The 144,179-nt window shown below is 39.7% G+C and overlaps 1 non-coding gene across 1 annotated transcript; it reads right to left on the reverse strand.

Moving 5' to 3' along the window:
• Positions 1 to 89,827: 89,827 nt before the first annotated feature.
• LOC111907601 (small nucleolar RNA R71) lies at positions 89,828 to 89,934 on the reverse strand. Its single transcript, XR_002855609.1, has one exon. It is a non-coding gene; the product is annotated as a small nucleolar RNA R71 (small nucleolar RNA).
• Positions 89,935 to 144,179: the final 54,245 nt, after the last annotated feature.

A 144,179-nucleotide genomic window follows, 5' to 3' on the forward strand; every position in this document is an offset into this window, starting at 1 on the left:
ATTGGTATTAGAGCATTGTTTATAGTGAATTAAGTATATCAACCCATAAAAGATATACAAACTATAAATACAATAGGGATTAAAATACTCTGATAAAGTGTCTATAGTTTTAAATAATAAAGTATTTAAGTAAGTATACGTGTCTGCATTCATACTAAAATCAGTGTCACTAAGACAGAACAAAAGTATTACGATTGTTGGGCAGCACAAGTAGACTTAGAGACATATAGTCAAAACTGGGATGATATAGCCTGATCAACTATATTTTCCAAGGGTTGACTAGCATGTGCCTAAGTGTGGTTGTGAGTTGCAAGAAGTATAAAAGCTTACCCACAATACCACAATGGGAACAATAGAACGTAAACCTAAACTACTATAGGAGTATTTTGTGTATTCTATAAACTACTTATGTGTTAGATTCTTATACCCCAAATTACCGTATAGATAACATAGCTGGACCCCATTCCCACGATGACCCGTACCACCCGAATAAAGGCAATGTTGGATGGTTCAGAGAAGAACCAGAGAATGATCATCCAATCCCTTTTGAATGATCACCATACTGAAGACCTTTCGGATGATGACAACTCTAAACTCGAGGATGAGAACCTACCCCCGGTAGCTCCGAATTCAAACCCTAACCCTCGACCAGCTCTTCATGGATAGACGCCCCCTTGGGTAGTATGCCTAGAAACATGGAGCGCAGAACAAGATCAACCTATGTCGTCAAAAGGAGACCAAAGCTACTACAACTTAAGCGAAGGGAGCTCAACAGACAAAGTTCTAACAATCCTGATCCGCAGAGTTGGTCGAAACGAAATTCAAGGTAGGACGACTCTCCATTGTATCAAAGAGGATAAATACCAACGCAAGAATGCACACCATCTACACCAATCATCTTGAAAACACTCGTGAGAGATCTAAGAGAGACCATGAGATCCTGCTGCAAGCACTAGCTAAAACACGAGCTGAAGTCATAGAGAAACGAGTACGCCAGAGAGTGTACGAAGGACACCTTCTTAATAATGGAACGTTAATTGGCTGAACTGAGAGTTCACCAGAAGGATGACCGCCGCCAGAAAGAAAGGCTTTATTTCCCTTCCTTGTTTAAAGGAATCGTTATCCTGTGTATGTCCTATGTAGCATTATCTATGTTACTATCTTGTACTGCAAGTACTGATTAGTTAGGCCTTTTTGCGGCCAAAACCTTTCTACTCATGATATGAGGTAAGACCTTCTTGAAGATAAAATTTTCCTAAACTTATTCCATCTTAAACATCGATGATACTGACAATCAGCTAACTTCCGTGTTGCTCTTTGTTCAAAAACCCCCATTATACCTTCGTTGGAGTCTATCTGAAGCATGCTTTAGTCAAGTCATTGGACGATAGTAATTTAACTCCGGAGACATTTCAAATTCTCTTTTAGTGGTTGGATCATGTTATTCACCAACCAACGATACCTCAGCTTGAACAACAAACATACTTCTACACTGTACTAGGACTGCATCATAGGGATGTAGGTCAAACTTTCGAGAACATACTCTTACTCTTTACTTAAAGCGATCGAAATACATCTAGGTTCAACCATAATATCTCACGAACTCCTTTTTCCTTTGTGTTACAGAATCATGTCGCCAATGAAAAGTAATCAACTCATCAGCCCCACACCAACTCTTCAGATTGATACACCTACCTTTCAAGCTGCAGTCTCAGCTGCCGTAACAGCTGTTCTGAATCACCTTAACGCTAACAACGCAAATGTTAGCGGGATGGTTTTCAATAAATCCAACCCAAGTAACAACCAAGTACACCCACGAGTAACAAACTACCACGACGCTCCGAACCACAAACCAAAGAGCAACAAACAAAAATTTTGGGATAGAGTTAAAGGCAAATCACCTCGAGGGACAAACAAGAAACCATCACCAGTGGTAGCCTTCGCAGCCACGACATCTGTAACTCCTACCACCAACACCACAAGTATCCCAATTATCCCTAACCCGGCCAGACAGTATGCTGGAAACCTACCGAAATGCAATAAGTGCAACTTCCATCACTTAGGTAGTTGTCGTCTGTTACACTGCAAGACCTACAACAAGAATGGACACACTACCCGCTTCTGCAGGACTCGGGTCAAACACATTACTTCAACCACCAATGTCAAAACTTCTCGGATATGCCATCTATGTGGTTTAATGGGACACTTCAAGAGGGATTGCCCAACAGAGAAGAACGACAGTAGAACAAGAGGAGTTTGACCTCAGAATGGAAAAAGGCAATGAAGGACCCGACTATAATAGGGGCTCACTTCCAATCGTCAGCATTAAGTATGTCGTTAAACTCGCTTAAAACTAGTGCAACTCGAGTCTTACCTTTTGAGAGATCCCGTCAGCATAAGGGACCCTCGTGTGGCGTATACTTGCCTTTTTGTAGTATACCTTGTTCGCAACAATAGTCTAGTAGTAAAACCAAAGTACAGTAACTCTATTAAAAGTTGCACTGTTGTGTTTTGTCTGTAACACCCTTATGATCAAATATAATACTTTATTCCCAAGCGAGTCCGATATCATCATACAATTTGACTCAATTTGATCCTCGCAATATCAGTTTCGTGCGTACTTCTCCTTCTCCGAAAACGTCTTTCTAGCGAAACCGTCATTCCAGGACACCAAAGTACCCATGTATAGAGTACCTCATAGTTCTTTTTCTTCCCAAAGAAATCCCCAAAGTACCTCTTGTACAAGTACGTCAAGTTCAAATCCAAAGGTCCATACGGTTGATCTGTCGCTGATTAATATATACATAGGGGTGATATATAATCAAGGTTCTACAGGTTTGGAATTGACAATTCCACTTTAACTTCTTTTTCCTCGATGGGATGAGAGCTTAAAAGAAGAATGATTTAGTCGACTACCTTCTTAACCTTAATTATATATGACTCGTATACCCGAGACTGTGATAGATGAACCAGGTATGAGTTCTACTATGAACTTCAGGACGAAGACTGCCCAAGACTGCGAATGATCATGCTTCCGTGAGAATAAACTTAGAAATACCTGTCCTTTTCCCAAATTCATGAGTAGTCATACTATCTTTTAGACCTTCACGACAGCTAATCCACCCCCAGGTTTTGACATCATAATCATTAGGAGTTGATTCATTCTACATCGAGCCAACACCAAGTGCTTTGATAAAGCAGTTCGTCCTAACCTCCCTAAACAACGAAGCCCTAGTTATTTACAGCCACGAACCGAGTACGAACCCTCTCATCTTTTCGTGTATGCAAGCTCAGAAATGCTTACGAAAGAAATATCATGTATTCCTTGCACACATCGCCGAGACGTGCCGAAAAGTGAAGGACATTCAGAACATTCAAGAAGTACGCGGCTTTTCCCGACACCTTTCCGGAAGGACAACTGAGACTACCAACACGGCATCAAGTCAAATTCAGAATCGACTTAGTTCCAGTAGCCAAATCACCTTATTGTCTAGCTCCAACCATGGTGCGAGGACTTCCTAGCGAGCTTAACAAACTCCTCATAAGGGGATTCTTTAGGACAAGTTTCTCACTTGGAAGAGCACCGGATTTGTCAATAAACAAGAAAGAGCATTCCAAACGCTAAAGTAAGTCTGATGCATCGCACCAATATTATCCCTCCCAAAAAAAGGGGGGATAGAATATTGCATGGTGTAATGCGATACATCTAACGAAGGGCTTGGTTGTGTTCTTATGCAAGAGGAAAGATCACTACCTATACCTCAAGATAGCTTAAGACACAAGAATTTGAGTGTCCAACACATAACCTTGATTCAGGAGCAGCGTTGATTGCTCTGAAGATCTGGAGACACTACTTGTAGGGTACAAGGTGTAATACTCTCACAGAACACGGAAACACACAACACACATTCGACAAGGAAAGGATATCATACTAGTGAAGTCAAATGAAAGAAGTAAAGTCGTATCCCATTAGTGAAAGTTTCACTGGAATGCCAGGCGAAGACGAATGTTTGCTTAAGAACACGAGTAACAAATAAAACTCCTGTTCGTAGCATGATTGTTAATACTACTTAAAACTCGTATTTCGGTACGAAATTCCCTCTAACAGGGGGATGATGTGACAACCCGATATTTTGAGACAATAAAATGTAACACCTGTCAAATATAGGCCAAAATATAACATTCCTAAAAATCTTAATTGGGTTAAATAAAGTAGTAGAAATCGTATCAATGTTTTCGTGCATATAAAGAACACTAAAATCCGAGTTATAACGAAGAAGTTATGACCAATCTAAGATTCACGGCAAAAACCGACAACGTTGATAGACGTAAAATGCAAAGTTTTGATACAATAATTTTTAGCCTTAGGTATCTAAACGAAAGTCATAGATTACGTTAAACCATGATCATGCATAAAAAGAACGCCCAAATCTGACTTCGTATGAGGAAGTTATGATTTTTCGAAGTTTCTAACCTAGCAGTAGACAGCTAAAAGCTCGAAATAGAGATCGAGCAGTCTTTAGCCGACACAACCTAAACAAAAGTTGGAGAGCCCGACAATAGGAGTATAACAATAAAAAGTCTGACGAAAACGGACGTCGGATGAAGAAATTATGGATTTTTAACGAGGATATCGTGCCCGCTGTTTTCACAAAAATCCCTCATTTCTCTCACATTTTCGCCTCGTTTTTCGTGCCGACAACATCCCGACTTCCCGGTTTCATGTTCAAGCCCCGACAAAAGTCCATAGCCCCGAGATTCCCGAGAATCTCGTCACTTTCCGGTCGAGGTGCCGCACGGGAAAATCTCGTTTTCTTCAAATCACGCACTTTCTTCGGTGAGTTCATACCCCTATAATCTACATTTTTAAATGTGTTATCAATACTTTTTATATACACTTTTAAGGGGGGGGGATACAAGTAAATCATATGTGATTCATAACCATTATATGGAATCCTTCGTACGGAAAACATAACACGATATCATATTATCTGTTGAAATTAAATATGTTGTTATACGTATACGAATCAAACAGTTTATTTATTACCTTGAGTACAGGTGTTCATTTATGTCACCACAAAAAGTTACACATTTCATAACAAGTGAGCATTACACTAGGGTTACTATACAAACGAAACGAACTTTTGGAAAAACTATAATAGTTTACGACAAACATTTTTAGATATTAAAAACTCTTTATCAAACTGTCTTACGTACTTTATGTTTCCTTTCAAGCACCGTTAGAATCATATTTCAAACAAAGGTCTTCTTATACTTAAAATTGTTTTTATCAAACAAACTACTTTCCAACCGTTTTATAAACTGACATCAAATCATCACTTCTTATTATTTATTAAACTACTCAAAGGTTATACAAAACTTCTTTTATATTTTATTTGTCAAATGCACGCCTAAACACGTATGGTTATATATATATATATATATATATATATATATATATATATATATATATATATATATATATATATCATGTATACAGATATAGACATAAAAGTTTTGTATTCAGTTGGTTCAGTACCTTTGGGTAGCAAAGGCATAGTTCGATTATACACACACACTACTAGTAACTATAATAGGTATAGTTAAGATATACTATTTACCATTCCAAGTACCAAGAATCATACAAGATTCAGTCTATTCATGAGTCCATACAAATACATTACATACTGTGCGAAGAGACACAATTATATACAATTAAAAAGGCATACAATCTTAAGACATACAATTACAAAAGCATACAACTTCAAGACATACCATTTCAAGGAATACAATTACATGAGATAGTATACTAGATATTCATAAGATTTTATATACTACAAGTACCATATCGAGAAGGTATTTTCATATAATAACAAATGGACATTTTCATACGTAAATCTGTTTTATACTAGGTTGTGAGACGCTTTACGTACTTTCGAGTATGCATTATTAAGTCCTGTATTATATTCCATAATCCCTTGTAGGGGGAGTGTGATACTTGTGTATAGATCTATACGGGATTGTGAATCCCGCACCTAAACTGTTAGCTACAGTTAGACCGGCAGGTCTGGGGTGACAAACGTCATAACATTCCAACGCCTGAAGAACGTTGTTACAGGCTGTCAGTGTCAATAACATGATTATAAAACTCACATGGAGTATTAAAAACACGTTGATTTACAGATTTATTATATACCTTAGCAATTATAATTGTACACAAATCTAATGTTTTAGACATGAAAAACATCATGGTAGCATATATTTGGGACATTTAAACTACCACCCACTTATAAACAAATATTGGATTTCTGAAGCAAACATTCAAAACAGTCGAGTCTTGGTAGAAGGCTACAATTTATACTAGTAGAAAATATGGGATTTTCTAGGGTTTTCAAACGTTTACAATTATTTACAAGCATGTTCGTTGGTACAAACTTTCCTTTAGAAACATTTACAGGTCTTTCTTTACAGCTTTACAAATCAAAGTCACATAAATACTTATGAATTCACCAGCATTATTGCTGATACTCGCTTTCAAAATAACTTGTATTCCCAGGATACGGATAGACAGGTACGAATACCAGGTTCTGTGAAGATGGAGCGATGAAGACTCGTCTTTTATTTTTGAATATTCATTTTTGTAGAATTTTACTATGAAAGAACTCAAATGTAATTAAAATTATACTATTAATGCAATGGATGATGTTGTTGCTTGTTTACTACTTTACATTTGTTGTGATACATACATGACGTCCTCCACCCCAGAACGTTTCCGCCGTTCTCGGTTTTGGGGTGTGACAGATTGGTATTAGAGCATTGTTTATAGTGAATTAAGTATATCAACCCATAAAAGATATACAAACTATAAATACAATAGGGATTAAAATACTCTGATAAAGAGTCTATAGTTTTAAATAATAAAATATTTAAGTAAGTATACATGTCTGCATTCATACTAAAATCAGTGTCACTAAGACAGAACAAAAGTATTACGATTGTTGGGCAGCACAAGTAGACTTAGAGACATATACTCAAAACTGGGATGCTATAGCCTGATCAACTATATTTTCCAAGGGTTGACTAGCATGTGCCTAAGTGTGGTTGTGAGTTGCAACAAGTCTAAAAACTTACCCACAATACCACAATGGGAACAATAGAACATAAACCTAAACTACTATAGGAGTATTTTGTGTATTCTATAAACTACTTATGTGTTAGATTCTTATACCCCAAATTACCGTATAGATAACATAGCTGGACTCCATTCCCATGACGACCCGTACCACCCGAATAAAGGCAATGTTGGATGGTTCAGAGAAGAACCATAGAATGATCATCCAATCCCTTTTGAATGATCACCATACTGAAGACCTTTCAGATGATGACAACTCTAAACTCGAGGATGAGAACCTACCCCCGGTAGCTCCGAATTCAAACCCTAACCCTCGACCAGCTCTTCATGGATCGACGCCCCCTTGGGTAGTATGCCTAGAAACATGGAGCGCAGAACAAGATCAACCTATGTCGTCAAAAGGAGACCAAAGCTACTACAACTTAAGCGAAGGGAGCTCAACAGACAAAGTTCTAACAATCCTGATCCGCAGAGTTGGTCGAAACGAAATTCAAGGCAGGATGACTCTCCATTGTATCAAAGAGGTTAAATACCAACGCAAGAACGCACACCATCTACACCAAACATCTTGAAAACACTTGTGAGAGATCTAAGAGAGACCATGAGACCCTGCTGCAAGCACTAGCTAAAACACAAGCTGAAGTCATAGAGAAACTGAAGAGGTCTTTAGATCAATCGAAATATCAAACAATGACTATAAATAAGAACAAGAGAAATTCACAAAGAAAAACTTTCACTAAGAAAGATAATCTCACAAAGAGATTATCGTGTGCACAAAGCGACAATTAGGGTTTGTGAAAGTGTTGCAATTCACAAACCTATACAAAATAATATATACTGCTATTCTAGATGATCCCTACAATTCAGGGATATGCCAGCTAATAAATCAAGATAACTAAGGAAACAGGATAAATACAAGATTTGTTACAACGTACTGAATACACTAAACTATTATAAACTGAACTGCTGATTCGTTGGTGCTGACGCTGACACTGAGTCTGTTTTAAACATTATCATATTTCAAGGCTTGACCTTTCAATCTCCCCCAATATGATGATGTTCAAAACAAACTAAATTAAGACACCTCTGGAAAGGAATTCTTCATACTCAGCTTCAGCTTCAATTTTAACTGGCCAGTAAGGACTGTCCAACAACTCCTGTCTTCTATTCAGCAGCTGCATTGCGATAAGAATGTGAAATTCTCCTGATAGATCTTGATGACTCATGCACATTTGCCTTAAGCCAACAAGGTGAGTGGTTGGAGCTTTTGGAATCTCAGTAGTGCACTGAAAACACATTCTCCTATTTTTATCAAGGTAGAACATTCCGTGTTCAGGAGCTGAGATGAATTGATGCTGAACCGGATCAACACCGAGAGGAAGAGAATTCTTAATCACATCAGCACCGAAGTCTAAAACCAGTACTTCTTCACCATCAACATGAAACTTGGTCCTTTGAGATCTAGGAACTGACGACCTTTGTCCTTGATGCTGAGGTCGTTCTTTGGGAACAAGATCCAAACGCTGAACCTTCTTGATCAGTAGATGAAGAGCACAAGTCAGTTCGGAAGAGTGAGTTGAGGTTTGCTTGGATGCTAGATCAAGCAGTTCCATCCATTCCGAAAACCCATATCTGATCAGCTCGTCTCTTTTGACAACCTCAGTATATGAATGCTGAGGACCTTGACGAGTAATCAGCAACGAAAGGATTTTCTCGTTTCGAGGTTTGGAAGCTTTGACCTTGATGATCTTGTCACCACACATTCGCCGATTGAAAACATCTTCAAATCTCTTTCGATCAATCCGGTCAAGAACACTGTCAGCCTTAGGCTTACTAGAGCCAGTAGGAGGTTGAGAAGACTGAGCTTTGGACTGAAATTCCAGGAACTTCTGCATCTGAGCTTCAAACGATCCCTTGGCCTGAAGTTTGTGTTGAATAAGGGATTCATCAGCTTGAGCAATGTTCTTTAGAAGCTGAGCTCGATTGGCTTCATCAAGAATTTGCTTGACTTGATCAGGGGACATGTTCCATTCAGTGGCAAGGTTTGAAATACTGACAATGGACTTAGGTTTCTTCACAGACGAAGAATTATCAGTTTGAGAATGATCCAAGTCAGTATCTACTGCCTTCCACTTTTGAGACAACGGATGAGATTCTTCACTGGCAATGTCCGAATCCTCTCCTTGGACCGGAATGATGGGATCAGCAATATCATTAGCTAGTATCGGATGAGATTCTTCAAGGTCATCTGAGCTTTCTTGCTGAACTGGAATGAGAGGATCAATGAAGTTCATGTCAAGAATTTGACATTCGTCATCAGGTTCATCATGCTCTTCATCATGCTCACTGTCTTCAAACAACTTTGCTGGACTATTATGCCCTGCAGAATCAGATTCACGAACGGGAACCGGATTGGGAGATTCATGATGAATGATAGTGTTGTCAACAGCAGGTTCAGTGTCTTTCTCATTTGGTTCACCATCAGCATGAGGTTCACCATCAGCATGATCATCAGCATCAGCATCTTCATCAGTATCTCCCCCTTTTTGAGCATCATCAAGGTTGGGACCAGCGGGAGGAGTAAGTAGGAGAACCTCCTTGATTTGTTGAACGTCAGCCTCAATGCGAAGCAGACGCTTTGAACCATTGAGGTACCTGCGACAATTGGAGAGCTAGGAGGCATCCTTGGAGAGAAATGGTGAGCTGTTGGTGATGGATGCTCCCCCTGAGACTGATGTTCCTCCTGTGAGGGATGCTCCCCCTGAGATGGATGCTCCCCCTGAGGCATCGAATCTTGTGGTGCTGAGGAGGCTTTACCAGAGTCCGAGATGATGTGATGAGACAGTTGAGGGGAGAAATGATCGCCATCAAGATGCTCCACCTCTTGATCAGCATGATCCATATGATGACCATCAGCACCTCCTTCATCAGTGTCAGCGGTGAGAGAAGGCACAGTGTATGGGTTGGCAATCCATTCTCTCATCCGATCGGAGATTCCAATGTCGGTATCTAAAGGATCATCCTGATACATATGAACTGACATTCGAGGACATTGGATTGGATTCCCAGAGTGAGAAAAGTAGTCAGCAGCGAAGAACTTGTCGAATACCAGGGCAATCCAGCGTGGAAAGGGAACATGATCAGCACGTACATTTGCACGTAGAAGCTGAACAAGCTGATCAAAGAAAAGTGCCCCATAATCTAGCCTTTTGTTGAGAAGAAGGGAGCAGACAACTTGTTGCTCATAATTGCTCAGTTGGTCACCACTACGAGACTTGTGACCCACACACTTGCATAGAGCTCCAGTGAAAAACTTCCAGCCTGGGGTCATGCACTGACGCAAAATAAGAGCTGATCGAGTACCAGCCTTTGAGTGATCATAGCCCAGTTGATCAAACATGCATTTACATCTTTCAATAGATGGAGGTTCAGAGAAGGGTTCGAAGATTGGTAACCTTAAAGCAGCACTGAGAAGTTCTGCGGTGATAAAGACAGAGTGTCTTCCATGGCCAATGGTTCCGGTGATGGCGTTGTTTTCTTCATTAACGGTTGTAGTGTAGTAGAACTCACATACTTGTTCTAGGAAGAACTCGGATGGTACATCGCTAATTGCATATCGAAGGCGACAAGAAGCCAAGAAATTTACGAAATCATCGAGTCCAAGACCTCGATGAACCTCTGGAATGTCGGGGTTGAAGACTACATTGGTGGCCTTGATGTGAATGGGAAGAGGAGGAAAGTTTGGGGCAGGAATGACCCTTCGAGAAGTTGAGGAGTATGTGAACAGAGATGACGCCATTGGAAAGTATTTGAGAATTCTAGGGTTTTTGAGAGAAGTTCAAGGTTTTTGGGAAGGAAAAATTAAACCAAGGGAGAAAGAGGTTTAAATATGGAATAAATGGGGTTTTTAAAAGGTAATGATTATCTTCTGATCTGCTTGATTATCGTCATTAAGGATAACGGCGCATCGTAACAACCTGTCAGAGTAGAATATAGTCGTTGGATAAAAGAGCCATTGACTGAATGTGAAGCGTCAATCAGTGTTTGCGGAAGCGCTGAGCTCAGTGACACAAAAGTTACATGCTGAAGATATTTCTCCGTCAATTCAAGGTACAGCTTGTTTATTCAGGGCTAGCAAGGAGAGTGGTGCGTGTGATAGATACTAGTTACATTATCTAACCATCGGCACAGAGTTTTTGTGACTTCATCAGTGAGTGGTGTATCTTACTGAATCATTAGACACTGAATAAGAGGAGGGTAAAGAAAGGATTGTTGCGTGTGATAAACCTTGGTGTTTTGGTCTAACCATCGGCAAAGATTTTTAGAATCTCATCAGCGTGTGTTTTTGCCCACTGAATCACAGAATCAGTGTAAGATTGGTAAGAAGGGGTAGTTGCGTGTGATATATCTTGGTGTTTTGATCTAACCATCGGCAAAGATTTTAGATTCTCATCAGTGTGTGTTTTGGCACACTGAATCACAGAGTCAGTGTAAGATTGGTAAGAAGGGGTAGTTGCGTGTGATAGATCTTGGTGTTTTGATCTAACCATCGGCAAAGAGTTTCAAGTCGTTATCAGTGTATGGTTTAATACAGTGAATCATTCAACTTTTATTTAGAAGATTTGAGGAAGAGATAGAGATAAGAAATCAAACCAAAGTGCTCAGTAGCAAATATCATCAGTATGTCATCATCAACACAATGTACATCAGCTTATAAGACAAAATCAAACATTAGTACAATTAAACATCAAAATTAATTACAAGGAAATCATTCCCAGCTCTCCAATAATGTAAGCAGTTGATTGAGAATCCAGTGCCTTTGTGAAGATATCAGGAAGTTGTTCCGAAATCTTGACATGTTCAAGAACAACTTTTCCTTTTTCAACATTATCTCTGATGAAGTGATGTCTGATCTCGATATGCTTTGTCTTTGAGTGCTAAACAGGATTTTGTGTGATCTGAATGGCACTGGTGTTGTCACAATAGATGGGAGTCTTTGAGAACTTGAACCCATAGTCGAGAAGCTGATTTTGAATCCATAAGAGCTGAGCACAACATCTCCCAGCGGCAACATACTCAGCTTCTGCAGTTGAGATGGCAACTGATGTTTGCTTCTTGCAAGACCAGCTGATGAGACGGTTGCCAATGAAGTGACATCCACTAGATGTACTCTTTTTGTCTAAATTGCATCCTGCATAATCTGAGTCAGTGTATCCATAAAGTTCAAATGCTGAGTCGCGAGGATACCACAGTGCAAGGTTTTGAGTTCCCTTTAAGTATCGAAAAATACGTTTGACAGCCATGAGATGAGATTCTTTGGGATTAGCTTGGAATCGAGCACAGAGAATGGTTCCAAACATGATATCAGGACGACTTGCTGTGAGATATAAGAGGGATCCAATCATTCCTCGATACAGAGAGTGATTGACATTTGTTCCAGTTGGATCAGCGTGTAGCATATCAGTCTTAGATACTGGGGTAGAGGCTGGTTTGCAGTCACTGAGAGAATACTTAACAAGCAGGTCAGAAATATATTTACTTTGACAAATGGAAATACCTGTCTTTTGTTGTTGAACCTCAAGACCTAAGAAAAAGGTCATCTTTCCCATCATGCTCATTTCGAACCTTTGAGACATGATCTCTGCAAATTCCTTGCTCAGTGTCTCATTTGGAGAGCCAAAAATAATGTCATCGACATAAATTTGAACAAGAACCATATCTGAGCCTTTGTTTTTGATGAAGAGAGTGTTGTCGATTGCTCCTCGTCTGTATCTGTTTTCAAGTAGATACGATGTCAGCGTCTCATACCAAGCCCTGGGAGCTTGCTTCAGTCCATAAACAGCTTTATCTAACCGGTACACGTAATCAGGATGATCTTTGTCCACAAAGCCTGGGGGCTGATTTAGGAACACTTCTTCTTCTAACACACCATTAAGGAATGTTGTTTTCACATCCATCTGATAGACAATGAAGTTCATGTAGGATGCGTATGCGAGAAACAGCCTGATAGCTTCAATGCGAGCAACTGGGGCAAAAGTTTCCCCGTAGTCGATAGATTCAATCTGAGTGAACCCTTGAGCTACAAGCCTTGCCTTGTTGCGAGAGATGATTCCATCTTTATCAACCTTGTTACGATAGACCCAGTGAGTTCCAGTGATAGACTTCCCAGATGGTCTTAGGACAAGAGTCCAAACATTGTGCCTTTTAAACTGATTCAGTTCTTCTTGCATGGCTTTGATCCAATCAGCATCTTGAAGAGCTGTGTGTACTTTATCAGGTAAGATCATTGAAACAAAGTTAACATACATGCAAAAGTTATTAAGTATACTAGATCTGGTTCGGACACCATCATGAACATTCCCTATAATTCGATTAACAAGATGATCTCGATGTTCAATGACTGATGTTGATTTCGGAGAGATAGACACTGACACATTATCAGTTTCAGGAGAGTCTTCAGCTTCAAGGGTTTCATCAGCATCTAATGAGTTATCTGCTGATGTGGCTGTAGTATCTTGACTCAAGGGACATGGAACTGGAATGATAGGATCAGAAGAATCGGACTTCTCCTCAGCACAAGGTGATTCATCGAATGGACAAGAGAGAAGCTCTTGAAAGATAGAAGGAGAATGAGTGACTTTTTCATCAGTGTATGATTCCTCATCAAACTTCACATGAATGGATTCTTCAACACATTGCCTGTTCACATGAAAAACACGAAAAGCCTTTGAAATAGATGAGTACCCAACAAAAATACCTTTATCAGCCTTAGGTTCAAACTTGGATCTTGGGTCACGTTGATTTAGAATATAGCAAAGACATCCGAACACATGAAAAAAAGATACATCTGGTTTTCGATCTTTAAGCATTTCATATGGAGTCTTCTTGTGAATCCTGTGAATTAGAGATCGATTCCGAGTAAAACATGTTGTATTGACAGCTTCAGCCCAAAACGACATAGGAAGACCAGCATGGATCATCAAGGTCCTTCCTGCCTCAATCAGTGTTCTATTTCTTCGTTCAGCAACACCATTTTGCTGAGGAGTGCGAGGAGCTGAGAAGTTTTGTCCAATTCCTTTATGATCACAAAATTCTTCAAGAGTTGAGTTTCGGAACTCAGTGCCATGATCACTTCTTAGTTGCTTAACTTTAAGACCTGTCAGTGTCTCATTTTTACGAATCAGCGAGATGATTTCCTGTGCAGCCTGACTTTTCTTCTTCAAGAAAATTACCCATGTAAATCGAGTGAACTCATCAACAACCACTAGAGTATACTTATTTCCACCTAGAGAACGAACAGGAATAGGTCCAAACAGGTCCATGTGGAGTAGATGAAGAGGGACTGATATACTGGAACATGACTTGGGTTTGAAAGAGGACTTGGTTTGTTTTCCTTGTTCACACGCTGAACACATCTTGTCTTTCACAACGCTGAATTTTGGGAGCCCTCTAACTAGGTCTTGATTAGATATCTTAGATAGATTCTTGAAGTTCAGATGAGAAAACCTTTTGTGCCAAATCCAGCTAAGATTCGTCTGAGACTTTGTAAAGAAACAATGCATCAATGCCTTGTCACTTGAGAACATGTCAAGAACATATATATCATCTTTTCTACTTGCTGAGAGTACGATGTTCTTGTCAGTGTTTACAACTCTGCCTTCTTTCTTTGTAAAGTGAACTTCATAGTCAGCATCACACAATTGACTGATAGAAATAAGGTTGTGTTTGAGACCCTTAACATATGAAACGTTTTGGAAAATCACGTTATTGCATTTGATGTTTCCATATCCCTTAGTGAACCCCTTTCCATTGTCTCCATAAGTAACTGCAGGACCAGTTTTCTTAACATAATCTTCCAGGAGAGACTTTGATCCTGTCATATGCCTTGAGCAACCACTGTCTAAGTACCAAAGATGCTCTTGACCCTGCAGTGCTGAGAAACTAGTTAGAACACACTGACCCATTCGAAGATGGGTCATTCACAAAGTTATTTGATAATAAATTATAACATTCCTTAGGAAGAAAATTTAAAGAGTTTGACTTAAGAGTCCATTTTTCATTCCTAACTTTAATATTTTCAGCTCTTGAGGATGATTTATCAAAAGAACATTCACTGATCTTGTGAGAGGAGTCACCACATCTGTAACAAACTCTAGTTCCAAAGTTCTTCTTGGTGAGCAAATTTTTTGATTTAACACATTTTGATATGTAAGATTCACCAATAGAGCTTTGAGTCCTTTTGTTTATAACTGAGTCACGACTGAGTTCAGTGTCAGAATGAATTTGATCAGTGTTAGAGGATGAAATATCAGTATCTGATTTTGTCTCATTCACAGATGGATTGCAATCAGGGAGGTGCTTGAGTTGTTCATGAACAGCATGAAACAGTCCATTAGAGATAGGAAAAGAAATAATATTCTCAGTCAGAGGGGTTGGTCTAACAAGATGTGTAGGATAAGAGGTAGGATCAATTCCAGTAATTTCAACATTACATTCAGTGATACCATCAGAATTAATAGTACAATATTCATCAATTAAACTTTGATTAATAAAAGAGTTACTGACAAACTTATTTTTGAAATTATTTTTCATCTCTTTCATGGAATAGACCTCAGATTCCTTTTCTTGTGATTTAAAAACCTTTTCAGCTTCTGCAAAATTACCCCCAAGAATTTTTTCACAAGAATGAGGAATTTGAGCTGAGATAATATAATTGGCATTCTTATGAGATTTTGCCCAAGTGTGGAGCACCGTTTGTTCTTTAATCAAAAGATTTTTAACATCGTCAATTTCAGCAGACAAGGATGAATTTGACAAACTGGTAATTCTAAGATTTTCCTGAGTGGACTCAATAATGCTATTTTTTATGGATATATCAGTTTCAAGAAGATCAATTTGATTTTGCAAATTTCTTATGGTTTGATTCTTCTTAGAATTAATGACACCCAAATACTCAAACATTTTGATTTTTTCATTCATTGAATAGGAAACAAAGTTTTTAACCTGGTACATTGAAGAAGAGTCAATGTTGTGCTTCCTGGAATTTTCAGCATCAGACATATCAGTGTCAAAAGTACTTTTGTCTTTATCGGGAATATCCGGGTCCTCTATTTTGACCATGAGACACTTGACTTCATCATCTGATGACTCTTCATCAGTTTTCCATTTTTCTTCTTCAGCTACAAGCACTTTATGTTCCAAATTTTCAGCTTTCAGCTTCACAATCAGCTTGTTGTACCTCTGCTTCCAGTATTCATCTGTGCCTTGTTTCTTTTGTTTAAAATCCTTTGCAAAATGATCAGTGCTCCCACAGTTAAAGCACTGAGCCTTCTCTTTCTTATCAGCACCATGCCTTTTATCAGCTCCTGACCCTTTTGAGAACTTTCCACCAATCTTCTTTTGAAACTTTGAGAAGTTTCGACCTGATTTTTCAAAGGTCTTCACAATCAAGGCTGCACTAGCTACAACCTTTTCAATATCATCAGTGTCAGTTTTAGATGAATCAGTGTCTGAATCACTTTCAGTGTCTGAGTCTGCCACAAGCTTTTTGTTGGAGAACAAAGCTACAGAAGATTCACGCTGAGAATCCTTCATCAGTTCCTTTCTTTGAAGCTTGGATTCTTCATAGTATCGAAGATTTCCATAGAGACTTTGTAAGTCCATAGAGTTGATCTTCTCGCTGTTTTTCAGCACATCAACATGATTCTCCCAACCTGCACCTAGAGAATCCAAAAACTTTTGCACTAGAACAGTTCTATGCTTCAACTGATCTAGTCTCTGAAGATCGTTAACAAGAGTATTGAATCTGTTAAAGGTTTGAGTCAAGGTTTCACCTTTCTTAGCAAAAAAATGTTCATACCTTCAGTTAAGATCATTTATTTGAGTAGCCTTGACTTCTTCAGTTCCTTCAAAAGATACAGTCAGCGTATCCATCATCTCTTTTGCTGAGATGCAATTTTGAACCAGCCCAAAGATGTTGTATGGCAATGAGTAGCTAATAGCGGCACGAGCTCGAACATCCAAACCATGTTTTCTCTTGTCGTCTGCCGTCCAGTTTTCTTTTGGTGTTTTCTTCATAGTGCCATCAGGAACATTGTTTTTAAGAGGCTGATACATCGGAACATAAGGACCTTTTTCAACGATGTCCAGCATGTCTTCATCAACAGATTCCAAGGCATATAGGGCCTTTATTTTCCACATAGCAAAGTTAGTTTCATCGAAAGGAGGGATTTTAGCAGAAGGATGATTTGACGAGTTTGATGAAGAAGAAGATGAAGCCATTTGTTTGATAAAAGAAACCTGCTCTGATACCAATTGAAGAGGTCTTTAGATCAATCGAAATATCAAACAATGACTATAAATAAGAACAAGAGAAATTTACAAAGAAAAACTTTCACTAAGAAAGATAATCTCACAAAGAGATTATCGTGTGCACAAAGCGACAATTAGGGTTTGTGAAAGCGTTGCAATTCACAAACCTATACAGAATAATATATACTGCTATTCTAGATGATCCCTACAATTCAGGGATACGCCAGCTAATAAATCAAGATAACTAAGGAAACAGGATAAATACAAGATTTGTTACAACGTACTGAATACACTAAACTATTATAAACTGAACTGCTGATTCGCTAGTGCTGACGCTGACACTGAGTCTGTTTTAAACATTATCATATTTCAAGGCTTGACCTTTCAGAAACGAGTACGCCAGAGAGTGTACGAAGGACACCTTCTTAATAATGGAACGTTAATTGGCTGAACTGAGAGTTCACCAGAAGGATGACCGCCGCCAGAAAGAAAGGCTTTATTTCCCTTCCTTGTTTAAAGGAATCGTTATCCTGTGTATGTCCTATGTAGCATTATCTATGTAACTATCTTGTATTGCAAGTACTGATTAGTTAGGCCTTTATGCGGCCAAAACCTTTCTACTCATGATATGAGGTAAGACCTTCTTGAAGATAAAATTTTCCTAAACTTATTCCATCTTAAACATCGACGATATTGACAATCAGCTAACTTCCGTGTTGCTCTTTGTTCAAAAACCCCCATTATACCTTTGTTGGAGTCTATCTGAAGCATGCTTTAGTCAAGTCATTGGACGATAGTAATTTAACTCCGGAGACATTTCAAAGTCTCTTTTAGTGGTTGGATCATGTTATTCACCAACCAACGATACCTCGGATTGAACAACAAACATACTTCTACACTGTACTAGGACTGCATCATAGGGATGTAGGTCAAACTTTTGAGAACATACTCTTACTCTTTACTTAAAGCGATCGAAATACATCTAGGTTCAACCATAATATCTCACGAACTCCTTTTTCCTTCGTGTTACAGAATCATGTCGCCAATGAAAAGTAATCAACTCATCAGCCCCACACCAACTCTTCAGATTGATACAGCTACCTTTCAAGCTGCAGTCTCAGCTGCCGTAACAGCTGTTCTGAATCACCTTAACGCTAACAACGCAAATGTTAGCGGGATGGTTTTCAATAAATCCAACCCAAGTAACAACCAAGTACACCCACGAGTAACAAACTACCACGACGCTCCGAACCTCAAACCAAAGAGCAACAAACGAAAATTTTGGGATAGAGTTAAAGGCAAATCACCTCGAGGGACAAACAAGAAACCATCACCGGTGGCAGCCTTCGCAGCCACGACATCTGTAACTCCTACCACCAACACTACAAGTATCCCAATTATCCCTAACCCGGCCAGACAGTATGCTGGAAACCTACCGAAATGCAATAAGTGCAACTTCCATCACTTAGGTAGTTGTCGTCTGTTACACTGCAAGACCTACAACAAGAACGGACACACTACCCGCTTCTGCAGGACTCGGGTCAAACACATTACTTCAACCACCAATGTCAAAACTTCTCGGATATGCCATCTATGTGGTTTAATGGGACACTTCAAGAGGGATTGCCCAACAGAGAAGAACGACAGTAGAACAAGATGAGAATGGAAAAAGGCAATGAAGGACCCGACTATAATAGGGGCTCACTTCCAATCGTCAGCATTAAGTATGTCGCTAAACTCGCTTAAAACTAGTGCAACTCGAGTCTTACCTTTTGAGAGATCCCGTCAGTATAAGGGACCCTCGTGTGGCGTATACATGCCTTTTTGTAGTATACCTTGTTCGCAACAATAGTCTAGTAGTAAAACCAAAGTACAGTAACTCTATTAAAAGTTGCACTGTTGTGTTTTGTCTGTAACACCCTTATGATCAAATATAATACTTTATTCCCAAGTAAGTCCGATATCATCATACAATTCGACTCAATTCGATCCTCGCAATATCAGTTTCGTTCGTACTTCTCCTTCTCCGAAAACGTCTTTCTAGTGAAACCGTCATTCCAGAACACCAAAGTACCCATGTATAGAGTACCTCATAGTTCTTTTTCTTCCCAAAGAAATCCCCAAAGTACCACTTGTACAAGTACGTCAAGTTCAAATCCAAAGGTCCATACGGTTGATCTGTCGCTGATGAATATATACATAGGGGTGATATATAATCAAGGTTCTACAGGTTTGGAATTGACAATTCCACTTTAACTTCTTTTTCCTCGATGGGATGAGAGCTTAAAAGAAGAATCATTTAGTCGACTACCTTCTTAACCTTAATTATATAGGACTCGTATACCCGAGATTGTGATAGCTGAACCAGGTATGAGTTCTACTATGAACTTCAGGACGAAGACTGCCCAAGACTGCGAATGATCGTGCTTCCGTGAGAATAAACTTAGAAATACCTATCCTTTTCCCAAATTCATGAGTAGTCACACTATCTTTTAGACCTTCACGACAGCTAATCCACCCCCAGGTTTTGACATCATAATGAGTAGGAGTTGATTCAGTCTACATCGAGCCAACACCAAGTGCTTTGATAAAGCAGTTCATCCTAACCTCCCTAAACAACGAAGCCCTAGTTATTTACAGCCACGAACCGAGTACGAACCCTCTCATCTTTTCATGTATGCAAGCTCAGAAATGCTTACGAAAGAAATATCATGTATTCCTTGCACACATCCCCGAGATGTGCCGAAAAGTGAAGGACATTCAGAACATCCAAGAAGTACGCGGCTTTTCCCGACACCTTTCCGGAAGGACAACCGAGACTACCAACACGGCGTCAGGTCAAATTCAGAATCGACTTAGTTCCAGTAGCCAAATCACCTTATTGTCTAGCTCCAACCAAGGTGCGAGGACTTCCTAGCGAGCTTAACAAACTCCTCAGAAGGGGATTCTTTAGGACAAGTTTCTCACTTGGAAGAGCACCGGATTTGTCTGTAAACAAGAAAGAGCGTTCCAAACGCTAAAGTAAGTCTGATGCATCGCACCAATATTATCCCTCCCAAAAAAAAAGGGGGATAGAATATTGCATGGTGTAATGCGATACATCTAACCAAGGGCTTGGTTGTGTTCTTATGCAAGACGAAAGATCACTACCTATACCTCAAGATAGCTTAAGACACAAGAATTTGACTGTCCAACACATAACATTGATTCAGGAGCAACGTTGATTGATCTGAAGATCTAGAGACACTACTTGTAGGGTACAAGGTGTAATACTCTCACAGAACACGGAAACACAGAACACACATTCGACAAGTAAAGGATATCATACTAGTGAAGTCAAACGAACGAAGCAAAGTCGTATCCCATTAGTGAAAGTTTCACTGGAATGCCAGGCGAAGACGAATGTTTGCTTAAGAACACGAGTAGCAAATAAAACTCCTGTTCGTAGCATGAATGTTAATACTACTTAAAACTCGAATTTCGAGACGAAATTCCCTCTAACAGGGGGATGATGTGACAACCCGATATTTTGAGACAATAAAATGTAACACCTGTCAAATATAGGCCAAAATATAACATTCCTAAAAATCTTAATTGGGTTAAATAAAGTAGTAGAAATCGTATCAAGGTTTTCGTGCATATAAAGAACACTAAAATCCGAGTTATAACGAAGAAGTTATGACCAATCTAAGATTCGCGGCAAAAACCGGCAACGTTGATAGACATAAAATGCAAAGTTTCGATACAATAATTTTTAGCCTTAGGTATCTAAACGAAAGTCATAGATTACATTAAACGATGATCATGCATAAAAAGAACGCCCAAATCTGACTTCGTATGAGGAAGTTATGATTTTTCGAAGTTTCTAACCTAGCAGTAGACAGCTAAAAACTCGAAATAGAGATCGAGCGGTCTTTAGCCGACACAACCTAAACAAAAGTTGGAGAGCCCGACAATAGGAGTATAACAATAAAAAGTCTTACGAAAACGGACGTCGGATGAAGAAATTATGGATTTTTAACGAGGATATCGTGTCCCGACCTATTAATTAAAATATAATTAAAAATAAAGTCAAAATTAGCCGACGGAGTCTAAATAAAAGTTGTAGAGTATTTTCTCACCTTCGCGTGGATATAAACAACATCAAAAACGGAGCTAATATGCGAAAGTTACGCATTTTAGAAGTTCTTGGCACGCACTTCAAAGTCTTATCCGAAGGAGTACGCCCTGCGTAGCCTCGTACGCCCAGCGTACTCGGATACTAGGCTCCGGATAGTCCACGTCGACCAGACTCTTCGCCCGAGGATGCGGTAAGCAGTGACGCAAGCGAACGCCCTGCATACCTTCGGGGTACGCCCCACATACGAGGAACGCCCCGCGTAAGTCCGAAGTACGCCCAGTGTACCGAGGACCTCCAGCTCCTATAAATAGATTGCGAGGGTGCCCGCTATTTTCACAAAAATCCCTCATTTCTCTCACATTTTCGCCTCGTTTTTCGTGCCGACAACATCCCGACTTCCCGGTTTCATATTCAAGCCCCGACAAAAGTCTGAAGCCCCGAGATTCCCGGGAATCTCGTCACTTTCCGGTCGAGGTGCTGCACGGGAAAATCTCGTTTTCTTCAAATCACGCACTTTCTTCGGTGAGTTCATACCCCTATAATCTACATTTTTAAATGTGTTATCAATACTTTTTATATACACTTTTAGGGGGGGGGGGGGATACAAGTAAACACACGATTATTATCGTGTGTAACTCAAAGTTTCACTAAATACTCATTTTTATCAAGTAAATCATATGTGATTCATAACCATTATATGGAATCCTTCGTACGGAAAACATAACACGATATCATCTTATCTGTTGAAATTAAATATGTTGTTATACGTATACGAATCAAACAGTTTATTTATTACCTTGAGTACAGGTGTTCATTTATGTCACCACAAAAAGTTACACATTTCATAAAAAGTGAGCATTACACTAGGGTTACTATACAAACGAAATGAACTTTTGGAAAAACTATAATTGTTTACGACAAACATGTTTACATGTTAAAAACTCTTTATCAAACTATCTTACATACTTTATGTTTCCTTTCAAACACCGTTAGAATCGTATTTCAAACAAAGGTCTTCTTATACTTATGAATTCACCAGCATTATTGCTGATACTCGCTTTCAAAATAACTTGTATTCCCAGGATACGGATAGACATGTACGAATACCAGGTTCTATGAAGACGGAGCGATCAAGACTCGTCTTTTATTTTTGAATATTCATTTTTGTAGAATTTTACTATGAAAGAACTCAAATGTAATTAAAATTATACTATTAATGAAATGGATGATGTTGTTGCTTGTGTACTACTTTACATTTGTTGTGATACATATATGACGTCCTCCGCCCCAGAACGTTTCCGCCGTTCTCGGTTTTGGGGTGTGACAGTAAGCCAGACATATGTTGTAGGCTGAAGATAAAGCAAGATGTGAGTTGTCGGCCTGTAAGGCAAGCCAGACTAATATTGTGGGTTCGAGCGTAATCTAGCCTGGAAAGCTGTGGACTCATTACATGTTGTTATTATGTGTGCTATTTGTTATGTATCGGTATTTTGGGGGAACTCACTAAACTTCAGGCTTACAGTTTTGGATTTTGTTTTCAGGTACTTTGGATGATCGCCGGAAGGCGAAGGCTTGATCATGCACCTCCTCGCATTTTATGATTTTGATTTCTGGGATACTCTAATGTGAAACTATTTTGAAAACATTTTGTAATAAGTAATGGTTTTTGGATGCTTGAATAAGTTTTAAATTTTTACGATTTTTATGGATGTTACAAGTTGGTATTAGAGCCTTGGTTTGAGTGAATTCGAGGAAAACTCGTGTGAATCCAGTCTCCAAATAAGGAAAAGATTTTCAAAATGATTTTCAAATGGTTTTCAAAATACTAAAGGAGGATGCAAAGTGTACGATCAGCCGGAGGCAATAAGTAAACCCCAAAATACTATACGGTTATTTGATATTGTGATTTGTTAGAATAGCATGCTAGTGATAGGCTAGGGATCTTTAGGAATTGCATGATAATTGCCTAATTATATGATGCCTGATAGCCTAGGGTTTTCCTTATGTGAAATTGACATCATTATTGTTGTTGCTTAATGTATGCATCATAGTTGTACATAACTAAGAACTTATAGCCTGTGAATATTCGGTTTGACCTTATTTTCTGTTCTTGTTTGATGAAGGTCTTAGGGTAGGGTTAGATATTCGAATGTCTATAGGGTCCAGCGTTATGTATGGCTAGCATACACGAGTGCTGCAGGGTTGGTGGAAGTTTCATGGATGAGTTGTCTGGGGTCAGTCGGCCCATTGTGAGATGTTTAACCTTCCTCTAGGAGTGAGGATTGAGCGTTCGCCTATGCTTATGTATATTGTTAGGGTGTTGTAATGATCCTTGTGACAAATATGGGTAGGTGTGGAAGGTAGTATAGGCTCGTACTACTAAAAGCACAGGACCCATACGTGTAGCAGGGAAGTTACAACCCCTAGGGATTTGTTGGGAGTTGGTCCTTTATTATTATATGGAGTATCTGATGTCTTACTGGCACATTTTCAGAATGGTGACTATGAGGCAATTTGAGACCGGATCCGGATTAGGATCAGGAGCTGGCAGTCAGGGTGGTTCAATAGTGTCATAGGACCGTGTCGGGGAGATCATCAGTGAGGAGGTGGTTGCTATCGTCCGAGGTCTGATTCCGGAGATGTTTGGGTCTATCAAGACCGCACTAATGGAGTTCTTTGATGATCGCTACACACCCGTTGTTTAGATAGCCGCTACTGTAGTCTCTGCAACCGTGGTGGCTGCAGGTACGGGGATATGTTGGGCTTTTTAGTATCAGGACTTCGATAACACAAAGCCCTTGACTTTCGATGGGATTCAGGACCTGATCATAGCCATAAGATGGCTATCTGACGTGGAGGGATGATTTTTCACATGATCATGTCCTACTGACCAAAAGGTTAGGTGTGCTCTGAACCTGCTAAGGTCCGAAGCAAAGGACTGGTGGCGATCGATGACGGGGTCGTATTCTGATGAGCAGAGAGCTGTGGTTACTTGGGATCGGTTCAAGGAGATGTTCCGCACTCGCTACATTCTGCGTGTCGAGCGAGAGCGGCTGGCACAAGAGTTTTTGGAGTTGAGACAGGGTACAAAGTCGGTGACAGAGATCACCCGTATGTTCACTGAGGGGGCAATGTTTTGCCTGAAGTTTGCTTCCAAGCAGACTCAAATGATTCGTTATCTAAGCATGCTCAAGACTAGCATTAGAAATTTCGTTGCTACCCAGTGTTTTGATACATTACTGGAGTTACAGGAGGCCGCTAGGCGACGTGTGCTTGAGATTGAGTTACAATTGAGAGAGTAGAGGTAGGCACTAGCGCATTCGCATTCGGTGCCGAAGCGGTCCAAGACCTTTGATTCTAGGTCTGGAGGTTAGCGCGAACGCACTTGTGGGAAGTGCGGGAAGGCTCATTCTGGGGTTTGTCGATCTAGTAGCGAGCGCCATAAATGTGGTAAGGAGGGGCATTATGCGAGGGATTGTTGCTAGACTATCCCAGTTCTGAGTGTGAGGATATGTTACCTCTATGATCAGGTTGGCCACATGAAGGCCAACTATCTGTTGCTCGTCGCTAAGCCAACGCAGGCTCGTGTGCTAGCTATACTAAGGATTATTGACGGAAGTCAGGGTAGAGCAGAGTCCCCAAGGGCTCGAGGACGTGCTTTTCAGCTTACAGCCGAGGAGGCCAATACCACACTGGATGTGGTGCCTGACATGTTTCTATCTCTTATCTTGTAGATTATATTTGTTTTATGTTTATATGTTTGTACCTATAATTAGGTACATTTTTAGTGAACTCCTTGTCTGCTTTGGTATTATTTGACTCGGGGGCGAGTCGGTCATTTGTTTCTCGATCATTCAGTAGAGAGTTTAGTTTGCCTTTAGGGGAGCTAGAGTGTCCGTTGCGAGTTTCCATCGCCAACGAACACGAGATTTCTGCTTCTTCAGTCTACCGGGGTTACATTTTGGATATTTCCGGGGTATCCTTTCCGATTGACTTGATTCTGATTCCCATAGGGAAAGTTTTTGTGGTATTGGGTATAGACTGGCTGAGTCACTTCGGTGCTATGATTGACTGCGAGGGTTAGCGTGTGGTAATTCAAACCCCAAGTAGGGGAGAGCTGATTATCTATGGTGAGGGCACCAAGTTGGGTTTAGGGTGTTGCTCAGCCGACAGGGCTCGACAGTACATTCAACATGGGTGTGCGGGTTATTTGGCATATGTGGTGGATACGCGGGTTGTGGACCAGGTCTCAATTTCAGAGGTTCCAGTCATCAAGGAGTTTGCTGATGTGTTCTGGAAGAGTTACTCGGAGTGCCTCCGGAGAGTCAGGTCGAGTTCAGGATCGACCTTGTGCCATGTGCGGCCCCTATCGCCAAGGCGCCGTACCGATTGGCACCACCTGAGATGTAGGAGTTGTCATCTCAGTTGCAGGAGCTGCTAGGCAAGCAGTTCATCTTTCCGAGCAGTGCTCCATGGGGAGCGCCGATTCTCTTCATCAAGAAGAATGATGGTTCATATCGGATGAGCATCGATTGCCAGGAGTTGAACAAATTGACGATGATGAACCGTTATCCAATTCTATGGATTGATGATCTCTTTAATCAACTACAAGGAGCATCTTGGTTCACCAAGATAGACTTGAGGTCCGAATACCATCGGGTCAGGGAGAGGGAGGAAGACGTGGAGAAGACCACGTTCCAAACTCGTTATGGACATTATGAGTTTGTGGTGATGCCGTTTGGGCTCACCAACGCGCTAGCTATATTTATGGACCTGATGAATTGGGTATGCAGACCGATGCTCAATCGCTCACTCATTGTGTTTGTAGACGTCATCTTGGTGTATTGCAGGACCTGAGAGCAGCATGAAGAGAATCTCCGTGAGCTACTGGGATTATTGAGGAGAGAACGGTTGTATGTCAAGTTCTCCAAATGTGAGTTTTGGTTGCGAGAGGTTTAGTTCCTTGGACATCTCGTTAACCATCAGGCGATTTTGGTTGATCCAGCCAAGATCGTGGCGGTTATGCAGTGGGAGGTTCTAATGTGACAACCCGAAATTTCTCTTTTGTACAAGCCATTCAATTCCATCAAAGTCAGACTCGTTTCTATTATCTTTAAGCCTTGTTTAGGGTCTATTTGAGCGTTCTAAGCTTAGTACAATCATGGTTGAGGCTTAAGGATGAGTTACCAAAGTCATAAAGTTGCATTTCGGGCCAAACACTCCTTCAGGAACATGAAGGTTGTACGACCGTAAACCCATCTGTATGGCCGTACACACCTCATAGGGTCGTAAACCCTTGTTGATGGCCCTAATTGTCCTTAAACTTTCCTTAAAGCTAAGCATGGGACCTAGAAGACTTCATTGGTGCTAGAAAGGACCTTAAAACACCTCATTCACACACTTCTTCATGAGTGTATGACCGTACACTCATGGGTTGTGAACCCCATGGTCGTACACACGTTAGTGTGGCCGTGAACCTTCCTTATTCAATCACATGTGATTTTAACACTTAGTTTCAAGTGTTTCTTACTTCCTAGGGTGGTTCCCTATCAAAAAAAGTTGTGATATACACTAATTTGATGCATATATGTGTTATTACATTCTAAATAGGATCCATTTGAGTTTAAGACTTCACTTGACATTCAACATCCCATATCGATCTTACCTTCGAACCACTCACTTCAGGTGAGTTCATACCCCTACGCTTTTATGATTTTTATACATTTTTAGGCGGGGAATACAAGCCAAACATCATTTATTTCGTGAAATTATACAAATCGTATTTCAAAACAATTAGAACTCATTCAATTGACACAACCACAAAGTTTTCGTACTTTTATCAAATATTCATATTTTTCATCCCTTTTGTATACTGATGAGCATAAGGGAAGTTTTCAACACAAATCATAGAGGATTTCAATGTTTAACATGAATACATTATCAAACATATAAGCTATAGTATGTATAGTTTATGGAACAATTAACTTATCAATGCATAAACAAAGATTCAATGTGATCAAACATATAAACCTTATAGAGTATGATTTATGAGACATATATTCAACTTGTTATATTCATGAATTCATTTATTTCTACATGTAATCGTTAGTATAGCATTTTATGCGTGACCATTCTTCGCGTACTTAATAAGTACGAACAAAAGTCCTGAGATTATAACCAGAGTCTCCTCGCGGGAGAACGTAAGTTTGTGTATAGATCTATATGGGATTCACAATCCCGCACCATAACTGCTAGCTACAGTTAGGCCGGCAGGCCTGGGTGACAAAGTTATTTCCATTTTGACGCCTGAAGAACGTTGTTCAGGCAATTCAATGGTCAAGTATGGTTATAACAACTCATAAATTTGATACTAAGAAAATACGATTAATGTATGAACAACAATAACTTTAATTAGTTTTATTATAAAGTAATAGAACTACTATACATATTACAATTTTCAGAGCTTTCCGAACCTACTATACATACTGGTGATTATCAGAGTTTTTCCTGTAAAAAGACGTTCTTATTCAATCAGACAATGCACAATACATTCAATGAGATTCAGTAACGAAATACATATGTTAGAAAATAATGGATTTTGTTGGAAGCATACAAATACATTTAATGATTCATTAATCGATTTTCCTCTTAAAAACATGCTTATGAACTCACCAGCTTTATGCTGATACGCTTTCAAAACTTCTTGTATTCTTAGTAAATCAGTAGACAGGTACCTCATGGATTTTTGAGAAGACGTAGTGTATACAGTCTCGTCTTTTTCTTTTGATCATACTTTTGATGTTTAGGAACAAGAATCAAAACAAATTTAAATACCTGTTCATATATGTATTCAATGTAATGGTTTTGTTTACTATAATTAATATGATGCAATGGTTGTGATACTACATATGACATTATCCACCCCCAAACGTTTCCACCATTCTGGTTTGGGGGTGTCACAGATTGGTATCAGAGCCCTTGTTTATAGTGAACTAAGTATACCGAACCTTACATGGTATACAACTATAAACACTAAGAGGGCCGAAGTGCTTTGGACTAAAAGTATACTTTTTAAAATATAAGTATTTTATAAGAAGTACACAAGTATACATACGTATCAGAAAACAATATCATGAGTAGAACAAAACAAAAGTATTTGGATGTTGGACACTGTGTTTAAATCTGGACAGTTATGTAATCAGGTCTAGGATCAATATAGCCTGATCAACTATATTTATTTGAGACATGACCAACATGTGTTTAAGAGTGATTGTGGTGTTGCAGCAGGACTAAAACTTACCAAGTATATATACATCAAGTATCAATAGAAAAAAACGTACAACTTAAAATACTATAGGAGTATTTTAGCTAGACCCGAATTCATTGTAGAGATTCATTCCAAGTGTTTCTAGTCATCCCTTCCTAGCAATAGTTTACTTGTATTAGTAACATTTCCTTGTTTATCGCTTAGTAGAAAACTTTATCTATCAGCCTGAGATATATCTTGTTTCATATCACTTGATTCAAATCTAGGGGACTTATCATCTCTTCTTCCTGATCATTTTTTTTAGAACAAGACGCCTCCGAAGAAAAGACCCAACAGAAAGAACAATAATCCCCCGACAGATCTAGCGCCACCACGTCCTAAGTTCGATCCTACCATGTTCCAGGCAGCAGTTACGGTCGTTGTGGCTACCGCAATGTCGCAGATAAATTCCGGCGACTCTTACGGGTCAGGAAGTGGTGCCCATCCACTTAATCTCAATGGAATCCAGGGACACCTGAAGGAGTCTTCCTACAAATACTTCATGAACGCAAAGCCCAAATCCTTCGACGACAATGGAGGTGTTATTCCCCTAAATCGCTGGATTAAGAAGATAGAATCAGTCTTTGAAATCTGAGCGTGCTCCGAAGCAAACAAGGTGAAGTTCGCCGCTGCACCTTCACCGACAGAGCATTGACCTGGTGGAATGATCGAGTCAAATCCCTAACCTTGCCAGTAGCAAATGGTATGGGATGGGAGAGCTTGAAGGAGCTTATTCTTGCTGAATACTGCCCAAGGGGAGAGAGGCAGAAGTTAGAGCACGAGCTTTGGAACCTGAAGATGAAGGGTTCTGAAATTGCTGCATACACAGCTAGATTCTACGATATGGCTCTTCTATGTCCGGGAATGGTCACCCCGGAAAGCAAGAAAATGGAAAGTTACATTTGGGGATTGACGCCCCCCAACTCAAGGAAATATGTGCGCTGCTAAGCCTACAACTTTTGACAGCCCCAAGTGTCTGGCGCAGACCCTGATAGATCACAGGGTTGACCTGGATAAAGTAATAGCCGCTCCAAAACCACCAAAGGAGAGTGGTAGGAAGAAGAAATTTTGGAACAAACATAAGGGCCAGTCTTCGCAGGAGCCCTCCAAGAAGCAACAAACGGTGGCAGTCCACGCTGCTACTACTCCAGCTGTAGTTCCCACTACTCCAACAACTCCCAGCCGCTATGTTAGAAACCTACCGTTGTGCAACAAATGCAACTTCCATCATTTGGGAGTTTGTAGAGAAATGTAATGCCACAAATGTGGCAGGAAGGGGCATACAACAAGATTCTGAAAGACACCAGTTGTACCGACCAACCAGGCTGCTGAAGCGGGCGTGGGTCAAGCCTGTTATGGCTGTGAGGAGGTCAGGCACTTCAAAAGAAATTACCCCAACGCAACAACAGGTGGTAACACAGGGAGGGTGTGATACCCTAGAACTTCTACCCTATTGACCTATTCAATACTATTAATGTTAAACTCATTTCAGCTATCTTTTAGCATCGTTTGAGTCTGTTTGGATACTCTAAAGCCTCGTACAACCAAAGTTTGACTTAGGGATGGGTTGGTTTAAGACCTAGGGTTTCAAAAAGTCCAAACACTCCCTCTATAGGAGTGTGTCACCACACACATGAGTATGTGGCCGCACACCCGAGTGTGTGGCCGCACACTCGAGTGTGTGGTCGCACACCCATTATCTATATATAGATGAGGCTCATTTTTACTTCATTTCCCCTTTCCTCAACCGTGCACACCTCTTTCTCTCTCTATACTTGAATCAACCACAAACACTTCTAAGGCTTTAGAAACGTAAGTATTCCATCCTTTTAGCTTGCTATACTTGAAAGACTTCATGCATTGAGCCTTGATTCACCTTAAATTTGACCACACACTCCGACCACACACTCTAACCACACACTCTGACCACACACTATGACCACACACTCCGACCACACACTCCGACAACACACTCTGACCACATACTCGTTTATGTGGCCTTACACTCCCTTAATACAATCATATGTGATTATAACACTTGTACCAAGTGTTTCCTAGTCCCATAGGGTGTCGCTTATCATGATTAGTTGTATTATACACTAATTATGTCCATACATCGTTATATGTTAAATAGGGTCTGTTTGTGCTCGAGGTTTCACTTGACACTCAACATCCCTAACGATCCTACATTCGAATCACTCGTCAAACGGTGAGTTCATACCCCTACATTTTCCGTGTTTTAATGTTTTCAAGGGGGAATACAAGCCAAACTCAAAGTATTTTATTAAGTTTTAAACTTATTAATACAGTTAATGATTTCCATGTTTAATAACATATTCGGATATTTTATCCCTTTTTGTAATATGTTGAGCATAAGGGAAACTCTTAATTTGGAAGTCTAACTTCATCGCTTTTAGAAAGGTTTTTACAGAGCATTTTCTATATCAACTCTATTAAACTATAATGGGTATAGTTTGCGATAACCCTCTAGGCAGTTTCTACCAAATCAGATTTCATGAATGAATTTGTATAAACTATGACAGATTTATTTTATGTTATATATATTTTCTCAGGAGTATAAGTACATTAATTCAAGGATAAATACTATTTTATACTGTTTTCCCGCTAGTGAACTAGATTATATAGAATTGTGAGGCTCTACTTTAATAATGTGCCCTTAGGTGTACATGGATAAACCCTTTTAGTATAACTAGAGTCTCCTGGAGGGAGAGCGTGAGAGTTGTGAATAGATCTATTCAGGATTGACAATCCCACACCGGAACTGCTAGCTACAGTTAGGCAGGCATGCTTGGGGTGAACAAATGGCATTTAGCTTAACGCCTGAAGAACAATATAAAGTCTCTCGGTTATATCAAGTATGGTTATACGACTCGCAAATAAGTATAAACAAACTTTGGTTCACAGACTCTACTCTTCATTGTTTTATTTTGAGTAATAAAACTATTTTCATAAATACACTGATAGTAATCAGGGATTTCTAAACTTGCATCTCTACCTCTAAGACGGATAACCTGTTTTTAGGGAAAATATAGGATTTTCCCGGGATAACTCGGCTTTTCATTAACGTATATGTTTTTACATGTAACCAATGGATATTCATATTCATTCCACGAATCCTTGGATTGTACATACCCTTTATGAATCGGGAAGTCATGGAAGGAATGGGTTCTCAAACACGCTTTTCATAAGAAAATATAGGATTTTCTTGAGGAACATTTTTCAAAAGGATTAAAGACACATTTTCCACCAAAACTAAATTCTTATGAACTCAGCAACTTCATGCTGATATTATTTTAAAACTACTTGTATTCTCAGGGGATTAGTAGACAGGTACTTTCTGGAGATTGGAGAAGTTGGAGCGTTAGAGTCACGTCCTTCTATTTTACTTTCGATATGAACAAAATTATGTACTAAGACAATGTAAACCTTGTTCATATATGTATTCAGTGTTTTGTTGTGTTTACTATGTTTGCTATGATGCAATTGTTGTGATACTACGTATGACGTCCTCCGCCCCAGAACATTTTCATCGTTCTGATTTTGGGGTGTGACAGATTGGTATCAGAGCTCTTGTTTATAGTGAACTAAGTATACTAAACCATACATGGTATACAACTATAAACATTAAGGGGCCTAAGTACTTTAAACTAAAAGTATACTTTCAAAAATATAAGTATTTTTATAAAAAGTATACAAGTATACCTAAGTACCCGAACAAGTGTCATAAGTAGAACAAAAAAAAGTATTTGGATGTTGGACATCGCGGTTAAACCTAGGCAGTTATGTAATCATGTCTAGGGTCAATATAGCCTGATCAACTATATTCATTCGAGACATGAACAACATGTGCTTGGCAGTGACTGTGGTGTCGCAACAAGTCTAAAACCTAGCTAGGTGCTAGAAATGTTCTAGAGTCAAACATAAGGGTTAAAATACTATAGGAGTATTTTAGGATGCTATAACGACCAAAATGAAAACATACCCAGGAATCCATCCCTCGAGAATCAACCATGAAACTATAATACATTGGAAGTATTATTAGATTCGATGCCTAATAACTATTCCTTTACCCCTTATCTCGCGTAGATAGCATGCTCGGATTCCATCTCTCTGGCGACCCATATTTTCCAAACCAAGGAAATGTTGGATGGATCGAGGCAGAGCCAGAAGAAAATCACAAAATTCCCTTGGGCGATGACTTCGCAGAACAATTCCTCGAAGAGGCCGACCCAGAACCTGAAATCGAGAACCTACCTCTGGTAGCCCCGATACCAAATCCTAAGCCCCAACTTCAGTTCGAAGGCCCAACGCCTATGTGGGTCGGAAGCTTGGATAGATGAAGTCACGAATAAGGCCAGCCCCGCCCTTACGAAAGGGATCGTCGCTTCTACTACGTGAACGAGGGAGGCTCCGCAGACAGAGCCCTTCCGATCATAGTCCGTTGAGTGGCTTGCAATGTGGAGCTAAGTGTGGCAACTCTTTAGCGAACTATGGAGCTTGAGGCTGACTCGGATGCCAACACAAACCACATTCGCAATCTCGAAGTTGGTCATAGGAGAACTATGAGGGACAATGAAACTCTGCAACAAGAGCTAGCTACCACTCGAGCTGAGGTCATGGAGCTCCGAGCACGCCAAATAGTATACAAGATCCGCCTGCTTGACATGGAGCACCAGCTACCTAACTTAAGGATCCATCCGAGTAATGCCCGCCGCCGATAGGAGAATAGTCTACTCATCCCTCCCTTTTTGTCTATGAAATAACTTTCATATTTATGATCTGAGTAGCTCTTTTCTGTAAACATCTCTGTCCTTCATGTTGCCAATAATTTTCCCTATTAGAATGACTTGGACCTATTTTCAGGACAAGGGTTCCGAAATATGTGTAATCTCAGTTTCAATTATGATGACAACAATTATATTTCAGTTAAAGATTATTTTTGTATCAAGGTCCTATCACTGTTTTGTCCTCAAAAACATGTATCATAGGATGTACATAGACGATCATTCCTTTCCCCATCAATTTCATATCAGTCTCCATAAAAAGCTACGATGTCATAACCGGCATGAGATGGTTGAGCCCCAAATCGTGCTGATGTCCTTTGCATTCGAAAGGGGCGACTCATTTCAATCTTTCCCCCTGACGAAGCCCTCACTAGTTATACTGATCAAATTTGTTCTAACCTTCGTATCATTTCCTACGCCAAAGCCCAAAAGTATCTTCGAAAGGGATGCCATGCATTCCTGGCTCATGTGGCTGATGAGACACAAAAAGTTAAAGACCTCGAGAGCATCCCCGAAGTCTGCAACTTTCCAGATGTCTTCCCCAAAGACATTCCTGGGACTTCTTCTGAGTGACAAGTTGAATCCTGTGTCGACTTGATCCCCGAAACTACTCTTATAACTAAGTCTCCTTAGCGTCTAGAGCCGACGAAAATATGAGAGTTATCCAGCCAGCACAATGAGCTGAACAACAAGGAGTTTGAAGGTTTATTGTATGTGAGCTTTATTGCAATCAAATTGTAACAACGTAAATTTTCAAAAAAAAATTTCATTTGTTGAAAACATAATTTCTTTCAAGGAAAAACCATAGAATCCAATGTAACATGGTCATAATACAAAACATATCAATCCCAAGATCAAACATATCCAAATCCGCCTGTGTGTGTACGAGTCATGCCGGCGCCTTCCCACGGTCCTCACTAGTACCTGAAACGCATTACACATAAACATTGTAAGCAAGAAGCTTAGTGAGTTCCCCCAATATACGACTTACACACATACGCCTTTCCAGGCCATACTCCAGACGACCTTCCGATCCATGTGTCTCAGGGGAATTCCGTCCCAACTTGGTAAACCTTCCGGTCCATAACTCCCTGACCTTTCGGTCCACATCATAATGCCTTCCGGCCCATATCATAATGCCTTTCGGCCCATATCAAGCATATCATACATATCACATACATAGCGCATACAAAACAGGCAACTCATAGCATACAATGCATATATCTCATAGCATACCAGACCTTCCGGTCACACATAGGTACCCTTCCAGGTACAGTATAGTGAGAAGACTCACCTCGTATGATGTCTAGTATCTCACATGCTCGACATCTCTGAATCTCGAAAGAACGACCTAGACTCGCCTAATCACAACAAATAATCATTCCAAATCATTAATGGCTCTCAAGGCTATACTACACCCCTTTCTACAATCCCACATGTCACACCCCAAAACCGAGAACGGCGGAAATGTTCTGGGGCGGAGGACGTCATGTAATGTATTGCAACAAATGTAAAGTAGTAAACAAGCAACAACATCATCCATTTCATTAATAGTATAATTGTGATTACAAGTGTGTTCTTTCATAGTATAGGACAACATGATAACTAATCGTAATAAAAGACGAGTCTTGACTGCTCCGTCTTCCCTAAACCTTGCGTCGACACCTATCTATTTGTAACCTGTGAATACAAGTTATTTTGAATGCGAGTATCAGCAATAAAGCTGGTGAATTCATAAGTACTTTAATGTTATTGCTTTGAAAAGTTGCTATGAAAAGCTGGTGAATGTTTGATGAAACATTTAGTATAAGTATGAAAACCTTAGAAAATCCCATATTTCCTACTATTATAAAAAGTAGTCTTCTACCAAGACCTGAATGTTTTGAAAGTAGTCTTCTACCAAGACCTGACCGTTTTGAATATTTGTTTCTAAAAGTCCAACATTTATCCATAAGTGTGTGGTAGTTTAAAAGTTCCAAAACTATAACACGATGATGTTGTTCATGCCTAAATAATAGATTTATGTATGTATAAAATCGCCAAGGCACTTGATGACTCTGTAAACCAATATATTTTTAATACTCCCTGTGAGTCTTTTGTTTAAGTAAAACTGGTTAAAAGGGTGTTTATCCCGAATTGTGAACATGCTAATAATATCCCATGGTGTAGTTATTACCCCCTGAGCATGATTGAGTTAAATGTATATTACTACGTACAAGAGTTGTTGTTTCCGCATGTTGTGAGTTCCTCATAACCATACTAGACGCAGTACCTATGTTGACATTTGTCACCCTGGGAACTATAGCTAACAGTCAGGGTGCGGAGTCGTCAGCCCCGTATAGATCTATACACATTTGTCACGCTCTCCCTCCAAGAGACTCTGGTTATAGGTGGTGATGCGGGCCCTAGTGTGGAGGATCGGGCCCTTGCGTTCCTAGAGGCCCACGATCGTGTGACTAAAGGGGCTTCACGAAAATGGCCATAACTTTGGCTACGAATCTCCGTTTTGGGCCTACGACCAGTCAAATCGAAGCTTGGAGCAAGGAGCACGTTATGAGCAGTTTTTGTTATTTTTCCTTAATTTTTGGGTTTTGTTTTTGGGTTTGTATTTGGCCCATGGACTTTTAGGGTTTCATTTTAATTTCTGCTTCTTATTTAACTGTTTTTGATGTAATTTGGATGGTCAATCATCAATTTTATGAACTTTCGATTTTCTCCCAAATTCTGTGTGTTAACCCAGATTTTGAAGCCAATCCCACGGTATTCGTAGAATCAACGTGGTTTTGAAGAGATTGTCCTGGCTATTCTTTTAGAATCAACAGGTTCATTCTTGGTTATCTTTGTGTTGTTTTTTTGCGCTGCATCAGTTGGTATCAGAGCCGAATTCCTGGTTCAAAATGCCTCCGAGGAGAAACAGGACGCCCGCTAATGTTCATGAGCAAGAACTAGAAGAACGTATTATGGCACGAATGGAGGAGAGGATGGATCAAATGGTTGACCAACTGACTGATAGGATGGTCGAACTGATGAATCGAGGAGGGCAAAGGTCTCGAACACATTCTCAAGTGGAAGATGGTGAATTTGGGAACCCGTTCGGCGGCAGTGACGGTTCATATTCTGAAGATGATCTAGAAAGGCGGCCAAGGCGTGATCATAGAGGTGACAATAGGCGTTGGGAGGCCGGAATGAGAATTGATATCCCAGAATTCGACGGGGTCAGTTTGAATCCAGAGGGGTTCATCGAATGGTTGGCTACTGTTGAGGATGTTTTTGAGTTCAAAGAAGTCCCTGAAAACAAAAGAGTGTCATTGATTGCTACCAGGCTACGTGGTAGGGCATCTGCATGGTGGCAACAACTGAAACTGACACGAGACAGGCTCGGAAAGTCAAAGGTCGTGACTTGGAGGAAGATGAAGAAGTGTTTACGATCCAACTTCCTACCCCATAATTTTCAAAGGTTGATGTACCAACGGTTGCAAAATCTGAAGCAGGGTGCCAAATCAGTTGACGATTACACAACTGAGTTCTACCAATTGATTGCCCGAAACGATATCCAGGAGACAGAGGAACAACTCGTTGCTCGATATATTGGGGGTCTACGAGTCCAAATCATGGACTCTGTAAATATGTTTGACTCGGTATCTATTTCTGAAGCGCACCAACGGGCATTGGCTTTTGAGAAACAAAGTCGTCGGGTGGGCGGTTCGTCTTCAACTTCCAATATTGGAGGAAGTCCTGGGACGTGTGGTATGGTACCCCGTGTTGTTCCTAATCAACAAAGACCAACATCTAACAGTGTTGGACCAAACCCTAGGACAACTGTTAGTAGCAGCTTGAAGTGTTTTAGTTGTGGGGAGACAGGTCACCGACAATCAGAGTGCAAGAAGGTCGGAAAACGTCATTTGTTTGCTGAGCAAGATGATTGGCAAAATGATGATGCCGGTGAAAATTACGAAGATCCCCCTGTGTATGACGAAGAGCATCAATGCGAGGAGGAAGTTGTAACTGGAGATGTGGGGGTAAATTTGGTGGTAAGGCGGTCTTGTTTTACACCAAAAGTTATTGGTGATGATTGGCTCAAACACAACATCTTTCAGTCGACATGTACTATTTTGGGAAAGGTTTGTACTTTTGTTATTGATTCAGGAAGTTGTGATAACCTTATATCTGAAGAAGCAGTTCAAAAGTTGGCTTTGAAAACAGAAAATCGCCCTAAGCCTTACAAGCTACAGTGGCTTAAGAAGGGTGGCGAGGTCACTGTATCTAAACGAGCCCTTGTTCATTTTTCTGTTGGTACCACGTATAAAGATGATGTGTGGTGTGATGTGGTTGCTATGGATGCATGTCATTTGTTGTTGGGCAGACCTTGGGAGTATGATCGTAACATAGATCATAACGGGCGGACTAACACTTACAGTTTCTTGTTTGGTGGTGTGAAGATAACATTGGTTCCCAGTAAGCCAAATGAGCCAGTTCCGAGAACTTCGGGTACTCTACTAACCCTTAATCAGTTTGAAGACGAGTTGGAGGCGGAAGGTGAAATTTTTGTATTGCTCGGGAAGGAAGTCGCTAAGGAGGTTGAAATTCCTGAGGCTATGGTCCCTCTGCTCAAGGAATTCGCTGATGTTTTCCCTAATGAATTACCTGATGGTTTGCCACCTTTACGTGATATCCAACATCATATTGATTTACAACCAGGAGCTCAGTTGCCTAATAGGCCACATTACAGAATGAGTCCCGGAGAGCATGAGGAATTGCGACGACAGGTGGAGGATTTGATTTCAAAAGGTCATGTTCGAGAGAGCATGAGCCCGTGTGCTGTTCCTGCTTTGTTGACTCCTAAAAAGGATGGTACTTGGCGTATGTGTGTTGATAGTCGCGCCATCAACAAGATCACGGTGAGGTATAGATTTCCAATTCCTCGACTTGATGACCTACTTGACCAGATTAGTGGTGCCTCTATCTTTACGAAACTGGACTTGAAGAGCGGGTACTATCAGATTCGACTTAGGCCTGGGGATGAGTGGAAGACTGCCTTCAAGACTCGTGAAGGATTGTATGAGTGGTTGGTGATGCCTTTCGGTTTATCAAACGCTCCTAGTACATTTATGCGTGTGATGAACCAGTTGTTCAGGCCCTTTATTGGTAAATTTGTAGTCGTTTATTTTGATGACATACTTATTTACAGTGCTACTTTTGGTGAGCATGTCAACCATGTGAGGCAGGTTTTGACTGTACTTCGACGGGATAGTTTGTACGCAGCTATGAAGAAATGTGTGTTTATGGTTCCTAAAGTCTTGTTCTTGGGGTACGTTGTTTCTGGGGAAGGAATACAGGTGGACGAGTCTAAAGTAGCAGCTGTCAGACAATGGCCAAGTCCAACTACCATCACTGAAGTTCGAAGCTTTCATGGCCTTGCTTCATTCTATAGGAGGTTTATTCCAAACTTTAGTTCTATTATGGCACCGGTGACTGATTGTATGAAAGGGAAGACCTTTACTTGGACCGAAGCAGCAGAATCAGCTTTCCAATTAGTAAAGGAGAAGCTTACTACATCACCGATTCTTGTATTGCCAGACTTTTCTCAAGTGTTTGAATTACACACGGATGCTTCCAAGGTTGGGATTGGAGCAGTTCTAAGTCAAGGAGGACGACCGGTTGCCTATTTTAGTGAGAAGTTGACGGGGCCAAAGCTGCGTTATAGCACTTATGATGTTGAGTTCTATGCAGTGGTCCAAGCTGTAAAGCATTGGCGCCATTATCTATTTCATAAGGAATTTGTTTTGTTCACAGATCATGATTCATTAAGACATATTCGCAGTCAAGATAAGGTGTCACACAAACATGGGAGGTGGATGTCGTTCTTGGAAAAATTCACTTTCGTGGTTAAACACAAGTCTGGGATGTCAAATCGGGTGGCTGATGCATTGAGTCCGAGGAGTAATTTGCTAGTTTCCATGAGGGTTGGTGTGCCGGGGATGGATGTCCTCATGGAGCAGCTAACGGTTGATCCTTATTTTTCTGTTGTTCTGCAGGGTATACAATCTGGACAGATGTCTGATTTTCTACTGCATGAAGGTTTTCTTTTCAAAGGCAATCAATTGTGCATCCCTGATTCAAGTCTCCGCCTTCAAATCATTAGGGAGCTGCATGGTGAAGGGCATGTCGGCCGAGATCGCACTTTACAGTTGGTACAATCATCTTATTTTTGGCCTACAATGCGCAAGGAGGTGGATAGATATGTTAAACGGTGTCGAATCTGTCAGGTGTCAAAGGGCACATCTACCAATGCAGGACTCTATATGCCTTTGCCTGTTCCATCACAACCTTGGGTAGACATCAGTATGGATTTTGTGTTGGGTTTACCACGTACTCAACGGGGAAATGATTCAATATTTGTGGTTGTTGATCGTTTTTCTAAGATGGTGCACTTTATTCCATGCAAAAAGACGACAGATGCAGTTAATGTAGCCCAGTTATTCTTTCGAGACGTCTACCGTTTGCATGGATTACCGTCTTCTATTGTATCAGATCGAGACACTAGGTTTTTGAGTCATTTTTGGCGTAGCCTATGGAAAATGGTGAACACTCAGCTCAATTTTAGTAGTGCATATCATCCTCAAACGGATGGCCAAACAGAGGTTGTCAATCGATCCCTTGGTAATATTTTGCGGTGTTTAGTGGGTGATCATGTGAAGACCTGGGATCAGAAGCTTTGTCAAGCTGAGTTTGCTCATAATCATGCTATCAACCGAAGTACTGGATATAGTCCATTCCAGGTGGTTTATTCTGTTCAGCCACGGGGACCACTTGATTTGATGTCACTGCCTGTTTCTAGGGTAGTTCCAAAGAAAGTGCAGGATTTTGTTGGAGGACTACATGATATTCATAGGGCTGTTCATGACAACTTGGTCCGAGCTAACTCCAAGTACAAGCAAGATGCAGATAAAAAACGCAGACAAGTTGATTTTGAAGTAGGTGATTTTGTTTGGGCTGTTTTGACTAAAGATCGTTTTTCGGTTGGTGAGTACAACAAGCTATCAGCTAAGAAGATTGGACCAGTGGAGATTGTGGAGAAGATTAATTCCAATGCTTACCGTCTACAGTTGCCAAGCCACATTCGTTGTTCCGATGTATTCAATGTAAAGCATTTGCTTCCTTATTATGGGGATTCTTCTAATGATGACCATGGTGCACATTCGAGGTCGAATTTTGTCTACCCGGGAGGGGATGATGCGGGCCCTAGTGTGGAGGATCGGGCCCTTGCGTTCCTAGAGGCCCACGATCGTGTGACTAAAGGGGCTTCACGAAAATGGCCATAACTTTGGCTACGAATCTCCGTTTTGGGCCTACGACCAGTCAAATCGAAGCTTGGAGCAAGGAGTTATGAGCAGTTTTTGTTATTTTTCCTTAATTTTTGGGTTTTGTTTTTGGGTTTGTATTTGGCCCATGGACTTTTAGGGTTTCATTTTAATTTCTGCTTCTTATTTAACTGTTTTTGATGTAATTTGGATGGTCAATCATCAATTTTATGAACTTTCGATTTTCTCCCAAATTCTGTGTGTTAACCCAGATTTTGAAGCCAATCCCACGGTATTCGTAGAATCAACGTGGTTTTGAAGAGATTGTCCTGGCTATTCTTTTAGAATCAACAGGTTCATTCTTGGTTATCTTTGTGTTGTTTTTTTGCGCTGCATCAGGTGGGGACTTTCATTTTGGTACTAACAAAGCCATTGTCTCACATGTTTTCTAACAACAAGTTCACGAGTAATATAACGAAATCCCTTTTTGTATGAAAAGATTATCCTTGTTATGAAAATACTTACTTGTAAATAAAACGTTGGTATAGACTACTGAATGAACTGACTTTTGTGTGATTCCTTGTAATAGGAATAATGTTTTATATCTCCTAAACTATTCCTATAATAGTTTACTAGAATGTAATTGATGAGTGTCCAAGTAGGTTTATACACCCTTGCTACCCAAGAGTGTCGGAACTGAATTAACTGATGGAACATTTATGACTATATATGTATACATGATATATAACTAATATTTAAACGACCTTCGGACAGGTACCCAATATCCCACCAGACCACATCCAAATCGAGGAAAAGGAAACAAGGTGGATAGCCTTCCTAAGTCTTTTAAACATTTCTTATATACTATACATATAGAGGCATGCAATTTATAATATAAAAGAATAAAAGAAGTTTTGTAAAACCTTTGAAAATTTTAATAAATAAGAATTTATGACTTGATGTCAATTTATAAATCGATTCGAAAACCGTTTGACAAGACAGCTTAAGTGTGAGAAAACCTTTATTTGATGCACAACTATAACAGATTCAAAAAGGAAACCTACAATTTGTAAGACAGATTCTAAAAGTGTTTTAACGTGTAAAAACGTTTGTGAAAACTATTTGAAGTACATATGAAAATGTTCGTTTGTTCTTGTATATGAATGTAACTCCTTGAAATAGTATTTCTAGTATGTAAAAGTTCATGATGTTCTCGTAAAACTATACCTATTATAGTTTTCTAAAACTGTGTCTCGTTTGTATAGTAATCCCTAGTGAAATGCTCACTTGTTATGAAAAGTATAATATTTGTAGAGCCTAAGATGGACACATATACATACAGTATAAGTAGAGTGTTTGATTTATACATACATAACAACATTTTTCATTTCAAAAGATATGATGTTATCGTGATACATTTTGCATATGAAAGTTTCCTTATAATAGTTATAAATCACATATGATTCCGTTCATAAAAAGTGTATAATGAAATTTTATATAACACACGATAGTTATCGTGTGTTTTACTTGTATTCCCCCCTTAAAAGCATATAAAAACATTTATAAAACATTTAAAAGTGTGGATTATAGGGGTATGAACTCACTTGATTGATTGAAGAAAGCGATACGAAAACCGAGCAAAACTTCTACTCGAGAAAGTGGATTTCTCGGGATTCTCGGGAATCTCGGGAGCATAAAACTTCCTTCCCAACTTGGATATGAGAACCGGGACTTCGGGATGGCTCCGAGGGTTTAAAACTAGAGCTTCGGCACGAGAAAGGGAGGAATTGAGCAAAAATGGCCGGCATCCTCGCACCCTTTATATAGGGTCTGAATCCCTCGCGTACGCTGGGCGTACGCAACGTCAGGCATGACCGCATCCTAGGACAAAGCATCGAAGAGACATGGACGGATTGAGGCCGAGCATCCGAGTACGCTGGGCGTAACCTGGATTGGTCCGATGACTCCTGCTTCGGATAATACCGGATTTTAAATTTAATTTGTATTTTAATTATTTAGTAAACTTCAAAAATTCATATCTTTCTCATACAAACTCCGTTTTCGGCGTTCTTTATATCCACGCGAAGGTGAGACTACGATCTACAACTTTTATTTAGACTCTGCCGGCAAATCTTGAATTTATTTTTAATACTATATTTTAATAGGTCGGGACAGGAAAAGTCTGTTAAAGTTCCATAACTTCTTCATCCGACGTCCGTTTCTGTCAGACTTTTTACCGTTGCGTTTCTATTGTTGAGACCTTCGATTCTCATTTAGTTTGTGTCGGCTAAAACTCTCTCGATCTCTATTTCGAGTTTTTAGCTGTCTACTGCTATATCCGTAACTTGGAAAAATCATAACTTCCTCATACGAAGTCAGATTTGGACGTTCTTTTCATGTACGTTTACGGTTTAATGATATCTAAAACTTTCATTTAGATACTGAAGTCTAAAAATTATTGTATTGAAACCTCGCGTTTTACGTCTATCAGTGTTACTTGTTTTGCCCAAAATCTTCGGTTGGTCATAACTTCTTCGCTATAACTCGGATTTTAGGGTTCTTTATATGTACGAAAACCTTGATACGATTCCTACTACTTTAGTTAACACAAATAAGATTTTAGGAAAGTTAAATTTGACCTAAATTTGACTTGTGTTCCATCATATTGTCTTGTAATATCGGGTTGTCACACCACAGAAGGGTAAAAGACCATTTTACCCCTACCTAACTTAAAAGTCCACATGTTGACCAAAACCCTAAAAGTCAACAAAAGTCAACAACAAGCAGTACGCGGGGCATACCAACTCCTATACGCGGGGTATACCCTTGCACTCCAGAATCGGGGAACGCGACCCCCTACACGGCGCATATTGGGATTACGCCCATCATAAATTCCAGTTTCTTACTTTCCTCATTTTAGTGTCTTAATCAGTTAAGACATAATCTCACATTCCAGATCTGGCCATTCTAATACCTCTTAATCTATAAAGTCGAAACCTTTAAGCCTTTGCATGGCTATAAAGGTTTCCACACCATCTAACACCTTTCCTTTCTCCTCCAAAAGTCTAGATCTCATGCATGGCTCAACATTCACGTCCAAGATTGCATTTTTATGAACATACAACTCATAAAGTCTCCATCTTGGGACCAAAAACCCTAGAATTTGGTCCAAGAAGCACACAACACAAATAACAAAGCAAGTTCTAAACTTTATACCTCAGGAAGAAGCTCTAACCTTTGTAGATCTCAGATCTACTCTTGTCCACCAACTTCTAGCTTCTACAATGTTCTCCTATTCTCTTTCACCACCTTGAAATGGCACTTTGAAGCTTAGAACACTCACACACAAGCTAAGGACGAAGGGAATACTCTCTGAGGGTTTCTTTCTGTAAGATGGTGGCTGAGAGACAAGACCATCTCATTCCTTTTATAGCCCTCAAGTCATATTAGGGTTTTGCATCTGGGCCGGTTACGCCCAGCGTAACCTTAGGTACGCCCAGCGTACCCGGATGAATCCGCGTACAAAATAAGTGCGCAAGTATGTGCATCGTACTCCTTAGTACACCTAGCGTACTCATAAGCTTAGCACTTTTCACAAAGGGACCTAATATGACAACTTAGAAAAGAAGAAGGGTTAAATGGTTGAACCTGAATTTCGGGATGTTACACAAATCTTTATCTTTTCTTGCAAGGACCACATCATGGGGATGTGGGTCGAATCAATGAGAGTCAGATCACAAAAACGGGAAATCTTAATGCATAGATAAACATTTAGGATACATCCAGGGGCAACCATTGTTGTTTACAAGCTTCTTTTCTTGACATATAGCAGAATCATGCCTCCGAAGAAATGTAACCAACCCACAGGTAAGACGCCAATCCTCCAGATGGACTAAAATACGTTCCAAGATACTGTCACAACAACGGTGATATCCGCCTTAACTGTTCTTAATGCTAACAACATGAATGTGGGTGGAAGTGTTAACTGTAATCCGAATCTTGGTGTTAACCAATCTCAACAACAAGTGCCTACTAGAAAGGACACACCTAACCTTCTAAAACGAAAGTTCAAAGGAAGTTGTTCAATCCAAAGACCTACTAAGAGGCAATGATTTGGGACAGTCAGTACCCTAGTCATCCCTGCTGTTCCCACACCAAGCATACCCTACTGTGGAAATCTCCCGCATTGCAGCAAATGCAACTACCATCATCATGGAGTGTGCCGAGTGCTGCATTGCACCAGATGCAACAGGAAGGGACACACCTCCTGCGGTTGTAGAACCCTAGTCAAGTTCATCACTCCGACTACTAATGTTGGGACAAGTCCAACCTGTTACCTCCTTGGAAGTATAGGACATTTCAAAAGAGACTGCCCAACAGAGAAGAACAATGAGAAAACAGGAGGAGTCTGACCTCAGAAAGTGACGAAGCTTCGAAGGACCCTGCCATATGTTGGTACGTTTTAAAAAAACCGCGATAATTGTTCAAAATTGCGATTACTTCCTCGTCCGGATTAAATCAAAAAATCCTTATAAGATTTAAAACCATAATGAGCAAATAATGATAATTTAGTGAAAACGCTAAGGTCAATTGTAATTATACATAACTTGTATACACCAAGCAATTATAGGAAGACCTAGTAAGAATCATTTCATAAAAAGTTCATGATTTTGAAGTATCAGAACCCTTGTACTCGTGGTACCCTACAATTTCGAATCAAACACAACAAACACCAGAGACATTCATCAAAGGGCATCAATATCCTTGCAAAACGATCCTTCCAAACTAACTTAATGTGCAATTCTACAATGTAACACCGTGATTTCCAAAAACAAAATTTTCATTTAAATAATCAATTTAATATTAAAAACACTTGTTTAAAAGCTTATTCACATTCGAATTACAAAACATAGTTTCATTTTCATTATAATAGAAGACCAGGATCCTCCAAAACACGACTCTTTCTTCGGTGTGTACAATCGAACCGTTGCCATCCCGCGATACTGTAAGAACCTGGAACCACATAACATAAACAACGTAAGCACGAAGCTTAGTGAGTTCCCCAATATACCTTACGCACATACGCCTTCCGGCCCGGACCTTTCGATCCACATAACATTGCCTTCCGGCCCGACCTTCCGGTCCATGTGTCTCTGGGGACTTCCGTCCCTGCTGGGTAAACCTTCCGGCCTTACCCACGCCGACCTTCCGGTCCATCACACATCATATCGCCTTCCGGCCCATAAACATATATAACACATAATACAAATACTCTAACACATAAAGCACATATATCATATATCATACCTGACCTTTCTGTCACATATTACTTTGCCTTCCGGCCCATATATAAGCATGCATATCACGCGTAGCAACTAACGTTCCATTCATAGCATATAAACATAACACACAACATATTTGACCTTCTGGTCACGCAATCAAGCCCTTCCGGGTACAGTATAATGAGAAGACTCACCTCGCGGTCACTGGGAGATAGCAACTCCCGAAATCCCTTACACTTGATCCTCCGAGCTCCAAGCTCCCTGTCTCATCATATAACCCTTATTTAATACTTCTATCTTCCACGTTAACTGACCCTAAGAAATCACACCAGTCAACTCTGGTCAACAGTCCAATGTCAGCTCGACTGGACTCGGCGAGTTCCCTGGCGACTCGGCGAGTCTGGTCGTCCTTTAATCCTCTGAGATTCCCCTTCTACTCGTCGAGTATCCTCTTGGACTCGACGAGTCACTCCTGGAAGAATCGCGGGGCCACCCCGACTCCACTCGCCGAGTCTGAAGAACAACTCGGCGAGTCCCAGTGAATCTTCAAGCTACTCGCCGAGTCTGATCATCCGACTCGGCGAGTCCACGCCATGCAGTCGATCCAACTGCTTCCTGAGATACGTATATTCCCGAAAAACACACTAATGGGACTTCTGGACCTCTAATCATCCTATTACCAGGGTATAAGCCTTTGTATAACAACATAATAATCCGTCAAATCTCCAAATGGGTCTCATAAACCCTAATCCCATAACACATCAACATAGCAGAGGATAATTCGAGTTCTTACCTGAGTAATGTATCCTCTGTGTCCCCAAACTTCAGAGCTCAATCCCCTTGATCTTCCTTTGGCCAAAATCCGTCCTCTTCTTGCACTACAATCTCCTCCAAGTCACTAATGGCCTTCAATCTTGCTCTAGATGCCACAATCGTTTAGGGTTCTCCACAATCGGCCAAAAGACGAATAATGACGACAATACAACCCTTATATACAACCCAATACGAAACGGTTAGGGTTTCTGCTGAACAGCGTCGACTCGCCGAGTCCATACCTGGACTCGTCGAGTCCAGTCGCGAACCCGCGACCAACTCTGCGTCCCTACTCGGCGAGTCTGGCTCCGACTCGCCGAGTCTCCCCTTTAAAACACCCCAAAATGCAATTTAACAATACTTGAGATTTTGGGCTGTTACATACAACGTCGTCCCGCTTAGTCTGACCGAGTCTATGTATACCAAACCCTTTTGTCTTAAATCGTTTTATCGCGAAACTCTCGTCGCTTGTAACGTCAAACTAGATGCGAACTTTGAAAATTCACCTCTCTTCGAAACCTGAAAGTATTCATGCGAAGACTATCATCCACAAAGAAATGGACAAAGTAAGAGAACAATCCGGACAATTGCAGATAGGTTGTGGGACACTCATCTACCCTTAGTGGAACTTTCTTGCAACAATGAAGACCATTCCAGCATCAAGGTTGTGCCGCACGAAGTCTCTATGGCCGTAAGTATAGATCCCCTGTGTGATGGACTGAGGTGGGCAACATGCAACTAGTCAAGAGTCAAGTCCACGACAATACTCTCACTAGTCCTGAAATCACCCTGAAAAAGCATGATATGTTTCAGAAAGCGTGGAAAGCTAAATCTAAGGTACATTGGACCATTCAAGATCCTTGCCAGGATTGGTCCCGTAACATACAAAGTCCAATTACCACGAGAACTCAACAGCGTCCAACCTGTCTTCCACGTGTCGAACCTAAAGAAGTGTTTGTCCGACGAAACTTTTGTGATTCCTCTCGACGGAATTGAGCTAGACGAAAGTCTACGGTTCGTGGAAGAACCTGTTGAAATCATGGACTGGGAAGTCAAACATACGAAGCAGAGTTGCATCCCGATAGTGAAGGTTCGCTGGAATGCCAAGCGGGGACCTGAATTTACTTGGGAGCGCGAGGACTCAATGAAACAGAAGTACCCTCACCTCTTTCCAAGTTCATGAGTTGTACTCTATATACCCTGAAACTTCTACCTTGTTGACCTATTCAATACTATCAATGTTAAACTCTTTTCAGCTATCTTTTAGCATTACTTAAGTCTGTTTGGATGATCTAAAGCCTCGTAAACCAAAATTTTGACTTAGGGATGGGTTGGTTTAAGATCTAGGGTTGCAAAAACCCAAAGAATCCCTCTAGATGAGTGTGCGGCCATACACATGAGTGTCGGGCCGCACACCTGAGTGTGTGCCCGCACACATGAGTGTGTGGCCGCACACCTATTATCTATATATAGATGAGGCTCATTTTCACTTCATTTCCCCTCTCCTCAACTATACACCTCTCTCTCTCTCTCTGTCTCTATTTGAATCAACTACAAAGACTTCTAAGGCTTCAAATACGTAAGTATTCCATCCTTTTAGCTTGCTATACTTGAAAGAGTTCATGATTTGAGCCTTGATTCACCTTAAAGTCGACCACACACTCCGACCACACACTCTCACCACACACTCCGAACATACACTCCGACCACACACTCCAGCCACACACTCCGACCACACACTCCGACCACACACTCCGACCACACACTCTGGCCACACACTCCGACCACACACTCCAACCACACACTCTAACCACACACTACAACACACTCCGACCACACACTCTTTTATGTGGCCTTACACTCCCTTAATACAATCATATGTGATTGTAGCACTTGTCCCAAGTGTTTCCTAGTCCCGTAGGGTGTCGTTTATCATGATTAGTTGTATTATACACTAGTTATGTCCATACATCGTTATATGTTAAATAGGGTCTGTTTGTGCTCGAGGTTGCACTTGACACTAAACATCCGTAACGATCCTACATTCGAATCACACGTCAAACGGTGAGTTCACACCCCTATATTTTTCGTGTTTTTAATGTTTTCAGGGGGGAATACAAGCCAAACTCAAAGTATTTTATTAAGTTTTAAACTTGTTAATACAGTTAATGATTTCCATGTTTAATAACATATTCAGATATTTTATCCCTTTTTGTAATATGTTGAGCATAAGGGAAACTCTTAAAATTGGAAATCTAACTTCATTGCTTTCAGAAAGGGTTTTACAAAGTATTTTCTATATCAACTCTAATAAACTATAATGGGTATAGGTTGGGATAACCCTCTAGGCAGTTTCTACCAAATCAGATTTCATGAATGAATATGTATAAACTATCACAAATTTAGTTTATGTTATATATATTTTCTCAGGAGTATAAAGTACATTTATTCATGGATAAATATTGTTTTATACTGTTTTCCCGCTAGTAAACTAGATTATACAGAATTGTGAGGCTCTACTTCAATACTGTACCCTTAGGTGTACACGGATAAATCATTTTAGTATAACCAGAGTCTCTTGGAGGGAGAGCATGGGATTTGTCAATAGATCTATTCAGGATTGACAATCCCACACCGGAATTGCTAGCTACAGTTAGGCAGGCATGCCTGGGGTGAACAAATGTCATTTAGCTTAACGCTTGAAGAACGTTATAAAGGTCTCTCGGTCATATCAAGTATGGTTATACGACTCGCAAATAAGTATAAACTAACTTTGGTTCACAGACTCTACTCTTCATTGTTTTATTTTGAGTAATAAAACTATTTTCATAAATACACTTATAGTAATCAGGGATTTCTAAACTGGCATCTCTACCTCTAGGACGGATAACCTGTTTTTAGGGAAAATATAGGATTTTCCCGGCATAACTCGGCTTTTCATTAAAGTGTTTGTTTTTACATGTAACCAACATATATTTATACTCATTCCACGACTCCTTGGGTTGTACATACCCTTTATGAATCGGGAAGTCATGGAAGGAATGGGTTCTCAAACACGCTTTTCATAAGAAAATATAGAATTTTCTTGAGGAACATTTTTCAAAAGGATCAAAGAAACATTTTCCACCAAAACTAAATGCTTATGAACTCACCAGCTTTATGCTGATATTCTTTCAAAACTTCTTGTATTCTCAGGGGATTAGTAGATAGGTTCTTTCAGGAGATTGGATAAGTCGGAGCGTTAGAGTCACGTACTTCTATTTTACTTTGGATATGAAGAAAACTATGTACTAAGACAATGTAAACCTTGTTCATATATGTATTCAGTGTTTGGTTGTACTTACTATGCTTGCTATGATGCAATTGTTGTGATACTATGCATGACGTCCTCCGCCCACAACGTTTCCGCCGTTCCGGTTAGGGATGCTATTCGGGTCAGAACCGAACCGAACCGACCCGAACCCGAATAAACCGAAAACCGAATAAGGGTAATCATATGAACCGAAAACCGAACCAAATAAGCAATACGGGTTCGGTTCGGTTTGGGTATTATTGGATTCGGTTCGGTTCCGGCCAGAATAACCCAAATAAGATGTACAAGATGATTAAGGAGTCGAATAACCCGAATAACCCAAATAACATTTACAATGTGATTATAAATATTGTATTTTTTATGACTTTTGTATCTTATGATAAACACAAATAACACGGATTAACTATTCTTGATATATAAAATGTAAAATCCAACCACCACATTCTTAAGTTATAGTTATTAAGCAACATATTAAACACTAAACATTAAACATCTAAAACACCAAAAAATCTATCTATATGTACATAAGATAAACATTAAACATTACATGAGTATTTTGGATAACGATCGATAGAACACAAGACCGAATAAGCAATCATGCAATTGGAAAAAAAATGTGACTTTTCATATTCGGTTCGGTCCTTTTGGACCGAATAAGCCCTTATTTGGGTAACCCGGACCGAATAACCCGAAAACCGAATAAGCCTTATATAGATACCCGAAAACCGAATCGAATTGCTTATTCGGGTCTAATTCAGTTCGGTTCGGTTCCGCTTTCGGTTCGGTTCGGGTTTTCGGGCCAAATTCTCATCCCTAGTTCCGGTTTTGGGGTGTGACAGAGGGTGCTGGCAATGGGCCAGGAGGAGGTAGTTGTTGATCCCACAGTTGTTACGGGTACGTTCATCCTCGACAACTCTTATGCATGTAATCTTTTCGATTCTGGGGCGGAGAAATTTTTTGTTAGTCATGCATTCAAGCATCTTCTCAAGCATAAACCCCAACCCTTAACCGAAAAATTCATCGTTGAGATGGCTAATGGTAAGAAAGAGAGCACTAACGACGTATTCTTCGGTTGTACCCTTACTCTAAACGATCATTCCTTCCCAATCGACCTTATGCCGACATGGATTGGTTGAGAGCTAATCATGCTGATATCCTTTGCTATGAAAATGCTATTCGTCTCAATTTGTCATCGGGCGAAGCCCTTATGATTTATGGCGATAAAATCAGTTCAAACCTCCATATCATTTCGTGCATCAAAGCCCAAAAATATCTAAGAATTCCTAGCCCATGTTGTTAATGAGAAATAGGAAGTTAAAGACCTCGAGAGCATCCCCGAACTCTGCAACTTTCCTGATGTCTTCCCCGAAGATCTTCCCGAAGTCCCTCCTGAGCTTCAAGTCGAGATCTGAATCGACTTAATCCCCGGAGCTACCCCCATAGCTAAGTATCCATACCGTCTAGCGCCAGCAGAAATACAAGAGTTATCTGGCCAGCTCAACGAGCTACTCAACAAAGGATTCATCATACCGAGTTCCTCACCCTGGGGAGCCCTAGTCTTATTTGTGAAAAAGAAGGATGGATCTTTTTGGATGTGCATTGAGTAACGCGAATTGAACAAGCTTACCGTACAAAAACGTTATCCTCCTCCCCGAATCGACGACCTCTTCGACCAACTTCAACGAGCCAGCTATGTCTCAAAAATAGATCTAAGATCAGGGTACCATCAGCAACGAGTTCATGAAAGTGACGTTCCCAAGACAACCTTTCAATACTTTATATGGTCACTATGAGTTTGTAGTAATGCCCTTTGGTCTAACCAACGCACCGGCAGTATTCATGGATCTGATGAATCGGGTGTGCCGCCCTTTCCTAGACAAGTTCGTGATAGTGTTCATTGATGATATACTTGTCTATTCCCGAAGCAAGGAAGATCATAGGAAGCACTTGAGGCTAGTGCTGGAGACCCTAAGGGTGGAGAAGTTATATGCGAAATTCTCTAAGTGCGAATTCTAGATTCGAAAAGTAACTTTCCTTGGTCACGTGGTAAGCGAGGAAGGCATACACGTGGACCCATCCAAAATCAAAGCAATTGAGAATTGGTCAGCACCGAAGACACCCACATAAATCCGTCAATTCTTGGGCCTCGCTGGCTACTATCGTAGGTTTATCCTGAATTTTTCCAGGATTGCTAAGCCTCTAACCACCGTAACTCAGAAAGGTGTACTCTTTAGTTGGAGTGAAAAGCAAGACACTGCGTACCAGACATTGAAGCAGGCCCTATGCAGCGCACCTATCCTATCTCTGCCCGAAGCAACGGAGGACTTCGTTGCCTACTGTGATGCAACAAATCAGTTCCTAGGTTGTGTGCTCATGCAGCGAGGAAAGGTTATTGCTTATGCCTCATGGCAGCTGAAAACACACGAAGTCAACTATAAAACTCACGACCTGGAGTTGGGAGCAGTGATCTTCGCATTAAAGATATGGAGACATTATCTCTATGGAACCAAGTGCACCATCTTCACTGACCATAAAAGCCTACAACACATTTTTGACCAGAAAGAGTTGAGCATGAGGAAACGGCGATGGGTAGAGCTAGTCAGTGATTGTGAGTGCGATATACGCTACCATCCTGAGAAGGCCAATGTGGTAGTAAATGCTCTCAGTCGGAAAGAGTATTCAGGTCATAGAGTGAAGGAACAAACAATGACCATCCATTCCCATTTATCCGCTCATATCAAAGAGGCTCAGTTGGAAGCCTTAAAACCAGAGAACAAGTCAGATGAAGCCTTGAGAGGAATGGAAAAGAACTTAGAGATCAAGGGAGACAGAGTCTATTATTACATGGACCGAATCTGGACCCCAAAGTTCGGTGGTTACAGGGAGGTTGTCATGAACAAAGCTTACAAGACTAGATTCCCCGTTCACCCAGATTCAGATAACATGTACCTGGATCTGAAGAAGTTATATTGGTAGCCAAACATGAAAGCAGAGATCGCTACCTTCTTGGGCAAGTGCCTGACTTGCGCCAAGGTGAAGGTTGAATATCAGAATCCTTGAGGTCTGCTCTAGCAGCCAGAAATACCTTAGCGGAAATGGGAGAGGATTACTATGGATTTATCACTAAATTATTGATATTTCCATATTTATACATATTTTTAGGCAATATTTATTTACATTTCTATTAATATTTTGGTCAATTGCATAGAATAATGGTACTTATAAGTTTAAATTGTTATTTTGCAGTCAAATAGAAGCATCTTCGAAGACAGGGACTGAAATTGACAGAATATGGAACTTTGGAGGATTGAAGAAAAGAAGAACGAAAAATCACCAAAAAGACGTACTCACGACGTGAATAATTCATGATTCACGACGTGAGTGAAGAATTCTAGAAGATATGCATGCGGGAGAAAGAGTCCTTGCCGAACACACTTATCCCATATTCACGACGTGAATCCTTATGGTTCACGACGTGAACTCGGGAAATCAGAAAACTGTAAATTCCCTTGCCCATTATGATTTGGAGCACTTTTGGCTGATTGGAGGGTTTCCAGAAGACGAATTTTAGCATAGGAGATGTTCTGGAAAAAGGTTTTCAACACCAAAGGAGTAGAGGTTCATAATTTAGTTTACTTATGTCACACCCCCAAACCTGAACGGCGAAAACGATCGGGGGCGGATGACTTCATGTGGTAACGTAACAAATGAATACATACTAAAGAAAGCAATACAATCATCATATATATAATTGAAAGTTTACATTTGTCAAAAGTTACATGTTCAAAACCAATTACAATATGATGTCAAAATATGAGATTAAACTGGCGCCACAACATCCCTTCATCAAAAGCATAATGATACCTGAAATTACTGATTCCCTGGGACATACAAGTAATTTTGAAAGAGTAGATCAGCATTTAAGCTGGTGAGTTTCATAAGTATTTAAATGACAATGTTTGTATGAAATGAAATGTTTTGTCCTTGTTTGTTTGTGTTTAGAAAATCCTATATTTTCTACTAGTATGAAAGTAGCCTTCTCTCAAGACCAATGTTTGTTTCTAAAATGTATGTAAGTGTAAAATAACCAATGTGTTTGAAAACCTTGTAAATCAATGCATTTTTAATACCCCATGTGAGTTTTATAACCATACTATTGACTCGGAATGCCTATACACAATGTTCTTCAGGCGTTGGAATGTTATGACGTTTGTCACCCCAAATGGTGGACTGTAGCTAACAGTCAGGGCGCGGGTTGTCAAGCCCGTATAGATCTATACACAAACACCATGCTCCCCCTCCAAGGGATTCTGGTATATAATACAGGACTTGAAATGTGTACTCGAACGTACGTGAAGTTAATGTCTCACAAAACCGTGGTATAAAAACAGATTTACGTGTTAAAATGCTCGTTTGTTCTTGTATATGAAAGTGACTTCTTGAAAATCATTTTTCTAGTATGTAAAAGTTAGCAATATCCTCGTAAAACTGTACCTATTATAGTTTTCTAAAAGTGTGACTTATTTGTTTAGAAAATGCCTAGAAAAGGTATCACTTTTTATAAATGTATAGACTTTGTAGAGCCTAAGATAGACAAGTATACATATAATCTAAGAAAATGTTTAGTTTATACATGCATTACAACAATTTATATTTTTAAAGATAGGATTCTATTGTAATATATTTTGTATACGAGAGTTCCCTATAAAGTTTATAAATCACATATGATTCTACTTAATAAAAGTGTATAAAAATCTTTATATATAACACCAGATAGTAATCGTGTGTTTTACTTGTAATCCCCCCCCCCCTTAGAAAGCATATAAAAGCATTTAGAATATTTAAAAAGGGTTAATTAAGGGGTATGAACTCACTTGAAAGTTTGAAGATAGCGAGATGGAAAACCGGGCAGAGTTTCCTCTTGGGAAATGGATTTTTCTCGGGATTCTCGGGAATCTCGGGAGTAAAATCAACCTTCGGGACTTGAGCAAAATGACCAGGGCTTCGGGTTAGAACGGGTACGGAAATCGAGGCAATATCGTGAGAGAAATGAGAGAAATGGGGTGAATTTCCCGGAACCCTCGCATCTTTATTTATAGTGGTCTGAGAAGCCTCGGTACGCGGGCGTACTCGTGCGTCACCCGTGACCGAGTCCTCGACTGCTTCGCTTCGGATGGGATGGGTCGGGTAGGCTCGTATAGGGGCGACATGGACGGACCGAGACCAAGGCCTTTGGGTACGCGGGGCGTATGGGGTTACGCGGCGCGTAACTCGGATGAGGACGCTGACTCCTCCTTCGGATATTACCGGATTTTTTATTTAAATTTGTATATAATTTATTTAATAAACTTCAAAAATTCATATCTTCTTCATACGAACTCCGTTTTCGATGGTCTTTATACCCACGCGTAGGTGAGACTACGCTCTACAACTTTCGTTTAGACTCCGTTGGCAAATTCCGAAATTATTTTTATTATTTATTTATAAAATGTCGTGATTAAGGAATTTCTTTAAAAATTCATAACTTCTTTATCTGACGTCGGTTTTTGCCAGACTTTTCACCGCTGAAATACCATTGTCGAGACCTTCGATTCTCGTTTAGGTCATTCCGGCCAAAAGTCGCTCGATCTCCGATTCGAGTTTTTAGTTGACTGATGCTAAGTCGAACTTGGAAAAATCATAACTTCAATATACGAAGTCAGATTTGGGCATTCTTTTTACGTACGATCATGGTTTAATGACATTTAAACATAGAAGGAATTTAAATAGAAACTTTTTGGACATTTTATTATCAAAGTTAATTTTATTAACTCAAAAGTGGTTACAATACTTGACTTTTTAGGTGTAACAGCCCGGATTTCCAGGTATCTTTTATGCTTTCAATTTTTTTTGTTTTGTGAGGGTACTCGGCGAGTTGGGGCTCAGACTCGCCAAGTAGGATCGCGATTTCGGCGCGGGTTCGCGGCTGGACTCGGCGAGTCCAAGGTATGGACTCGGCGAGTCCGCGCTGTTTAATGAAACCCTAATTTCTCGGGTTTGGGACCTATTTAAAGGGCCTTATGGCTGTCTTTTGTGCTCACTAGTCCCTGGAGTGAAACCCTAATCGAGTGTGAGCGTTTGGAGCAAAGTAGGAGGCCATTATTGATCTTGGAGGTGTCATCTTGCAAGGGAAAGGGAGGATCAGCTAAGGGGAAAGGAAGGGGATCCATTTTCTGAGAGTTTGGAGTCCAGAGCATCACTATTGTGGTAATATCTTCGAGCTACCCTCTTCTATGTTGATGTTTATTTGATTTAGGGTTTATTGAACCCTTTTGTGGCTAGATCTAGAGCCCGCTTGGCCCCTTAAGCGATTTAGACCATAGATCTGGACCCTTGGAGGTCCAGAGTGTCCCTTTGCCCAAGCTTTCTGTGAATCAATGGAGGTTTTGGATTGGAATCCTTATGCCTTGGGTCAAAATGCTATTTATGAGCCATGGGGTGTGTTGTGAACACCAAGATAAGGGCTTTACATGATGAATCAGTCTAGGAAGGCCAGATCTATGAATTGTTGGAGCAGATCTGACCTTAGAAGCGAGTTTGAGTGATTGCATGGCATGGACTCGCCGAGTCCGATGAGCAGACTCGACGAGTAGCTTGAAGATTGTCCTTAGATCGCCAGTGAGTGGTCCAGTCGAGTCATAGGTTGACTCAGTGAGTCAGGGCGAGTTAGAGAGGGTGGTAAGGTGGACCAAGTCGAGCTGGGACTCGCCCAGTTGTTCTTGGACTCGACGAGTTGAGTCGGGGTGGCCCCGCGATTCTTCCAGGTGGAACTCGTCGAGTCAGGGGGAGAACTCGACGTGTCAAAAGGGAATCCTAGAGAGATTGGTGAAAACGTCTAGACTCGCCGAGTCGCCCTAGTGCACTCGCCGAGTCTGGTCAAAGTTGACCGTTGACCGTTGACCAAGAGTTGACTAGTGTTGACTTATAAAGGGTAGTCAACCTTAGTGGAAAAATGTTAATAACAGACGTATGATGATATAGGGAGATTGTAGCTCGGAGGATCGAGCACGTGTGATTCCAGGATTTGCTAGCTATCGATATTCGCGAGGTGAGTCTTCTCACTATACTGTACCCGGAAGGGTTTTGACTGTGTGACCGGAAGGTCGGATATGTTATGAGACGTATGTGCTATATGTGAAAAGTTAATTGTTATATGTGCTAAGTATGATATGCTTGATATGGGCCGGAAGGCATTATGTTATGGGCCGGAAGGCGTTGTGATGTGGACCGTAAGGTTGATGTAGGTAGGACCGGAAGGTTTACCTAGTCGGGACGGAAGTCCCCTGAGACACATGGACCGGAAGGTCAGGGCCTGGAAAGGCGTATGTGCGTAAGTTGTATTTTGGGGAACTCACTAAGCATGTATGCTTACAGTTGTTGTGTATGTGTTTCAGGTATTAGCGAGGACCGTGAGAAGGCGCCGACATGATTTGTACACACTGAGGGATGATTTATGATCTTGGGATTTATATGATTGTATTATGATATGATACATTGGATACTTATGCCTTGTTTTGGTTGATAATACATTTTAGAAATGAAAATTTGGTTTTAAAATTTCCGGTGTTACAATTTGGTATCAGAGCCTTGGTTTGAGGGATTCGGGTACACCTTCGGGCGTAACTGAACTCAAATCGAGGATTTGAGGAAAACTTTTAAAAACAAAGGCATAAAATTTCTATAAAGGATTTTGTGGTAAACAAAAATGAAGCAGTGTGTACGATCAGCCAGCGCCCGAACGGTAAAGATCCCCAAAATACCCTTACAATGAAGTGTTAAGAGATATGATATGATATGAATTGTTATGCATGCTAGAAGACTGGGTATCCATGATAGGACTAGAGTGGCCTGATTTGTGATGCCTTAGTCTAGGGAAGTCTGTTGCTATGAGATGCTTTGTGAGCGAGCGGGTGGTTAGTGCATAACAAGAGTAGAGTACTCAAGATCCGGGGTTTTTGGGAGGAGGACTTGGGATGAATGCTGATGCGGTGTGGTCGGTAGTATTCGGCCCGTACTACCGAAGACACCGGGTCAGTGAGCGACCCAAGTAAGAATCCCTGGGTATTGGAGACTGAGTAGGGTTGCGTTATCGAGTGCGATTATGCTCAATAGAGTCTCTGATAGTTCTATGTTGTATTTCAGAGGCATCATGGTTGGATCACGCCACAGACCGAGTACGAGCAGTGTGAGTGACGAGGACATTCGTCAGATGATTCATGAGGAGGTGGCTGCAGCGATCCGGGCTGAGATTCCGAAGATGTTTGGGTCTATTAAGACCACTTTGATGGAGACCTTTGATGAGTGGTACACCGCGTTGACAGAGGCTGCAGCCGCTGCACCTACCGCAGCTGTGGCCGCTACCAGACCACAGGGAGGTGACTCGTTGCTGTTTCGGGAGTTCAGGAACACGAAGCCACCTGAGTTTGACGGGACACAGGATCTGATCGCTGCGATAAGATGGATTGCTGATATCGAGGGGTGCTTCTACACTTGTTCATGTCCGGAGCATTTGAGAGTACGGTTCGCCTTGAACCAGCTCTGTCTGGGAGCGAAGGATTGTGGAAGTTCGTGACGGCGAACTTCACTTTGGTAGAGATTTCAGTTGCGACGTGGGAGAGGTTTACCTCTATGTTCAGAGACGAGTACGTTCCCCCGGTGGAGAGGGAACGGTTGGTTCAGGAGTTCTTGACCCTCAAGAAGGGTAATGATTCAGTTACGGTGATCACGCGAAAGTTTCATGAGAGGTCGATGTTCTGCCCCGAGTAGGTGTCCACAGAGCAGGCTCGGATGAGCCGGTATTTGGGTGTGTTGAGGAGGGATATTCGGGAGTTCGTGTCGAACTCAACGTATCATACCTTTGCTGAGCTTCAGGCGAATGCCAGGAAGCGCGAGATCGAGTTGGAGACCCAGGCCAGGGAGGAGGCCGAGTCTCAACTGGTGGATCGGCGGCCGGCTCAGTCTCAGCCGGCAGCCAAGCGAACTAAGTCCGCCAATTCGAGGACGGGAGGTCCAAAGGGCCGCACTTGCGGAAAGTGCGGCAAGGGTCACGAGGGGACATGTCGATCAGGTGCTTGCTACAAGTGTGGCAAGGAGGGGCACATCGCTAGGGATTGCCCCAAGGGGTTTATGGTTTGCTTTCATTGCAACCAGACAGACCATCGGAAGGCCGAGTGCCCTCAGCTTCATCAGGGATCTGCACCTGCTGCCAGGGCTACTGAGATTCGACCAGTGAAGATCGAGGCCCCGAGGGCTCATGGGAGAGCTTTCCAGTTGACTGAGGAGGAGGTCAGCGCTGCGCTTGATGTTGTGGCAGGTATGCTTTATTTCATGTATTTATTTTGATGATGAGATATTATGCTTATGTTATGTTATGTGTAGGTACTTTCCTTGTGAACTCTGTACCTGCTTTAGTGTTATTTGACTCGGGTGCGAGTCGGTCTTTTGTATCTTTGGCCTTTAGTCAGCATATCAGTGTTAGCCGTGAGCCGTTGAGTCGGCCTCTGAGAGTTTCTATAGCTGACGAGAGAGTGATTTGTGCCATGGAGGTTCTCCGGGGATGTTTGTTAGAGATTTTCGGGGTTGAGTTTCCGATTGATCTGGTTCCTATTGCGATGGGTGATGTCTGTGTCATTGTGGGCATGGACTGGTTGAGCAGATTCGGTGCGGTTATCGACTGCGAGCGTCAGCTGATGACCATACGAGACCCTAGTGGGGGAGTTCTTTCGGTATACGGCGAGGGTACACGTTCAGGATCAGCGTTTTGTTCGGCCGCTAGGGCGAGGCAGTGTCTACAACAGGGCTGTAAGGGTTTTGTGGCGTATGTGATGGATACGCGGGTGATTTCCGAGAGGCCGAGTTCAGTTGAGGAGGTTCCAGTAGTGCGCGAGTTCCTGGATGTATTTCCCGAGGAGTTGCCGGGTGTGCCTCCTGTGAGGCAAGTGGAGTTCAGTATCGATTTGGTTCCGGGGGCTGCGCCTATCGCTAAGGTGCCTTATCGCCTTGCACCTCCAGAGATGCAAGAGTTATCCTTGCAGCTCCAGGAGTTTCTGGGGAAGGGATTTATTCGGCCAAGCAGCTCGCCGTGGGGAGCACTTATTTTGTTCGTCAAGAAGAAGGATGGTTCACACCGGATGTGCATTGACTACCGGGAGTTGAACAAGCTGACGGTCAAGAACCGTTACCCGCTACTGAGGATCGACGATTTATTCGACCAATTGCAGGGAGCATCTTGGTTCTCAAAGATTGATTTGAGGTCGGGATATCATCAGGTGAGAGTGCAGGATGAGAACGTCCAGAAGACAGCGTTCAGGACGCGATATGGGCATTATGAGTTTGTGGTGATGCCTTTTGGGCTCACCAATGCCCCGGCTGTGTTCATGGATCTCATGAACAGGGTATGCAGGTCGATGATGGATCGGTCGGTGATTGTATTTATCGATGATATTCTGGTGTATTCGAGATCTAGAGAGCAGCACGAGGAGCATTTGAGGGAGGTCCTTGGGGTTTTGAGATCGGAGAAGCTTTATGCAAAGTTCTCCAAGTGTGATTTATGGTTGCGGGACGTCCAGTTCCTAGGGCATCTTGTTAATCAGGAAGGGATATTGGTCGATCCGGCCAAGGTTGGGGCGATGATGAGTTGGGAGGTGCCAAAGTCACCCTCTGAGATCAGGAGTTTCCTTGGGTTGGCAGGGTATTATCGGAGATTTATCAAGGATTTATCCAAGATCGCAGTGCCACTCACCAGATTGACCTGGAAGGGTGTTGCATTCTCATGGGGTCCCGAGCAGAAGACCTCCTTTGAGACACTTCGCCAAAGGTTGTGTGAAGCCCCGGTATTAGCTCTCCCGGAAGGGATGGAGGATTTTGTAGTATATTGTGATGCATCGATTTTGGGGCTGGGTGTGGTGCTGATGCAGAGGGGGCATGTGATAGCATATGCATCGAGGCAGCAAAAGCCTCATGAGACGAGATATCCCACGCATGATCTAGAGTTGGGGGCAGTAGTGTTCGCCCTTAAGATTTGGCGTCACTACTTGTATGGGGTTCGGTGTACGATATACACGGACCATAAGAGTTTGAGGTACTTGATGGATCAGCCCAACCTAAATATGCGACAAAGGAGGTGGTTGGATGTGGTCAAGGATTATGATTGTGAGATCCTGTACCACCCAGGCAAGGCTAATGTGGTAGCTGATGCGTTGAGCCGCAGGGCGGCGAGCACTCCACTACGAGATGTATGTTCGAGATTGACCGTGATAGCTCCGGTACTGGATGCCATTCGTGGGGCACAGGCCGAGGCTGTGCGACCGGAGATGTAGAAGAGGGAACGGGTTGTTGGTTTGGTTTCAGAGTTCGTTACGGATGGTCGAGGACTTATGACTTTTCAGGGTCGGATTTGGGTACCGTTTGTGGGCGGTACGCGTACTACTTTGATGGAAGAGGCTCATCGGTCTAAATTTTCGATCCATCTGGTGGCTGCGAAGATGTATTTGGATTTGAGGAAAGAGTATTGGTGGCCTGTATGAAGAGGGACGTCACATAGTTTGTTGAGAGGTGCTTGACCTGCCGCAGGGTTAAGGCCGAGCACCAGAGACCGCATGGCAAGTTGCAGCCATTGGAGGTTCCCGAGTGGAAGTGGGAATAGATCACCATGGATTTCATCACCAAATTGTCGAGGACTGCCAGAGGAGTTGATGCAATTTGGGTGATTATGGACAGGTTGACGAAGAGCGCTCACTTCCTTGCCATCAGTGAGAGTTCTTCAGCGGAAAAGTTGGCAGAGATATATGTGAGGGAAGTGGTATCTCGGCATGGGGTGCCGATCTCTATTGTTTCGGACCGTGATGTGCGTTTCACTTCCAGATTATGGAAGAAATTTCATGAGGAGTTGGGTACTAGACTGCATTTTAGTACCGCATATCATCCCCAGACAGACGGTCAGAGTGAGCGGACAATTCAGACGCTTGAGGACATGCTCCGAGCATGTGTGTTGGATTTCGGGGGTAGCTGGGATGCATATTTACCCTTGGCAGAGTTTTCCTACAACAACAGCCATCATTCGAGCATTGGTATGCCACCCTTTGAGCTGTTGTATGGGAGGAGGTGTCGGACCCCCATTTGTTGAGGAGAGGTGGGGCAGAGAGTGATGGGTAGTACAAAGATCGTGCTTCAGACGACAGAGTAGATTCAGCAGGTCAGACAGAGGTTATTGACCACCCAGATCTGACAGAAGAGTTATGCGAACAGACGTCGATCCGAGCTTGAGTTTCAGGTCGGCGATCTCGTTCTCCTGAAGGTCTCTCCATGGAAAGGAGTGATTCGATTCAGGAAGAGGGGAAAATTGGGGCCCCGATATATTGGTCCATTCCGTGTGGTTGCGAGGGTAGGCCGGGTAGCCTATCGTTTGGATTTACCAGCAGAGTTGGGGCAGATTCACGACACTTTTCATGTGTCACAACTGAGAAAGTATATAGCCGATGAGTCGGCAGTGGTTCCATTAGAGGATATTCAGGTGGATGTGAGCCTGAATTATGCGGAGAGGCCAGTGGCCATCAGAGATCGGAAGATCAAGGTTCTGAGGAACAAGGAGGTACCCTTGGTGTTGGTTCAGTGGCAACATCGGAAAGGATCAGAGATGACCTGGGAGCCGGAGCGTGAGATGCGTGAGCAGCATCCGGAGCTATTTATAGAGCGAGACTTCGAGGGCGAAGTCTAGTTCTAGTGGGGGAGAGTTGTAACAGCCCGGATTTCCAGGTATCTTTTATGCTTTCAATTTTTGTTGTTTTGTGAGGGTACTCGGCGAGTTGGGGCTCAGACTCGTCGAGTAGGATCGCGATTTGGGCACGGGTTCGCGCCTGGACTCGGCGGGTCCGCGCTGTTTAATGAAACCCTAATTTCTCGGGTTTGGGACCTATTTAAAGGGCCTTATGGCCGTCTTTTGTGCTCACTAGTCCCTGGAGTGAAACCCTAATCGAGTGTGAGCGTTTGGGGCAAAGTAGGAGGCCATTATTGATCTTGGAGGTGTCATCTTGCAAGGGAAAGGGAGGATCAGCTAAGGGGAAAGCAAGGGGAGCCATTTTCAGAGAGTTTGGAGTCCAGAGCATCACTATTGTGGTAATATCTTCGAGCTATCCTCTTCTATGTTGATGTTTATTTGATTTAGGGTTTATTGAACCCTTTTGTGGCTAGATCTAGAGCCCCCTTGGCCCCTTAAGCGATTTGGACCATAGATCTGGACCCTTGGAGGTCCAGAGTGTCCCTTTGCCCAAGCTTTCTGTGAATCAATGGAGGTTTTGGATTGGAATCCTTATGCCTTGGGTTAAAATGCTATTTATGAGCCATGGGGTGTATTGTGAACACCAAGATAAGGGCTTTACGTGATGAATCCGTCTAGGAAGGCCAGATCTATTAATTGTTGGAGCAGATCTAACCTTAGAAGCGAGTTTGAGTGATTGCATGGCATGGACTCGCCGAGTCCGATGAGCAGACTCGGCGAGTAGCTTGAAGATTTCCCTTAGATCGGCCAGTGAGTGGTCCAGTCGAGTCACAGGTTGACTCAGTGAGTCAGGGCGAGTTAGAGAGGCTGGTCAGGTGGACCGAGTTGAGCTAGGACTCGCCGAGTTGTTCTTGGGACTCGGCGAGTTGAGTCGGGGTGGCCCCGCGATTCTTCCAGGTGGAACTCGTCGACTCAGGGGGAGAACTCGACGTGTCAAAAGGGAATCCTAGAGAGATTGGTGAAAACGTCTAGACTCGCCGAGTCGCCCTAGTGCACTCGCCGAGTCCGGTCAAAGTTAACCGTTGACCGTTGACCAAGAGTTGACTAGTGTTGACTTATAAAGGGTAGTCAACCTTAGTGGAAAAATGTTAATAACAGACGTATGATGATATAGGGAGATTGTAGCTCGGAGGATCGAGCACGTGTGATTCCAGGATTTGCTAGCTATCGATATTCGCGAGGTGAGTCTTCTCACTATACTGTACCCGGAAGGGTTTTGACTGTGTGACCGGAAGGTCGGATATGTTATGAGACGTATGTGCTATATGTGAAAAGTTAATTGTTATATGTGCTAAGTATGATATGCTTGATATGGGCCGGAAGGCATTGTGATGTGGACCGTAAGGTTGACGTAGGTAGGACCGGAAGGTTTACCTAGTCGGGACGGAAGTCCCCTGAGACACATGGACCGGAAGGTCAGGGCCTGGAAAGGCGTATGTGCGTAAGTTGTATTTTGGGGAACTCACTAAGCATTTATGCTTACAGTTGTTGTGTATGTGTTTCAGGTACTAGCGAGGACCGTGAGAAGGCGCCGGCGTGATCTGTACACACTGAGGGATGATTTCTGATCTTGGGATTTATATGATTGTATTATGATATGATACGTTGGATACTTATGCCTTGTTTTGGTTGATAATACATTTTAGAAATGAAAAATTGGTTTTAAAATTTCCGGTGTTACATTAGGTCATTACAAAGAGTTAAAATATCGGGTTGTCACATCATCCCTGCGTTAGAGGGAATTTCGTCCAGAAATTTAAAGTAGTAAAGATACTAGTGAACATGAAAGAGATGAGGGTACTTTTGTTTCATCTGATCTTCGCGTTCCCATGTGAATTCAGGTCCCCGCTTGGCGTTCCAGCGAACCTTCACGACGGGTATGCGACTTTGTTTTGTTTGTTTGACCTCTTGGTCCATGATTTCTACTGGTTCTTCCACAAAGTTGAGGCTCTCGTTGATCTCGATCTCGTTGAGTGGAATAACAAGAGTCTCATCGGACAGACACTTTTTCAAGTTTGAGACGTGGAAGGTTGGATGTATGTTACAAAGTTCACGCGGTAGGTTAAGCTTGTAAGCCACAGGGCCGATTCTGGCAAGAATCTCGAAAGGCCCTATGTATCTTGGATTTAGTTTCCCACGCTTTCCAAAGCGTATTAAACCCTTCCACGGTGAGACCTTTAATAAAACGTGGTCTCCTACCTGGAATTCCAAAGGTTTCCTCCTCTGGTCAGCGTAGCTTTTCTGTCAGTCTCTAGAGGCTTTCAATCGTTCACGATTCTGAACGATCTTCTCTGTCGTTTCTGGTATGATTTCCGGACCGGTGAGAGTGCTTTGAGGAACTCTTCCTCTAGCTAACTAGGTATCACCAACTTCAGTCCAGCACAGAGGGGATCTGTACTTTCGACCATAGAGGGCTTCGAACGGAGCAGCCTTTATGCTTGTATGATAACTATTGTTGTATGAAAATTCTACAAGGGGTAAATGGATATCCCATGCCTTTCCAAAGTCAATCACACAGGCTCTCAGCATATCTTCTAAAGTTTGTATCGTTCACTCACTTTGCCCGTCTGTTTGTGGGTGGTAGGTTGTACTCATGTCTAGCCTAGTCCCCAGGGAGCTTTGTAGTGACTGCCAGAATCTGGATGTGAATCTACTATCTCTATCGGAGATAATGGATATCGGAACACCATGCAGTCGCACTACTTCCCTTAAGTAAGTCCTTGTAAGCTTTTCCGTTTTGTCAGTCTCCTTGATGGGTAGGAAATGTGCGGATTTGGTCAATCTGTCGACGATGACCCATATGGTATCGAGTCCACTCGTCGTCTTGGGTAACTTGGTTATGAAGTCCATAGTAATCTGCTTCCATTTCCATTCTGGTATCTCCGGTTGTTGTAGTAATCCTAATGGTTTCTGATACTCGACCTTAACCTTAGCGCAAGTAAGGCATTTAGTTACGAAGGTAGCAATTTATGCTTTCATGTTAGGCCACCAGTACAGTTTCTTAAGATCCAGATACATTTTATCGGAACCTAGGTGAACGGAATATCTGGAGTTGTGTGCTTCGGTCATGACTACGTTTCTGAAACCATCATGTTTCGGGGTCCAGATTCGGTCCATGAGATAGTAGGCTCCGTCGCCCTTGACTTCTAGATTCTTTTCCATTCCTCGCAGGGATTCACCCGCCACATTTTCAGGTTGCAAAGCTTCCATTTGTGTCGCCTTAATTTGTGTGGATAAGTGGGAATGGATAGTCATAGTCAGAGATTTGACCCTCCGACCAGTGTATTCCTTTCGACTGAGGGCGTCAGCTACCACGTTGGTGCCGACCAAGTGGGAATGGATAGTCATAGTCAGAGATTTGACACAACCAAGTCCTCGATTTGATGCATCGCAATACACTACGAAGTTTTCTATCCCTTCGCGGAGGGATAGTATCGGTGTGGTGCACAAGGCCTGTTTTAGCGTCTAGAACGCCTTCTCTTGTTTCGCTTCCCAATCAAAGGCCACGCCTTTCTGGGTTAATGTAGTAAGAGGTTTCGCAATGCTAGAGAAGTTCTTTATGAATCTGCAATAGTAGCCAGCGAGACCTAGAAATTGACGAATTTCTTTAGGTGTCTTTGGTGCCGACCAGTTCTCAATGGCCTTAATTTTGGAGGGGTCCACGTGTATCCCTTTCTCGCTAACAACGTGGCCTAAAAATTCGACTCTTCGAATCCAAAATTCGCATTTAGAGAACTTTGCATAGAGTTTCTCCGTTCGCAGTGATTCTAGGACTTTTCGTAGGTGCTGACTATGCTCTTCCTCACTTCAGGAGTAGACAAGTATATCATCGATAAAGACGATGACGAACTGATCCAAGTAAGGACGGCATACCCTTTTCATTAGGTCCATAAATAGTGCTGGTGCATTGGTTAATCCGAACGGCATCACTACAAATTCGTAGTGTCCATAACGAGTTCGGAAAGCTGTCTTTGGAATATCCCCCTCTAGAACTCGTAATTGGTGATATCCGGATCATAGATCTATCTTTGAGAAGTAGTTTGCTCCTTGAAGTTGATCGAATAGGTCGTCAATACGGGGTAGAGGATAACAGTTCTTGACAGTAAGCTTGTTCAGCTCTCTGTAGTCGATGCACATACGGAACGATCCGTCTTTCTTCTTTACAAACAAGACCGGTGCTCCCCAAGGTGAGAAACTTGGTCTTATGAATCCTTTTTGAAGGAGTTCATTAAGTTGACTGGAAAGTTCCTGCATCTCTGCTGGTGCGAGACGATAAGGCGACTTCGCTACTAGGGTAGTCCCTGGAACTAAGTCGATTCTGAATTCAACTTGGCGTTGTGGTGGTAATCCTGGTAGTTCTTCTGGAAAGATATCGGGAAAGTCGCGTACTACTGAAATGTTCTTGATGTCCTTCATTTCTTGACTTGCATCAACAATGTGCGCTAGGAATGCTCGACAATCCTTCGCAAGCACTTTCGAGCTTGGATGCACGAAATGATGCGAAGGTTTGTACTTGATTTGTCGCCATAGATAACTAATGTTTCGTTGTTAGGGAGATTAAGACGAACTGCTTTCTCAAAGCACATGATGTCGGCACGAAGAAGACTCAACCAATCCATGCCGACTATGACATCGAAACTTTTAATTTGGACCAGCATGAGATTGATTGGAAAAGAATGGCCGTCTAAAGTTAACATACAGCCCATGTATATGCAGTTAGTGTTTTTGGTTTTTCCATTGGCCATCTCTACAGTGAATGATTTTTCTAACTTGCTAGGTTTAGGTTTAAGTAAATGAATAAAGTTTTGACTCACGAAGCTTCTCTCCGCTCCACTATCGAATAATATGCATGCATATGAATTATCGAGAAGGAACGTAGCAGCAACTACAGTTGGCTCAGCTACAGTTTCGTCGTGGCCTATCGCCAAAACTCGTCCCACACCGCCGGTGCCTGCTGCGTTAGGGCAGTTCCTCTTGTTGTGGCCCACCTCTCCACAACCGTAGCAAGTCTGGCCTACACCCGCACTGGGAACTTGAGTGATCGGCTTTGCGGAGTCCTTGCAAAAACGGGTTGTGTGTCCCTTTCTGTTGCAGTTGGCGCACAGCATTTCCCGACAAGGTCCATGGTGGTGGTAAGTGCATTTGGTGCACTTTGGAAGGTTACCTACATAAGGCTTTGTTGGGTAGGTATTTGTAGGAGTTGTAGTAGGTACAGTGACAACATTCACTGAAACCAGTTGTTTCTTTGCGGATTTTTGGGAAGACCCACCCTTCCCTTTATTCCATACTCTCTTCCTGTTGTTATTGTTGTTGTTGTTGTTGTTGTTCCCTTTCTGTGGTTCTGGTGCAGAAACGGTTGAGTTCTGATGACCTCCGTAGTCAATCAGAGATTGTGCCAGTTCCTTAGCACTTTCAAAGGTGTCAGGTTTGGAAGCTAACACGCTTGATCGTATTTGGGGCGTTAGTCCCCAGATGTACCTCTCTGTTTTCTTGCTCTCGGGGGCAATCATATCTGGGCAAAGGATTGCCAGATCGCAGAATCTGTTGGTATAAGTTGCGATGTCGGTACCAACCATTCCGAGAGTCCAGAGTTTGTTTTCGAGCTTTTGAATCTCTCCCCGTGGGAAGTATTCTCTCATCATCATGGCTTTTAGGCTCTCCCAGCTTATAGAGTTTGCCACTGTCAGGGTAAGTACTTTAACGTGGCCATTCCACCAAGTTAAAGCTCTATCAATAAGGGTAAAAGTTGCAAATTTGACTTTGCTGTGCTCGGGACAGGAACAGATCTCAAAGACTGACTCCGTCCTTTCAATCCACTGCCTCAGGGCTATCACACCACCAGTTCCATAAAACATCCGGGGCTTGGCATTAGTAAAGTCCTTATAGGTGCATTCTCGGGGTGGTCCATGACTCTCGCCATGGTTGGATGGGTGTGTGCCAGATCCCGAGCCATTAGTACTCGAGTTATTGATCTGTGACATGGCAGCTGCTACCGCTGCGGTGACTACTGCTTGGAAAATAACAACATCAAATTGAGGTGGTGGAGGTGGTGGTGGTACAAGTGCGTCCCCACCATTGCTTCGCCTTGGGTTCCTACGCGGAGGCATCCTTCAACTATAGGTTGAAAAGGTAAAGATAAGAATTCCATAGAATAGACAATGTATGTGTCTCATGAACTAGATTGCTATAGTTCAACAACAGATGCTAGTATGAGTCTTAAAATAGAAGAATGAAAGTTATTTGTAAGACTGAAAGTATGAAACAAGTATTTGGTTTCTCAAAGACTTTTCAAGGTTTGAACGAAATACTCAACGTAGTAATAATAGTGTCACTTATATTAATATAAAAGTTGATACAACGATCATCAAAATTTGACCCCTATCAGGATCTCCGATTACAAAGTTCGATAAATTTAAAGACTTTTAGCCGAGGACCTAAGCTATAACAAAATTTGAGTCTTTGACAAGCACTACTTGCGACATAGGTTGTGCTTCGAGCTTGACTCTGCATCTGATTACTTAGACTCCATTAGACGCCTATCAAAAGCGACTTGTTGTTCCCTCAATTCAGCGAGGGCTGCAATCATTTGTGCTTCGAATGCCTCAGTTTGGAGTTGAGCATTGTCTTGTATCTTGTCCAGCCTACGGCTGTCAAAAGTATGAACCTGTACTTCCACGTTGACATCCCGGAGTCGGCTAGCTTGAACTCCGGACTGATAGGACTGATTGGCTAGCTTACCCACCATTACTGGGAGTGCCCGATCAGCCGAAGCTCCACCGCGGACATCATAGAAGTCCCGACACATGCCGTAGGGAGGGCGTATGCCTTGTTGTTGGCTCCAATGATGGAGGTGACTTCCCCAGACGGGAGTCGGTCCTTGAAAGTTCCTTACGAAGACGGGAGGTTGAACGGGTGGTGGATTGATCACTTCCGTCTCTGAGTCGGTACCGGAGTTATCATCCACTTCTATGGGTTCCTCGTCCTCTTCGGGATCATCTTCGACCCATCCTCCGTTGCCTTGGTTGGGAAAGTAGGGGTCGCCGGGGTGGTGAAATCCAACCATTTGACTGTACGAGAAATAGGGTTATAAGAATTGAATAAAGTTAAAACATGCAAAACATGTAAGTTAAACTAGTTTAGGTAGCAAATACTCCTATAGTATTTAAATTCTTGTGTTTGATTCTAGTAACGGTTTGGTAAGTTTTGACTTGTTGCTTACTACGATCATTCCTCGATATACGTTGGTCCAATCTCGGGCAAAGATAATTGATCACGCTATATTTGTCCAAAATCTGATTACATATATCGAGTCTTAATCGTATTTTCAACTTGTCTAAATGCTTGTTGTATAGTTAGATATCATGAAAATAATTTGTTGTATGCATGTAATTGTACTTAAATGAACTATCAATTTAAGTTAAACGTAACGCTGCTTAAGCGTAACAAGAAATTTTTTTTGTCAGAGAGTATTAGTCCCTTAAGCATTTATAGTTTGTATATCTTATGTGGTTCGATATACTTAGTTCACTATAAACATTGCTCTGATACCAATCTGTCACACCCCCAAACCTGAACGGCGGAAACGTTCGGGGGCGGATGACTTCATGTGGTAATGTAACAAATGAATACATAGTAAAGAAAGAAATACAACCATCACATATAATTGAAAGTTTACATTTGTCAAAAGTTACATGTTCAAAACCAATTACAATATGGTGTCAAAATAAGAGATGAAACTGGCGCCGCAGCATCCCTTCATCAAAAGCATAATGATACCTGAAATTACTGATTCCCTGGGACATACAAGTAATTTTGAAAGAGTAGATCAGCATTTAAGCTGGTGAGTTTCATAAGTACTTAAATGACAATGTTTGTATCAAATGAAATGTTTTGTCCTTGTTTGTTTGTGTTTAGAAAATCCTATATTTTCTACTAGTATGAAAGTAGCCTTCTCTCAAGACCAATGTTTGTTTCTAAAATGTATGTAAGTGTAAAATTACCAATGTGTTTGAAAACCTTGTAAATCAATGCATTTTTAATACCCCATGTGAGTTTTATAACCATACTATTGACTCGGAATGCTTGTACACAACATTCTTCAGGCGTTGGAATGTTATGACGTTTGTCACCCCAATTGGTGGACTGTAGCTAACAGTCAGGGCGCGGGTTGTCAAGCCCGTATAGATCTATACACAAACACCATGCTCCCCCTCCAAGGGATTCTGGTATATAATACAGGACTTGAAATGTGTACTCGAACGTACGTGAAGTTAATGTCTCGCAAAACCGTGGTATAAAAATAGATTTACCTGTTAAATTGCTCGTTTGTTCTTGTATATGAAAGTGACTTCTTGAAAATCATGTTTCTAGTATGTAAAAGTTAGCAATATCCTCGTAAAACTATACCTATTATAGTTTTCGAAAAGTGTGACTTGTTTGTTTAGAAAATGCCTAGAAAAGGAATCACTTTTTATAAATGTATAGATTTTTGTAGAGCCTAAGATAGACAAGTATACATATAATCTAAGAAAATGTTTAGTTTATACATGCATTACAACAATTTATATTTTTAAAGATAGGATTCTATTGTAATATATTTTGTATATGAGAGTTCCCGATAAAGTTTATAAATCACAGATGATTCTACTTAATAAAAGTGTATAAAAATCTTTATATATAACACCCGATAGTAATCGTGTGTTTTACTTGTAATTCCCCCCCCCCCCCCCCCCCCCTTAGAAAGCATATAAAATCATTTAGAATATTTAAAAAGGGTTAATTAAGGGGTATGAACTCACTTGAAAGTTTGAAGATAGCGAGATGGAAAACCGGGCAGAGTTTCGTCTCGGGAAACGGATTTTTCTCGGGATTCTCGGGAATCTCGGGAGTAAAATCGACCTTCGGGACTTGAGCAAAATGACCAGGGCTTCGGGTTAGAACGGGTACGGAAATCGAGGCAATATCGTGAGACAAATGAGAGAAATGGGGTGAATTTCCCGGAACCCTCGCATCTCTATTTATAATGGTCTGAGAAGCCTCGGTACGCGGGGCGTACTCGTGCGTCACCCGTGACCGAGTCCTCGACTACTTCGCTTTGGATGGGATGGGTCGGGTAGGCTCGTATAGGGGCGACATGGACGGACCGAGACCAAGGCCTTTGGGTACGCGAGGCGTACGGGGTTACGCGGCGCGTAACTCGGATGAGGACGCTGACTCCTCCTTCGGATATTACCGGATTTTTGATTTAAATTTATATATAATTTATTTAATAAACTTCAAAAATTCATATCTTCTTCATACAAACTCCATTTTCGATGGTCTTTATATCCACGCGTAGCTAAGACTATGCTCTACAACTTTCGTTTAGACTCCGTTGGCAAATTCTGAAATTATTTTTATTATTTATTTATAAAATGTCGTGATTAAGGAATTTCTTTTAAAATTCATAACTTCTTTATCTGACGTCGGTTTTTGCCAGACTTTTCACCGCTGAAATACCATTGTCGAGACCTTCGATTCTCGTTTAGGTCATTACGGCCAAAAGTCGCTCGATCTCCAATTCGAGTTTTTAGTTGACTGATGCTAAGCCGAACTTGGAAAAATCATAACTTCAATATACGAAGTCGGATTTGGGCGTTCTTTTTACGTACGATCATGGTTTAATGACATTTAATCATAGAAGGAATTTTAATAGAAACTTTTTGGACATTTTATTATCAAAGTTAATTTTATTAACTCAAAAGTGGTTACAATACTTGACTTTTTAGGTCATTACAAAGAGTTGAAATATCGGGTTGTCACAACTTATTTTGATACTTATGAACATGTTTGCCTATTTAGTTGTGTTTGTTTGGTAGTTGCTATTATGAGCAACTGAATCTAGCTACTCTTGTCTAGCTAGATGAAGCTTCTAACTTATGAATACCTTAATTTACATGGATTTATTTAGTTGGTGAATTGCTTGTGTTTGATTTATCGTTACCTAGCATGCTTATGTTTGATTCTTTAGTTGCTTAAATTCATGTTCTGTGTAGCCTAGTGACCATCAACTGCATGAACTTTTTTACCTAGTAATTTAGTGAATATTAAATTGCTAGAGCTAGGATTGACCAATCTTAGTTAATAATTAGAGTAAATAAATTTAGCTGTGCTAGAGAACGTAGATTATGACCATAATTACGTTTGCATAATAAATCTTACATAACATATTTATAATCATAATTGGTTATGTGTTAATTGTGTGTGGCCATACATAGTTTTACATGAATTAATTAATTATTAGTAAAGTTAGACTTAAATTACTAATCTAATAATAACCAACTTGATAATCCATAATTATTAGCTAGCCATAAGGACGAAGTGGATTCGAACTAGACAAGAGTGTTTTTAATTAATTGATTGAATTCTGTGATTTAAGTTCGTATGGTCTTGCAAAATCAGATTAAACCCCATCTTTGGTCTAAAATTAGGTAAATTTAGTAGTAAATAAATAAATTAGTTAACACCGTTCCCTATGATCGACACCCAACTTACCCAACTTTTCTATAATTCGACTAGGTACGCTGCCTAGGTGCATTTTAGTTAGTTAAGGTAGTTAGGTTATGTCACACACCCAAACCGGAACGGCGGAAACGTTCGGGGGCGGATGACTTCATGTGGTAGCATAACAAATGAATACATAGTAAAGAAAGCAATACAACCATCATATATATAATTGAAAGTTTACATTGTTAAAAGTACATGTTCAAAACCAATTACAATATGATGCCAAAATATGAATTCAAAATGACGACGCAGCGTCCCTTCTTCAAAAGTTGTTTTGATACCTGTAATTATTGAATCCCTGGGACATACAAGTAGTTTTGAAAGAGTAGATCAGCATTTAAGCTAGTGAGTTTCATAAGTATTAAATGACAATGTCTGTATGAAATGAAATGTTTTGTTTTTGTTTGTTTGTTTCTAGAAAATCCCATATTTTCTACTAGCATAAATGTAGCCTTCTATCAAGACAAAAGTTTGTTTCTAGAAAATGTATATACGTGTAAAATATCCAATAAGTTTGAAACACCTCGTAAATCAATGTATTTTTAATACCCCATGTGAGTTTTATAACCATACTATTGACTCGGATTGCCTATACACAACGCTCTTCAGGCGTTGGAATGATATGACGTTTGTCACCCCAAATGGTGGACTGTAGCTAACAGTCAAGGCGCGGGATGTCAAGCCCGTATAGATCTATACACTAACACCATGCTCCCCCTCCAAGGGATTCTGGTATATAATACAGGACTTGAAATGTGTACTCGAACGTACTTGAAGTTAATGTCTCACAAATCTTAGTATAAAAACGGATTTACGTGTTAAAATTGTTTTTCTAGTATGTAAAAGTTAGTAATATTCTCATAAAACTATACCTATTATAGCTTTCTAAAAGTGTGTCTCGTTTGTTTTAGAAATACCTAGAAAGTGAATCACTTGTTATGAAAGTATAGATTTTTATAGTGTCTAAGATAGACACATATACATGTAATCTAAGCAAAATGTTTAGTTTATACATATATGACAACATTTTACATTTCAAAAGATAGAATGCTATCGTAATATATTTTATATACGAGAGTTCCCTATGCAGTTTATAAATCACATATGATCCTATTTAATAAAAGTGTATAATAAAACTTTATATGTAACATCCGATAATAATCGTATGTTTTACTTGTATTCCCCCCTTGAAATCATATAAAAGCATTTAGAATATTTAAAAGGGTTAATTAAGGGGTATGAACTCACTTGAAAGATTGAAGAAAGGCGAGATGAAAACCGGGCAGAATTTCTTCTCGGGAAAACGGATTTTCTCTAGATTCTCGGGAATATCGGGAGCACAAACGACCTTCGGGACTTGAGCAAAATGACTGGGGCTTCGGGTTATCACAGGCACAGAAAACGAGGCAAGAACGCAAAAGAAATGAGAGAAATGGAGCCCTTTCTTCGGAACCCTCGCATCCCTTTTATAGGGCTGGGAACCGCCTCGGTACACTGGGCGTACGCGTGCGTCACGCATGACCGGATCCTTGACTGCCTCGGACTCGGATGGGACGGGCTACTAGCTTTGCATAGGGCGAGACGTGGACGATCCGAAGCCTAGCCCTTGAGTACGCGGGGCGTACGCCTGTATGCTGGGCGTAACTCGGATAGGCTTGCTGACTCCCCTTCGGATAATACCAAGGATTAATAATAAAATTTGCATTTTATTTAATTAATAAACATCTAAAATTCATATCTTCTTCATACGAACTCCGTTTTCGATGTTCTTTATATCCACGCGTAGGTGAGACTAGGCTCTACAACTTTCGTTTACATTTCGTCGGCAAATTTTGAAATTATTTTTATTATTTATTTTTAAAATGTCGCGTTTAAGAAAATTTCGTTAGAAATTCATAACTTCTTTATCTGACGTCAGTTTTTGTCAGACTTTTTACCGATGCAATACCATTGTCGAGACCTTCGATTCTCGTTTAGGTCATTCCGGTCAAAAGTCGTTTGATCTCCGATTCGAGTGTTTAGCTGTTTGCTGCTAAGCCGAACTTGGAAAAATCATATCTTCAATATACGAAGTCGGATTTGGGCATTCTTTTTACGTACGATCACGGTTTAATGACATCAAACATAGTAGGTACTTAAAATAGAAACTTTCTGGACATTTTATTTTCAAATTTAATTTCATTAACTCAAAAGTGGTTACAATACTTGAGTTTTTAGGTCATTACAAAGAGTTGAAATATCGGGTTGTCACATCATCCCCCCGTTAGAGGGAATTTCGCCCCGAAATTTAAAGTAGTAAAGATACTAGTGAATACGAAAAAGATGTGGGTACTTTTGTTTCATCTGATCTTCGCGTTCCCATGTGAATTCAGGCCTCCGCTTGGCGTTCCAGCGAACCTTCACAATGGGTATGCGACTTTGTTTCGTTTGTTTAACCTCTCGGTCCATAATTTCTACCGGTTCTTCCACAAAGCTGAGGCTCTCGTTGATCTCGATCTCGTCGAGAGGAATAACAAGACTCTCATCGGACATACACTTCTTCAAGTTCGAGACATGGAAGGTTGGATGTATGTTACTAAGTTCACGCGGTAGATTAAGCTTGTACGCCACAGGGCCGATTCTAGCAAGAATCTCGGAAGGCCCTACGTATCTTGGAATTAGGTTCCCACGCTTTCCAAAGCATATTAAGCTTTTCCACGGTGAGACCTTCAATAAAACGTGGTCTCCTACCTGGAATTCCAAAGGTTTCCTCCTTTGGTCAGCGAAGCTTTTCTGTCTGTTTCTAGAGGCTTTCAACCGTTCACGAATTTGAAAGATCTTCTCTGTCGTTTCCCGTATGATTTCCGGACCGGTGAGAGTGCTTTCAGGAACTCGTCCTCTAGCTAACTGGGTGTCGCCAACTTCAGTCCAGCACAGAGGGGATCTGCACTTTCGACCATAGAGGGCTTCAAACGGAGCAGCCTTTATGCTTGTATGTTAACTATTGTTGTATGAAAACTCGACAAGGGGTAAATGGATGTCCCATGACTTTCTAAAGTCAATCACACAGGCTCTCAGCATATCCTCCAAAGTTTGTATTGTTCTATCACTTTGCCCGTCTGTTTGTGGGTGGTAGGCTGTACTCATGTCTAGCCTAGTCCCCAGGGAACTTTGCAGTGACTGCCAGAATCTTGAAGTGAATCTACTATCTCTATCGGAGATAATGGATATCGGAACACCATGCAGTCGCACTATTTCCCTTAAATAAGTTCTTGTAAGCTTTTCCATCTTGTCCGTCTCCTTTATTGGTAGGAAATGCGTGGATTTGGTCAATCTGTCGACGATGACCCATATGGTATCGATTCCACCCGTCGTCTTGGGCAACTTGGTTATGAAGTCCATAGTAATCCGTTCCCATTTCCATTCCGGTATCTCTGGCTGTTGCAGTAATCCTGATGGTTTCTGATACTCGACCTTAACCGTAGCGCAAGTAAGGCATTTACTTACGAAGGTAGCAATTTCTGCTTTCATCTTAGGCCACCAGTACAGTTTCTTAAGATCCAAATACATTTTATCTCAACCTGGGTGAACGAAATATCTTGTGTTGTGTGCTTCGGTCAAGACTACATCTCTGAAACCACCATGTTTCGGTATCCAGATTCGATCCATGAGATAATACGCTCCACCACCGTTGATTTCTAGATTCTTTTGCATTCCTCTCAGGGATTCACCTGCCACATTTTCAGGTTGTAACGCTTCGAGTTGAGCCTCCTTAATTTGTGTGGATAAGTGGGAATGGATAGTTATAGACAGAGATTTGACTCTCTGCCCAGTGTATTCTTTTCGGCTGAGGGCGTCAGCTACCACATTGGCCTTGCTAGGATGATAACGAATTTCACATTCATAGTCATTCAGTAACTCGACCCATCGTCGTTGACGCATGTTGAGCTCCTTCTGGTCAAAAATGTGTTGAAGGCTCTTGTGATCGGTGAAAATAGTACTCTTTGTTCCGTACAAGTAGTGTCTCCAGATCTTCAGAGCAAATAGCACTGCTCCTAACTCAAGATCGTGTGTCGTATAGTTCACTTCGTATGTCTTAAGCTGGCGGGAGGCATAAGAAATAACCTTCCTATTGGATTAATGTCTAAGTCCATAACTATAATTGGTAAGACTTGACCCGACCTGGCATGGTCCATTTGGGTTGCATGGCATCATGCACTTGGATAGACTATAATGAGAGAAATAAGACACTTATGGTTATTAATATATTATAAGTTCTAGTATATTAATAATAAGAATAATAAGATTATTTAATTAGTATTGATCAAGAATTAATCTAGGATTAATTAAGTGATCAAAAGAAGACTAATTAAATATATGGGTTGATTGTGTAAATCATCCATACTTGTATAGTGGGCTAATGCTCCATGGATAATCAAGTTGGGCTAAAACCCATAGGATGGTCCATGGATGCTCCATGTTGTATTTGAACCCATGGATCCAAGGAAATGGAAAGTCATGACAATTAGGGTTTACCTTAATTGTAACACTATATAAAGATCTTATTCTTGACAAAATTGGGACTAGTATCATCTAAAGAGGGCTAGATGATTTTCATGAAGTGTAGAATTCTCTCAAGTTATTCCAAGTGTATTTGGTGTTGTGTAAACCATTTGAGGTGTCACACTTGGGGCACTTGGCACTCAAGCTTCATGAAGACTTTCTACATGAAAGAGGTATGTATTCTATCTTGTTATATTCATTATTTTATATGCTAGATTAGGATAATACCTTGGATGTTCATATTTGTATGTATAATAGAGAAAACATAGATCCAAGGTATTTAGGGTTGCATGTACACTTAGGAGTGTTAGAATGCTCAAAACCCAACAGTGGTATCAGAGCCTAGGCTTGTTTTCTTGTTATACTTGCAAAAGAAGCTGGAAAATCGAGTTTTGATGTTGTCTGCCCATCAGACTCGCCGAGTCCATGAATGGACTCGCCGAGTCCAAGGCAAAAAGCATCCAACTCGCCGAGTTGGTTCGTGCACTCGACGAGTTGGACCCCCAGACAGCATAAATTCGACTTTTTTGGCTGGAATTGGACTAGGAACATTACCCTAAGATGTTTTTGAACTTATAAACTTGTTTTTGATGTGGTAATGTTCATGCTAATCTAATTTCAAAGATAATTGTCAATAGATTCATGTTTTGTATTAGTTTAAGGTTTAGACTAATTACATGAAAAAGTTTGATTTGAATTATCTTGTTCTTGTGAGTTGCTTAGATTGATAGAAAAGTTGAGGGAAATAGTTGTTTTCAATCCGAATTAATCTAAGAGTTGATTCTAAAATGTGTTTTTGTAACTTGTCCTCAAGTTATATGAAAAGTCACATTTAAGTTTCATAAAACTCATCAAAGTTGGCAAAGGTTACAAAATGAATAGTCTAGTTCTAATTAAATGGTGTTATGACTCCATAATTTGTCCTCAAGTTATGGAGGACCAAGAGTCTCTTCATTAAATAATAAATTAAAAAAGTGTAACCTTAATTAATTCCATAAGTTATAAAATAAAAAAAAAATTAATTCTTTTATTAGTTTAAAGTCTTCCATAACTTGTCCTCAAGTTATGGAACTTGAATAGTTATTGGATTAAAACTACTTTAAACACATAAGTTATGGAATTAATTAGTTTTGAATAGTTTCAAAACTTGCCCTCAAGTTTTGGAATTTGAAAAGTTTTCACTTATGAATACTTTAATTCCAAGTTAGCTCTTAGAATTTTAAAGAGTTAAAATTCAACCCTTATACTTTATAATATTATAAGTTAATAATATATATGTGTAAGAGTAAAGTCAGTCTTACCGCTAGTACGCCTCATTCACGAAGCCCGTCTATAAGGTGGGTATAAGGTTGTTGCCTATAAAATGGCAACTTAATGGGTGTCCACTCTCACCCACCGCTTGCTTGACTGGTGGAGGGTCGTTAGCCGAACGGGTTTGACAGGACAATAATTCTCCCTTCATTAAAAGTATTAATGATAAATACTAAGTAACTAAACTCTTAATAATACCCAATCTTAGTTACTTAGGAAAATGTGAATAAGGTGCTAATCCATGAAATTACACTTTGCACTTTGTTTAAGTCGGTTAGTGGAGCGTGTGTGGTTAACCAGCACACTAACTCGTATTTAACAAGGTAGGCAAAGGGTAACTTTATGTTTATCATAGTATCAATGGAGCGTGTGTGGTTAACTGGCACATCGATTGAGGGGTAAACACTTAACGGTACCAAGTAATTTGCATGGTTACTTCACACCTTGTTTTGTGATCCTCGGCATCCCAGTCACAAAACCTGAAGGGCATACTCGAGATTGAAACATGCCATTGAACAGTTCAATGAATCTCAAATATCTAGGAGTTTCAAATCCAATTAAAACCTAATAATACATTTTGTTTATCTTGGTGGAAATTGGTGAATCGTCATTCACCTACCTTCAAATATTTTATAGCTTGGATTACGGCATACCTCTTCTAAGTTATAAAATAGTTTGTTGGGTCCTAGCCTTAATATTTCATATTGGCTGTCATATTCAGGACTTAAGATCAACTATCTTGAATATCTCCCAAAAGATGTCTGGTTTAGACATTTATGATCTTCCCAAATCTCTTGAAACAAGCTTTCCTAAATGAAGATGATGTCCCTTGGAAATCATACTTCTTTCAGCTCCTCCAATTATCCTCCCTAACCCACAAGTTCTTGAAAAGTTTAAGGTCACTCAAGCCCTACTGGCACGGCAAGGTCTAGGTGTGGTCACGTCTTGGAGATGTAGTCACATATTGACAAGCCGGGAGAGTTGGATGTCAAAGTCTTGAGAAAGTTGGTGGTTCAATCACTTTCTAAGTCACATAGTGAGTTCCTTTGGGACACCTATGAAACAGACTATGACAAGACCCTTAATGATCTTATCTATTTGTCAAGTTCAACTTCCTAAAACTTTATGGACATTGACAATGATGACATTGGATATCCAGTAAAGCTCTCTCTTACTGGTGGAAAGGGATCGGCCATAGTCAACTGGGTTGACCAAATGGTAAAAGCTAAGTCTGTGATAGTCCCGTGTACCATTATCAAAGGGTCCATATGTTTATATTGCCAAAGGAAGGGACATTGGTTACGAATCTGCCAAATGTACCTAAGGATGTTGAACTCAATAAGTTTTACTCTACTTCAGGTAAAGTCCATTATCTAACTCTGTTAAGTTTCTATTATGAGATTCTTGATACATGATGTGATTGGGTCACATGGTGATGTTTTAAGAATCAAAGAAAAGTGAAGAAACTTAAAGAAAGAATATGCTGAATCTGATCGCGTAGATGGATTTCTATCGCATAGTTTGAAGATCGGATTCTTGAGCTAGTTCTTAGGAGTTATGAGATATTGCTTAGGAATAGATAACAACAAGTTCTCATATGTGTTGTAAGGATAAGTTTTTCCGCAAAGTTTTAAAATAAAAGAAAATTGTTGATTTTATTTATTTTAAAATATCCTTACAATGGCATTTGAGGAAAAATTGTTGTTTATATGATTCCATTAATAGCAAGAGTGGAAATGTGAAATTGATTCTTTCATTTGTGGTAATGTCTAAATTTACCAAATAAGGAAAGATTCTCATCTCCCAGGTTTCAGTTGGATAGAAACTTGGAATCATGCAAGTTGTATAGCATGATGAATGAGACCTTTCATGTATTGGAAAATTAAGACTAATTACTTGTTCACATTGATGTGTGAGTCAAGTGAAGGACTAAGGGATCGAGTACACATTCGTGTGTACTGATTAAGTCCACCACAAAAGATTGATAAGACTATTCTTCATAGTTTACTAAAGCTCGGTAAATATGGTTATACTTACAAGCTTAAGTGTAATTCTGAGACATTGGAAAAGGTTCCAATGTAAGGCAGAGCGAATAAGAAGAATCAAATTAGGCAGAAGGATAAAAGTTTCTCAAATCTGAAAAGATGGGAGAGTACTTTAGTATCAGTTTTTTGTGATCATCTTAATGATTAAGAAACCATATCAAAGTTAGTTCTCTAAGGAAATCTTAGTGTATTCTTATGACTAAGAAGAGGAACTTGAATTGTTGAAATGGTTAAATCAAGAAGATGAGTCATACTTCGTTCCAATACAAGTCTTAGAGTCATACTCCAAGATTGTAACTTGAGTGACATGTCTTAAAGAAGGTTTAAAACACTTGTCAAATGTAAGAGTAAAAAGTTTTCTACTCTTGTACATTTGAATAATAAAGACCAACTTAGGCCAATTTTGTGAAGTGTTTGTCTTGATAAGAATCCACACTATCTCTTGAATAACTGACAATAAATTCTTATATGTCAAGAGGACAGTGGGAGTCTTAAAGGTCTTGAAAGTCTCAAGAACTAATCATGAATAAAACCTGAAGTTCTTCACTAGCACACGACTTGAGGTTTATAACCTATCGTGTTGACATATTCTGTGCCCATTCCAGTTAAAGTAGGCTTTGCATATGAGTTCTTAGAGTTCTCAATTATTTGCACAACAACTTGGAAGCAATGGCAGGCCCTTGAGCTGCCAGGTGGCAAGAAATTAAGATTGAGTTCAATCCATATGAGTGTGGATTTGTCATTATCCTTGTCTTGTGTCTATGGTTTTGACAATTCACATGGATAAGAACACATACACCATTAAATCTAAGTGTCATAAGGTTTCTCTCTGATTCATGAAAATGATAGTGAGGAAACATTTTCACTAAGTAGATTTTAGCTAGATAGCAATTGTGATATTTGCATTCTCAAAGTCGTTAGTGGAGCGTGTGTGGTTTACCGGCACACTAACCTGGACTTGTGAGAAGTGGCAAAAAGGTCTAACCATTATGATTACAGCATCCCTCTTCATAATTGTTTAGACACACAAGTGTGTTATCTAAGGGAAGGTATATGATTTTGATAAAGTTTTATCAAAACAATGTAGCATCAGAAATCTGAACTTTGGTAAAAAAGTCAATGAAGTATTGATTTCTAGAAGTCCAGCTGATTTCTGAGTACATGTCAAAGGTAGTGGGAGCATAAGTGTTATGCTAATAATCATCATGTTAGTGGGAGCATCATAATTATGATAAGTATTGCAAGATAGCAATGTTAATTATAGAAAACAAAAAGGTTTCAATTGGGAAAAGTTGTTTTGCTATAATTATAGCAATGTTCATACCTACTTCCAACATATGAACGACTGTGGCCCGTTTGAATAATTTGATTGTTCTTACCCAATTAAATTATTCAGGAAGTCAAAACATGCAAAGTGAAACACAAGAATAATACTAATCCCATATGGCCTCAAACCTTTGAGTATAAATAAAACTCCTTTTATTTATCACCATATCGATTACTCATTATTTTTCATTTCGGGTAATCAACTTCTTACTTGCATTATTACAACACTTGTCCCATGCTCCTAGCATGCACACAATGTTTACCTATGGTTCTTACTTTGTGAAATAGATCAAATTGAACACATTTCCAATCATTCTCATTTCACAACTCCTAATCCTTTTTCATAAGTGTAATAATATCAAATTCTTGCCACTTATAGAATATGCTAGATTCTAACATTTTATGCAATGATCCTTTCGTAATATCACTGCACCAAAGTCACAAAGACTATTGCCAATGAAATTACAAAGTCCTCTATCGGAGATTGTTACAATACAATTTCTTAGATATGATGTCTCTCACTAAAAGTACATTCCTTTGAACATCCCTTGCATAAAAGTTTCTAATCTAGACATAGATTTTCAATATTCAATTCGTAATATGGACACGTTTCCATAATTTCCATATGATAACTCATTCTTAATAGAATCTTGTCTATTCATAATAATGTCGATATGGTCCATCCAATACTATACTTCCAACAACTCACAAGCGACCAATCCTCGGCGAACTTTGGATTGTCCTTTGATAGTTATTTAAATATCTTAGTCAAAACCGATTCATGTCCTTTTTCCCTCTAAATGCGCTAGACATTTGGAAAATTTTAGAATGGTCAAATATTATAGCATTTGCAATCGATCCTATACCCAAAGTGTATGGGACACGATGCCTAACGTCTTACATAAAGATTCGATACTTTATCAATCTTCTGCCATAATATTTAATTTGCTATGTTCTCAAAATTTGAATTGTGAAGAGGAATGCCGTAGTCATAATCGAAATTTTAAGAACACACTATGTAATTTAGACTAAATCTATTAACATTCCACAACCTAAGTCTTTAGATTTGAAATGAAGCATAATATTCTCTCCCTTAATTATAGCAAAACAACTTTACAACTCTTGCGACTTTGCAAAGTATAACTCTTGTTTTCTATAATTAATATTGCTAACTTGCAATACTTGCCATAATCATACAATCATAACACTTATGCTCCCACTATCATGATGATTATTATAAACATAACGCTTATGCTCCCACTAGCTTTGACATGCATTCAGAAACCAACTTAACTTCTAGAAAATCAATACTTACTGAATTGCTTAAGTTCATGTTTCTAATACTTAATGCTTTGATAATCCTTTATCTAAGCTCATACACTTTTCCTTTAGATAGCTCATATGTGTGTCTAAACAATTCAGACTAATTACCAAACCTCACAATTCGAATCATGGAAAGGGATACCGTAACCATAATCGAATTTGAGAATACAATTTTCACAATCACTATCTTTTTAAAATCTATCTTAGTGAAAGCATTTCCTCACAGTCATTTTCATGAAGGAGGGAATCTTATGACACTTAGATTTTAATGGTGTATACATTCCTATCCATGTGAATTTGTTAAAACCAAAGTTAATGACAAATTCAAACTCATATGGACCAAAGTTTCTTAATCATGATTGCTTGCCTTATAGTAGCACAACTGCCTACCATGTCTTCCAAGTAGTCAAACAACTCACCCTTTCCTATCAATGTACTTTTCATTGATCAAGGTCCTTGCCTTTTATGCATTCAAATGAGAACTCATGGAACTCACATTCATAATTAACTCAATTGGAACATCACAGAAACAAAATAATGTCAACACGATAGGTTGTAAACCTTAACTCGTGTGCTAGTGATGATCGATAAGGTTTATTTGATTTATTCTTGAAACCTTTCAAGACCATTAAGACTCCCACTGACTCCTTGACATATAAGATTCTCTTGTCAGTAACCATTTCTTGACAAACAAATATTCAAGAGTTATTGTAGCTTTTATCAAAACACTTCATAAATTGGTCCTAGTTGGTCTTTGTCTTATCCAAGACATCACAACTTTCCACATTTGATGAATGTTATAAATCTTCTTAATACTTTTTCACTTAATGTCACAATCTTAACTTTAAGACTTGTTATTGGAACGAAGTATGATTGACTTTTTGATTTAACCATTTCTTCAATTCTTGTTTCCTCTTCTTAAACATACAATTGTACTAAGACTCACTTAGAGGATCAATTGAGATATGGTTCTTAATCATTAAGACCTATCATAAAGCATAAAAGGTACTCTCCCTTCTTCTTAGAATGGAGAAAATTTTATCTTTCCGCCTACTTGATTCTTCTTATTCGTTCTGCTATTGATTTAAACCTCTTTTAATCAATTCCGAAATACACTTAATCTTATAAGTATAATCATATTTACTAAACCTTTAGTAAATTATGACGAATATCTTTGTTACTCTTATGGTGGACTTGATCAACACGTAACTTTATGTACTCGATCTCCTAGTCCTTCACTTGACACTTTGTCAATGAATTAGTCTAATTTCCAAATATGAAATTTCTCGTTCATCATGCAACCAAGTTGCGTGATTCCAAATTTCTGTCCAATTGAAACTTGGGCGATGAGAAACTCTCCCTATTTGGTAAATTCTCGACATTTCCATAAATAAGAATCATATCCATTCGTTGTAGAAATATGTGAACATCAATTTTCATAACGATTTCATTGCAAGGAAATAAAAAAATAAATAAATAAGTCAAACCAAAATTTATTTTATTTATAAAGCCGTGGAAAAAATTTGTCCTTACAATGCAAAACTCATTGAAAACTATGTAGTCAAATATTTCCTAACAATTCTATTATAAATATCTAAGCTCAAAATCTAATCTTCAAGTCCATGTGATCAAGATCCATTCCTTGTGATTAGATTCATCTTGCTCTTTCACCAAGCTTCCTTTCTTTTCACCGATCCTGCAAAACATTCAAATGCAATCTTATCACATCATGTATTAAGAATCAACGAATAGGAACTTAAGGGAGTTAGATAGTGGATTTTTACCTGAAGCACAGCCGTACTCTTTGACTCTCCCATCTTTGGAATCTTCAGGCTCTTGGGGCAGACTTCTATCCAACGCCCTTTCTCTTGGCAGCAAACGCAGGTCGCTTCTCTTAGAACGTCCTCGGAAGCATGGTCGGTTGACTTTCCCAACAAATACGCTCCATTGCTTCGACAAATCATTTCTGATTCTGCAGCAATGAGCATGTAAGTTAGGTCAATGAGGTTATCGTCATGATCCATCATATAATACTTTCTTTTGAACTCATTATATGATTCAGGGAGTGACTGTAGAACCCAGTTCACAGCTAACTCATCAGGAAATGACACACCCAATATAATCAACCTATCGATGTGTGATTTCATTCCTAGAATGTGGGCACACACGGATTTACCATCTTCATGTTTCATTTCCAATAGGGCCTTAGTGATATTGAACCTTTCAATTCTTCGATCTTGTGGGTTAGGGAGAACAATTGGAGGAGGTGGAGGAAGTGAAGCATGATTTCTTGTTCCTTGATCGAATCGTGGAATACCATCTTCATGTGGAATGCTTGTTCCACGGGATTTGGGAAGACCATCGTTGTCGAACTTTGACATCTACAAAACGGGAGAAACAAATTCAGGTTAGGTGAATTATTGACTCCTTAGTAAATCACCCATATGAGATACTAAGGCTAGGACCCAACACAATATTCTACAACTCGGGAAAGGGATGCCGTAACCCAAATTGCAGAACATTTGAAGGTAAGTGAATGACGATTCACTAATTTCCACCATGAAAAAAACGAAAAAGAAATTTAGGTTTTAAATCTATGAAAACTCCTAGATCCTTTGAGATTCATTGAACACTTCAATGGCATGTTTAAATCTCGATATGCCCCTCTTGTTTGTGACTGGGATGCCGAGGATCACAAAGCGGGTGTGAATAACCGTGCAAACTTACATGGTGACCTCACATGTTTCAGTCACCTATTTGATGTGCCAGTAAACCACACACGCTCCACCGAACTATGACAAACATTGAGTCACCCTTTGCTACCTTTGCTTAGAACCATTTAGTGTGCCGGTAAACCAAACACGCTCCACTAACGTCTTCGCAGGGGCACAAAGTGTAATTTCGTGGAATTGCATCAATTCACTTTGTCTAAGTAACTAAGATTGGGAATTTGAAAAACATTTAGTTACTTTTATACTTCATTATACTTATGATGTAAGGCTTCGTCCTATCCTACCCGTTCGGCTAACGACCTCCACTAGTCAAGAGTGCGGTGCGTAAGATTGGATACCCATTCAATCGCCATTTTATAGGCAATTTCCTTAAACACCCCTTATAGACCAGCTTCGTGAATGAGGCCTACTAATGGTAAGACTGACTTTTACTCATACATATATAATGTTAGACTTTTAATGTTATATATAGTATAGGGTGTATTTTACAACTTTTAAAATACTAGGTGGTCAAATTTAACAATTATACTTTTAAATCAATTAAATTGTAAACCAAAACTTTTATGGATTTATTAAACCTCTTTTAATCATACACCTTAATTAATTAATAAAACCATAAGGGTGTGATTTGAACTTTTTCAAAACAATACTAGGGTTTTAGAATTTAACATTCCTAATTAAACTTTTAGTCAACTTTTAAATTCCAAAACTTGAGGGCAAGTTTTGAAACATTTCAAAACATTAGGTTTAGAATTTAAATATACATCAAAATTAAACTATTAATCAAAATTTAAATTCCAAAACTTGAGGGCAAGTTTTGAACCATTTCGAAACATTAGGATTTTGACTATTTGAATTTCAAAACTAAACTTTTGAGTTCAAATTTAAACTATAAAACCTAAAGGGGAAAATATGAAACATTTCATAACACAAGGATCAAATAACAAATAATCTAAATTAACATTTAATCATATAATTATCCATATTTGATTTATTTAATGATTTCTTGCAAAACAATTTACCAATTTAATCAAAATAATTAATCAATTATCACATAAGGAAACAAATATTTTATTAATTGATAAATATCTTCAATCAGATCAAGAATATACTCATATATATCATAAAATCGGATTTATATTGATCTAATATGACAAAGGCAAGAAATCCCGAAAATAGCTCCATCTGACGCTCGAACTCGCCGAGTCCTTCCATGGACTCGCCGAGTAGGGGCAACTCGCCGAGTCCAATGTGGGACTCGCCGAGTCCATGATGCAGAACCACAAAAAACGAATTTTTCCAACATATATGGCATCAATACAATAGAAACGAATCTAGGCTTTGATACCACTGATGGGTTTTGGTCATAAGAACATCCTATGTGCTCATACAAACCCTAATGCTTGGATCTAGGTTTCTCTATTGTACATGCAAGTTATCCAAGACTATAAACCCTAATTCTAGCATACAAGTAATCATATTAACATAAGAATGGGTTTAAATCGTACCTTGATTGTTATGTAGCAATAACAATCCCAATTCCTCCTTGTATTGACTTTAGAAAGCTTAGAGTCACAAATCTCACTCCTCTAATGGTTCACAAACACCAAGAGCATGAGGATGAAGAGGAGAGAGGATGGAGGCTGCCCAAAACGTGTTCTAACCTTAGAAGAGAAGTTCGACACGTTTTTGAGCCTTAAGGGTTCTATATATAGTGAGGCTATTAGGGTTATCTAACAAGGAAACCCTAATTTGGATGCTTAAGCCCTAAGGAACCAATGAACTTCTTTAATTAAGGCCTTGGACGATTTCTATGGGTTTCCCCATAGAATTCGTCCACTCCTTAATATAAGGCAATCCATGGCCCAAATTGCAATTATCTTATAATTACAATTCCAGTCCCTTAAGTTTAATTAATCTCTTTTAGTCACAAAACTAATTACCAATTAATTATTGACTAATATTAATTAAACAATATGATTTCTCCTTTAATATATTATTCCCATAATATATTAATAAATCATATTTAATCCTTTCTCTCCATAATTCATCCTATCAAGTTGCTTTGGTGAAGGCAAGCCAAAAGGACCATGCACCATCGGGTCAAGTACATACCAAAATAGTTATGGACTTAGACACTAATCCAACATTCATGACCAGAGGATCCAACACACCTTTGGTGCCACTGCTTGAAGATCCGGAGTCTACGTTGCACAAGAAGAATAATAAGAAGTCGCCTTTACAAGAATTGAAATCAGCCTTTTCAAGGAAGTCAGGAAAGAAAATGGAAGAATCGAGTTCAGCCTCAAAGAGCAATTTTGAAGTCTTTGATCAAATTCCTAATCCTCACGGGTCCGGGTACGAATCAGAAACAAAATTTGGACTTTATACTAGTGAACCTGAGAATGAGCCAGAGAACGAAATGGCGAACATTGATGAGATGGCCTTGGGGGATTACAAGAAGCGTATTCGAGATGATGTGGGGCCAGGTTTATTACATCCCACGATTCCTACCAATGCCACATTCGAGTTAAAGGGACATATCCTTACTACACTCAAGGATATCCCATTCTATGGGAAGGATCATGATGATGCTTTCAAGCATTTAGAAGAGGTCAATGATATTGCATATTATTTTAATACTCCTAATATCCCAAGGGAGACAGCTTTGCTAAGGATGTTACCAGTCACTTTCAAGGGAGCTGCAAAAGACTGGTAGAAGGCTCTTCCATCTAGTACAATGACCACATGGGCCCAATTGCGTGAGTAATTTCTAGATCAGTTTTGCCCACCCTCCAAAATTTCTAAACTCAAGAAGGCGATTGCCAAGTTTGAGCAAAATCCGAGGGAGTCATTATACGAGGCATGGGATCGCTACAAGGGGTTGTTAAGGAGTTGTCCTCAACATGACCTCAATATTCAACAAGAAATGTCAATATTCTTTGAAGGGGTGAATGTCATGACTAGACAACTCCTTGATTTAAAAGGACCACTAACAAAAAAGAACGCAAATCAGGTCAAGGAGTTGATTGAAGAATTTTCAAAGCACTCTCGTGAGTATCACAACCCATGGCGTGATGGAATAAAAGGCAGTGGATGTGCACAAACTGAAGAGATGGCTGTTGTGATGGCAATGCTTAGCACTATGGATAGGAAATTGACCCAAATGGACCAATCAATTCATGCAATTTGAGTTGGTTGCGAGAGATGTAGTGGCCCACATTTGACAAAGGATTGCAATATGGATGAATATGGAAACAAGAAAGCTCAAGTTTGCTATTTGAGTGGGGACAAATACGATGAAGATTGGAGAAAACCAAAGAAGGAGTGCCTGCCTTACGAAGAATAATAGAAGCAAAAAGAAGAGAAATTTAGGCAAACTGGCCGGGGTTTTTACCAAAGAGAGCAACCACCAGCTGAGAAGAAAGTTGATCTAGAGACCATGTTAATGAAGTTTATGGAAGCTTCAGAAAAAAGGCATGATGCTACTGATGCTGCAGTGGAACATCAAAAAACTATGATGAAGAATCATCATGATATGATGATTGACCAACAATCATTATTAGAAAATGAGCAAGCTTCCATCCATAACCTTGATGTTCAACTTGGTCAACTTACTACTTTGGTAAATAAAAGATTGTCTCCACAAGTTCCTAAAATGAAGACGCAATCTCATGTCATGGCCATTGATACTAAAGAAGATGAGATTTCTAAATTCCTATAAGCTTTAGAAGTGGAACCAAAGCCATCCAAACCAAAGCCTAAGAAGACAAAACATGAAAACGTAGAATCTGCTTGAATACCTAATTCACGTCATGAGCCCGCTATGCTCACATCATGGGCTCGGTCTGAACAGAAGAATTTTATATATGTTCCAGTTTATATCACGCCTTTGCCATTCCCGTATCGAGCACATCTTAGCCCACTGGAAAGGGAACATCCGGAGTTTATTCAACAAATAAAGGGTATTGCAATTAATACTCCTTTCATTGATTCATTATCCAGAATTCCCGAATACGCGAAGTTCCTCCAAGACTTAATAGACACTCGTCAAGAATTAAGGAAGAATTCCAAGGTCATTCTATGTGAACAAAGCTCAAGGGTTGTATTGGGAGAGCTACCGAAAAAGATGGGAGATCCTGGATGCCTTACTCTTCCATGTGAGTTTGGAAATAAATTGAAGACATATGCTTTAGCCGATTCTGGGGCTAGCATAAAGTTCATGCCATTTTCATTCTATCAAAAACTAAATATTCAAAAGATGAAGCCTACGAAGATGACAATCCACATGGCAAACCGTTCAGTAACTCACCCCATGGGGATAGTAGAAGACATCCTAGTTAAAATTAGGAATTTCTTTTCCCAGTTGACTTTGTAGTGATTGACATGAAAGAGGATGTGAATGTCCCCATCATTTTAGGTCACCCTTTACTAAATACTGCTAGGTATCTTGTCGATGTTCAGGAATCCAAGCTCACATTGAGGGTCGGTGATGAAGAAGAAACTTTTGGACTACAAGATTGTTTCCAAGGATATGATGTTCAAGGTGAAGTGTTTATTATTGAAGATGAAAATGAGCTTACAGAACTGGTGAAACTTATGGAAGAAAAAATTGAAACAATTCAACAAGTCAAGCACACTAAGCCAAGAGCTTCTGTTCCACTTGTATTCGAGGTGTTTGCTTATAAAACACCAACTTCTTGGGTGAGTAAGGAAAGTGATGACATGTCTAGTGATGAAGAGGAGGTTACATCAAAGGAGACTAGCCCAGTGGTGAAGGAGGAGGAGGATATTATGAAGATTAAAGATGATGAAAAATTGAAGATTCAAGGGATCAAACGCACTCTCGATGGAAACGAGGTCAAGGCTAAAAAGGAGAATTCTAAAAAGGCATATATTTGTCGAGTGCAAGCTTACAAGAGGAATTTCAAGGAGCAAAAGATCCTGGTGGTGGACTCTTCTGACGAGTCGACGTAGGAGGCACGGAGTCCAACTCAAGACTCCTTAAAAAGAAGCGCTTCTCGGGAGGCAACCCGAGTTTGGTTTGCGTTTTTTTTCTTTTTATTTTTAGTTTTAGAAACATCGATCATATCATCGGGAGGCAACACTGAGTGTGGGGTCCCTAAAAATGAAGTGGTAATAATTAAGAATCTAGTTAACAAACAAACTTGGAATTAATAAAAAAAATTGTCATGCAGTATTCAGTTCTGAATTAAACGGGAAATATATCATTGATCCATACTTAGCCCATTTTCTATTAGATGGCCCAATAATTTTAAGACCAGTCCCCTTTTGATGTAGAATGATTGGCCTAAAATTAAGCCCAGACAGGATTCACGACGTGAATCCTTAAAGATTCACGACGTGAACAGTGACAAATTCGAGACCACATATTAAAGAACATAGATCCCTCTTTGACCAATTAATTCTTTATTCCCCACGAAGTGAAAGTGAAAACTGGTCCCCCTTGCTCCGATTTCGGCCGACATACATTCTATTTTCGTTTTTGCTTATGTAATCCTCTGATCTAAGGTAATACTTTTTTATTCTCATGTCTAATTCTTCTTTAATAGTTGAAACTTAGGGTTAGGGTTTGTATTTAGTTGAAATGTCTAAAATGTTCCCTAAAATCCAGTAATAGCCTTGGAATGTTGATGATTTGTGGTTGGAATTAGCATAGGAGTAAACCCCATTGACAATCTTGACCCGATTTGCATCATGATATTACCGATTCTGGTTGCTACGTTACGAACTCACGACGTGAATCTTTATGGATTCACGACGTGAATCCTGGGACTTGACAACTTCAGTTCTGTTTACTTCTAATCTTTTGTTATGTTTTTGTTGGCTGTGTTTTATATTTATTTATGCAGTTACGGCTCCCAGAAGAGAAGTTCCAACCATGGTTGCTAGTTTCCACACGTTTTACAATTTCCCAACAACTACGCCCCTAGAAATTTTGACACGATGGAACAATCGGTTGTGGTGGCTTTACAACCGGGAATTTGCTATCTCCCCCACTATTCAATGGACGCATTTGTGGGAAGTCAGGATTACGGATAGGATTTGCCCATTTCTTACCAAAATGTTTCTTGGAAATGGTTTTTCATTCACTTGCTCGGGATGGCTCAATCTTTTCCGTGTCCAAGAGCGGGTCTATAAGGAGTTGTGTGTAGAGTTTTTCGCCACAGTGACATTCCAATAGAATGTCCAAGATCCACATTATCAGCAAGCATTGGTCTTTCGTCTCGGGGGGGGGGGGGGGGGGGGGAGTATTGGGAATGTAGCCTCATGGTATTTTCTGGGAGGGTTGGTATATATGATCACCAAGAGGCAATGGAACCTGAATTTGGAACGTTTTTTAGGGAGGCAGCTAGAGGGTATGAAGATGGTACTACTGGGTTTGCTTTCTGGCATAATATTGCCTCCGAGATATTCAATTCCGGAGTGTCCCCTGAGAGCCGCATTCGCTATCCTATCAACCGTTTACTCGACCGACTGATCACTTTCTCCATCAATCACAGAAGGCATGGGGAAAAAGTGACAAAGTAGAATCTCTTCTTTTTATGGTGCATTTTGCAGCCGGGAGTGTGTTGCAAAATTGCCTACTTTTTAGCACGCTTCTTGGCTGACTCTGCTGCTAGTTCTCGTCCCGGGAGCCCTATTTGTGGAGGGCATTTTATTACACGTTTGGCTTGGTCTTATGGTCTTCTCGTTCCCGTCATCACTTGTTCCTTGACTTGCATGGAGGGGAACGAGTTTACTATGGGGTATTTGGAGACGATGAGAGTTGTTAGGAAATTTGGATCTCATTGGGGTATTTTGCCATCAGATGATGAGGGTGGTGAGCTGCAGGGTGATCAACCCGAACCATAGCAAATGCCAAGGCGGAGGAACGTGAGAGGACGGGGAGAGAGTGGGAAGCCAATGCATCCACCCACACCCATGGTAGGATCACATATTGGGGATGATATGGCTGGGTATTTCGATCAACTCTCTTTGAGTGTCAACTGGATTGGAGGGACTATGAAGAATATGGTTCGGCACTTCAATATGGAGCAGCCTCCTCATCTTGGGTATCACTACCCAATTTTCCCCAGGATAAGTGAGTATCGAGGGCAAGGACGAGATGGGACAGGCACTAGTGGAGCTCAGGATGAAGAGGAAGATGATTGATTGTTTGTTTGTTTTTATTTATTTACTTATTTAGTCTTTAGTTTTTAGTTTGTTGGGTTTTAAATTGTTGGTTTGAAAACATTGTATGGATTGTTAAATAATTGTTGGTCTATTATGTTACCTTTATTTTCTTTTGAATGTTTGAACTACAACTTGCTAAGGTGTGACAACCCGAAACTTCTAACCCATGTAATTGATCTGTGTTTCAGCACTAAAACTTGAGTTCATTGTCTTTTATTAAATCTTGTGATTCCATATGGGTGCTTTATACTTAGTATTATTTAGATATGAGTCTTAGGAAGGGTTGGAGAGTGTTTAGTATCACAAAATAAGGCGAAAACTCACCAAATAAGGTGTGTGCGGCCACACACCTGTGTGTACGGCCACATACCCAACCGCAAACACCCTCAACCTCACACCCAATTCAATTTATGGATGGATACCCCCTTCACTCATTCATTTTGGTGTTCTCTTCCCTCTCTCTACTTTCTCTCTCTAAATCATCAACCAAGAACACTTAGAAGGCTTCATAATCGTGATCTATTTCATCTTCAAGCTAAGTATAGTGGTAAACACTTGAATCCCAAGCTTAAAACTCATTATGTTCATCATATTCATCATCCCATGAAGGTGTACGATCACACACCTTCATTTGGGGGCAGCACACATTCAAAACTCCCAAGTATGAAGAGCATACACTTCAAAAATCAACATATGGACTCAAATGAGGAGTGTACGGCCGCACACTCCTATGTACGGCCGCACACACACTGTGTACGGCCGCATACTCTTGTGTACTGCCTCACACACACTCCTGGCCGCACTCCCCAGCCGCACACTCATTTTCAAGACCATACACCCACTCTAATACCCATATTTGGACCTAAACTTGCATAAATCATTAAGTTTGGATCATAGGACACTTATTCTTAGTAATTCCAAGCCGTAAGGATGTTTGCCCATCATGTTTAGTCATGAAACACCTTATTTCTAACTCATTTATGTGTCGTCACATGAAAAATAGGGGCCATAGGAGTTCAAGGCATCCGGTGAAACTCGAACTCTACATTAAGCGGTGAGTTCATACCTCTATCCTTTTTCACTGTTTTTCACTGTTTTCAGGGGGGAACACAAGCAAAGTACAAGGGATTACTTGTACTCAAAACTTGTTTTCATGTGTGTGTTTCACATTTTATATGCTTTTAACACTGATCGTTAAAACCGATATACGTTTGAACATGCAGATCACGTAAACATATTATTTGTGAAATGGGTTTATAAACTGTTATGTTTTATGTATTTCACAAATGGTTTCCACATTTTATCATTTAAAAGCATGACATTAGAACTTTTGAAACATAAAATTTGTACACTATATATCCTCGTTAACACTCCACAGAGATACGCGAGTGGAGGATTATCATATTATTACTAGTAAATTTGTTAGTCCTATATGATTGGGGACACGTCCTCGGTGAACACTCCACACAGATACGCAAGTGGAGGACTACACCTGTAACCAGAATCTCTTGGATAGGGAGCATGACTTGGGTGTATAGATCTATACAGGGCTGACTACCCCACACCTGGCTGCTAGCTACAGCCGAACCGAAATGGTTCGAGGGTGACGAAAGTCATAAGGTAATGTGGACTACTTATTGCCACATCTAGTCTATTGTATGGTTATGGAACTCGCAATTAGGATAACAGAGATTTACTTAATAGTAATAATGAATAACTTAACACATTTCACAAGATAACCATGTTTCAGTATACATCTTTCACATTAGTAACCATTATTCAGGAAAGTATGGGACTTTCCTGGGGAAACATTGAACATAACCACGTTTTACAGAATACATCTTTTACATTGATAACCAACATTCAGGAAAGCATGAGCTTTCCTGGGGAACGTTTACATAACTAGAAAAGTGTAATAAAACAGATAATTTTACATCTTTTACAATTGGTAAAACACAATCAGGAAAGTATGGTACTTTCCTGGAGATACATTGGTACGTAACCAAGAATAGTATAACAAACCAGATATCATAACTGTATACTTTTACAACAGGAAACGTGTTTTCAGTGTACAACTTTGCTTTAGATGTTGAGAACAAAAACCAACCTTTTTAAGAAATTATGGGATTTTCTTGGTGTGTGTAACATTTTCAGAAACAGAAAGGAAACTCGAAAATTTTCACAAAACAAAAACCGCTAACGAACTCACCAGCGTTATGCTGATTTTCAAACCGCTTGTGTTCTCAGGTCAGCGTTAGACAGGTAACCAATGATTTCTTTTTGCAAAGACGGAGTGCGCAGAAGACTTGTCTCGTTTTGCTTATATATACTATGTATCACAACTGTACAACTTACTTTTGAAACAAATGTAAACTTTCCTATATGTAATGTAATGGTTGTTTTTACTTTACTTACTATGTGCATTTGATTTAATACTCAACGTGGAGTCAACCCCGGAAATGTTTCCACCTTCGGTTTTCGGGGTGTGACAAATTGGTATCAGAGCCCTTGTTTATATTGAATAAAGTATACCAAAACTTACATGGTATAAAACTATAAACACTAAAGGGCCTCAGTGCTCTGAATTAAAAGTATTTTCCAACTATAAGTATTTTCAAAAGTATACAAGTATACCAAACCATAGAGATCTGTAACTAGAAGTAGAACATAACATAAGTAAATGGGTGTTGTGTACTACGGTTAAACTTGGGCAGTTATGTAGTCGTGTCTAGGATCAATATAGTCTGGCCAACTATATTCATTCGAGACACGGCCAACATGTGCTTGGGAGTGACTGTGGTATGCAACATGCCTAAAACTTACCCTAATACCACAAACATCGAACCAGTATCGTAACGAATCATGAAATACTATGGGAGTATTTTTGGAACCAATCGTTTGTAGAAGTCCTCGTGCATGCATTGTTCCTTGATCATTCCGTTAGCGATAAATTACCTGCTTCGATAACTCTTTCTTGCTTTACCGCTTATTTGGAATATATATATATATATATATATATATATATATATATATATATATATATATATATATATATATATATATATATATATATATATCTATCATATCTCTCGATTAGATTCAGAGGACTTATCATCCTCTCTTTCTTCATCTTATTAGATCAAGATCCCTCCTAGAAAGAGACCCAGCTCAAAGACCAACAACCCTCCGCCACCACCTCCTCCAGAAATTGACCCCGTGGTATTTCAGGCAGCTGTTACCGCCGCGGTGGCAGCTGCTATGTCCCAATTAAACACCGGTGGTTCCGGTGGTTCAGGAGGTAGTACTCAAACTCAAGATCAAGAAAGTAATCAGGGACACCGAAAGGAGGGTTCCTATAAGGATTTCATGAATGCAAAACCAACATCCTTCGATAGCACTGGAGGTGTCATTTCATTATCCCGATGGTTCGAGAAAATCGAATCCATCTTTGAAATCTGTGCCTGTGCGGAATCTGATAAGGTCAAATTCGCAGCCTGTACCTTTCTCGGCAAAGACTTGACTTGGTGGAATGGCCGAGTCAAATCTCTGACCCTACCCGTAGCCAACGCCATGGGCTGGGAAGCCATGAAAGAACTCTTGATAGCCGAATATTGTCCCCGAGGTGAAATGCAGAAACTAGAGCACGAGCTCTGGAACCTGAAGATGAAAGGTTTCGACATTGCTGCATACACTTCCCGATTCGATGATCTCGCACTTCTCTGCCCGGGACTAGTCACTCCTGAGAGTAAAAAGATCAAGAGGTTCATTTGTGGGTTAACTCAACCAACATAGGGTCATGTCTTAGCTGCTCTTCCGGATACCTATGATAGTGCCAAGACTTTAGCCCAAACCCTAATTGATCACAGTGATGATGTCGAGGAAACCACTACCACTCCTGAGCCGACCAAGAGGAGTGGTGAGAAAAGAAAATTCTGGAAGAAGAAGAAGGTTCAATCTTCCCAAGGATCCTCCAAAAGACAACAAACAGTAGCAGTCCATGCTGCTACTACCCCCGTTGCTGCTGCTTCTGTTGTGGGATCCACAGCTCCAACTCCTACCAGCCGGTATGTTGGTAATCTTCCCCTCTGTGACAAGTGCAAATACCATCACAACCCTACTACAACTGTGGTAAGAAGGGGCACACGGTTCGATTTTGCAAAGCTCCGGCCCAGTCGACCAATCAATCTTCGGGAGCAGGTGTTGGTCAAGCCTACTAAACTGTTATGTTTTATGTATTTCACAAATGGTTTCCACATTTTATCATTTAAAAGCATGACATTAGAACTTTTGAAACATAAAATTTGTACACTGTATATCCTCGGTAACACTCCACAGAGATACGCGAGTGGAGGATTATCATATTATTACTAGTAACTTTGTTAGTCCTATACGATTGGAGACACGTCCTCGGTGAACACTCCACAGAGATACGCGAGTGGAGGACTACACCCGTAACCAGAATCTCTTGGATAGGGAGCATGACTTGGGTGTATAGATCTATACAGGGCTGACTACCCCACACCTGGCTGCTAGCTACAGCCGAACCGAAATGGTTCGAGGGTGACGAAAGTCAAAAGGTAATGAGGACTACTTATTGCCACATCTAGTCTATTGTATGGTTATGGAACTCGTAATTAGGATAACAGAGATTTACTTAATAGTAATAATGAATAACTTAACACATTTCACAAGATAACCAGGTTTCAGTATACATCTTTCACATTAGTAACCATTATTCAGGAAAGTATGGGACTTTCCTGGGGAAACATTGAACATAACCACGTTTTACAGAATACATCTTTTACATTGATAACCAACATTCAGGAAAGCATGAGCTTTCCTGGGGAACGTTTACATAACTAGAAAAGTGTAATAAAACGGATAATTTTACATCTTTTACAATTGGTAAAACACAATCAGGAAAGTATGGTACTTTCCTGGAGATACATTGGTACGTAACCAAGAATAGTATAACAAACCAGATATCATAACTGTATACTTTTACAACAGGAAACGTGTTTTCAGTGTACAACTTTGCTTTACATGTTGAGAACAAAAACCAACCTTTTTAAGAAATTATGGGATTTTCTTGGTGTGTGTAACATTTTCAGAAACAGAAAGGAAACTCGAAAATTTTCACAAAACAAAAACCGCTAACGAACTCACCAGCGTTATGCTGATTTTCAAACCGCTTGTGTTCTCAGGTCAGCGTTAGACAGGTAACCGATGATTTCTTTTTGCAAAGACGGAGTGCGCAGAAGACTTGTCTCGTTTTGCTTATATATACTATGTATCACAACTGTACAACTTACTTTTGAAACAAATGTAAACTTTCCTATATGTAATGTAATGGTTGTTTTTACTTTACTTACTATGTGCATTTGATTTAATACTCAACGTGGAGTCAACCCCGGAAATGTTTCCACCTTCGGTTTTCGGGGTGTGACAAATTGGTATCAGAGCCCTTGTTTATATTGAATAAAGTATACCAAAACTTACATGGTATAAAACTATAAACACTAAAGGGCCTCAGTGCTCTGAATTAAAAGTATTTTCCAACTATAAGTATTTTCAAAAGTATACAAGTATACCAAACCATAGAGATCCGTAACTAGAAGTAGAACATAACATAAGTAAATGGGTGTTGTGTACTACGGTTAAACTTGGGCAGTTATGTAGTCGTGTCTAGGATCAATATAGTCTGGCCAACTATATTCATTCGAGACACGGCCAACATGTGCTTGGGAGTGACTGTGGTATGCAACATGCCTAAAACTTACCCTAATACCACAAACATCGAACCAGTATCGTAACGAATCATGAAATACTATGGGAGTATTTTTGGAACCAATCGTTTGTAGAAGTCCTCGTGCATGCATTGTTCCTTGATCATTCCGTTAGCGATAAATTACCTGCTTCGATAACTCTTTCTTGCTTTACCGCTTATTTGGAATATATATATATATATATATATATATATATATATATATATATATATATATATATATATATATATATATCTGTCATATCTCTCGATTAGATTCAGAGGACTTATCATCCTCTCTTTCTTCATCTTATTAGATCAAGATCCCTCCTAGAAAGAGACCCAGCTCAAAGACCAACAACCCTCCGCCACCACCTCCTCCAGAAATTGACCCCGTGGTATTTCAGGCAGCTGTTACCGCCGCGGTGGCAGCTGCTATGTCCCAATTAAACACCGGTGGTTCCGGTGGTTCAGGAGGTAGTACTCAAACTCAAGATCAAGAAAGTAATCAGGGACACCGAAAGGAGGGTTCCTATAAGGATTTCATGAATGCAAAACCAACATCCTTCGATAGCACTGGAGGTGTCATTTCATTATCCCGATGGTTCGAGAAAATCGAATCCATCTTTGAAATCTGTGCCTGTGCGGAATCTGATAAGGTCAAATTCGCAGCCTGTACCTTTCTCGGCAAAGACTTGACTTGGTGGAATGGCCGAGTCAAATCTCTGACCCTACCCGTAGCCAACGCCATGGGCTGGGAAGCCATGAAAGAACTCTTGATAGCCGAATATTGTCCCCGAGGTGAAATGCAGAAACTAGAGCACGAGCTCTGGAACCTGAAGATGAAAGGTTTCGACATTGCTGCATACACTTCCCGATTCGATGATCTCGCACTTCTCTGCCCGGGACTAGTCACTCCTGAAAGTAAAAAGATCAAGAGGTTCATTTGTGGGTTAACTCAACCAACATAGGGTCATGTCTTAGCTGCTCTTCCGGATACCTATGATAGTGCCAAGACTTTAGCCCAAACCCTAATTGATCACAGTGATGATGTCGAGGAAACCACTACCACTCCTGAGCCGACCAAGAGGAGTGGTGAGAAAAGAAAATTCTGGAAGAAGAAGAAGGTTCAATCTTCCCAAGGATCCTCCAAAAGACAACAAACAGTAGCAGTCCATGCTGCTACTACCCCCGTTGCTGCTGCTTCTGTTGTGGGATCCACAGCTCCAACTCCTACCAGCCGGTATGTTGGTAATCTTCCCCTCTGTGACAAGTGCAAATACCATCACAACCCTACTACAACTGTGGTAAGAAGGGGCACACGGTTCGATTTTGCAAAGCTCCGGCCCAGTCGACCAATCAATCTTCGGGAGCAGGTGTTGGTCAAGCCTACTAAACTGTTATGTTTTATGTATTTCACAAATGGTTTCCACATTTTATCATTTAAAAGCATGACATTAGAACTTTTGAAACATAAAATTTGTACACTGTATATCCTCGGTAACACTCCACAGAGATACGCGAGTGGAGGATTATCATATTATTACTAGTAACTTTGTTAGTCCTATACGATTGGAGACACGTCCTCGGTGAACACTCCACAGAGATACGCGAGTGGAGGACTACACCCGTAACCAGAATCTCTTGGATAGGGAGCATGACTTGGGTGTATAGATCTATACAGGGCTGACTACCCCACACCTGGCTGCTAGCTACAGCCGAACCGAAATGGTTCGAGGGTGACGAAAGTCAAAAGGTAATGAGGACTACTTATTGCCACATCTAGTCTATTGTATGGTTATGGAACTCGTAATTAGGATAACAGAGATTTACTTAATAGTAATAATGAATAACTTAACACATTTCACAAGATAACCAGGTTTCAGTATACATCTTTCACATTAGTAACCATTATTCAGGAAAGTATGGGACTTTCCTGGGGAAACATTGAACATAACCACGTTTTACAGAATACATCTTTTACATTGATAACCAACATTCAGGAAAGCATGAGCTTTCCTGGGGAACGTTTACATAACTAGAAAAGTGTAATAAAACGGATAATTTTAGATCTTTTACAATTGGTAAAACACAATCAGGAAAGTATGGTACTTTCCTGGAGATACATTGGTACGTAACCAAGAATAGTATAACAAACCAGATATCATAACTGTATACTTTTACAACAGGAAACGTGTTTTCAGTGTACAACTTTGCTTTACATGTTGAGAACAAAAACCAACCTTTTTAAGAAATTATGGGATTTTCTTGGTGTGTGTAACATTTTCAGAAACAGAAAGGAAACTCGAAAATTTTCACAAAACAAAAACCGCTAACGAACTCACCAGCGTTATGCTGATTTTCAAACCGCTTGTGTTCTCAGGTCAGCGTTAGACAGGTAACCGATGATTTCTTTTTGCAAAGACGGAGTGCGCAGAAGACTTGTCTCGTTTTGCTTATATATACTATGTATCACAACTGTACAACTTACTTTTGAAACAAATGTAAACTTTCCTATATGTAATGTAATGGTTGTTTTTACTTTACTTACTATGTGCATTTGATTTAATACTCAACGTGGAGTCAACCCCGGAAATGTTTCCACCTTCGGTTTTCGGGGTGTGACAAATTGGTATCAGAGCCCTTGTTTATATTGAATAAAGTATACCAAAACTTACATGGTATAAAACTATAAACACTAAAGGGCCTCAGTGCTCTGAATTAAAAGTATTTTCCAACTATAAGTATTTTCAAAAGTATACAAGTATACCAAACCATAGAGATCCGTAACTAGAAGTAGAACATAACATAAGTAAATGGGTGTTGTGTACTACGGTTAAACTTGGGCAGTTATGTAGTCGTGTCTAGGATCAATATAGTCTGGCCAACTATATTCATTCGAGACACGGCCAACATGTGCTTGGGAGTGACTGTGGTATGCAACATGCCTAAAACTTACCCTAATACCACAAACATCGAACCAGTATCGTAACGAATCATGAAATACTATGGGAGTATTTTTGGAACCAATCGTTTGTAGAAGTCCTCGTGCATGCATTGTTCCTTGATCATTCCGTTAGCGATAAATTACCTGCTTCGATAACTCTTTCTTGCTTTACCGCTTATTTGGAATATATATATATATATATATATATATATATATATATATATATATATATATATATATATATATATATATATATATATATCTGTCATATCTCTCGATTAGATTCAGAGGACTTATCATCCTCTCTTTCTTCATCTTATTAGATCAAGATCCCTCCTAGAAAGAGACCCAGCTCAAAGACCAACAACCCTCCGCCACCACCTCCTCCAGAAATTGACCCCGTGGTATTTCAGGCAGCTGTTACCGCCGCGGTGGCAGCTGCTATGTCCCAATTAAACACCGGTGGTTCCGGTGGTTCAGGAGGTAGTACTCAAACTCAAGATCAAGAAAGTAATCAGGGACACCGAAAGGAGGGTTCCTATAAGGATTTCATGAATGCAAAACCAACATCCTTCGATAGCACTGGAGGTGTCATTTCATTATCCCGATGGTTCGAGAAAATCGAATCCATCTTTGAAATCTGTGCCTGTGCGGAATCTGATAAGGTCAAATTCGCAGCCTGTACCTTTCTCGGCAAAGACTTGACTTGGTGGAATGGCCGAGTCAAATCTCTGACCCTACCCGTAGCCAACGCCATGGGCTGGGAAGCCATGAAAGAACTCTTGATAGCCGAATATTGTCCCCGAGGTGAAATGCAGAAACTAGAGCACGAGCTCTGGAACCTGAAGATGAAAGGTTTCGACATTGCTGCATACACTTCCCGATTCGATGATCTCGCACTTCTCTGCCCGGGACTAGTCACTCCTGAAAGTAAAAAGATCAAGAGGTTCATTTGTGGGTTAACTCAACCAACATAGGGTCATGTCTTAGCTGCTCTTCCGGATACCTATGATAGTGCCAAGACTTTAGCCCAAACCCTAATTGATCACAGTGATGATGTCGAGGAAACCACTACCACTCCTGAGCCGACCAAGAGGAGTGGTGAGAAAAGAAAATTCTGGAAGAAGAAGAAGGTTCAATCTTCCCAAGGATCCTCCAAAAGACAACAAACAGTAGCAGTCCATGCTGCTACTACCCCCGTTGCTGCTGCTTCTGTTGTGGGATCCACAGCTCCAACTCCTACCAGCCGGTATGTTGGTAATCTTCCCCTCTGTGACAAGTGCAAATACCATCACAACCCTACTACAACTGTGGTAAGAAGGGGCACACGGTTCGATTTTGCAAAGCTCCGGCCCAGTCGACCAATCAATCTTCGGGAGCAGGTGTTGGTCAAGCCTACTAAACTGTTATGTTTTATGTATTTCACAAATGGTTTCCACATTTTATCATTTAAAAGCATGACATTAGAACTTTTGAAACATAAAATTTGTACACTGTATATCCTCGGTAACACTCCACAGAGATACGCGAGTGGAGGATTATCATATTATTACTAGTAACTTTGTTAGTCCTATACGATTGGAGACACGTCCTCGGTGAACACTCCACAGAGATACGCGAGTGGAGGACTACACCCGTAACCAGAATCTCTTGGATAGGGAGCATGACTTGGGTGTATAGATCTATACAGGGCTGACTACCCCACACCTGGCTGCTAGCTACAGCCGAACCGAAATGGTTCGAGGGTGACGAAAGTCAAAAGGTAATGAGGACTACTTATTGCCACATCTAGTCTATTGTATGGTTATGGAACTCGTAATTAGGATAACAGAGATTTACTTAATAGTAATAATGAATAACTTAACACATTTCACAAGATAACCAGGTTTCAGTATACATCTTTCACATTAGTAACCATTATTCAGGAAAGTATGGGACTTTCCTGGGGAAACATTGAACATAACCACGTTTTACAGAATACATCTTTTACATTGATAACCAACATTCAGGAAAGCATGAGCTTTCCTGGGGAACGTTTACATAACTAGAAAAGTGTAATAAAACGGATAATTTTACATCTTTTACAATTGGTAAAACACAATCAGGAAAGTATGGTACTTTCCTGGAGATACATTGGTACGTAACCAAGAATAGTATAACAAACCAGATATCATAACTGTATACTTTTACAACAGGAAACGTGTTTTCAGTGTACAACTTTGCTTTACATGTTGAGAACAAAAACCAACCTTTTTAAGAAATTATGGGATTTTCTTGGTGTGTGTAACATTTTCAGAAACAGAAAGGAAACTCGAAAATTTTCACAAAACAAAAACCGCTAACGAACTCACCAGCGTTATGCTGATTTTCAAACCGCTTGTGTTCTCAGGTCAGCGTTAGACAGGTAACCGATGATTTCTTTTTGCAAAGACGGAGTGCGCAGAAGACTTGTCTCGTTTTGCTTATATATACTATGTATCACAACTGTACAACTTACTTTTGAAACAAATGTAAACTTTCCTATATGTAATGTAATGGTTGTTTTTACTTTACTTACTATGTGCATTTGATTTAATACTCAACGTGGAGTCAACCCCGGAAATGTTTCCACCTTCGGTTTTCGGGGTGTGACAAATTGGTATCAGAGCCCTTGTTTATATTGAATAAAGTATACCAAAACTTACATGGTATAAAACTATAAACACTAAAGGGCCTCAGTGCTCTGAATTAAAAGTATTTTCCAACTATAAGTATTTTCAAAAGTATACAAGTATACCAAACCATAGAGATCCGTAACTAGAAGTAGAACATAACATAAGTAAATGGGTGTTGTGTACTACGGTTAAACTTGGGCAGTTATGTAGTCGTGTCTAGGATCAATATAGTCTGGCCAACTATATTCATTCGAGACACGGCCAACATGTGCTTGGGAGTGACTGTGGTATGCAACATGCCTAAAACTTACCCTAATACCACAAACATCGAACCAGTATCGTAACGAATCATGAAATACTATGGGAGTATTTTTGGAACCAATCGTTTGTAGAAGTCCTCGTGCATGCATTGTTCCTTGATCATTCCGTTAGCGATAAATTACCTGCTTCGATAACTCTTTCTTGCTTTACCGCTTATTTGGAATATATATATATATATATATATATATATATATATATATATATATATATATATATATATATATATATATATATATATATCTGTCATATCTCTCGATTAGATTCAGAGGACTTATCATCCTCTCTTTCTTCATCTTATTAGATCAAGATCCCTCCTAGAAAGAGACCCAGCTCAAAGACCAACAACCCTCCGCCACCACCTCCTCCAGAAATTGACCCCGTGGTATTTCAGGCAGTTGTTACCGCCGCGGTGGCAGCTGCTATGTCCCAATTAAACACCGGTGGTTCCGGTGGTTCAGGAGGTAGTACTCAAACTCAAGATCAAGAAAGTAATCAGGGACACCGAAAGGAGGGTTCCTATAAGGATTTCATGAATGCAAAACCAACATCCTTCGATAGCACTGGAGGTGTCATTTCATTATCCCGATGGTTCGAGAAAATCGAATCCATCTTTGAAATCTGTGCCTGTGCGGAATCTGATAAGGTCAAATTCGCAGCCTGTACCTTTCTCGGCAAAGACTTGACTTGGTGGAATGGCCGAGTCAAATCTCTGACCCTACCCGTAGCCAACGCCATGGGCTGGGAAGCCATGAAAGAACTCTTGATAGCCGAATATTGTCCCCGAGGTGAAATGCAGAAACTAGAGCACGAGCTCTGGAACCTGAAGATGAAAGGTTTCGACATTGCTGCATACACTTCCCGATTCGATGATCTCGCACTTCTCTGCCCGGGACTAGTCACTCCTGAAAGTAAAAAGATCAAGAGGTTCATTTGTGGGTTAACTCAACCAACATAGGGTCATGTCTTAGCTGCTCTTCCGGATACCTATGATAGTGCCAAGACTTTAGCCCAAACCCTAATTGATCACAGTGATGATGTCGAGGAAACCACTACCACTCCTGAGCCGACCAAGAGGAGTGGTGAGAAAAGAAAATTCTGGAAGAAGAAGAAGGTTCAATCTTCCCAAGGATCCTCCAAAAGACAACAAACAGTAGCAGTCCATGCTGCTACTACCCCCGTTGCTGCTGCTTCTGTTGTGGGATCCACAGCTCCAACTCCTACCAGCCGGTATGTTGGTAATCTTCCCCTTTGTGACAAGTGCAAATACCATCACAACCCTACTACAACTGTGGTAAGAAGGGGCACACGGTTCGATTTTGCAAAGCTCCGGCCCAGTCGACCAATCAATCTTCGGGAGCAGGTGTTGGTCAAGCCTACTAAACTGTTATGTTTTATGTATTTCACAAATGGTTTCCACATTTTATCATTTAAAAGCATGACATTAGAACTTTTGAAACATAAAATTTGTACACTGTATATCCTCGGTAACACTCCACAGAGATACGCGAGTGGAGGATTATCATATTATTACTAGTAACTTTGTTAGTCCTATACGATTGGAGACACGTCCTCGGTGAACACTCCACAGAGATACGCGAGTGGAGGACTACACCCGTAACCAGAATCTCTTGGATAGGGAGCATGACTTGGGTGTATAGATCTATACAGGGCTGACTACCCCACACCTGGCTGCTAGCTACAGCCGAACCGAAATGGTTCGAGGGTGACGAAAGTCAAAAGGTAATGAGGACTACTTATTGCCACATCTAGTCTATTGTATGGTTATGGAACTCGTAATTAGGATAACAGAGATTTACTTAATAGTAATAATGAATAACTTAACACATTTCACAAGATAACCAGGTTTCAGTATACATCTTTCACATTAGTAACCATTATTCAGGAAAGTATGGGACTTTCCTGGGGAAACATTGAACATAACCACGTTTTACAGAATACATCTTTTACATTGATAACCAACATTCAGGAAAGCATGAGCTTTCCTGGGGAACGTTTACATAACTAGAAAAGTGTAATAAAACGGATAATTTTACATCTTTTACAATTGGTAAAACACAATCAGGAAAGTATGGTACTTTCCTGGAGATACATTGGTACGTAACCAAGAATAGTATAACAAACCAGATATCATAACTGTATACTTTTACAACAGGAAACGTGTTTTCAGTGTACAACTTTGCTTTACATGTTGAGAACAAAAACCAACCTTTTTAAGAAATTATGGGATTTTCTTGGTGTGTGTAACATTTTCAGAAACAGAAAGGAAACTCGAAAATTTTCACAAAACAAAAACCGCTAACGAACTCACCAGCGTTATGCTGATTTTCAAACCGCTTGTGTTCTCAGGTCAGCGTTAGACAGGTAACCGATGATTTCTTTTTGCAAAGACGGAGTGCGCAGAAGACTTGTCTCGTTTTGCTTATATATACTATGTATCACAACTGTACAACTTACTTTTGAAACAAATGTAAACTTTCCTATATGTAATGTAATGGTTGTTTTTACTTTACTTACTATGTGCATTTGATTTAATACTCAACGTGGAGTCAACCCCGGAAATGTTTCCACCTTCGGTTTTCGGGGTGTGACAAATTGGTATCAGAGCCCTTGTTTATATTGAATAAAGTATACCAAAACTTACATGGTATAAAACTATAAACACTAAAGGGCCTCAGTGCTCTGAATTAAAAGTATTTTCCAACTATAAGTATTTTCAAAAGTATACAAGTATACCAAACCATAGAGATCCGTAACTAGAAGTAGAACATAACATAAGTAAATGGGTGTTGTGTACTACGGTTAAACTTGGGCAGTTATGTAGTCGTGTCTAGGATCAATATAGTCTGGCCAACTATATTCATTCGAGACACGGCCAACATGTGCTTGGGAGTGACTGTGGTATGCAACATGCCTAAAACTTACCCTAATACCACAAACATCGAACCAGTATCGTAACGAATCATGAAATACTATGGGAGTATTTTTGGAACCAATCGTTTGTAGAAGTCCTCGTGCATGCATTGTTCCTTGATCATTCCGTTAGCGATAAATTACCTGCTTCGATAACTCTTTCTTGCTTTACCGCTTATTTGGAATATATATATATATATATATATATATATATATATATATATATATATATATATATATATATATATATATATATATCTGTCATATCTCTCGATTAGATTCAGAGGACTTATCATCCTCTCTTTCTTCATCTTATTAGATCAAGATCCCTCCTAGAAAGAGACCCAGCTCAAAGACCAACAACCCTCCGCCACCACCTCCTCCAGAAATTGACCCCGTGGTATTTCAGGCAGCTGTTACCGCCGCGGTGGCAGCTGCTATGTCCCAATTAAACACCGGTGGTTCCGGTGGTTCAGGAGGTAGTACTCAAACTCAAGATCAAGAAAGTAATCAGGGACACCGAAAGGAGGGTTCCTATAAGGATTTCATGAATGCAAAACCAACATCCTTCGATAGCACTGGAGGTGTCATTTCATTATCCCGATGGTTCGAGAAAATCGAATCCATCTTTGAAATCCGTGCCTGTGCGGAATCTGATAAGGTCAAATTCGCAGCCTGTACCTTTCTCGGCAAAGACTTGACTTGGTGGAATGGCCGAGTCAAATCTCTGACCCTACCCGTAGCCAACGCCATGGGCTGGGAAGCCATGAAAGAACTCTTGATAGCCGAATATTGTCCCCGAGGTGAAATGCAGAAACTAGAGCACGAGCTCTGGAACCTGAAGATGAAAGGTTTCGACATTGCTGCATACACTTCCCGATTCGATGATCTCGCACTTCTCTGCCCGGGACTAGTCACTCCTGAAAGTAAAAAGATCAAGAGGTTCATTTGTGGGTTAACTCAACCAACATAGGGTCATGTCTTAGCTGCTCTTCCGGATACCTATGATAGTGCCAAGACTTTAGCCCAAACCCTAATTGATCACAGTGATGATGTCGAGGAAACCACTACCACTCCTGAGCCGACCAAGAGGAGTGGTGAGAAAAGAAAATTCTGGAAGAAGAAGAAGGTTCAATCTTCCCAAGGATCCTCCAAAAGACAACAAACAGTAGCAGTCCATGCTGCTATTACCCCCGTTGCTGCTGCTTCTGTTGTGGGATCCACAGCTCCAACTCCTACCAGCCGGTATGTTGGTAATCTTCCCCTCTGTGACAAGTGCAAATACCATCACAACCCTACTACAACTGTGGTAAGAAGGGGCACACGGTTCGATTTTGCAAAGCTCCGGCCCAGTCGACCAATCAATCTTCGGGAGCAGGTGTTGGTCAAGCCTACTAAACTGTTATGTTTTATGTATTTCACAAATGGTTTCCACATTTTATCATTTAAAAGCATGACATTAGAACTTTTGAAACATAAAATTTGTACACTGTATATCCTCGGTAACACTCCACAGAGATACGCGAGTGGAGGATTATCATATTATTACTAGTAACTTTGTTAGTCCTATACGATTGGAGACACGTCCTCGGTGAACACTCCACAGAGATACGCGAGTGGAGGACTACACCCGTAACCAGAATCTCTTGGATAGGGAGCATGACTTGGGTGTATAGATCTATACAGGGCTGACTACCCCACACCTGGCTGCTAGCTACAGCCGAACCGAAATGGTTCGAGGGTGACGAAAGTCAAAAGGTAATGAGGACTACTTATTGCCACATCTAGTCTATTGTATGGTTATGGAACTCGTAATTAGGATAACAGAGATTTACTTAATAGTAATAATGAATAACTTAACACATTTCACAAGATAACCAGGTTTCAGTATACATCTTTCACATTAGTAACCATTATTCAGGAAAGTATGGGACTTTCCTGGGGAAACATTGAACATAACCACGTTTTACAGAATACATCTTTTACATTGATAACCAACATTCAGGAAAGCATGAGCTTTCCTGGGGAACGTTTACATAACTAGAAAAGTGTAATAAAACGGATAATTTTACATCTTTTACAATTGGTAAAACACAATCAGGAAAGTATGGTACTTTCCTGGAGATACATTGGTACGTAACCAAGAATAGTATAACAAACCAGATATCATAACTGTATACTTTTACAACAGGAAACGTGTTTTCAGTGTACAACTTTGCTTTACATGTTGAGAACAAAAACCAACCTTTTTAAGAAATTATGGGATTTTCTTGGTGTGTGTAACATTTTCAGAAACAGAAAGGAAACTCGAAAATTTTCACAAAACAAAAACCGCTAACGAACTCACCAGCGTTATGCTGATTTTCAAACCGCTTGTGTTCTCAGGTCAGCGTTAGACAGGTAACCGATGATTTCTTTTTGCAAAGACGGAGTGCGCAGAAGACTTGTCTCGTTTTGCTTATATATACTATGTATCACAACTGTACAACTTACTTTTGAAACAAATGTAAACTTTCCTATATGTAATGTAATGGTTGTTTTTACTTTACTTACTATGTGCATTTGATTTAATACTCAACGTGGAGTCAACCCCGGAAATGTTTCCACCTTCGGTTTTCGGGGTGTGACAAATTGGTATCAGAGCCCTTGTTTATATTGAATAAAGTATACCAAATCTTACATGGTATAAAACTATAAACACTAAAGGGCCTCAGTGCTCTGAATTAAAAGTATTTTCCAACTATAAGTATTTTCAAAAGTATACAAGTATACCAAACCATAGAGATCCGTAACTAGAAGTAGAACATAACATAAGTAAATGGGTGTTGTGTACTACGGTTAAACTTGGGCAGTTATGTAGTCGTGTCTAGGATCAATATAGTCTGGCCAACTATATTCATTCGAGACACGGCCAACATGTGCTTGGGAGTGACTGTGGTATGCAACATGCCTAAAACTTACCCTAATACCACAAACATCGAACCAGTATCGTAACGAATCATGAAATACTATGGGAGTATTTTTGGAACCAATCGTTTGTAGAAGTCCTCGTGCATGCATTGTTCCTTGATCATTCCGTTAGCGATAAATTACCTGCTTCGATAACTCTTTCTTGCTTTACCGCTTATTTGGAATATATATATATATATATATATATATATATATATATATATATATATATATATATATATATATATATATATATATATATATCTGTCATATCTCTCGATTAGATTCAGAGGACTTATCATCCTCTCTTTCTTCATCTTATTAGATCAAGATCCCTCCTAGAAAGAGACCCAGCTCAAAGACCAACAACCCTCCGCCACCACCTCCTCCAGAAATTGACCCCGTGGTATTTCAGGCAGCTGTTACCGCCGCGGTGGCAGCTGCTATGTCCCAATTAAACACCGGTGGTTCCGGTGGTTCAGGAGGTAGTACTCAAACTCAAGATCAAGAAAGTAATCAGGGACACCGAAAGGAGGGTTCCTATAAGGATTTTGTTGAAAAATGTTCTTATGTAACCTAGTATGTGACCATCACTGAAATAAGATGAACTGTTTTTATACAATCTAACAAATATTATCAGTTATTTCAGGTTGCACAAATGCGTGATAAAACGGAAAATACGAAAACACGCGAATGACGAAAACACATATGTGTGACTAAACAATTTCAACAATATATATATATATATATATATATATATAGTATATTTATATATATATATATATATATATATATGTGTGTGTGTGTGTGTGTATTATATACATATGTATGTATTATATATGTATATATGTATTATATATGTATATATGTTGAATAGTCTACAAGAAATGGTCAACAAAGTCAAGGAAATGAGAAGCAAAAGAACCCCCACGTTTTTGCCTCCTACTCTACATCAACTTGCAGCCAACTCTCCATATACTCAAGTGCACTAGAAGATATTTGTTTCATGCATATATGTATACATGAGTTTGTGTGTGTTCTTTTTGTAATTTTTGTAACACTTCTACAAACTACAAACTCTCCCAAGAACATCAACCATCTTCATCCTCCTCAAGAACAAAGACAAATCCCTGGAGAAAATGAAGAACACCAAGATCAAACAACAATGAAGTGAAGAACACCATCAACCATCTTCATCTTCTTCATTGAAACTCAAGGTTCTTCATCTTCACTATCCTTGTTCATCACACCATTTACCACCAAACACCTCCCTTATATTAACCTCCTTCCAATCTCAAAATAATCTCCAAACACCCTCCAAATACCCTCCTTAAACCTCCTCCAAAAACCCTTTCAAATCACCACAACCATCACCACCTTGCTGTTTTTCGACATCAGAATCTTCAAGTCAACAACGAAGAAAACTGGGCTCGTTACAAGCACAAAAAGACTAGGGAGATTTTCACCACAAATTCTTTAGAACCTTAGCTTCATCTAGAAATTTTCGTGGACGATTTTGACCACGGGAAACCCCAAAGAGACGCGAGAGAGAATTGGCTATCCAGAGAGATTTCTGTTTTTGAGTTCAGAATCTTCATGTTAGAAAACAAAAAAAGCGAGAACAACACAGCCAAAATACTACTAGGGAGATTTTCACCATCAATTCTTCAGGACATTACCTACATCTAGAAATTTTCGTGGACGATTTTGACCACGGGAAACCCCAAAGAGACGCGAGAGAGAATTGGCTATCCAGAGAGATTTACTCCGAAAATCTACATCCATCACCACCCAAAGCTCCTTCAACTTCACCATCTTTGCTGCCTTACACCACCAAAATTACAACCTTATTCCACCTCTTAACACCCTCCAAATACCCACTCCAACCTCATCAAATCTCCTCAAAACACCCGATACCCGTATACAAATACATGACTCGTGTACTTTGCACTGTTTTGTAAACAATCCATTTTACATGAAAATGAACTTTTTACTACTTATCAAATACCAGATTGATCTTTGAACAAATATCGACCAGTCGTTCCAAGAGTCCCAATATCGACCGGTCCTTCCAAGAGAACAAATATCGACCAGTCGTTCCACGAGTCCAGTTCAGTCAATTTATTGACGAACCTACTTGATATATATTTATATACTTATATATATTTTATTATAGCTTTATGTCATTTAAATACAGTCATTTATATTATTTATAGCTTTACGTCATTTAAATATAGTCATTTATATTATTATAGCTTTCAGTCATTTATAGCTTTCATATTTATACTTATTCCGCAATTATTATTCTTTATATATATTTACATCTTATATCTTAAACTTATATATCTATCACACAGTGACCGGTAACCGAGCCTTTTGTCGCAGTGATCAGATTTTTATATTTCCAACAATCGGTATCTGAGCTGATATATAAAAGGAATAATATCCAACAATTGGTATCAGAGCTTGTGTGATTTACCTTGAAATTTTTGTCGAAAAACTTTTGGTTATAGCGTTTATAAACCTTCCATAAGTTTGTCTTTAAAAATTTCATTTTAATATCACTTGTTCAAAATCCTTTAAAAAAAAAAAAAAAAAAATGTCTTTGGCAAATTACTCCAACATGAACTCTGTGTCCATTGCAAATAGCTTAGGATCTGGTTCACGGGCACCCATACTTATTCCTGAAGAGTATAATTCGTGGGTTGGCCGTATGAATCTTCATCTTAACGCTATAAATGAAGATATCTGGAAGTGTGTAGAAGGAACATATGTTACTCCAGAAAATATGGCTACTCTTGCTACGAATCAAGCCACTCAAACCGATATCATAAGAAAGTTGGAACTCCAAGCCAAAAAGGAACTTGTGTCTGGAATACCTCACAGTATTCTAAGTCAAATGGATGACATTATGATGTTAACCGCAAATCAAATTTGGGAAAATTTGAAAAATCGTTTTTGTGGAAATAAAAGAATTATCGGAAACAAAAGAACATCTGTTTTGAATGAATTCGATAATTTCAAAATGCTTTCATCAGAAACTATCCATGATGCTCATGATAGGTTCAATTTGATTATGGTTAAAATGAACAATTTGGGTATCAAAAAGACACAACACGAGATAAATCTCAAGTTTTTAAACAATCTTTTCGAAAGCTGGAAAATGGTTAAACTCATTATTCAGGGAAATCCAGCTATTCATACCGAATCTTTGTACAATTTGTATGGAGAACTTCAATCGTATGAATCCTCGATTGACCCACCAACCATTGCAGCTTTTGGAGGACCACTTGCACTTGTGTCCACAACTTCTCAAAACCAAACACCTTTCAATGATCAAAACTTTAATCATTTTAATCAGACTACATCTTTTCAAAACCAAGCCTTCCAGTCTGATTCAAATGATGAAGCAGATTATCAACAACTGTGTGCGTTGGTTGCAAACACAAATCTCCAGAGATTTATCCCAAATCATGGTCAATCAAATTTTAGACCAAATTTTCAACCAAGACCATCTTTTGGACAAAATAACTCAAGTTTTCAACCAAGACCATCTTTTGGTCAAAACAACTCAGGTTTTCAACCTAGACCTTACTTTGGACAAAATTCTCAAAGACCTTCTTTCCAAAATAACTCAAACCAAGGTTTTCAAAACCAGGGATTTCAAAACGATCCCAACTCAGGTCATAATCACAATCCAAACAATAGTTTTCAAAATCAAAATAGAGGTTTCCAAAATCAAGGTTACAACAATCAAAACAATGGTTTTCAAAACAACCAAAATTTTAGATTCCAACAAAACCATTCTCAACCTTCCCAACAAGCCCAAACTCAAACACCTGAAAGACTTCCGATTAAAAGTCAAAAGGATGATAGTGATGAAGAAGTGATCATTTGTCACAACTGCAAAGGAACAAATCACTATGCCAGAGAATGTCGAGCCAAAAACAAAACCAAAATCAAAGACTCAGCATACTATGCTCAAAGAGCCGATGAATTGAAGAAACTGGAAAACCAAGAAAAGCAAAGAGCATTGATGGCAATCCATGAACCAAGTGTGGAATACTGGCCAACTTCTGATGACGAAGCTGAACACGAACCAACACAATCAAACTTCTGCTTCGTAGCTGGTGTTGAAATACCTTCAAGAGCTCCAAACGTCATAGAACAGGTATGGTCTATGATCTCTGAACTTGGTTTTTCCAAAACAATTTTTGAGTCCCACATAACCAAAATTGAGACTAGTCTGGAAGTTGATCTCAAAACATATCATGACACAATGGTTAATTATGATATTTGCAAATCTGAGTTACAAACCTTGCAACTCAAATTTGGAGAATTAACAAGAACGAAAAGCAAATTGGAAAGAGACGTTGAAAGAAAATCAGAAGATTATAATCACGTCTTGGAACAATTAAATCAGTCCCTAATTCAGAAAAGGGATTTGGAACTAAAAAATCAGTCAGTCATTTCTTCTGAAATAAAAGATGTTTTAGAAATGGAAATCCTTCAGTTGAAACAAGACTTTCAAGAATCAACTGACAAATACAATGTTTTAAATGAAAAGCTGACTGATTCTTTAAAACAAATCAATTCTCTTGAAACCGAGAATAAAAGACTGATATGGAATATGGATTCTATCAAAGTTGCCAGAAAACTAAGTGATGATATTTTCACCAAGGCAAACACCTTGGGAACTGGCAAAATTGATACGAATTATAGACCAGGAATTGGAAGAGAATCCTTTGAAATTGAACAAGCAAAACAGAAAAACATGACGAATTGTGAAAACTCTGAATCTACTCTACATAATCTTTTCACATCTGTTAATGAGGAAGATTCAGATGACGAAACAGTTATCAACTGTAGTCCAGATGATACTGCTTTCAGTGTTTCCAAAAAGTCTTTCAAAAGAGTTGTAAATTCTAAAACAGACTCTGCAAGTTCTTTAACTCACCAAATCAAAAATACTGATGGAACCACTAAACTCAAAAACTTTTTGAATGGAGAAAATTCCTCTTATAAGGATGGTAGTACTTCTATACCAACTGCTTTTCCTACAATGACTTCATCAATTGTTGGAAAAACTAGTCTGGGACAAAAATACTCCAAGAAACAACAAACAAGCAAAAAATCCATTCAAGTCACCAAAACCCTACTAATCAAACCAAACCTTTTTGAAAAACAACCAAAGAAACCAAACGTCATACCTCATAAACAGGTTTCCAAACAAAAACCAAAATCTTTTCAAAAACCTTTTGAAAACCGCTTTCAAGATATTACTTTTAATCATTCAAGGAACTTTCAAAAACCATCACATCCGAAAGTTTCAAACCATCATCCTCAAAAAGCTTTTCAAAACCGCCCATCACATCCCAGATATGAAGAAAACTTTTCAAACAAACCTTCACATCTAGGATATCTTTCACCAAATCACAGATCTTATCAACCCACAGGTTTTCAAAAACAAATCGCATTTTGGGTAAAATTGATAGATCAAATCAAACCTCAACCATTCCATCGTTATAAACCAAACCATTACAATAATGTGAAGTCAAATGATAAAAGAAATTCATTAAGAAAAGCACCCAAAATAACAACTGACAAACCAGGACCCATTCAGATTTGGGTACCTAAAGTTTCTGTCTGATTGTAGGTACTTAATGCTGGAGAACCCAATGATGATACATGGTATATTGATAGTGGCTGCTCCAAGCATATGACAGGAAACCGGAACTACTTACGTGACTTCAAACCTATACAAACCAATCAAGATGTTACCTTCGGCAACAACATGAAAGCAAAAATCAAAGGTTATGGAAACATAACAAATGGTAATTTTACCATAAAGAAAGTTGCCTTCGTCGATGACCTGAAACACAACCTCATCAGTGTTTCTCAACTGTGTGATAACAATCTTGAAGTTCTTTTCACCAAACAACGAAGCTTGATCATGGACGCCAAAACAAAAGATGTTATAGTTGATTCTGACCGTGCCGGAAATATGTATCCACTTGACATGGATCTTATCTATGGTAAACCCGATATATGTCTGCTATCTAAAGCCCCAGCAGATATTAGTTGGTTATGGCACCGCCGCCTTTCCCATCTAAACTTTGGGTACATCAACAAATTAATCGGCGATGATCTTGTTCGAGGGCTACCACTTCTGAAGCTTGATAACGAAACTCTTTGTGCCGCATGTGAAAAAGGAAAACTTTCCAAATCCACTCACAAAAGCATCTCAGAATCTAGTGTGTCCGAACCACTAGAGTTGTTGCACATAGACCTTTGTGGCCCTGCCAAAACCCAAACCATTCAAGGGAAGAAGTACATTCTTGTTGTCGTTGATGGTTTCTCGCGCTTTACTTGGGTCTTTTTCTTAAGACTAAAATCAGAAGCACCTGAAGAGATGATCAACTTCATCAAACAAATCGAGCTGAAGTTGAAACGACCTGTTCGAAGAATCCGAAGTGATAATGGTTTAGAGTTCAAAAACAATACTCTAGATTCATTTCTCAAAGACAAAGGAATTGAACACAACTTCTCAGCCCCATACACTCCACAACAGAACGGTGTTGTCGAAAGAAGGAACCGAACTCTATGTGAAGCTGCAAGATCAATGCTTATCTTCGCTGATCTGCCACAATACTTCTGGGCAGAAGCAATAGCCACAGCTTGCTATACTCAAAATCGTTCCTTAATCCATAAACATCTTCATAAAACACCATATGAAGTCATTAACAACCGAAAACCAAACATCAAATTTTTCCATATTTTCGGTTGTCGATGCTTCGTAAAGAATAATAAAGATCACCTTTCAAAATTTGAATCAAGGTCGGACGAAGGAATTTTCCTTGGTTACTCTTTTTCTTCAGCTGCTTATCGAGTACTGAATAAACGTACTAGAGTAATTGAAGAAAGTACCGATGTTCATTTCGATGAATTTTATGTTAGGAAATTGGATCGTGAACATTTTGGTTCAAAAATGATTGAAAATATTTTTCAAAATCCAATTCAACAAACACCTTCTCCTGACATAGACATTGAAATCGATCTTGATTTGCTTTTTGAACAACCAAAAACCGCTTACAATTCTGAACTTCTAACTACTTTAATTGACCCTACAGGAACACCCAGTGAAGTAATTCCACAAACAAACCAAAATGATGCAAATCAATTCGAGGGGGAACCACCAACACATACTTCCTCTTTGGAACAAACACCAAATCCTCCTTTAAACACCCGAACCCCAAATAGCCAAAACAATCCCGATGCATCATTTATGGGGGAACCTTCAAACCTATTCCAAGATGAAACGCCCGGAGAAGAACAATGGGATACTGAAACTCCAATTATTATAGCGGAAGAGAATCGCTTAATAAAGTGGACCAGAAATCATCCAACAGACCAAATCATCGGAGATCCCAACATAGGCATTCAGACTAGAGGCGCATCCACAAATGAATGTTTATTTGGAGCCTTCTTATCCACGACCGAACCCAAAACCATACATTCTGCTATAAAAGATCCAGATTGGGTAAAAGCTATGCAAGAAGAGCTAGCAGAATTTGAAAGAAACGACGTATGGAATCTTGTTCCTACTCCACCCGATGTTACTGTTATAGGTTCAAGATGGGTATACAGAAACAAGACTGACGATCAAGGAATCATTTGTCGAAACAAGGCACGTCTTGTAGTCAAAGGATATTCACAACAAGAGGGAATCGACTATGATGAAACATATGCTCCAGTTGCCCGAATCGAAGCAATTCGCATCTTTCTTGCATATGCTGCACATAAGAATTTCAAAGTATTCCAAATGGATGTTAAATGTGCATTCCTACACGGAGAGATAGATCGCGAAGTATACATCCAACAACCACCAGGTTTTGAAGATCCCAAATTTCCAGATCACAGCTTTAAATTACAGAAAGCTGTCTATGGCTTGAAACAAGCACCTCGAGCCTGGTATGCCACGTTGTCAACCTTTCTCGAAGAATCAGGTTTTAAAAGAGGTTCAATTGATCAAACACTCTTTCGTAAAATCTTTAATAAACATCTGTTAATCGTACAAATATATGTTGATGACATTATTTTCGGTTCTACTGATGAATCTTTAAGTGTTAAGTTTGCAGATCTAATGAAGAGCAAATTTGAAATGAGCATGATTGGGGAGATGACTACTTTTCTCGGACTTCAAATCAAACAGTCAACTGATGGCATTTTCATCAACCAAGAGAATTATGTCAAAAACCTACTCACTCGTTTTTCAATGGAAAAATCCAATACCGCAAAAACCCCAATGGCTTTTGGATACAAAATTGATGCAGACTTAAATGGCAAACCCGTTGACCAGAAAAGATATCGTGGAATGATCGGATCACTCTTGTACCTCATTGCCAGCAGACCTGACATCATGTTTTCTACATGTGTTTGTGCTAGATACCAAGCAAATCCTATGGAATCCCATGTAGTTGCTGTGAAACGCATCTTCAAATACCTTAAAGGCACTCCCAAACTTGGCCTTTGGTATCCAGCTAAATCCGATTTTCAGCTGAACGCTTTCACCGACTCAGACTACGGAGGATGCAAGCTAGATAGGAAGAGTACATCTGGTAGCTGTCAATTCCTAGGAGGTAGACTAGTAAGTTGGACTTCAAAGAAACAGACTTGTGTATCCACATCAACAGCAGAAGCTGAATATGTCGCTGCCGCCAGCTGTTGTTCACAAGTCATATGGATGCAAACTCAACTGCGTGACTATGGCTTCAAAATCTCACAAATTCCCATATTTTGTGACTCAACCAGTGCAATTGCCATTTCTCACAATCCCGTTCACCATTCCATGACAAAGCACATCGACATTCGATATCACTTTATCAAAGACAACATTCAAAAGGGTCATATCGAACTACACTTCATCAACTCCGAAGATCAAATTGCCGATGTCTTCACTAAGGCTCTCGATGAAACGAAGTTTCAATACTTCCTAGGCCGTCTAGGAATGTTAAATCCAGATAACATCCATCCTTAAACTTTTACTTTTTGTTTGTACAAAAGTGTGTTTACTTTCACTCAAAAAGAAAATTCAAAAACATTTGAAAACTACTTTCTTTTCAAAAAAAAACCAAAAACATTGAAATAACCAATATTTCCAAAAACATTCAGAAAAACAAATCTTCAAAAATATAATAAAAGACTTGTCGTAATAAGCTTTTATAGAACCTTGTGATTAATCGTCTTTTGACTTAATTTTCAGATGCTTATGCTCGATGAAGATTTTAAGTCATATTGATTCTCAATTGGAGTGAAGGTTCAAATCTCCTACTTTTCATAATGTACATAACTTTATTTCCTTCAATTTTATTTCATTATTGATGATTTTAAAAAGGGACATAAGGTTAGGAGGTTCAGATGAAAACAAAAACCCATGTGAGAATTTGTGCCTCATCAATCTGAATCATTGTGGAATTCATTTCTTGTGAGCTTAGGTGTGTCACTATTGCTTATAAGGTATATCCGATTATACCTTGTCACGGTCTCATTTTTGCTTAGATATCAAAATGACCAGGGACGATTCATTCATTTCTTACATACTAGACAAACTGTCTTTTATGCCACTAATCCCTACCTAGATATAAGCCAACCAAAAATGATGTCTTGAGATCCCGTGATCCATCAACAAGAAAAGATGAAACAAGATAAAGAAGAATCAACAAGAAAGCCAAATCATTCACCGAAGAAATACCAAACAAAAAAAAAAAAAAAAAAAAAACTCTACATTTGGTATTTTCAAACAAAGTTCAACCAAATGGTTATTTCAAAGCAAACATCAAAAGATCTCGTGATATGTTTTTAACCATTTTTCACAAAAAGGGATATCTTAATCCCGCAAGATAGATACTCTCAAAAATCCCAATTTTCTCAAATGTAGCAAATTCTCGATGCTAAAACAAAATATCCTTTTACAACAAAAAGATATTGATCAACAAAAAGGATACCATCAAAGAAAAAGCTGCAACAACAATGGATTTCCCGGGATACTGTAGCCTTCATCAATGAAGATTCTTAGTTGCAAACTGCACTATGAAAATTGCTAAACCCCTCTACATGTATTTCCCGACGGAGAGAGAGAGAAAGTTAATGGCATGAATGAAGAAACCCGCTGAGTAATGCCGAAACCAGTCTTATGTGATTGATTATCTAATAATGAGACTAAGTGACCTTTCAGGAAAAGCATAGTTGAACACCTCCAATATGAGTGTGAGTCGTCAGAGAGAGATATCACTCATTTTTAGTGATCATTAACTTGTTCTGCTGCCAGAACAACCAAACACCCAAGTGAAGTGTGAGCTATACCTATGAGCGTTCATCTGAATCGACCTGTTAAACCACTTGTCGTCATTAATAATGCTATAAAATCTTAAGAAATTTCTTTAGATACATATATGGCTACCCTTTGATAACCGAACCCGAGACTTTGATTCGGAAACAAATTTCTGAAAATCTTTTACATAAGATATGTTAAACCAAGTCACAAACTTTCAAATCAATTGCTATGGTTTTTTATATATCTTATCTATTGACAAATCTTTTATCTCGAATCTTCAAAAGTTAAACTGTCAATATGATTATACCTGTCCTTATTTCAGCAATGATCACATAGGGGGAAATTGTTGAAAAATGTTCTTATGTAACCTAGTATGTGACCATCACTGAAATAAGATGAACTGTTTTTATACAATCTAACAAATATTATCAGTTATTTCAGGTTGCACAAATGCGTGATAAAACGGAAAATACGAAAACACGCGAATGACGAAAACACATATGTGTGACTAAACAATTTCAACAATATATATATATATATATATATATATATATATATATATATATATATATATATATATATGTGTGTGTGTGTGTGTGTATTATATACATATGTATGTATTATATATGTATATATGTATTATATATGTATATATGTTGAATAGTCTACAAGAAATGGTCAACAAAGTCAAGGAAATGAGAAGCAAAAGAACCCCCACGTTTTTGCCTCCTACTCTACATCAACTTGCAGCCAACTCTCCATATACTCAAGTGCACTAGAAGATATTTGTTTCATGCATATATGTATACATGAGTTTGTGTGTGTTCTTTTTGTAATTTTTGTAACACTTCTACAAACTACAAACTCTCCCAAGAACATCAACCATCTTCATCCTCCTCAAGAACAAAGACAAATCCCTGGAGAAAATGAAGAACACCAAGATCAAACAACAATGAAGTGAAGAACACCATCAACCATCTTCATCTTCTTCATTGAAACTCAAGGTTCTTCATCTTCACTATCCTTGTTCATCACACCATTTACCACCAAACACCTCCCTTATATTAACCTCCTTCCAATCTCAAAATAATCTCCAAACACCCTCCAAATACCCTCCTTAAACCTCCTCCAAAAACCCTTTCAAATCACCACAACCATCACCACCTTGCTGTTTTTCGACATCAGAATCTTCAAGTCAACAACGAAGAAAACTGGGCTCGTTACAAGCACAAAAAGACTAGGGAGATTTTCACCACAAATTCTTTAGAACCTTAGCTTCATCTAGAAATTTTCGTGGACGATTTTGACCACGGGAAACCCCAAAGAGACGCGAGAGAGAATTGGCTATCCAGAGAGATTTCTGTTTTTGAGTTCAGAATCTTCATGTTAGAAAACAGTTCAGAATCTTCATGTTAGAAAACAAAAAAAGCGAGAACAACACAGCCAAAATACTACTAGGGAGATTTTCACCATCAATTCTTCAGGACATTACCTACATCTAGAAATTTTCGTGGACGATTTTGACCACGGGAAACCCCAAAGAGACGCGAGAGAGAATTGGCTATCCAGAGAGATTTACTCCGAAAATCTACATCCATCACCACCCAAAGCTCCTTCAACTTCACCATCTTTGCTGCCTTACACCACCAAAATTACAACCTTATTCCACCTCTTAACACCCTCCAAATACCCACTCCAACCTCATCAAATCTCCTCAAAACACCCGATACCCGTATACAAATACATGACTCGTGTACTTTGCACTGTTTTGTAAACAATCCATTTTACATGAAAATGAACTTTTTACTACTTATCAAATACCAGATTGATCTTTGAACAAATATCGACCAGTCGTTCCAAGAGTCCCAATATCGACCGGTCCTTCCAAGAGAACAAATATCGACCAGTCGTTCCACGAGTCCAGTTCAGTCAATTTATTGACGAACCTACTTGATATATATTTATATACTTATATATATTTTATTATAGCTTTATGTCATTTAAATACAGTCATTTATATTATTTATAGCTTTACGTCATTTAAATATAGTCATTTATATTATTATAGCTTTCAGTCATTTATAGCTTTCATATTTATACTTATTCCGCAATTATTATTCTTTATATATATTTACATCTTATATCTTAAACTTATATATCTATCACACAGTGACCGGTAACCGAGCCTTTTGTCGCAGTGATCAGATTTTTATATTTCCAACAATCGGTATCTGAGCTGATATATAAAAGGAATAATATCCAACAGATTTCATGAATGCAAAACCAACATCCTTCGATAGCACTGGAGGTGTCATTTCATTATCCCGATGGTTCGAGAAAATCGAATCCATCTTTGAAATCTGTGCCTGTGCGGAATCTGATAAGGTCAAATTCGCAGCCTGTACCTTTCTCGGCAAAGACTTGACTTGGTGGAATGGCCGAGTCAAATCTCTGACCCTACCCGTAGCCAACGCCATGGGCTGGGAAGCCATGAAAGAACTCTTGATAGCCGAATATTGTCCCCGAGGTGAAATGCAGAAACTAGAGCACGAGCTCTGGAACCTGAAGATGAAAGGTTTCGACATTGCTGCATACACTTCCCGATTCGATGATCTCGCACTTCTCTGCCCGGGACTAGTCACTCCTGAAAGTAAAAAGATCAAGAGGTTCATTTGTGGGTTAACTCAACCAACATAGGGTCATGTCTTAGCTGCTCTTCCGGATACCTATGATAGTGCCAAGACTTTAGCCCAAACCCTAATTGATCACAGTGATGATGTCGAGGAAACCACTACCACTCCTAAGCCGACCAAGAGGAGTGGTGAGAAAAGAAAATTCTGGAAGAAGAAGAAGGTTCAATCTTCCCAAGGATCCTCCAAAAGACAACAAACAGTAGCAGTCCATGCTGCTACTACCCCCGTTGCTGCTGCTTCTGTTGTGGGATCCACAGCTCCAACTCCTACCAGCCGGTATGTTGGTAATCTTCCCCTCTGTGACAAGTGCAAATACCATCACAACCCTACTACAACTGTGGTAAGAAGGGGCACACGGTTCGATTTTGCAAAGCTCCGGCCCAGTCGACCAATCAATCTTCGGGAGCAGGTGTTGGTCAAGCCTACTAAACTGTTATGTTTTATGTATTTCACAAATGGTTTCCACATTTTATCATTTAAAAGCATGACATTAGAACTTTTGAAACATAAAATTTGTACACTGTATATCTTCGGTAACACTCCACAGAGATACGCGAGTGGAGGATTATCATATTATTACTAGTAACTTTGTTAGTCCTATATGATTGGAGACACGTCCTCGGTGAACACTCCACAGAGATACGCGAGTGGAGGACTACACCCGTAACCAGAATCTCTTGGATAGGGAGCATGACTTGGGTGTATAGATCTATACAGGGCTGACTACCCCACACCTGGCTGCTAGCTACAGCCGAACCGAAATGGTTCGAGGGTGACAAAAGTCAAAAGGTAATGAGGACTACTTATTGCCACATCTAGTCTATTGTATGGTTATGGAACTCGTAATTAGGATAACAGAGATTTACTTAATAGTAATAATGAATAACTTAACACATTTCACAAGATAACCAGGTTTCAGTATACATCTTTCACATTAGTAACCATTATTCAGGAAAGTATGGGACTTTCCTGGGGAAACATTGAACATAACCACGTTTTACAGAATACATCTTTTACATTGATAACCAACATTCAGGAAAGCATGGGGCTTTCCTGGGGAACGTTTACATAACTAGAAAAGTGTAATAAAACGGATAACTTTACATCTTTTACAATTGGTAAAACACAATCAGGAAAGTATGGGACTTTCCTGGAGATACATTGGTATGTAACCAAGAACAGTATAACAAACCAGATATCATAATTGTATACTTTTACAAGAGTAAACGTGTTTTCGGTATACAACTCTGCTTTACATGTTGAGAATAAAAACCAACATTTTTAAGAAATTATGGGATTTTCTTGGTGTGTGTAACATTTTCAGAAATAGAAAGGAAACTCGAAAATTTTCACAAAACAAAAACCACTTATGAACTAACCAGCGTTATGCTGATTTTCAAACCGCTGGTGTTCTCAGGTTAGCGTTAGACAGGTAACCGATGATTTCTTTTTGCAAAGAAGGAGTGCGCAGAAGACTTGTCTCGTTTTGCTTATATATACTATGTATCACAACTATACAACTTACTTTTGAAACAAATGTAAACTTTCCTATATGTAATGTAATGGTTGTCTTACTTTACTTACTATATGCATTGGATTTGATACTCAACATGGAGTCAACCCCGGAAATGTTTCCGCCTTCGGTTTTCGGGGTGTGACAATAAGGAGTCTTGAGAAGGGAGTAATGTCTAGTCAAGAGTCGTTACGAGTCTAGAGTTCAGAGTCGAAACCCATAATTGAAATAAGTGTGGGGTGAGTCAATAAAGAGGATGAAATTAGCAAGGAGTCATAGAGATTTTTCATTCAGAATTGTCTTTGTTTATTTGATATTGGAATGGGATGCTAAAAGAAATAAGAAGAATGGGCAGTTTCCTTTTTCAGTCGCCCAGTTTTGACGACGTGAGCATCGTCTATTCACGTCGTGAGTTGGGTTCCAAGGGATTTCTGAATCTGCATTCCTGCGACTTCACGTCGTGAAACTATCTTATTCACGTCGTAAATTTCCCATTTTCACAAAATTCGTTGTTTCTATGACGAACATTCTGGCCATTTCCTCTACTATTCATTATTGTATACATTTTGAAGACTTACACTACTCTTATGGGAGATTGAAGTTTCGATTCATTATTTTTTCACTTGGCTTACTTACATCTTTCACGAGTTAGAGTCCAAGTTCCTATTTAGATGAAGTTCCATGTTCAAGATGCACATGTCAACTACACATTTGGAGTTCGATCTTACCACTTCTATCCCAGGGGAGTCTATTCCTTTTTCTCCCTTTTATTGTTTTTAAATTTTATTTTATGCCTACAATGAGGGCATTGTATGTAATAAGTGTAGGGTAGGGGTAGAATAGTAAATTGCTATAAAGTAGAGGAAATTTTAAAAAAAATTCATAGATTTGAAATAATAATCTGATAAGTTCTAGTAATAATAATTTAAACTTAAGTTGCTAGTATTGCTTTAGGATGATCCGATAAGATATTAAATGTTTAGCTAAGCCGATATACGTTATAGTACATTTGTGGCCTCCTTTATTCTAGTGAAATCACAGGACAAAAACGCAACCTCGCTTAGTTTGAGGAATGCAATATATTTAGCAACCTAGACTTGAAACGTATCCAGGAAAGATATGTCTTAACCAATAAAGATTGAAGTTAAGCATCCCTGCTTAAGCATGTAGGTTTTTGAGTGATATAAAAAAGTGAGATATACATGTAAAAAAAGAGAAATTACAAAAAGTAAGGAAATTGAAGAATTTTGGAGCATAAAAGTATCAAAGTTTGAAGACAAAAGATCAAAATTCTAAAAGTTGAAAGTTGAAGATGCCAAAAATCATGAAAGAAGTGATTTCAAAGAAATCGAAGATCAAATATCAAAGAAAAGAAGAATACAAGAGCTCCAAGTTGTGGTATCTTCTAAAAAGTTGTAATTCTCTAGTTTATGTATGCTTGGGTAGCTTTAGAAAAACACGTTGAGGTTAAGGTAGTCTTCTGCGGATGGATTCGGAGGGTTACATAAAATGAGAATTGTTCAAAAGAAGTGGGAAAGTGTTTATGAGGATTGTGAGTATTTACAATTATGGGGGTTGCTTAGGAAAAATTTTAGATAAAATGCATGCATTGAGGTTTTAGCATAATGGCTGAGCTTGAGTTGGATCGTTCTATGTGATATTGGAGAGGAAGGTTTGATTTAGTAATTAGATTTGCTTTAGGGCAAGCAAAGCACAAGTGTGTGGTATTTTGATATTGCCATATTTATACATATTTTTAGGCAATATTTATTTACATTTCTATTAATATTTTGGCAAATTGCATAGAATAATGGTACTTTTAAGTTTAAATTGTTATTTTGCAGCCAAATAGAAGCATCTTCGAAGATAGGGACTGAAATTGATACAATATAGAACTTTGGAGGATTGAAGAAAAGAAGAACAGAAAATCACCCAAAAGACGTACTCACGATGTGAATAATTCATGATTCACGACGTGAGTGGAGAATTCTAGAAGATATGCATGCGGGTGAAAGAGTCCTCGTCGAACACGCTTATCCCATATTGACGACGTGAATCCTTATGGTCCACGACGTGAACTCGGGAAATCAGAAAACTATAAATTCCCTTGCCCATTACGATTTGGAAGACTTTTGGCTAATTGGAGGGTTTCCAGAAGACAAATTTTAGTAGAGGAGAAGTTATGGAAAAAGGTTTTCAATAGCAAAGGAGTAGAGGTTCGTAATTTAGTTTACTTATTTTGATACTTATGAACATGTTTGCCTATTTAGTTGTGTTTGTTTGTTAGTTGCTATTATGAGCAGTTGAATCTAGTTACTCTTGTCTAGCTAGATGAAGCTCCTAACTTATGAATAGATTAATTTACATGTATTTATTTAGTTGGTGAATTGCTTGTTTTTTATTTATCGTTACCTAGCATGCTTATTTTTTATTCTTTAGTTGCTTAAATTCATGTTCTGTGTAGCCTAGTGACCATTAATTGCATGAACTTGTTTACCTAGTAATTTAGTGAATATTAAATTGCTAGAGCTAGGATTGAACAATCTTAGTTAGTAATTAGAGTAAAGAAATTTACATGTGCTAGAGAACGTAGATTGTGACCATAATTGCGTTTCATAATAAATCTTACATAGCATATTTATAATCATAATTGGTTATGTGTTTAATTGTGTGTGGTCATACATAGTTTTACACGAATTATTTAATTATTAGTAAAGTTAGACTTAAATTACTAATATAATAATAACCAACTTGATAATCCATAATTATTAGCTAACCATAAGGACGAAGTGGATTCGAACAAGACAGGAGTGTTTCTAATTAATTGATTGAATTATGTGATTTAAGTTCGTCTGGTCTTGAAAAATCTGATAAAACCCTACCTTTGCTCTAAAATTAGGTTAATTTATTAGTAAATAAATAAATTAGTTAACACCGTTTCCTGTGATCGACACCCAACTTACCCAACAATTCAATAATTCGATTAGGTACACTACCTAGGTGCATTTTAGTTAGTTAAGGTAGTTAGGTTAGAAATTATAAAATTAGTGGGTACTATTGTGCACGTCAATTACCCAAATCTCCGAGTGGGTACGATACCATATGGGTAATTGTCGACCGATTGACCAAATCCGCCCACTTCCTGCCAATCAAAGAAACTTTCAAGATGGAAATAATTACATGAATCTTCATCCAAGAGATAGTTCGTCTGCACGGTGTGCATGTGTCCATTATCTCTGATCAAGATAGCAGATTCACCTCGAGATTTTGGTAGTCACTGTAGAAGGCTCTTGGAACTAAGCTGGATATGAGCACAACTTATCATCAACAAACAGACGGACAGAGTGAGAGAACTATTCAGACATTGGAAGACATGTTGAGAGCATGTGTAATTGATTTTGGTAAGTCGTGGGATGTCCATTTTCCCTTTGTTGAGTTCTCCTACAACAACAGTTATCACACCAGTATCAAGGTTGCGCCGTTTGAAGCCCTGTATGGCCGTAAGTGCAGATCCCCTCTGTGCTGGGCCGAGGTGGGCAACACGCAGCTAGCCAAGGGACAAGTCCAGGGCAGCACTCTCACCGGCCCAAAAATCATCCTTGAAACCACAGAAAGATCATGAAAATCCGGGAACGACTAAAGGCTTCGAGAGACAGACAAAAGATGTACGCCGATAAGAGAAAAAAAAAACCTTGGAGTTCCAAGTCGGAGACCGTGTTCTATTGAAGGTGTTACCCTGGAAAGGCATGATACACTTTGGAAAGCAGGGAAAGTTAAATCCGAGATACATAGGACCATTCGAGATCCTTGCTAGGATCAGTCCTGTAGCATACAAACTTCGTTTACCATAAGTGCTTAACAACATCCATCCTATCTTCCACGTCTCAAATCTTAAAAAGTGTTTATCCGATGAAAACCTTGTGATCCCTCTGAATGAGATTGAGATCAACGAGAACCTTAACTTCGTGGAAGAACCAATCAAAATCATGGATCGGGAGATCAAAAAAACGAAACAAAGTCGCATACCAATAGTGAAGGTTCGTTGGAATGCCAGGCGGGGACCTGAATTCACTTGGGAGCACGAAGATCAGATGAACCAGAAATATCTGCATCTCTTTCCGAGTCCGTGATTTGTATTATATGTTTGAATTTCGGGACGAAATTCCCTCTAACGGGGGAATGATGTGACAACCCGAAATTTCTCTTTAGTGCAAGCCATTCAACTCAATTAAAGTCAGACTCGTTTCCGCTATCTTTTAGCCTTATTTAGGGTCTCTTTGAGTATTCTAAGCTTAGTACAATCAAGGTTGAGGCATAAGGATGAGTTACCAAAGTGATAAAGTTGCTTTTTGGGCCAAACACTCTGTCGGAAGGAGTGTACGGCTGTACACCCCTTCATGGGCGTACATTCTCACCTATAAAGATGACACTTAATCATTTTTCCAACACTTTTCACACTTCCAAGCCAAGAATTTGGATTTCCTCTCAACTATCATCAAATTTCTTCACCTAGATCTTCAAATATGTAAGTGTTTCCTACCTTGATATGTTGTTACATTGCTTTAACTAATGATGAATCCATGTTTTCATTCCATTAATTTCATCTTTGGCTAGATCTTCATCTTTCACCAAGAACACCAAGAACACACACTAGTTCTTGGTGGCTGTAAACCCTCATCAAGCTTCCAAATCGTGAGTAATTGCTTCCTATGCTTGTCATTTACTATAAACACTTGTTTTTCACCTTAAAATCGACCATCTTAGCAAGAACATGAAGGGTGTACGGCCGTACACACCTCATAGGGCCGCAAAACCCTTGTTGATGGTCCTAATTGGCCTTAAACTCTCCTTAAAGATAAGCATGGGACCTAGAAGACTTCTTTGGTAATAGAAAGGTCCTTTAAACACCTCATACGCACACTTCTTCATGAGTGTACGATCGTACACTCATGGGCCATGAACCCCATGGATGTACACACGTTAGTGTGGCCGTGAACCTTCCTTATTCAATCACATGTGATTTTAACACTTAGTTTCAAGTGTTTCTTAGTTCCTAGGGTGGTTCCCTATCATAAATAGTTATGATATACACTAATTTGATGCATATATGTATTATTACATTCTAAATAAGATCCGTTTGAGTTCAAGACTTCACTTGACAGTCAGCAGCCCATATCGTTCTTACCTTCAAACCACTCACTTCAGGTGAGTTCATACCCCTAGTATTTTATGATTTTTATACGGGTTTACGGGGGACTACAAGCCAAACATCATTTATTTCATGAAATTATACAAAACTGATTTCAAAACAATTAGAATTGATTCAATTGACACAACAACAAAGTTTTTGTACTTTTATCAAATATTCAGATTTTTCATCCCTTTTGTATACTGATGAGTATAAGGGAGGTTTTCAACACAAATCATAGAGGATTTCAATGTTTAACATGAATACATTATCAAACATATAAGCTATAATAGGTATAGTTTATGGAACACTTAACTTATGAATGCATAAACATAGATTCAATGTGATCAAACATATAAAACATATAGAGTACTTGTTTATGACACATATATTCAACTAGTTATATTCATGAATTCATTTATTTCTACATGTAATCGTTAGTATAGCATTTTATGAGTGAGCATTCTTCGCGTACTTAATAAGTAATAACCAAAGTCCTCAGATTATAACCAGAGTCTCCTCACAGGAGAACATGACTTTGTGTATAGATCTATACGGGATTGAATATCCCGCACCATAACTGCTAGCTACAGTTAGGCCGGCAGGCCTAGGTGACAAAGTCATTTCGATTCCGACGCCTGAAGAACGTTGTTCAGGCAATTCAATGGTCAAGTATTGTTATAACAACTCATAAATTTGGTACTAAGAAAATACGATTAATGTATGAACAACAATAACTTTAATTAGTTTTATTATAAAGTAATAGAACTACTATACATATTACCGTTTTCAGAGCTTTCCGAGCCTATTGTACATACTCGTGATAATTAGAGTTTTTCCAGTAAAAAGAGGTTCTTATTCAATCAAATAATGCACAATACATTCAATGAGATTCTGTAAAAAAATACATGTGTTAGAAAATAATGGATTTTCTTGGAAGCATACAAATACATTTATTGATTCATTAATCGATTTTCCTCTCAAAAACATGCTTATGAACTCACCAGCTCTATGTTGATATGCTTTCAAAACTGTTTGTATTCTCAGGAAATCGGTAGACAGGTACCTCCTAAAGTTTTGAGAAGACGGAGTGTATAGAGTCTCGTCTTTTTCTTTTGATCATACATTTTGATGTTTAGGATCAAGAATCAAAACAAATGTAAATACCTTTTCATATATGTATTTAATCTAATGGTTGTTTTTACTATGATTACTATGATGCAATGGTTGTCATACTACATATGATGTCATCCACCGCCGAACGTTTCCACCGTTCTGGTTTGGGGGTGTGACATCTGAAATCTCCCTCAGATATCAGGAGTTTCTTGGGATTGGCAGGGTAGTACCAAAGATTCAGATAGGGTTTGTCCTAGATTGCGGTACCCCTCACTCATTTGACGAGGAAGGGGTGGATTTCCGGTGGTTCCCTGAGTAGCAGACTGCATTTGAGACCCTACGACAATGATTCTACGGGGCGCCAGTTTTGACACTCCCTGAGGGAGTTGAGGATTTCACTGTGTTCTGTAATGTAACATCCGGACTTCTAGGTATATTGTTTATTTAAATATCTTTGAGGACTATTGAGCAACTCGACGAGTTGGTGCTACAACTCGTCGAGTAGAGTCGCGTTGTGCCACGTGGGATTAATGATCTACTCATCGAGTCAGAGAGTCGACTTGTGGAGTAGACGTTGTGAAGTGAAACCCTAAATCCCTGGGTCTGGGGCCTATATAAGGGCACTTATAGCCTTATTTGCGGCTCATCAGCTTCTCAATCTTCTGTGTGAAACCCTAAGCGAGTGTAGTGAGCTAAGAGAGTCTCCAAGCTAACCTTGAAGAAATTTAGTGCATCTTTGAGGAGGAAGAGGAGTTTGTTCAGAAAGGAACAAGAAGGAGGTATTGGGGTTCAAGCCATTTCGTTGAGAGCTTTAAGAGGAAGGTAAAAATCTTGAATCTTTCCCCTTTATTTGGTTAGATCTCATGAGTTGAGAAATTAGGGTTTTCGTCACATTTTATTATGGGACTTAGAGTATACTAAGTTATCAGAGGTTTAAACCTTAGATCCGGACCTTGTGAGGTCCCTAGAGCCCTAAGGTCCCAAATTTATTCATCTATATGAGAAGTATTGTGTTTAACTGTGACATCCCCATTTTCACGGCCAGAAAAGACCGATTTTGTTTATGCTTTGTAAAAATCAGAGTACTTCCTTTCATAAAAATGTTGCGGAATTTGTTCGCAGAAAAAAAACATGTTAAATACGTTATCAAAAATTTTTCGAAGAAACATATTTTATTCATTTTAAAACGTTTGGGATGTCATCGTCAGTACAAAAACATAAGCATAAACAGAACTTACATTTATTTACACAAGTGATCTACATCTGTTTAATCTCTTAGTGTAATGTGACTTCATAACAATACCTGTGATATAAATAAACTGAGTGGGTCAGGTTGGGAAACCTGGTGAGTACATAGGGTTTTCAACCCATAATTATATAATTATTATGTTCAATCATCAAACAATTAACCCAATTACCCATCCCCATTATCTTCTTTATTCCTAAGTACCCTCCCTAAGGATTTGTCCTAAGGGTCGTCTCCTACCTCATATTTTACCTCTCATCTCCTTACATCGCCTCTCCTTTTATGTTTGTTCCTAAGGACTTTCCCTAAGGATCATCGCCTACATCGCCTAGACAGTATTGATTCAGGGATTACTCCTTCACTACATGCCCACCAAGGGTTTGGGTATCATCGCATGAATACCTAGTTACAACATCGCCTGAACTCGTAATTCATAGTAAGGGGGTTAGAGTATCATCACATGACTACGTAGTTAGAACATCGCCTGAACTCGAAATTCATCACCTACAGGTTATGAGCCTGCTGGTGTTTTCATGGGGTTGTCTATAATAGTCCGTGGTCGCCATCTATACTTTGGTAGATGACTACATCTCCAAATTGTCGGACAAGGTTGTAGTATCCTACATCACCGATTCATCATCACCTATCTCTCATTATTTTATTTCATCACACACCAGCTATTTCATCTACCCATGTTTTATCCCAACATATTTGTAGATATAAAATAAATATACAGTTTAGATCATTTAAAACATGTATAAAATCATTCATCCAACATAGAAAACAAGTATTTAGATAATATGCACACACAACATGTAATTTATGTAAAATACTTCATATCTATGTGTAAGATGAAAGTAACTATGCACTCACTTGAAAGGTGGTGACTCGGTTCTTGGACAGTACTTCGTAACTCTTAAAACAATTTTTCCTCGACAAAACCTAGTATCAATACCACTAGGGTTTAGTCTAACGTTAACCACGACTAATTAATAGTCTAGCTATTATTATTATTATATAAGCATTAAACAACACTATATAACTCATAATAGTAGCCCAAATAATTATCTTAAGGTCCTAATAATGTTACTATAATTAATTAGAAGCTATATTAAAAATAGCGTAGGTGTAGCTCACTTACAACAGTTTTTTTCGCAAAACCGGGCTTCGCTGGAGCAGCGTTACCGAGCCGAAAGGCTCTTTTCTCGGAACTCCGGGAGCCTCGGGGCTTCCTTCGGGTGCTAGGGGGTTTACCTAGGCTTTAGGGGCTTAAGGGGGGCTAGAGAGAGAGAGAGAGAGAGTTTAGAGAGAGAAAGTGGAAGAGGAAAGGTGTGAAAATGAATGGAACCCGACACATCTATTTATAGTGTGAAATCCCGATGGACTCGCCGAGTAGGAGGACCTACTCGTCGAGTTGGTGCCACGTGTCATCATCTGATGGCTTTCCTTGGAGAGAAAGCAATGGCTGTGATCGCGCCACGTCACCCAATATCGCGTATCAGCCTCCTGACTTAGAAATATCATAACTCTCGTATACGAGATTCGTTTTAGACATTCTTTATATCCACGCGTAGGGAAAATCGAGATCTACAACTTTCATTTAGACTCCGTCAGCTAATTCTCGACCGATTTTAAATTTAACAGCAGGAGGAGATTAGACTGCTAAATGACCGCGAAGAATTCGTAACTCCTTCATACGAACTCCGTTTTCGTCTATCTTTTGACCGTTGAGTTCCTATTAATGAGATCTTCAACTCTCATTTAGGTCGCGTAAGCCAAAAACCACTCGAACTAAAATTCGAGTTTCGGGTCATGCACTACTAAGCCGAATTTTAGAAAAATCATAACTTCTTCATACGAAGTCAGATTTGGGCGTTCTTTCTATGGATTTTCTCGGTTTAACATATTGTATGGATCTTTTTATGTCGCTAAGGCTAAATCTCGATCTATCGTAAATTCACTATTTACGCTTCCCGGTGACGTGCCGGTTTCGTCTCGAAACTTCGACGAGTCATAACTTCTTCGTTATAACTCGGATTTCGGCGTTCTTTATATGTACGAAAACCTTGAGACATATTATACAACTTGGTTAAGACTATTTCTTCTAAATAATATTTTGCTTAAAAGTCGTTTTCGACACTTATTGCCTCTAAATTGACTAGCCCGGATCTACGGGTGTTACATTAACACCTTGTGAGAGCATGTATTGGTAGATTGGAGCCAAAACCACCATGCATGAGCATAAAGATCGAAGATTTACGTGACAATCAAGCCTTAGGATGGTAGATCTAGTGTTTGGAGTGATAGATCTGCCTTAAAACGTCTGAATGCTAAATCAGATCGAAGAGACTCGCCGAGTCCATGAGCTGATGCGACGAGTTTGTTAGGGCTTGTCCCGATGAGCTGGACCATGCGATAGCTCAGCGAGTTAGAGGTTAAATCGACAAGCTAGACCATTGCGAGACTTATGAGGAATGAGTGGACTCGACGAGTCACATGAGTGTACTCGGCGAGTCAGGTCAAACCTAGACCGTTGACTTGTGTTTGACTTTTGTTGACTTTAGAGTTTTCTCAACATAAGTAATGGAGACCATGGCGGCGGGGGGGGGGGGGGGGGGGAGGGTAAAATGGTCTTTTACCCATTCCAAGAGTTAGAGAGAAAGAGAGAACAACCTTTGGTGTATTTGATTATGACTAGAGTATTAATTAGAGACAATTATCCGATGTGTTAGGCGGAGGCTAGTTTGAGATTTCTGAGTAAGTGACTTTTACTTGCTAGCTTACGAGGTGAGTCTTCTCACTATACTTGCCATGAGTGGTCCACACGAGTTGTGGGACCGGAGGGTCTCTACTGGAACACATTGACCGAAGGGTCATATTGAGTTAGCCTCGAGTGGCTAACGCGATAAGTTGTCAAGTGTGAGTATGATCGGGCGAGTCTCTGATGATTTTTGTGTTGTGTTTCATTGACATCATGGTAGGTACATGCCACACCCCAAAGAGCAGTGGAGTTAGCGATGATGAGATTCGCAGGATGATTCACGACGAGGTGGATGCAACCATACGAGAGGCTATTCCAGAGCTGTTTGGGTCTATTAAGACCACTTTGATCGAGACGTTTGACGAGCGATATGCTGCAGTTTCTGAAGCGGCTGCTGCTATAGCCACCGCAGTTGTCGCTGCTGCCAGGCCACATGGAGGTGACTTGTTACTGTACCGGGAGTTCAACAATACAAAGCCATCAGAGTTTGATGGGACTCAGGATCTGATTGATGCTATCAGATGGATCTCTGATATCAAGGGTTGTTTCTACACTTGTTCATGTCTAGAGCATTTGAGGGTACGGTTCACGCTGAACCAACTTTGCTTAGGAGCGAAGGATTGGTGGAAATTTGTGACGGCTAGTATTACTCCTGCAGAGCACACTATAGTGACATGGGAGAGGTTTACTGTGATGTTTCGAGATGAGTATGTTCCCCCGGTGGAGAGGTAATGATTGGCCCAGTATTTTCTATCTCTCAAGCTGAAGACAGAGTCGATGACTAAGATTACGCAGATGTTTCACGAGACGACACTACTTTGCCCTGAGCAGGCGCGCATGACCCGGTATTTGAGCATTCTGAGGAGGGATATTCGAGAGTTCGTGGAGAACTCGTCCTATCGGACATTTGCTGAGCTTCAAGAAAATGCCAGGAGGAGGGAGATCGAGCTGGAGACTCGATCCAGGGAGGATGCGGAGTCTCAAGGGAGAGACCGGAGGTCAGCGTAGTCGCAGCCGGCAGCGAAGCATGCTAAGCCCGCTGATTCGAGATCGAGAGGCCAGAAGGGCCACACTTGTGGCAAGTGCGGAAAGATTCATGAGGGTTCTTGTTGGGCGAGGATTTGCTACAAATGTGGCAAGGAGGGTCATAAGGCGAAGGATTGCCCCAAGGGATTTGCAGTATGTTTTCATTGCAATCAGACCAAACATCGCAAGGCCGAGTGTCCTCAGCTCGTTTAAGGATCAGCCTGGGTTCCACTCCTGCTGCTTTGCGTGCTACTGATGTTCAGCCGGTGAACGCCGAGGTTCCGAGGGCTCGTGGGAGAGCTTTTCTGCTGACAGCGGAGGAGGTCCGCGCAACACCTGACGTCGTGGCTGGTACTTATTTTCCTTTCCTATTTATTTATTTCAAGTTTTATTGTGCTTATTTTGTTCTATATTTAGGTACATTTCTTATGAGTTATGTACCTGCTTTAGTGTTATTTGACTCGGGTGCGAGTTGATCCTTCGTGTCCTCAGTTTTTAGTCATCACATCAGTATCCGACGTGAGGCATTGAGCCGACCTTTGAGGGTTCCTTTAGCTGACGAGCATGCAGTTTTTGCTACTGATATGTTTCGAGAATGTGTGCTGGAGATCTTTAGTGTCGAGTTTCTGATTGATCTGGTACAATTTACGATGGGGGATGTTTTTTTCATTGTGTGCATGGATTGGTTGAGCCGTGATCGACTAAGAGCGTCAGTTGGTGACTATAAGAGACACCAATGGGGGAGTGCTTATAGTGTATGGCGAGGGTACTAGATCTGGGTTAGCTTTCTGCTCTATTTCTAGGGCCATGAAGAGTTTACAACAGGGTTGTAAGGGTTTTCTAGCGTATGTGATGGATACATAGGTTGATACCGAGAGACCGAGTTCTATTGCCGAGGTTCCGACAGAGAGTGAGTTTTTGGATGTCTTTCTCAAGGAGTTATTGTTGGGTTTTGTATACTACAACATCCTATGGTGCACATACGAACCTAAATACCTTGGATCTATGTTTTCTCTATTTAGACATGCAATATTGTTACTAAGGCTTTAAGCCTACAACTACCATACATGTAACACCCCAAGTTCAGAAGCAAGAGTTTAGGGGCTCAAAGTGTAAATTGAGGAAGCTACTCGATGATTAGGTGATAGTTTCATTTTATTTACTTCTTTTTATAGTTTATTTTAGCACATTCCATATCATTTTAGTTAATCTTCATGCATATTTTCTCTTTTTGTTATTTTTCTCCTTTATCGGGTGTTTTCCAGTCTTTTGAGCTTATTTGTAGGATTTATCGAAGACTATTTGTCATTGGAGGTATGAAAGGAGTGCGGGACTATTAGAGGTTTGCAATTTGTTCATGGAGTTGAAGTGGTTCAATTGGGCTTGGTGTCAATATAAGCAAGAAGCGTGTCTGACTTAAATTTCAGGCGGGACGACGAGAATTCGAGCTATAGAAGATTAAAGGAGCACTGGAGCATCTTGGAAGAGTTTGGAAGACATAATTGGGCTATCAAGAACTTGCACAAACGAGCTGGACAATGGATAAGAAGAGTAATCTAGAAGGCCAATCAAATGGTCCAAAAAGCCCATTCAGTAGAATCCACGCGGTCCGTGTGGATTTACAAATGGTCCGCGTGGATCGCACTGTGAAGAACCCGAATTTTAGCCTTTTGCCTCTATATGGGGAATGTTTGTGGAATACTTTTGGGCAACTTTTGGATCCGATTTTTGACCACTTTTACTGAAGTATTGAGAGGATTTTTCATTATGAAGACTTGAAGAAACAAACACTTTTTCTCTCTAAAAGATTAGAAGATTTGTGGATTTCCTTCATCTTTCATCTTGAACAATGTTTGGTATCTCTAATTTCTCTTGTTTTTGTTTAATCATAGTCATGCTAGGCTAGATTTATCATTGGTTGACTTGGATGTAATTGCTTGAATGTTTTGGTAATTTTGAAGAACTCCATGAACTTGTGTTGAATATCTATGATTATATTTTCTATAAAAACTTCCTTCATGTTTATATATCTCTAGTCATGAATATTGATATGTGAATATTATTTTTGTTCGTTAAATTATTGGCTAAGTAATGGGTCTTCAATTTAACAAGCAACAATTAGTTTAAATTTTTGTTTTCATTTCATTTAGACTAAGAAAATATTTTCTCCATAGTGGTAATGAAAGCAATAGATTACTCTTTGGATTTGGTGACTCTTAAAACCTAATGCTAATTGATTTTCATGAAATTACATGCTTCATTAGTTTTGTGACATAGATTTAGGAAATGTGCTATGAGCTTGTCTAGTCATTTTAATAAAAAAGAAGAGTTGAGGCAAGTTATGCTTATAAATTGCTATAGCCAAATTAGATTATAAACACAAGTACTGCACCTTGGTATTTTCATGATTATTTAACCAAAGTAATGAAAGTCTAAAGTCAACCATCTTTATCTTATTGATTTTACATCAAACTTTTCTTTTGTTGTATTTTGTTTTTAAATGTTAGTGTAATTCTAGTTTTATCTTAAACATCTTAAAAGATCAAAATCCCCCAATTTTATTTTATTTTAGTTTTACAAGTGTTTTTACACCAAGATTATCATAGAAGTAACAAATTGAACCAATCTCCGTGGATACAATCCCTTTACCAGTATACACTATTTTAGTGTGTAATATTTAGGGTATTAATTTTGTTGGCCTCAACAACCACCTAATTTTGGGGCCGTTGCCCGGGATTGGTTTATATTTAATCAGTTTGTTTCTCGATGCCTAGATCTCATTGTGCAGGTACTCTAGTTTCCAACTCAAAAAAATGAAGAAAAAAGTATGGTTCGGGAATGAACACTCCTTGCATTGAAGATAAACTTTCTGAGCTAGCTCAGTTAGTTATGATGATTGAAAGTGACCAAAGTGTGCAACCCATGCATCGCATTTGTGATTTTTGCGCCCAAAATGGACATTATTCTGAGATGTGTCCATATTTAGAAGGAAGATGTGAAGAAGTACAAGAAAAGGGAAGCTACTACTTGTCAAACCAATGGAGTTGTTATCAACCTCAACATGATCAATGGTGGTACTACAGCCAAGCTTAGAGAAATGAATAATACCAACCAACTGCATAATTCCAACATCCATGTCCTCCACCTCCTCAACAACCTGAACCGCCAAGCATGTCCTTAGAGGAGATTGTGAAGAGCATTGCCACTTCTACCCAAAATTTCCAGGAAATAACGCAAGCTAGCCTCAAAAGCTTGGAGCAAAAAATAACACAACTCGCTCAACCAATAAGTATGATGGAAGCTCAAGACAAACTACCATCTGAAGAGATCCATTGGCATAGCACATGTACCATTCGTTTGAAAGATGAGAAATGTTTTGATGGCCCAAGAGTTTCATATGGAGAAGAGGAAGAAGTAGAAGTGGAAGAGGTTATCAAGGAGGAAGAAGAAATTGAGAAACATGTCAATGCAACTATAGACGACGTGTTGGGGATTAACAAAAGAAAGTTTGAACCACACACTATCACTGAGAAACTAACTCTAGTGGTAGAACAACCACAAGAGCCGAAAAAGCTAAATCTGTCGGACCCTTCAAAGGATACGTATCCCGAGAAAGAAGACGCCCAACCGGTCATCTACTCAACCACCATGTCAAAGAGGTAAGAGCTGGTCACCTTACTAAACAAGTACAAGAAAGAATACGGTTGGATGATTTCTATTATCTAATGTCTAAGTCTGATATGGTTCTCCCGTAAAAAGAAAGTAAAATACAAGAAAAGAGTCATAATGGAGGTGTGGGAATTAAACAATGTCGACACGGGGAAAATCTTCAAAGTCGATGGGCATCGTTTGAAACCTTTTTATGAAGGTTTTAATGCTAATGTCCTAGATGTCATCCATTTGGATGCTCCGGTATACTGAAATTGAGAGGGAAGTATGTCTCGCCAAAGACGTTAAAGAAGGGCACTTTTGGAAAACATTGTGTTTTCATCTTTTCTAATTCCGAATAAATGTCTTAGATAAATCATTTTTGCATTTCACATTTCTTCTTCTTCATTCTTGTAGTAAAAGAGTGTTGGATTTTAAGACCCGATATTCGTTTTGGTCAAAGTGTGAAATTAAGAAGTTGTAGCAGGACACACGCGGTCTGCGTGTACTCGGGGATGAGTATGCGTTAATAAACAAATGGACCTCGTGTGGTCCCCTAAACTGTCCGTGTCCATTTTCAGAAGAAAGAAGGAATTCAGACTTATTCACGCGGACCGCGTGTACTCGAAGAATCGTCCGCGTGTTTATAAAAATGGTCCGCGTGTACTCGAAGAGCCGTCTGCGTGGATTCGTTGACCAACTTTGACCAGCTTTGACTTCCATTGACTTTTTGACCAAATAACTTATGTGACATGCAACCCTTCTTCTTCATGAGCATGCCGGTTGTTTCCCCCTCTCTATGCATTCTTTCTCCCTCGAGAAACCATTAACCCAAACCCTCCTCCCATTCATCCATATCCTCCTCCACCTTACCCTTACCCCTACCCCCAATACACGTATCCTCCTCCTGATCCCCCGGTTTAGGTACTTTCGCCTCGCTCCGAGCATTGAGGACAATGCTTATTTCTAAGCTTAGGGTGGGGTATTCCTTTTTCTTTTTAATTTATCATGCATTTTAATTAGGTTGCATAGAATTTTAGTATAAATTGCATTCATTTTTTTATATAAAACGCCAAAAAGATTTTATTTCCTTCCTTTTCATCTTTTATTTTTGCATAGCATTTAGCCTAGGGCACTAGCATTCATGTATTTTTGTTTTTTGTTTATTCTCACCTCTCTTGGATGCCATGGAACAGGTTCATAGTTATTGTATCATTATTGGTCTAGGATCTTGTTGCTATCTCACCTATCGAACCGGGACCACTAGCTGCAGCTTGGGATTTCATACTTGGGATCAGATGCTGGTAGCTTAAAGGGGTAAGTGATCATGGCTAGGTAGTTTTCTTGAAGAATTATGCATACAATACTAACGACCGTTGGATATAATATAGCACTGGATGTCTTACCCTTGCGGTCACTACCACCGAGAGGATCACACTTGATCATGTTAGAACTGTTAGGATGAAGCACTGGTGCGTGTCCCCTACTAGAATCCATATCCGACCTCTTTATATCACCATATCTTTTTGCGATTTCCTTACGATTTTAGAGAGTCTTTTAGTCCACATTTGGACGTTTTCATCATTTTTGAAAAAAAAAACTTAATTACATGTTTACAAAGGATCTTACATTACATCTTTATGCTCCACACATGGTCATTTTCACACTTAGACCATTCGGATTATATTACTACCCTTTCGGTTCCACTTACAGACTTTTGGGAACCAAATTTTGAGTAAAAGGATTTTCTTGATTTCAATTGTAAATACATTACCTTCAAGTATGGTGTTTTCTAGTTTAAAAAAAAAATCAGCTGCAACTATCTTAAATAGGTGGCCGGTTCAATTATTGAACAAATTTTCCAACATCTCGGTCATCCGGCGTTTGATATTCATTTATTTAGTATTGTATATTTGTATATAGATCGAGTTGTTTCTTTTCGCAAATTGGTGATGTTAGAGAGGTTGTTGAGTTGGATACTACGGGAGGTTCGGGTCAACGCTAAGTGAGCTGATTCCTACAACGGTGCCCGAGCGATTAAACCTAGTTACACATGAGAGAAGCCAGCATATGTGAGATCAGAGTGTGCACTTAAAGAAGAGCTGCACCCGAGCCCATCCAGTTGCTTTCTCCCTACTACAGATGTTCTTCATTGTATGCGTGTTCCATTGAGGCTGCGACTGACCATCCCTCCTTACTCACCTATAGGAGTTGTCCTGGCTGTGCTTTATGGTCCCATTGTCATCAGATGAAAAAGTTTTGAGATAGCAGCGAGATCAATTTCGACCATTTTGACTAACGTTGATTAGGTTTCGTGGTTCTATCCATTCTTTTTATTTTCTTAGGATAATTAATCCCGAGCACATTTTAGTCTTGTCTTACTTGAGGACAAGTAAGGTTTATGCTTGTGGTGATTTGATATTTTCATTTTATTTACTTCTTTTTATAGTTTATTTTAGCACATTCCATCTCATTTTAGTTAATCTTCATGCATATTTTCTCTTTTTGTTATTTTTCTCCTTCACCGGGTGTTTTCCAGCCTTTTGAGCTTATTTGCAGGATTCATGGAAGACTATTTATCATTGGAGGTATGAAAGGAGTGCGGGACTATTGGAGGCTTGCAATTTGTTCATGGACTTGAAGTGGTGCAATTGGGCTTGGTGTCAATATAAGCAAGAAGCGCGTCTGACTTAAATTTCGGGCGGGACGAAAAGAATTCGAGCTATAGAAGATTAAAGGAGCATTGGAGCATCTTGGAAGAGTGTGGAAGACATAATTGGGCTATCAAGAACTTGCACAAACGGGCTGGACAATGGATAAGAAGAGTAATCTAGATTGCCAATCAAATGGGCCAAAAATCCCATTCAGCAG

Source organism: Lactuca sativa, chromosome 8, assembly GCF_002870075.4.
Source record: "Lactuca sativa cultivar Salinas chromosome 8, Lsat_Salinas_v11, whole genome shotgun sequence".
NCBI lineage: Eukaryota > Viridiplantae > Streptophyta > Magnoliopsida > Asterales > Asteraceae > Lactuca > Lactuca sativa.